Source organism: Festucalex cinctus, chromosome 12 (assembly GCF_051991245.1).
Source record: "Festucalex cinctus isolate MCC-2025b chromosome 12, RoL_Fcin_1.0, whole genome shotgun sequence".
Taxonomy (NCBI): domain Eukaryota; kingdom Metazoa; phylum Chordata; class Actinopteri; order Syngnathiformes; family Syngnathidae; genus Festucalex; species Festucalex cinctus.
This window is the reverse complement of record NC_135422.1, coordinates 2,668,834-2,813,012: the sequence shown is the minus strand read 5'-3', so window position 1 is coordinate 2,813,012 and position 144,179 is coordinate 2,668,834. Positions and strand designations below refer to the sequence as shown.

The 144,179-nt window shown below is 39.1% G+C and overlaps 1 protein-coding gene and 1 long non-coding RNA gene across 5 annotated transcripts; one reads left to right on the top strand and one right to left on the bottom strand.

Annotated features, from left to right (window-relative positions):
- Nucleotides 1-25,879: 25,879 nt before the first annotated feature.
- kiz (kizuna centrosomal protein) lies at nt 25,880-56,477 on the bottom strand. 4 transcript variants are annotated; one of them, XM_077539416.1, is made up of 16 exons: nt 56,279-56,477; nt 55,890-55,955; nt 55,400-55,562; nt 54,592-54,654; nt 52,737-53,340; nt 52,442-52,619; nt 47,649-47,768; nt 46,244-46,408; nt 45,345-45,489; nt 42,390-42,552; nt 41,898-41,960; nt 38,400-38,501; nt 37,898-37,961; nt 31,134-31,180; nt 28,542-28,655; nt 25,880-27,224 (listed from the first exon to the last, which is right to left on the bottom strand). In XM_077539416.1, the coding sequence occupies exons 1-15, from the start codon at nt 56,461-56,463 to the stop codon at nt 28,552-28,554; spliced, it is 2,232 nt and encodes a 743-aa protein (XP_077395542.1). In that variant the 5' UTR covers nt 56,464-56,477; the 3' UTR covers nt 25,880-27,224; nt 28,542-28,551. The 4 variants fall into 4 exon arrangements, 3 of the variants coding, with proteins under 3 accessions (XP_077395542.1, XP_077395541.1, XP_077395543.1); XM_077539415.1 differs by having other exon boundaries at nt 25,880-28,655; XM_077539417.1 differs by lacking the exon at nt 55,890-55,955 and having other exon boundaries at nt 25,880-28,655.
- On the top strand, nt 56,293-89,588 carry LOC144031899 (uncharacterized). Its single transcript, XR_013287624.1, has 4 exons — nt 56,293-56,546; nt 58,673-58,697; nt 80,199-80,277; nt 89,450-89,588. It is a non-coding gene; the product is annotated as an uncharacterized LOC144031899 (long non-coding RNA).
- The last annotated feature ends 54,591 nt before the right edge of the window (nt 89,589-144,179 follow it).

Here is a 144,179-nt window from a genome sequence, read left to right as displayed (position 1 = left end):
CAGTATTGTTCAGGTGACATTTTGGAGGGCTGGCTTTTATCCTGCATGTCTGCAAAAAAAATAAAAAATAAATACAAGACCGGAACATGCGCCCTTATAAGACATTAGCAATCATTAGCCAGCAAATACTTTTTTTATTTTATTTTTTTTTAAATCTGAAACTCTTATCCAACTCTTTTATCTTGTTTTAACAGGTCTTGCCCCAATCTAATTGGACAAATTAATTGTATTAATATTATTGAATACAAATATAAAAGTCGATCATTGAAAATCGATTTTTTAACAGATAGTGTGTAAATTAAATATATCAAATAAAAAAATAAAAAAGTAGATATAAATTAATGTGCTGCATGAGTTGGAACATATGAGGGTGCTGATATTAATAATAATAATTTATGTCGTCTTTTCAAGTGTTTTCTTTTTACCTCTATTCTGATTTTATTTTATTCCAACAGAGTTACTGTATAATGTGTATTTATTACTTTCATAATTCATATATAATAGAGACGCACACACACGGATTTTTTTTTCTTTTTCTTTTTTTTGGCGACCAATCTCTTGAAAAGATAAACGATTTGTGCAAACCAACTCGAAAGTGTTTCCAGCTCCAAAAAAAAAAAAAAAAAAAACATCGGCCGATAATGGCGTCGAATATTTCATTTCCGGTGTTCATTTAAACGTGTTTGGAAGTGACTTTGTGGAGCCCCCTTTTGGGGTGATGACACCGCGCCATGATGATGATGATGATGATGATGATGATGATGATGATGATGATGATGGCTATCTCAACGGAGAGCTGGGAGAGCCTCCATTTTGCGAGCCCCTTCACATACCTGGCAGCTGTATGTATATGCGGGCTATCATCATGCACACTCCAGGGGCGATCAGAGCCAATATGCACCTGACATTTTGAAATTGGCCGCAACAAGTCGGTCATGGCGGGAGTTGGATAAGAGCACGAAACAAACGACAAATGCATTCCTGGATGCACTTTGATGCCGCAAGATGATTTCCGGATAGATTCGCTCCCCCAAATTGAGGGCATGAATGAGCTGTCAACAAAGCTTTTCTTTTTTCTTTTTTTTTTGATGGTGGACCATGAAATGAAAGTGGAGGTGAAGCCATTCTTTTCTTTCATTTTTATTTTTATTTTTTTTTCAATAGCCACAGTTATGGCGCTCTAATAGGCTATGCTTGGTAATCACCGCCTATTGTTGTCTGTTGCTTCTTTCACATTATTGTGGGGTGAACCTCTCTTTGTAAGGAAATATGCAGTGTGGCCGCGTACTGTAATTGCATCATTTCAGTCTGGTGAAGTTTTTTTTTTTGGGGGGGGGGGGGGTGAGCAGTATCACACAATATATCGTCATGAAAATTCATTCCTCGCATACGCTTGCACAACTCAATGATGCATTTCATGAAATTGCCTCTATTATACAAAGCAGATATTTCCATAAATGGAAGCCTATGCCACATTTAGGTTATTATAGAGCAGGGGGGTGTCCAAACGACGGGCCGGGGGGGCCATTTGCGGCCCGCCGTCCATTTTTTAGTGGCCCGCGAGATATGCTAAAAATGGCATTTGACTCAGTTCAAATAAAAATAAACAAAACAAAAATGTTTGGAGATGATCAAAGTAAGAAGGGAGGTGTCGAAAAACAGGTGCCATTAAAGGTTATTTTAGTTAACTAAAACTAATGAAAAAACTAAAATTCAAAAAACAATTTCGTTGACGAAATAAAACAAAAACGAAGATGCGTTTTAAAAAAACCCAAAACTAACTGAATCTACGTTTTAGGTTTACAAAACTAAATAAAATAAAACTATAATTATAGCAAACATGTCCTTCGTTTTAGTCTTTGGTAATTAATTTTAATGTATGAGCCTTTGGGGATGATTTTAAATATGATTTTTAGTAGATTTATTTTGATATAAACTGGAATAATGACATCGCGCCCATGCTGTTTTTTAAATGTTTTGCACGAGTTTTATTGACAACTTTATAAATAAAGTTGAGTAATACACCTTAAAAAAACAAACTAAAACTAATACTGAAACTAACGAAACTAAAACTAAGCATTTATTAAAGAACTAAAACTAATAAAAAATCTAACAGAACCACTCTGAAAACCAATTAAAACTAACTAAATAAGAAAAAAAAATCAAAACAAAATAAAAACTAAAATGAAAAATTCCCAAACTATAATAACCCTACTGCCATATTACAAATAAATTGGTTTATATACTGTAGCATTTTTCTAAATATGTAAAAGCACAAATAAATTATTTGTACAATTTTTAGGACTAAACAAAATTTCTCTTCATAACATTATGTGGCCCTTGCGTCCTTCTGATTTTCTGTATGTGGCCCTCAAACGAAAAAGTTTGGACAGCCCTGTTATAGAGTTTGATAAGACATGGATAGTTTTTTTTTTTTTTTTTTTTTTTTTTTTTTTTTTTACGCACACATCTATTCTTGCCAGGTAATTGCAGGTTGCACTCCATAATGTCGTTCCTGCAGCCCCCAAAGACCCCCCCAAGACCCCCTCCCAACTCCCTCCCCTCCCTTTATTCTACTTAATATGTCAGAAGGTCTGATCACAGACGAACCTTTTCAAGTCCTATTGATGTGCTCCTCAATTGACCATGGCGACCTAGCAACCTAGCGAGCGCTAATTGGCAAAGGCTCAACATTATTGGCTCCATAGTTTACCTACCAACATGCATCCTTGCTCATATTCTTTTTTTTTCTTTTTCTTTTTCTTTTTTTTTTTTTTTTTCCACGATATGTGAAGAGAAATGTTTTGTGGTTTCGGTCTCGGCTTGACAAAGACATTCAAATATTGAGGCCGTCTTTCATTCTAATGATTTTCTTTCAGGCAACTCGGTTCTTATTATCATCGCCATGAAAAGAAACATGCTGCATTAACTGCAGGTGAATTAGCTTGTTAATTATTCATTTCAAAAAAATGATAATTAAGATGGTTTAAGAAAGTTTCAAAGGGGAATGTGTGTGTGTGTGTGTGTGTGTTTTCACGTTTTTCTTCCAAGTATGCAGATGTTATCTCAAGCCTGGCAAGCCTGCAGGGGTGTGCAAACTTCTTCATTTGAGGGCCACATACAGAAAGTCAGAAGGACGCAAGGGCCACATAATGTTATGAAGAGAAATTGTGTTTAGTCCTAAAAATTGTACAAATAATTTATTTGTGCTTTTGCATATTTAGAAAAATGCTACAGTATATACACCCATTTATTTGTAATATGGCAGTAGGGTTATTATAGTTTTGGAATTTTTCATTTTAGTTTTTGTTTTGTTTTAAGTTTTTTTTTTTTTTATTTAGTTAGTTTTAATTAGTTTTCAGGGTGGTTCTGTTATTTTTTATTTTTTTTAATTAGTTTTAGTTCTTTAATAAATGCTTAGTTTTAGGTTAGTTAGTTTCAGTGTTAGTTTTAGTTTTTTTTTTTTTTTTAAATGTGTATTACTTGTGCGCAATGTTTAAAAAACACCATGGTTGCAACGTCATTATTCCGGTTTATATCAAAATAAATCTACTAAAAATCATATTTAAAATCATCCCCAAAGGCTCATGCATTAAATTAATTACCAAAGACTAAAACAAAGGACATTTTTGCTGTAATTATAGTTAGTTTTATTTTAGTTATTTTTTGTAAACATAAAATGTAGTTTCAGTTAGTTTTCTTTTTTTTTAAAAAGCATCTTCGGGGTTTTTTTTATTTTATTTCGTTAACGAAATAGTTTTTTGAATTTTAATTTTTTCGTTAGTTTTAGTTAACTAAAATTTTATATATATATATATATATATATATATATATATATATAATAACATATTTATTGATTGATTGAATTATTTTTTATTTTATTATGCTGGACATGTAAATTTCCCAGAGGGATCAATAAAGTTAAGTCTAAGTCTCAGTCTAAAATACCCTTTAATAGCACCTGTGTTTTTTCGACACCCTCCCTTCTTACTTTGACCATCTCCAAACATTTTTCTTTTGTTTATTTGATTTGAACCGAGTCAAATGCCATTTTCAGCACATGTCGCGGGCCACTGAAAAATGGACGGCGGGGCCGCAAATGGCCCCCGGGGCCGTAGTTTGGACACCCCTGTAGCAATGCGATGAATTATTCCTCCTGCTGAGGGTTATTGTGCACAACTGAGGCCAATATGGTGGAGTGGACTGCTGGGTGGAGTCTCGACGAGTTTGCAGTTTGAAGGAGGAATCACATGATGCCAACTCGGGTCCTCGACTGTGTTGTCAGCTTATTCCGTCGAGTGCAGGAGTTCAAAACATGCCCAGAGAGATTCTTTCATCCGTCGACTGAGGCGACCGCTACAGCGCGAATAGAGCGAATTGATGAAGGTGAAGTTAGCATCAATAATTGTCGAGCATTGTTTGAAGCAGTTAACTCATTCACTCCCAGACATTTTCATGTTCTATTGCTATAAAAAAACATGGAACCTACCAAAATAAAGATTAAAGTCTTTTCTTTCATCAGAAAAAAAAAGTACATTTGTATCGGTTTTTACATTTTACAGCAATTAGCATTAGAATTAGCTAAGTTTCATCATTATTCACAAACCTGTTGAAAATACTGGGAAAAAGAGCTTGTTGCAACATGGCCCTGGCTGATTTCTTATACTTTGCTGCCACCTACTGGCCATTATTTATTTTTATTTATTTATTTTTTGTTTGTATAATTACCATTGCTTTAAGCAACCTCTTCAGGTCTCAAACTGCATCAAAGCCTTCATAATGCTCTAGCATACAAAAACCTAAAACAAAAAACGTATAAATACGTTTTTGGGAGTGAATGAGTTAAGATGAAGCGACTTGATTTGTTCAACTCTTTTTGATGTAAGTTTTTCCTGTGATGTTTTTTTTTTTTTTACATCTAAACTTAATAAAATGATCTTTTTTTTTTTTTTTTTAAAGGGAAGTTAGCCCCAACATTTTCTTTACAATAAAACATTAGATGCAGCCCCATAGTGTAAACACAATATTCTGATTAATATTGCATTTGTGGTTTTTAATCCATCTCAGCGGGGCGGCCATTTTGCTTCTTGCTGTCCACTGAAAATGACATCACAGTTGCTCAGGGCCAACGATGGGAGAGTAGCGACATTCTTTACTTGAGTAAAACTCAACTCAACTCAACTTTATTGATAAAGCGCTTTAAGAACAGCCGTTGCTGTATACAAAAGTGCTGTACATAAACATAAATATCAGTTTTGCCGTAAACAAGAACAATGCAAACATTTTGAAGTGCGAATATAGGTTGTTTTTTGTTTTTGTTTTTTACAAGTAAATACATTTAACATCAGTAAATAAATAAATAAATAAATAAAAATAAAGTATAATAAACAACTTTGGTAAAAGTATTCACTTAAATAATTACTCAAGTAAATGTACAGGCTCTGAAATGTACTTGACAAGTAAAAGTTTTTTTTTTTTTTTTTTTTACAAGTAATACATTTGACATCAGTAAATAAATAAATAAATTAATTAATAAATAAATAAAAATAAAGTACAATTACTTGTATAATAAACAACTTTGGTAAAAGTATTAACTCAAATAATTACTCAAGTAAAAGTGCAGGCTCTGAAATGTACTTGACAAGTAAAAGTAAAAAGTAATTTTACTGGATGCTTTCTCTTGCATCATGAATATTTGCTGAATCGAGCCAATTGCGCGTCATGTGATCGCGTGTCATTGAGCAAAATCGCAAGCTGGGATGCAGCAGGAGACGTTGACAGCTGCTTTTCCCTCCAGGTTTAATATTTTAGTCCTCCTTGCCTGTAAGTGGCGCTAGCTAGCTTGCAGCAGTTTCTCACCAAAACTTCACCGGTTTTGGAAATACTTCAAAATTGTGAATCTTCAACTAAAAGAGCATTTTTTGTTTGTTTTATTTTGAGCGTTAAGGCTATTGAAGAGTGACTGTGCTGTTTTTTTGTTGTTGTTTTTTTTGTCAAAATTAAAGGGAATATATTTGTTTAAAAATATTTGTAATTTTTTTTTTGTATTTGTTAAAATGTACTACTGGTATCGGCAGTTGGTATCGGAGTACTGAGGGTCTGAGTATCGGTATCGGTCTGAAAAAAAGTGGTATCAAACATCCCTACCGATTAGTGATTATTGTATCAGGATTTTTTTTGGATTTTTTTTTTCCGATCGAGCTTGACAGAGCTCATTAAGATTGCGCCGTTGCGCCGAATGTCGTGACGGGTGATTGCATATTGACCTCATTAATGCAGAGTGCGCACCGGGGAATGAGAATTTGATGAGAGGCGGGCAAAAATTATTAGCATACAAGTGAAGTTACTAAATTAGAAACTTCGGAGCGATTCGAGAGTGGAGAGACACGCTTTCAATGTATTTCAAAAATGTCTCTGATTGAGTTTTTTTTTTTTTTTGGCTCGAGTCTTAAACGGGAAAGGAAATGAGGCGCACGTAATGAAACCGATCAACGTTTCTCTTTGAAAACCAGTTGAATGAAAATAAATAAACAACATTTGCACGCTAACTAACAAGGATTTTTTTTTCACTCTGAGCACGAACCCCCCCGAACACTGTTGACTACTATTTGTACTCGAAGGGTTCATTGGAAGTGAAGGATGGACGAACTGCTTGTTTTTTGGGATGTGGGCTTGAGGCGGTGAGAGCATCCCTTATTAGAAAACCATGTCACATTCTCTCCCAACTGGCTGTAATGCCAATAATCCCCCCCCCCCCCCTCTTCCAAGTCCCCCATATGCATGTTTTTCACTCGGGCCATAAGGATTTCAAGAAAGTGTTTTCAGTTGCCACTAATAACGACTGACCTTCAGTGACACGGGCCAACAATGGGTTTGTCAGGCCTCAAACGCGCAACCAAAAGAAGCTGATTAGGAACTCAAGTGGCTGGAAAGCAAGAATCAATGGCCGCTCTGTCCTGCCGCGGCGCTTGCGAGCATGGCGCCGATGATTGTGGGACCTCCGTTAGTTCTGCTTCATTAAGTCGCACAAACTCTTCTTTAAGGAAATTAGTTCAGCCGATTCCTACAAAAAACAAAAAACAAAATCCCGCTGAGAAGCACGTGTGCGGAGTCTGAAAACAATAATATGAGGGGGAAACTTTGCATTCAAATGGCAGCTTTAAAATTTCGAATGAGATTGAGTTGTGTTCGATTTATTTTGATGGACAAACTTGCACCGCTAAGCATACAGTACATAGTGTTGTTCCGATACCGATACTGGTATCGGCAGAGGTGCCGATACTGCATAAAAACAGTGGTATCGGTATCGGTGACTACTCACAAGTAACATGCTGATACCATTAATTCCAACGCTAATATAGGATTTTGGATGCAGCATCTTGTGTCTTGCTGGTGCACGACGTTCACTGGTATGTGACATGTTCACTGCATGCCGATCTAAGATATCCTATCGGCCCTTGAATGCTCTGAACTAGGGGTGTGAATTGCCTAGTACCTGACGATTCGATTCGTATCACGATTCACAGGTCACGATTCGATTCGATACCGATTAATCCCGATACGAATTTATAAGTCGATTGTTGCGATTTTTTTTCATTCAAATTTAGAAAATACTAATCAGTAAGCTTGTAGAGTGTAAGATTTATATGAAAATGTATTATTTATTTATCTGAAATTTCAGTCTTATAGAGGTTGTAATCTGTTTCATGTTTGAACAGCATTAAAATAAAATATTAAGGCTTAATGTTCCGTTCATATAACATTCTTCCATGCTCAAGGTGTGAATCCTAAAAAAATAAAAAAAAATAAAAAAATAAAAAAAAAATAAAAAAAAATCGATTCTGCCGATTATTGAATCGATTCGAGAATCGCGCGGTGTAGTATCGCGATATATCGCCGAATCGATTTTTTTTTTAACACCCCTACTCTGAACCAATAGCAGGACAGCTTTTTTATGTTGAGGAAAAAAAACAACCAAGTATCGGTATGGTATCGGTATCGGCCGATACTGCAAAGCTGGCTATCAGTATCGGTATCGGGAGCCAAAAAACAGTATCGGAACAACACTAACAGTACATGCCAGGGGTGTCAAACTCATGTTAGCTCAAGGGGCCGCATGGAGGAAAATATACTACCAAGTGGGCTGCATCGGTAAAATAACGGTATATAACTTAAAAACGATTGTTTCTTTCAATTAATTAAGACAGTTATAATTACATAAAAATGTTTTTTTTTTTTTTGACATCGTCAAGTTGACTCTGGCTTGATCTGCAGCGTTCTTCTGAACTCTTTGACTGCCAAACGTTATCCAAAAAAACCCCCAACGGTGCCAGCCGATTCGGAGCATTTTTACTCATCTTTCAAAGCATACAGAATATTGTGCGGTATGACGACATACATATGGTGGCTACCATATGAAAGATTGGATTCCATTCTTTTATGAGAAAAAACAAAAGTATGTTTTTACTTTATTCCGTTCTTTAGTAATCACCATTTGAAATTAGGTCATTTGAGTGACATAAGAGAAAAACAAGCTTTTCGTGAAAAAGATTTTTTTTTTTTTTTTTTTTTGCACAACAGTGACTTTGACAGTAATTATTTTTTTTGTTTGCTGACAAGGTAGTGCTGCACAGATGTTGCGCTGCCCATTCACAGAAAAAAAAAAATGTAATAAACGTAAATTAACGTTTTTGGCGTCATTCATTAGGATTTTAGAATACGTTATTAACCGTTTTTGGCAGTCAAAGAGTTAACAAGTTCAAATTTTCCTCTGTAGTGGCATTGTGGGTTGTTCTAATCTAGCCAATTGCACGTCATGTGATCAAGTTATGTTTCAATTAATTAAGACAGTTATAATTACATAAAATTATGTTTTTTTTTTAGTCCTGTTACAGCATATAACATTGTTACATTAATTTCAAATGAATGATTAACCCCACGGCGGCCATTGCATTTGTAAAAGGCCGGTTTTGCAACATGAAAGTTTGCCATTAGGTCTTCGTTGGAGGTTCAGAGCCTCTTGCGAAGAAACTCGGCAAACGTTTAACCTCCCGCCGTTTGAAGTCAAACTCATTTCAAGCGGGAATATTAACATGGCTTCCTTTTTTTTTTTTTTTTTTTTTTTTTTACAAATGAAAGCACATTCAACCTGACAATTTCTCCCGACGTCGACGGCGTTTTTTTTCCAATCTGTCTTTTTAGACGCGTGGATGAAAAGTGTGACGGGAGTGAAACGGTTATTGACTGTGGCCATCACTTTGACTGCAATGAAGGACAAGTGTTTCCGCGAGAGATTTGTAATTCATTCAAGAACACCACTTTCTGGTGCACCGCGCATGATATAATTACACTCCATCCTTGGAATGGGTTGCCAAGCTGTCCTAAACAATACATTGAAAATGTTAATTTAAGACTTTTTTTTTTTTTTTTTTAAATAACCAACTCAGATTACTGAAGTTTTTATGGACATTTACATGTGGGGGAGTTTAACACTGTCCTTCACAACACGGCCCCCCTTTTTTTTTTTTTTAAATACTTTTGAACCACCCCCCCCCCCACACACACACACTTACGGTTGCCACGGTAATGGCCAGCTGCCAGTCTGCAGATTACCGGTTAATAGGGCCGCCTGGAGAGCAATGCAATGGATACAATCAGTGTATTTAGGTTGGGAAAAAAAAAAAAAAAAAAATACTTATCCTTGTGCAGGTGTGCGACCATTTCCTCATTCAATTGATAGTTGCAGTCGCCCCCCCCCCCAAAAAAAGAAAAATCGCATTGTAGTCACATAATAAACGACGAACTATAAATAAAACGTTTTCGCAACTAGTGACTGAGAGGATTTGACAGCGAGCGGTCGGAAATAGAAGCACGCGAGGATATTAACATGAATGTCGACAGACAGCGGCGAGAGCAACCTTTCAATAGCTAACGCCCGTCAAATTAAGCCCAGAAGGACATAATCATTTCTTCAAATATAACATTTGGCCCATTCAAAACAAGCTGGAGTCTCAATCGAACTGTCCCGGAGGGCTTGCGGGCCAAAGAGGACCACCCACTTTCTTTTCAATTATCATCTTGCGGCAACCTGTCTCCACTCCAGCATTCAGCAGGAGACACTGACTGCTCTCCAAGAGGGAATGACAATTAGACCGCTTCCCTCGAATCAACTTTCCAGACTGCAGCAAAGCATGTGACCCCCAACACAAACAGGATTACATTCAAATCCCGCGTTTCTTTGACTCCTTTCCTCTCTTCCTCTCGAGAAGCTGCAGTCAGGGGTCGCCCCGGTCAGAGGCAGCGAGGTGAAGAAATGCCGAGCGCCCATTGAAATCTGCAAATATATAAATGACTTGAAGTAGACGAAAAGTGCGGGCCGTGTGCGGCTTGTGAGTCGCGTAGCGTGCAGTTAACAGATGTGATGAAAAATAGAAAGTACATATCCAACAAAAAAAAGAAGAAGGAAGATTTGTGTCAGGGATCTAGGCTGGGTTTGCTATTATTATTATTATTTACATTCAAAATTATGTTATCTTTAAAATTTTGGAATGGGCGAGTACCAATGCCAGGTATCGGTATTGGGCTGACATCCGGCCTTAATTCGAGGTATCGGTAATCGAGAGTTGACTAATTAGATTCAGGAAAAAATGCAATATTATGATTTTTTTTTTTTAAACTAATTCTTATCAAGTGCGACTTTATTCCTGTAATATTGTACGTTTATTCTACTAATAATGAATGAATGAATGAATGCATGAATGAATGCATGAATGCATGAATGAATGCATGAATGAATGAATGAATGCATGCATGAATGAATGCATGAATGTATGAATGAATGAATGAATGAATGAATGAATGAATGCATGCATGAATGAATGAATGCATGCATGCATGAATGAATGCATGAATGTATGAATGAATGAATGAATGAATGAATGCATGAATGAATGAATGAATGAATGAATGAATGAATGAATGAATGAATTGGATTTGGTCCAGACACAAACAAGCCAAATACACAATCTAAAAACTAGTGCTGTCGAAGTTAAAGCGTTACCTAATTAATTAATCACAAAAAATTATCGCATTAATCATTGTATTACCACCGATTAATCACATTATTATTATTATTATTATTATTTATTTTTTTAATTGGTATTATTTATTTACTTATTTAGCTGCTACTTGCAAGCTAATAAAATAAATATAAAACAATATGTTAAAAAACATTTCTTAAATTATTAAATAATAATAATAGTAATAATAATAATAATAATCATCATCATCATCATCATCATAATTATTATTACTCTTGAAAAAAATATTTTTGCTTCTGCAAATACTACTTTATTCTCATTAAATTATGATTGGTGTAATTGTTTGGTGTTTCTTTTCAGTATTACGTTTCAATTTTTTTTTGCAAAACCACATTGATTAGCCAAGCACAAAACAACATGTTGCATTTTCCCCATGTCATTAGAAAAGATCATTTGAGGAAGGAAGCAGTATAATCTACAGAATTCAATGTAAATATTGCCAAATTAAATTGTAATTGATTTTGTTTTAGTTGCATCGTTTTGATGCTTTGACAGGTCAACGCGAAGCTTTGGATTCTTGAGACGACAGTTTTGGGCACGTTTTGGAGAGTTGGGGGTTCCTGCTAATCTTACAAGCCAACATGAGTGTTGTATTGACTTGTCATTTGTATTTTCTCTCCATTAAAACCTCATCAGCGCAAACAACAACTTGTCTCGGCCGCACCAATTAGAGCGCAATCCGCATGGGACAAAAAAAAAAAAAAAAAAGCTTTGTTCCAGTTGGGAATCATATAGCAGCCAGTGGATCTGGAGTGTTTATTTGGCCCCGTGTAGCCAGCTGGTCATACGAAGGCACAGAAAGGCTACATTGACTCCACCCCGCAGGGGGTCGTGGCACAGCCGAAAGAGAAATTGGACTCTTTTTCAGCTCGCCTTTCCACAATGCAGCAGACCCAATCAAAGCCGCGGATCCTTTTGTGGGTTTGGGGGGGGGGTCGTGAGTGGACAAGAGAGGGCGAGGGTGGGAGCGGGTTTAGGCTGGCTGCCCCCAACCCTCTCTTCCACCTCCACCGCCTCCTCCTGCCACTGTCCTGTCTGTGCGGCCAACCACACTTCACAGCTAATTAGTGGTCAGATCCACTGGGCCCTAATCAGCGCGACATGTTAAAAGTGCCGTAATCAGGCCTCGTCCTCACTCACACAAACCACTGTCACTGATTTAGCTGGATTGATGAAGGCATCACGTAGAGGTTTGCTGGTCAGTGCATTAAAAGTGTGTGGTGGGTTATCGATGTGCTTGTTTGAATCGTATTCATCGACGGGGTGGGGACATCCAGTGAATTTTATGTATATTCAATAAATCCTTTAACACAGTGCTTCTCAATTATTTTCTGTCATGCCCCCCCCAGTAAGAAGAAAACATCTCACGACCCACCAACCCCCCCCCCCCCCCCCCCCCCCACGATAAATAGTATCATTTGTCTATAAAATTGTTATAAGCACACCTCCGCATAACACTGTATCTGTATTAACGTATAAGAGAATAAAAAAACAAAAATAAAAATAGAAATATGGAGCAACTTACAACAAAGAATTGCTTTATTCACTGTAACAGAAAAGATTTAAAGTGCGTCTGAAATTCAAAAATAAAATGAAATCCTTAATTAAACTATAACATTTTTTTTTGACTGGCCATGTCAAACCATATGATACGGAAAAATAAAATGACATAAAATCAATAAATAATAATGCATTCAAACTGATCACCAACATTAACTCAGGAGCACAATATTAAAAAAAACCCAAAAAACTTTAACCTGCAAAACAAAAATAAATAAAATAATTTGTGTGTGTAAAGTGGAGCATGCTCAGTGCAAACAAAACCCCTACACCACCAAGTGAATGCTCCCTGCGCGCACTCTGCCAATAATGAGAGCGCCACTGCCCCCTAATGTAGTGGAGGTGCAATTGCACTTTATTCTTGTACAGTAAAAAAATAAAATAAAAATAAAAAAATAAAAAAGCATGTTCCCCGAGGTCAAACTTGATGGAGCCTCGCGCCCCCCTGGGCGGGGGCCCGCCCCACTATTTGAGAAGCACTGCCTTAACATGAAGTGAAATTCAATTTTTTTAAATTGTAAAATACAACTTGACCCCAGTCTCCACAAATATATGCATTATTATTACATTTATCACTGCTAAAGGGTTGGCCGTCAATCGCGCTTTAAAAAAAAAGAAAAAAAAAAAGAGGCGTTAAAGACAGCTCTTAGTATGAAAAGAAAAATGCACTGAGCTGTCAGCAATGTCTTAAAAATGTGATTATGCCATCTAGTGGCAGAAAAAACGACCTTAACGCAAATCAATATCTCAATTGTGTTTTTCAATGCAGTACATCTTCTTAATTTTATCTACATTTTATGAATTATTATGAAATTACTGTATCAATGAGATGCAGCCTATTAGTTTAACATTTTTACACTTTTATGTTGAGTATGAAAACTTAGAAAAAATGTTTTGTTGTACATTTAGAACAGATATCAAATGTGCAATTCATCACGAGTTAAGTGTTGAAGTCATGAAGTCAAAAAAATGTAATCACCTGACGCCCTTAACTCATTCGCTCCCAGCAATTTTCACATTTCGCAATCCCGTTCGCTCCCGGCTGTTTTACTGGATTTTGACTAATTTTGCAAGGCCCACGGAATATTGTGTTCTATTGCTATAAAAACATGGAACCTATCAAAAGAAAGATTAGACTCTCTTCTTTTTATCAGAAAAAAGTACATTTCTATTTGTTTCCGTTTTGCAGCAATTAGCATTAGAATATAGCAAAGTTTCATCAGTTGTCACCAATCTATTTAAAATTGTGAGTAACTGCGCTTTTTTTCAACATGGCCCTGGTTGATCTCCTTTGCTCTGCTGCCACCTGAAGGCCGTTTGTGTAATAACTACCATTTCTGCAAGCGTTCTTTGCTGTTGAGAGGCTGCATCAAAGTCTTCTGTATGCTCTAACATTAAAAAAGCAAAACAAAACAAAAAACAAAAAACGAAAAAACGTAAGAATACGTCTTTGGGACACTTAAAACATTAAAAAAAAACTTATTTATAAGTTATTGGGAGGACATGAGTAATATTTAATTTTATGTGTGTTAGATTAAATGTGTTAAAAAAAGTTTTTAAGGTATTTCTATCTTGCTCTTTTCACCTATTGCAGGTGAGTCTGTAAAGTATCCCTTGTGCTAAATGGCATTCACATTTTCTTTCTTCGTTATTTGGTATCAGCGTTTCAAGATGAATATTTTACTGCACTTGTTTACTAATGAGCTCCCAAATAATAACTTTTGCGGCTAAGTATTCTGGCATATAAATTAGATCAGTCTTTTTTTCTTTTCTTTTTTATCAGTTAATTGCTTTTTAATGTTAATTAGGTTTTAATGCAGAGACACTCTTAAGATGGCTATGAATGAATATGAAGGTGTTCTTATTCATGCAGATTATTCCGCGGCCATCAATGAGAAACGAAGCCAGTTCGAGCCAACCGGCGCACTTTGACCGGAATAAACCGAGCGAGTGTTACTTTAACTCATTCACTGCCAATGACGACTATAGACGTCAAAAATCCAAGCAAACAGCCAGTGCAAATTTTGACAAGAAATTTGAATTTAATTTTAGTTTTTCATTGTTTTCATTCGTAGTTATAAATCATTGTCGTTATGAATAACAACGATGACAACAATTTCATTGCTAAGTGCTACCATTGTGCGTAGAACGGATTCCTGTTACCCTACAACACGGGCGTTGACGTTCTTGTGATTGGTCTTGGTCTTACTGAGACCACATACTGGGTCTAGGCCTCCAAAAGTCAATTTTAGTCGACTAAAATTGCTCTTTATTTTTGTTGACTAAAATTGGATTAAAACTAAAACACAATCAGGTGACTGAGTTATGACTAAGGCTTTAATTAAATTTAGTCAGAAAACTATAACTAAAACTAAATTATTTTTTTTTTATATTAAAATTTTAATTTTAATTTTTTTTTTTTTTTTTCAAAATTAACACTGTTTGCTTGGATTTTGACGTCTATAGTTGTCATTGGCAGTGAATGAGTTAAAGTATGTTCGGAATATTTTTGTATGAAGGCATTTCTGTAACGTCAAATCACATCTTGTGCACGCTGGTCAGCTGTTTCGATTCCATTTTTTTTTAGAGATTAATTTGGGATGTTGATAAAAATAAATAAAACAAGTGGTTGTCAACATTGACAGCCTGAACAAATTTTAATCTAAGTGCTATAACAGTGGAGAATGGATTAGCTAATGACCGTACTTTTCAGCAATATAAGGCGATGAAATGAAATGAAAATCTTCAACAACTTCTTAAGTGACAACTTATCCTAATCAGGGCCACAATCATAAAGAGGCCTTGCTGTTTACTGATTGCGCCAATCAAAAATGGCTTCTTCAAACGCAGCTAATTGGTGAGTTTGCTCACTGCGCGGCGAGGCGAAAGCTGAGGGGCGACTGTTGTGATTTGAAGGAGCCAAATATCTCCCATTTGCATCGAGTGCCACCAGAACGCACTTGACTCCCACAAGTTATCAGCGAGCCAGACAATTATTCATCAGGCACAAATTGGCACATCAAAGTCAAATCAAGAGAATTAGCATCAGGAAGACCCGAAAGCGAAGGCGGGGACAAGACGGGGCGGCCTTTGATTGACCGCGCTGCCCTTCACGCCCGCTCAAGCTCGCGACTCCTTCAAAAGTTCCACACGCTACGGCAACACACACACAATTAGCAACGACGGGGGAACAAAATAGATACGACAATAAAAATGCACTTTTTTTTATATATATTCATTTTCGAAGAACCCATGTTAGACATGAAAATATGACGATAATTGCGCCGGAAACCCAACCAGTAGCAGAACCTCGATATAATATCTCGATATTACAGCTCGCAATTCGCGAATCGATTCAATAGGCGGCCGAATCGATTTTTCAACATTCTTAGGGTTCAAACCTTAAGAATGGACTTGATGACTTGAAGTTTCAGATAAATAAATAATACATTTTCGTACAAATCTTAGAGTGTACAAGTTTACTGATTAGTATTTTCTAAATTTGAGGAAAAAAAACAAGCAATTTAGAAATTCGTATCGGGATTAATCGGTATCAAATTGAATCGTGACCTATGAATCGTGATGCGAATTGAATCGTCAGGTACTAGGCACTTGCATGTGAAAAGTAAAAAAATAATAATAAAGAAATAATAATAATAATAATAATAATAATAATAATAATAATAATAATAATAATAAACCAGACTAAGTGCGGTGATGACTGGTTAGCACGTCCGCCTCCCAGTTCTGAGGACTCGGGTTCGAGTCCAGGCTCCGCCCTTCCTGGGTGGAGTTTGCATGTTCTCCCCGTGCCTGCGTGGGTCTTCTCCGGGTACTCCGGTCTCCTCCCACATTCCAAAGACATGCATGGCAGGTTAATTGGGCGCTCCGAATTGTTCCGAGGTGTGCTTGTGAGTGTGGATGGTTGTTCGTCTCTGTGTGCCCTCCGATTGGCTGGCAACCAGTCCAGGGTGTCCCCCCGCCTACTGCCCAGAGCCAGCTGAGATAGGCGCCAGCACCCCCCGCGCGACCCTTGTGAGGAATAAGCGGTCAAGAAAATGGATGGATAATAATAATAACAACAATAAACTAGACTAAGTGCAATTTCTGGAGAAATTGCGTGGGAATGCTGGAAGCTGAATGCTAATAGAGGAATGCTGAGATTTGAATGCATGTGGAATGCTTATGAAGTAAATTGAGAGATAAATTATGAAATGATGACCTCCTGGTTACTGGAAAGTGATACTTAGAAAAAGTTCACATTTAAAAACACTGATTACTGGGACCATGTCGTGCGGTCTGATGAGACCAAGGTAAAATTCTAATGGTGCGGATGGTGTCAAGTGTGTGTGACGTGTGAAGATATGTGCACGTCACTTGATTTGCACCAATTTGTATCAATGTGCATGTCGGTTTTTCTGAAGCTGAATGATCTCTGCAAAGTCAATTAACCCTGAAGTGTGTTTAGTACACAACGCACCACCTTCAATTGCCCCTTATAGAATCGTATTACATTAGAATGCAGTGTAACAAATTAATTATCTTACTTTGTTGTTTGAGAATAAATGAGCTAAAAAAAAAAAAACGTACATGAAAAATAAATGTATTTTGTTGTTTGATATCATGAATTAAATTTGAGTTGCAAATGATTATAAGTACTATTAACCTGGTAACCTTTTAACCACCCAGCAAACAGTGAACAACTTGCACCCCCTTTTGCCTTTCGTGACTTGGTTTATTGGCTCGCTGCACTCATTTTTTTTTTTTTTCTGCTTGTCACCTTATTGTGCACACAATGTTTACAAGGCTTACCCAAACTGACCTTCACAAACGTCTTTGTAAAACCTCCCCCGGAGCTCCTGCTAGAAGCGCTTTAAGAAGTCTGCCTCGATTTACAACCACGGATATAAAGATATATCGAGTAAAAAAAAAAAAAAAAAAAAAAAAAGTGGTTATGGTTGTGAGTGATGGAATATGCATGTGGTATTAAGATGAACATTTACATTGATTTAAGCAGAAAATACCTGAGATTGTGCTGTATGTATTTTCAAGTTTTTTCTAAATCTATTTGGCTTTATAATTTGTGTCAAAAAAAAGTCGGATGTATTGGATATGTAATATGGTCCAATAACGTTGCAAATTTGTTGGACAAATGTTTCAAATTTGAGTTATGGGGCTTTTTTAAATTAATAATAATAGTAATATCCTACTTGTTGTGTATTTTTTTTTTTAGCCTTCTTCATTGCAGTGTGCATGTGTTGTTTAGTAGGATGGGAAAAAAAAAAAAAAAGTGCCAGCCGTATTTCCAGCTTGTGTGTAACAAATATGAACAGCCCTCCATACACCGCTGTAGAGGCGAGGCCAATTTTTATTGCGCTAATTGTCAAAACGCCTCTTCTCGCACAAGCACCGCAAGACTTGAGGGCACTTGTTAGCCTCTTGTGCTTGGATGATGCAATAACACCAAACAAGTTTACAACCTCGGGCGCGATCGCTCTCATTGTGCGATTTCGCTCTTCCTTTCATCACTGAGAGCCAAACGTGCAAAACCGCTCAGTCATGCAGCTGCGATCTAATGGGAACTTTCGCTCGTTCGCCAAATGTCACAACTCATTCATTGACAACCTTCCCTTCTGTCTGTCTGTCTGTCTGTCTGTCTGTCTATCTATCTATCTATCTATCTATCTATCTATCTATCTATCTATCTATCTATCTATCTATCTATCCATCCATCCATCCATCCATCCATCCATCCATCCATCCATCCATCATCATCATCCATCCATCCATCCATCATCATCATCATCATCCATCCATCCATCCATCCATCCATCCACCCATCCATCCATCCATACATCCATCCATCCATCTATCTATCTATCTATCCGTCCATCCATCCATCCATCCATCCATCCATCCATCCATCCATCCATCCATCCATCCACCATCCATCTGTCTGGATGGACGTCCATCCATCCATCCATCCATCCACCCATCCATCCATCTATTAGGGGTGCCAAAATGACTGCGTTAATTCTGAATTAATTTAAAGTTCCTTTACCACCACTATTTTATTTATTTATTCATTTATTTTTGTATTTATTTTTTTACTTGTAAAGCCAGTAGTGAGGGAATGAAGCAGACACATCACATAAATATATTTAATAATAATAATGCATATATTTGTGGAGACGGGCTCAAGTTGTGTTTTACAATTTTAAAAATGTGCAGAATTTCACAAGTTACTTGTTACATGTTAAAGATTAGATTGCTCTTAATATAAAAAAAAAGGAAAAATGCAGAGCTGTCACCAACGGCTTGCATATGCAACAATGCCATCTAGTGGCAGAAAAATGACCTCAACACAAATCAATATCACTCTTTTTTTTTTTACTGTACAGTACTTTTTTTTTTTTTTTTAACTAAATTTTATGAATTAGTATGAAATTACTGTATCAATGACTAAAAGATGCAGCCATATTTCTATTTGTTTAACATTTTCCTCACTTTTATGTTTACAAGAGCATGAAAAATTTGCGAATAATTGTGACTCATATATATATATATATATATATATATATATATATATGTATATGCCACGTGCATATATGTATATAAAAAAACGGCATGTAGGTATGTTGCTGAATATATTTTATTCAAATTTGCAATCAAAAAGTAAAAAAAAATAAAAAAAATCAGCAATATTGCGTGTGTTTATTCTGGCTGCAGCGTCCGTGTACATCGATTTGTGGGTAACTCCAGTTAGCAGGTTGACCAAACGTTTGTGTTGAAACCTTTTGTGTTGCCTTCCCGTGAAATAGAAAAGTGTGAGCATTCGGTTCAGTTCCAACAGCTGATCTGAATGACTTCCATCAAGTGTGAGTACGCTCACCTTGAGCTAAGCGCATGCACGACTACAACAAAAAGACATCGAGTCCTAATATGCCGATTCACCATGGCAACAGAGAGAAATATGTTAAGTTACTTTACCTCCCCCTTGGAATTAGAGGTGTTAATGAAGTCGTATAGTGATGCTGAAAATATATTCTGGAAAACAACAACAACAACAACAACAACAACAACAACAACATGGCTTGGGCAGCAAAGGACAGATGAGCAGCGGGGGAGCAAATCGATGCACAAGACAATGTGGAAGTTACATACATACTTTTATTTATTTATTTATTTATTTATTTTTTACAAATACCAATGGCCCTGATGTTATCTGTTAATTGTATGCATTATTAATTAACTTCAAGTGTCTTCTAGTTCAGTCCACGGGAGCAGTGCAGAGTTATGTTGTTTAAAACACATTCAAAACATCATAAATCACGCTCTTTCAACTAAGTACTGTCTCAAATGTTCTCCAATTTCGATACTGTAAATGTATCGGATCGTATGCCGAGAAACGTTTCCTGGGAGGAGCAATATGGCCTCGCGACTTCAAGAGTCTTGGCCTATCGGCTAACCAAAATTCAGACGTCCGCACGTCAGGTAGAAAAATTACGTTAATATTAAATAAATCGATTTTTGGATATTAATATCAATTTGATTCGATTCATAAATGAGAATCTGGATTCTTTTATGAATCGATTTTTTTAAACGCCATCTCCACGCTGCTGCAGCGCCGCCATGAAGCTTCCTCAGTGACTCGTTCCTGAACACCAATCGCGAGGCTGTACGTGTCGTTTTTAAATCCCGCCCACGTCTTGACGCCAGCTGCTGATTGGTCGTTCGCCAAGACTGACGGCATGAAGCGCGGCTGCTCTCAAATACGAGCCGAGCAAAGAACGAATCGCAATTCAAGAAGTGACCCGTTCACTGAAAAGATTTGTTCTTTTTCAACGAATGGCTCGTTCACGACGCAACACTACTTTAGAAATGTGTGCATTGTGGATAACAGGCTAGCAATGTAGAAGCCGTGGCTAAAAATTAGCTTGTTGGCCTTGTGACATTAGTGAGGGTAGTCGCTGGGCTGCTTCAGGTCACTTACTTATAAGTTCCCTTCATGTGGTTCTATAAAACAAAACAAAATGAGACACACACACAAAGATTAGCACAGTCACAGTTCATGTTATGCTATTCCAAAGAAGAACCCCGACGATAAACAAATCACGGCAGGCGGTTAGCGGATTGATGCTGATCCCTTGAATCGATGCTAATGGCTGACCCCGTATTCCCAAGCGAGCGCGCTACATCGCAGATAACAGGCCGTGTTAATGACAGGGGTTCCAACCATACCCCCCCACCCCCAGCTGTGTCTTGGGCTAATACGCTTTGATCACCTTTTGTTAACATCTCCATCATCAACAGATTGCATCCATCAACGGCGCATTGCATTCATGTCACTTCCTGTGACTCAGCTGCACAAAAAGCACGGATTTGTTTTCTCCTGAGAGGGGAAAAAAAAAGAAGGCGAAGCGCATTAAAAGCAACGCAATGTGTTTTGTCACGTGCATGGAGCAGATGATCACGTCTTTGCACAAATACTCGCAAGCACTCCTCCGTGTCATTTAGTCTTTCTTTTCTGCACTCGGGGAAAGATGCGGAGCAGGAAATATGTTGGACGCGTTGCAGATGGGCTCAGGCACGTCTCTGGTGGCTTGAGGGAGAGTGTACCATGAATAAATTGTGGCGGCGTCTCAGGCGATCGCACTCAATCACAATGCATAAGCTGTCGATGTTGCATCCTGTGCATGCGCCGTGGAATTATCCTCCAACATTGCTGACTTTTGGCGGCTAAGCACGGCGAAAGGAGCGCTAAATAAATTGGCCAAAGTCAGAAGTGAGGTCCTAGCTTCAATATAAACCCAATAGGTCGCTTGACGCTTGCAGATTTGGGTCTATTAGTGCAGCCCCAGAGTTCAAAGCAAACATGGTGAAGCTGCATCTGGTTGTTATGCTGCATGCAAATGGAATAAGATGCCAAATAGAAGTGAAGTCAGCCCAGAGTGTAAATCCTTTTAAAAGCTGGTTGAAAACTTGGTTTTCTCCCATAACAAGCCGCTCAAACATTATTTGCTCCCAATGACGTGTAAATACGTTTTTTATGTTTTGTCCCAAAGACGTATTTATACGTTTTTTTATTATTATTATTATTATTATTATTATGCTAGAGCATACCGAAGGCTTTGATGCAGCCTCTCAACTGCAAAGAACGGTTGCAGAAATGGTAGTTATTACACAAACGGCCAGCAGGTGGCAGCAGAGCAAAGGAGATCAACCAGGGCCATGTAGAAAAAAAGCTCAATTACAATTTTAAATAGATTTGTGAAAACTGATGAAACTTAGCTCTCTTCTAATGCTAATTGCTGCAAAACGGAAACAGATAGAAACATACTTTAATCTTTCTTTTGATAGGTTCCATGCTTTTATAGCAATAGAACACAATATTCTGTGGGCCTTGCAAAATCAGTCAAAAATCCAGTAAAACCGCCGGGAGCGAACGGGATTGCGAAATGTGAAAATGGCGGCGAGTGAATGAGTTAAATATTTTTAATACTACTTTTCGTACTTCTGTAACCCGAGGTTAGGATCCAGCATCTACAATGACCCTGAAGAGAAACAAACATCCAAACCGAGTAGTAATGGATTTTCAAACAAATACCATAAATAAACAATGTTCTCAACTCAATTAAATGCGTACAACCTTTATAATGGTTTCTGAAACGCCTGAGCTGCAATCTTCTGCAATAAAACCACCTCGTGAACCAGTCTATATGACATATCCCGTTCGCTACTTCCTGAAATATTAACATGTCAATTTACATTCATTTTGCAATGCAGCTAAAAGCAAAAAAAGGCCATTTGTCCATTTACAATAATAGGTGTTTTTTTTTTTTTTTTGTGAGGCCCGGTTGATTGACATAAAAACATGCAAGTGCATTAAAGCAATTGTTTAGTACAAATGACGTATACATAAATTCGGAAAACATGAGCCTGTACGGTGGCAGATGATCCTCCTTCCATTATAGGCCGTTTTCTCGCTCATAGGCGGGGTTAAAGAATTCGAATGTAGCCTATCGCATTTAGCAGGTCACGGAAATTGATTTACTTTGGCTAAGGTTTTTTTTTTTTTTTAAAGCTCCACTGTGGTGGCATCCTGCTCATATAATCACGAATGAGCCTTTGCCTGTCTACCTAATCTACAACCGTGTCCCAGTGGGGAAAAATGACTTGCAACAGGGAAACCTGCATGAATACTAATTTGTCGACTTGGCTTTAACAGCTTTTGCATGCCTGTCTCATAGGAATATGTCGAACACGATGTCTTCCCATCTTTTCATATTAATTATCCCAAATGAAAACTGGGACATCAAACGATGGGCGTGTGTGTGTGCGTGCATGCAAAAGAGAGAGAGAGAGAGAGAATCATGGGAATAGCTCTAAACAGGGACTCTTGGCTCTCCCTCCTAAATGTGGTTAATGAAAATGCGATTTGAAGCATCTCAAGCAGGAATCTGGCAATCTACATTTTGGAGCTCTCTGGTCACAGCTTCAGTTTGACTCTCTTCATTAAGGCTTAGCCTTGTCGCCCCACTCGCACCCTATCAGCCTGCACCGCCGCGGAAAATGACCAGATTTGGTAATAATACAATGACATATTGGTGACGACTAGGCTTTACACAAGGGGTGTCCAATTAGTTGTGTATTTAAAAAAAATATATAAATAGATATATATATATATTTTTTTTTACTAAAAAGATCAAAAACTTGAAAAATATAGTATACAGAAAGCAAAATGAACTAAATATTCAGGCACATAACCTCATTATTAACTTAAGTGCCATTGACAACTATACACGTCAAAGATCAATTTTTAACTGGGCTGGCAGTGAATGAGTTAATGTACATGTCATTATAAATCTGTTGGTTTCCGTTTACTTCCATGTGTAAGGTCGTCCAGCACTGTGATGTCATTTTGAGTTGATAGCAAGTGGCAAAATGGCCGCCCCCTAACATGGATTAAAAAAAAAACCCAAACAAACAAAAAGTGGATGTCGCTTCTTATTCCACAAACATATAGTGTTGCCGAATTAAGCGGCGTTTATAATTTTGACAACTTTGGCGTAAACTATGAAACATCAGCAATACTATAGTGGCATCATCATCAAAAAAAAAAAAAAAAAAATAGATCTATACGAAGATTTCTATGAAAGAAGTTTTCCATCTGTAGACAGTGAACCACATTCCTTTTGTATCGGTCCACACAAACGCTTCCTATAGCATCTCCATAATAAGGCTCCATGCTGAACACATTTTCTTCCTGGCCTTTTGTATGCCAGAATCTCACCTGTTTTTTTGTTTTTTTTTTTTTTAGAGTGGGGGGCAGAGGGGAGCCAACCTTCACGGGCAGACTACGGAGACACAGCCGTTGTCTGTAACCCACTCTCATTCATGGACGCCATTCATATGGAAATCACCCTCGGACCGATTGTTCGCCCGCTGCACTTTCAGATACTTTGCTGAATCAAGTGATAAACGCAAGCGGCACCATCGGAGATGTTCTCCACGTAATGACTAATATACAATACCTTTCAAATTATTATGCAAATGGGATTTTAAGTTCATTAAACATTGGCGTTCTTTTCGTTCTGGGAAAGTTTTTGTACTCTTTGTTTACACACTGATATGAATCTGACAGGTTTTTCAGATGAGCCTAATTAAAGGTAAATTCCTTAAGGAAGCTGTTAAGTAAGTCAGTTTTCATGCAGAAAGGCCTTTTCATTTGGCACTCGCTCAATGTGGAAAGGGTTGCATGGCAGGGTGGGAAGACCAAAACACGCCCAAATTTGGAAGTGTTGACGTAGCAGCCAATCAAGGAAGTAAGAAAGAACACAGACTTTTTGTTGCTGGTTTCCAACAAGACCACTTTGCGCTTCATTTGTGTGTGTTTATATACACATACATGTACAGGTATACAAATACCGTACTGCGTATATAATAGAAACCGAAGTTTGTGACCTTTAAACTAGGGATGTAACGATAACGGCAATATCGTGATATCGTGGTATTAAAACTGCCACAATATATCATCGTGTTCATGTCATGATATTGAAAGCAGCACAATCTGTTAAAAAAAAAAAAAGAAAAAGTCAGGTTGATTTCCATTTGTGCAGTTCTAGCACCCTCTGGTGGCTAGTTTTTTTTTTTTTTTAGTGCAGTTAAATTTTCACAAGGCATGTTTTGGCCCTTCTATGTTTCAAATCCACGCTAATGGTCAGATGAAGGGGCACATAATATGCTTGTGAAGTGAGTCAATATGTGGAGGAACTCTATGTGTATATATATATATATATATATATATATATATATATATATATATATATATATATATGTATATTAGGTGTGGGAGAAAAAAAATCGATATCGCAATATATTGTTGTGCTCTCTGTTGCAATAAATTATCGATACACGGTTGGTAGATATCGATATAACGTGTCCAGTTGTGCAGTATTATGTTCTAAATGTTTATGCACTTTAATTTGTCTCACTTTACAATGTTTACAGTTAAAAGACTAAGAGGCAATGAGGCACACATTTTGTACATTGTACAAAGATTCGGCATTGAATAAATGCATAATTAGACATTTTACCTTTTATGGGCATTTGTTGGCTTTTTCAGTCACATATCGTGACATATTGCAATTTTTTTTTTGATGATATATCAAAAATCGTAGATATTGTGTATCGTGATATTCTCGATATCGTGAGCCAAATATCGTCACAGTATCGAATCGTGGTTTACCTGTATCATCCCATATTTTTCCATATTTTTCATTTCTGTAATGTACAAAAGCACAATATATATATATTTTTTTTTTTTTTTTTTTTTACAATATTGTGACTTTTTTTTTTTTTTTTGTATCGCCAACCTACCCCACAATATCGCGATAATTATCGTATCGTGACCTTCATGTCGTGATAATATCGTGTCGTGATGTTTGGATATCGTTACATCCCTACTTTAACATTGAATTAGGAAAATGAACAAAAAACAGCAGTTGCTGGGAGTCAAACCATATACTTCCAAAATAGTCACTTCTCAGAAGTCCTCAAAAACGACGTGTTTGTTCAAACATTTAACATTCTATCATCAAAGACAGCAAGCGTTATTTTCAACAATTCCGTTTGGTAAACAATTTGTAAAAATAACACCAATGTGTGGAATGACCAATAGTATAGCTTTTTGAAAAACAAACGGACAAACAAACAAAACATTGACCAAATTGTGATATGTTTATTGTTATGTTTGCAGTTGTGTAGACCTTCACAGCATCATAAAAGAGTATTTTCTATTTTGGTGATCTACCTACACGAGAGGGAAGATACATTGTAATAAAGATTTCTCACGGACACATCTTCATTGTACACGTAGTTGAACAAAAAAAAAAAAAGATAGATAAATATGAATGAAGCAAATAGGTAGCAATACAGATTGGTTAAAATGAAAGAACAGTATTTGATAGAACAGCTGAAAACATTTGCACTGAATAATTAAATGTTTCAACCCTGAAGGGTAAAAAACAATCTTGCCACAACAATTGTGCTAATCAGTGGAAAGAATTGTTTAAGTCTAAGTTAAGTAAAACTTAAGTATGTCACAATGACTTATCTGAGGAAAAGAAACCCAAAGCTTGTTATAATTAAAAGCAAATCCTTTTGTCTGTGAAGCACACATACCAAAGAAGCTGCTGAAGAGGCCACATCGGAGTGAATGCATTTTAATTGCGACTGGAGATACAAATGACCTTGCTTGAAATGATTACTTAGTCATAGAAAAATAAAAGAAAGGTACAGGTAGAATGGAAGGCGCATACGCTCCAGAACCTCCGTTTGTCCGGGTAACGGAAACATCTCACATGAGCGCAGAAAAAAAAAAATAAAAAAAAAATCATGGCATTGTTTGACGCCGTTTAGTTGTACCGATTACTTTTCGCCTCTCCACTTAGTCTACTATCAAAAATCACAACCGCACACTATCTTTCATCAAAGCGCATAGGACAGATTTTCAGACTAAAATATGACAAATTGTTGATAATTCCATGTTCCCTCATGCATGTCCAACCCGCTTCATGATATCACCTGTCCACAAAGAGGAGTTCTTAGTACAGTTCTACACCGGTGTCAACTACAACCCCAGTAATAAGCTACAAATATTGTAAAATCATAACCTCTGAAGTCGCTAATGCTTTCGCCGTTCACTCACGCCACTAACATGCAGGCGGTGCGGGTTCGGTTTCCACTTGGTGACATTAATGGTTACCCGTCAGATGTACCCGCTGATTGACCGGCAACCATGCTAATAAGATTATTTTTTTTACAACCTATCAATGTGTTGATGTGACATCATAACTCATTTGCTCCCAATAACGTGTAAACACGTTTTTTTAGTGTTAAGTGTCCCAAAGACGTATTTATACGTTTTTTTTTTTTTTTTTTTTAAATATTTTTATTTTTTTTATGCTAGAGCATACAGAAGATAAAGAACGGTTGCAGAAATGGTAGTTATTACACAAACGGCCAGCAGGTGGCAGCAGAGCAAAGGAGATCAACCAGGGCCATCTAGAAAAAAAAAAGCTAAATTACTTACAATTTTAAATAGATTTGTGAAACTTAGCTCTCTTCTAATGCTAATTGTTGCAAAACAGAAACAGATACAAACATACTTTTTTTCCTGATGAAAGAAGAAACTTGAATCTTTCTTTTGATAGGTTCCATGATTTTATAGCAATTGAACACAATATTCTGTGGGCCTTGCAAAATCAGTCAAAATCACATACTCACACACAGTAAAAGAATTGGCGGAATATCAATATTGTCACTGGTGTGCCAAGGAACCAAAAAGCTTATTATGACTATTTTATTTTATTTTTTTTTAAAGGTTACTTCACATTAGAATGATGTAATCCACTTCCAACATGCACCATCTGTTGCTCTCAAGTATCTGTTGACATGCTCCTTAACATGGACGTTACAGCATGGGAGGTAGTCGCCTTTTAGCAAACTCCAAATGATTGTGCCGCAGTCCGCTTTTTTTTTTTTTTTTTTTTTTTTGTGGTAGGTCAGGGTTGTCTGATGCCATTACGGATAATGAATATGCTGTTTTTGATATTTCGGGTCAGCTGAAGCTTACTAATGGAATTTTGCTGATATTAAATGCCACAGGTTTTTTCCCACATGCCAGGATGACACTTGGGGAGGTTCACACTATGCATAAATGTAAAGTTGGAAAGACTGCTTTCAACATGGCATTTGATTATTAATACACAGTGGTGTCATGCTGCAATCAAACCTGATGCACCAGTACAAAAAAAAAGTCAGAATTTTCCTGATTCGTGACACAAAGACAAAATACATTTTTGGATTTGTACTATTAAATAAAGTCAGCTATAAAAAAAATAAACTACAAGAGGCACATTTGGACCATACTAACACTTTGTACCCTGGGGGGGGGGGCAATGCTCTTCAGAGGGTTCACAGGTCGTGTGGCGGCGTGCCGAGAGGCCGTTGTGCATTGTCATTTAACAGGTGACTCACATCACTTACACTCGAGCGTGCCGGAGGCAGAGCACTCGGAGATGCTCGCGGCATTCAAAATGCATGATTTTTCAGCCCAGTGCAAACAAATCGCTTTAAAAGATCAGTTTAATCTATTTCGAGCTGCTATTATGAGCCGGGAGAGTTGTTCACGTAAAGAGACTGAAGCGGGGTTAACAGCATAGTGTTGGGCAACTCTTCACATACTTTACGCAGCGTGAGAGTTGTCAACTTTATTTTGTTTTTACAACTGGGCCAAGTTTGTAACGCAGAACACTAAATTAGTGGCAGTCAAGCTATTAAATAACATTTTAACCAAGGTTTTATAATATAAGACATCACCAGGGAAGCATCAGTCGTAAAACTCATCTGTGTTGCCGTCGTTTGCGTTGACAGGTTGTGGACGCAAGGCTGCTTCAATTTCCGAGTCGCCGTCATCTGACTCCGCCCAGAGTTCTACAACACAGTGTGGGAAGACAGAAATGTTACTCCGCAGCCAAATGTTTAGCATTGTATGACGCTCACGATCATCCGCGTCCATCTTGTTAGCCTGCTAAATTGACACTTCATAAGCGTTGCCGAACTTGAATGCGCTCAAGTTGAAAGGAACCTTGAAATACCACAATGGCAGTCTTGTATATGTATTTATATCTTGATGATCACTGTTATGAATAAACATGTTATACTGTAGGAGCATTAAAATGAGCTCTAAGTCTGTTTTTTTTTTTTTTTTTTTTGTGGCAGACTTGAAGGTGAACGAGCTACCACTCGAGAAGAAATGAGATCAATCATGACACCAGTTGGCCAACCATTCTGCTGGATTCAAGTAAAATATCAACTCACAAGCCACAACGTTAGATTTACCTGCACAATTCAATATAAAATGAAAAAAAAAAAAAAGTGTACATTTTATTCTTTGACAAAAATAATGCTCTGGTGCTTTTATACTGCCAGAGAAGATTAAAGGACTACTTTGGTCAAAATGGCCCATTTTTTTCAGTATGAAGCTTACTATTATTAGGCCTGGACAATAATTCAGTATCAGTCATGATAGACATCAATGCAAAATTCGTTTGATAGAAGAAAAAAAAAAAATCAGGATATAAAAGAACATTAGTTTGCTATGTATGAATAACAAATGAAGGTTAATGTCACTGTATCAACAATACTTCTTTAGGTTAATAGTGTCTTCCATAGCTAAACATTTACGGCGCACTGCCGGAGGAGCATGGATGGTTTTATCACATAGCATTGATTTCATCTTAAATCGATTTGTTTGAAGGTAAAAAAATAAAGAATTATCAATAAATTGATAAGAAATACGTAGGCCCTATTAAGCACGTTATGTTTAAAAAGGAAATCCCCCCCCCCCCCCAAAAAAAAATAAAAAAAATAAAAATAAAAAATAAAAAAAATAAAATAAATATTGACAATAATGGTGAATGGTTAGCACGTCCGCCTCCCAGTTCTGAGTACTCGGGCTCGAGTCCAGGCTCCGGCCTCCCTGGGTGGAGTTTGCATGTTCTCCCCGTGCCCGCGTGGGTCTTCTCCGGGTACTCCCGTCTCCTCCCACGTTCCAAAGATAATGCATGCTTGTGTGCGTGAATGGCTGTTTGTCTCTGTGTGCCCTGCGATTGGCTGGCAACCAGTCCGGGGTGTCCCCCGCCTACTGCCCAGAGCCAGCTGAGATAGGCGCCAGCACCCCCCGCGACCTTTGTGATTGATATGCAGATACAACTTCGCCTTGTATGTATAAAGGTTTTTTTTTTTTAATACAGTTATTATATTTGATAGCAAGAAATTGTGCAGGTGTACCTCGAGTTACTGCGTCAATAACGAGCGCACAAAACAACTCAAATCCTAATGGTGGCAATTTTGTGCCATTCAAAAATCAGCAAACCTCCACAAGCAGGGGATGATTATTTAAAAGACGCTTACATTTAATCACAAATGTAAGAGATGACCTAAAATCGGGCCAATAATGTTTCTGATTAGTGGTTGCAAAAAAAAAAAAAAAAAAACTTTAGGAACATGCTACTTTGCAGTAAATGGGATTTACCTTCAAGGTCAAATTCTGTTTTACAAGTTCTCTGAAAGGGATTTCGCTCCAAGGTCAATTTCTGGCTTACAAGCCCTCCAAAAGCATCGGCGCTTTGAGAGAAATTTTCAATTTAAAGGCTGCTGTTCACAGGAAGCTTAAAATTCACCGGTAATATATGAAATGTCTTTTGTCTTTATTGCCCAGTCCTATACAATTAACCTCTTTTGACACAGTCCTTACAAACAATTTAAGTGTCTCTGGCGGATGTGTCACACTTGGCATGATGTGCCAAGTGGAACAAATGCATGCACACAAAACCATATTTGGTCCCCGCATTTGTAGCTTTGAATCTGTATTGCACTTTGCTCCTAATTAATCTCCTAATAGAGAAATGAGAGAAAAAAAAATAGAAATAATGAAAAACGTATATTTAATTTTTACTGAAAGGGAATATTACAGTGTAATGATGATGATCAAAACTTTTGAACAATTTATCAGTTATTTTTGTGCCAAAAGAGATGTTAATGGTATCTGTAATGATAATCCATATATTGTCTCTGAAAACTCTAACAATAAGATGTGTCTTCTGTACTTATTTAGTTGTTGCAGTTCTTTGTGTTGATCCAGGATGAAATCCTCTCTCGTCGGTGTTTTGTAAGCAAAAAAATAAAAAAAATAAAAAAAATATATATTCAAGTTTGTGCTTTGTTAAAAAAAAATAAATAAAAAAAATGCTTTAACCTCTGAGTTGAGCACTTGGCAAGAGCACTTTAGCAAGTGTGATCCTTTTTGCATGCATTATGTATTCTACAAAAGTTTTCAAGTGAGCTAAAACCACAGTAATGGTAGTTGTCTACTTCCACCTACTGTGTGGTTTTGTGTACGCTACTTACCATTTGACTGCAGAGCAGAATAAATCTTTGGGTTCACCTCGCTTTTCCTACAAACACAAAGGCAATTATCAGTTGTTGTTTTGTTTTTTTTAAATAGCAGAATGTACATTTAATTGTGGCAATCGTGCCAACTCAACATTGCTCACAATGGATTTCCAAACACACTTATCTTTAAAATACAGTCAGGTTTTTATGATGACACCACCACAATACATTCTTGGGGCGCTAAGGGGTTATGTGGTATTTAAGGGTGAGATATAATACCGCCCATCACACCTGTTTGAGACTGATATTGATTGATTGATAGTGATTTGAACATGAGAAACGACGAGCAAACACTTCCCCCCCAAAAAATGAAAATTTGGTTCATAAAGAAACAGTGTGAAGAATTTAGTGCTCGTGGCGTACAAATAGAATGCAACAATCTTAAATTCAAAGCGCGTGCACTTTGAAACACGCGCACGACAGTGCCTCAGAGAGATCAAACTGCAACTTTTAAGAGTAAACAGAAAATTGTCGACAGACTTAATACAATTAAAATTTTTAATGCACAAAAATATTCTCCTACTGAATATGGACAAATGGTTCACCAGACATAGAATCAAGCTCCTCCTACTGACATCTCAGTCCCCAGACTTCAACCCCAGAGGAGGACGCAGGTTACTGTATGATTTTGAGAGGTTGTGCAAAGAGGGATGGCCAAATTATTTTGCGACAGATTTATTCTTTGAAGCATGAATATTAGTGCAATTATAGTACTTTGCTTTCAGTGAGTTTAGTACAGTCATAACCATTAATGCAATTGTACTAAACAAATACAAACTGTCCCACTCATTCCTTTAAAAAAAAAAAAATGAAGTAGTTCTGTGAGTGAACGTCTGTATGATAGAAGATAAGATTACCGGCAAAATTTGAATGACAAAGCAAGGACAACTTCCATGACTCCTGTTCTAAGTGGACCAAAATGACTTCTACAAGGCCCTCTATTGAAAAGCAGTCCCAAGCCCGGGTTGCCAGGTTCCCATAGCTCTGTTGATATCGCTATGTAAATGTGTGACCTCAGATTCGGCTTTGATCTAACTCAATGCATATGCAATAAGGTCCCCGGTTCCACTTTAGCAGGCCTGCTCTTTAAATTTACATCGTCACAGAGCCCATTCACATCCTCAATCTATCCTCATTATCTACCAGGTTAGCATACATAGACTGTACATCCACATGGCATATTTGTGCGATTATTCATCTATGCTGTTTTTGCCTTTCCCAGGTGGAGGAGGAAAATTACGGTTTTGTTTGTTCCTTCATTGCAAATTTCTTGATAGTGGGATTAAAAAAGGTTATCGTATGGATCTATTCAAACCCAAACTTTTTTTTTTTTTTTTTGCTTGTGTTGTCTGACCGGCGACTGCCGACCGCAGTTGATAGTAGGACTACATTTCCCAGGATTCTTAGATGTGAAAGCGGGACATAGTTGTAGTTCTACTCACCGCCTGCTACGCGCGGCCATATGTTAGTCCATGCTGCTACGTAATTCCGCCCTGCTACCGATAAGATGTGGATGCGAATGAGAGCGCAAATGTAAATTTGACTGTTAAATTCCCTTTTAATTGGCTCATTGTATCACTCGCTATGACAACTGTGCGATTGACACACATGGCAAAACACGGGACACCGGGACGGAAACTGCGCAATAGTGGGACAAAACAATGAAGTTGACAAAAAGGGGGCGGACTCTGAACTAGTTCATTTTTGGACCGATGGACTTCAGTTCAACAAATTTCAATTATGAACTATAAACTGAATATTTAAAAAAATATATATATTTCCTGCCATTCAAATTCAATTCAACATTCTGTAGGGTAATTCAAATTCAAATTACAATTGAATTGAATTGAATTCTGAAATTCAGAATTCTGCCCAGCCCTGCACGCTAGCTATCTACACAGTACATTCTGTAGAGCAAATCTTAGTCTAAACTGAGTCTATTTGCACCCACTCTAAATAGAGTAAAAATTTACACTTGAAAGAGAGTAAAATACAACAACAAAAAAAAAAAAAAAAGTCACTCAAGGGTTGAGGAATAAAACCCACAAATTCAGGTTGGGAGACAGCCAACTACTTCCTGTGCCATACAGCTCCTGCTGTGTGTTAGTATATCGCTCGTGTCAGCTGGAATCTTCGTAACTTCATTGTTTTTGGTCTCCTCTTGGATATACAGTAAGCAAACAGTAGGTGTGGCATAGCTCAGGTGCGAGTGTGGCAGTCTCCCAAGCTCAAGGTCATAAGTTTGTTCCGCAACCCTTGAGTGACTTTTGTTTTTTTCCCCCAGTTCTTTACTTACTCTCTTCCAAGTGTAAATTTTACTCTATCAATTTGGTCCCACTCTAAATAGAGTCAAATTTACTCTATACAGAGTTTACGGTCTGTCTGTTGTTTTCTTTGTAATCTTCTCAAACTATTCCCCTTGGCATGGCCCATATTTAGTGTGGTACACACCATGTCCTCCAACATTAAGTTGGCTACTTGTCACCTTTTAAATAGAAATTGAAACAATCGAAAATGTTCCTATGGTCAAATTATTTCCAATAATTTTTACGGGTACCGTCATGTTTGTCCTGGCCCGATTCTATTAAAATACAATTAAAAAGCAATGTCTTTTTTTTTCTGACTGATTAATTTTAATTCCATTTTTATTTATTATTACTTTTGTGTGTTATTTCTGCAACCATTACAGGTTTTTCTTTCATTAATGGTTCCAACAATTTTGTCCATGTGTGTAATATATACGTTGAACATGAAAAAGGTCCAAACGAGAGCTAGGCTATGATCTACTGATTATATGTCAATGCATTAGAAAACATACAGTTTAGCAGAAATAATGCTTACAAAGCATTTACCACTGCTTTGCAAACACAGACTGAGTGGCAGAAAAATGCTTTTGTTTACCCTCTTTTTTTTTTTTTAAGCTCTTTCCACCCACACACAAATGTTAATAGCTCAACAGCACTTTTGCACAGCGGAGCTTGTCTAAAGGTAAAGGTAGACCCATCACCTCATCATTCCCATCAACTCCTACTCCCATCCCAGCTGTGACCCCCGCACAAACAATGTTTAGGCTAAGCTTGGATGTACTCTGACGGGCCTGAATGGCAGCAGGATGTCACCCCTAGTGGGGGGCAAACAACAAGAGGCAAATGTGAGTGCACGCTGAGTGGGCGCACTCTAACATGTGAGTGCTCTCTGCTGGCAATGGGTTTGTACTGCAACTGAGTGGAAGCTGCCGTGATCACAACAGTCTCTTTCTTGGATGGTGCGCCTGTGACTGCAAGTGGGACCGATGGCAAAATACAATTATGAATAATAAAATGACCGTTTTAATCAGCGTGCAAAGCCACCACATACCAAAGCTTAAAACAGAATAATAAGCAACTATATTAATCACCGCTCACATGATACTGCACCTGCCCAATCTGAGATAAAACAAAAGTAAAAAAAAAAAAAAAAAAAAAAAAAACATGATTAAAAACCCAAATTCCAATGAAGTTGGAATGCTGTGCATAACATAATTAAAAACAGAATACAATTGGCAAATCCCTTTTCAACCTATATTCAGTTAAGTACACTGCAAAGATAACATATTTAATTTTCTGACTGATAAGCTTGATTGCACATATTCACTCGTCACATTCAAAATGAGAGAACATTTGTAAACAACAATAACGTTTATCAGTTTGAGCATCACATATCTTGTCATTGACGTGCATTCAGTTGAATATCGGTCGAACGGAAATTGCAAATCATTACATTTTTATGTACAATTTACAACTTTCCAACTTCGTTGGAACTGTGGTTTGCATTTTAAAAGTATTCTATTTTTACGAGACTGTTAATGACTTATTACAGTACTAAACAATATGATTAATGCATCTTTTAAGGCTGAATCATTCTACAGAGGATGTCATTATATTGTGTAAGTGTATATCTAAATATATGACTTTTTGAGTACTAGTATGTAACATTAAAATGTAAAGACTTAGATCATCACTGTTTGTCATGTAAAAAAAACAAACTTCGAATAGTATATTTCAGTCAAATAAAACTAAATTATAAATGAGTGAAATCATTATTTTCTTTAGTGCAAACCAAACAAGTGTGTACATAATATTACCCTCTTTATCCGTGACCAAATTCTGTTCTCCCCCCCCTCTCTATCTGCGGACCTCCCCTTCCCTCACTTTCATCCTCTCTCCCGTCCTTCCCTCCTCCCAGCGAGCCGTCAGAGATCCACACATCGCCTACCCACAAGAGAAAGAGAGAGAGCGCTTCTGATTTTGACACCGAGTGATTTGAGGTCGAATGCTTGAGCACATCCTGTTGTCCGTGGCAAAGCTGTAAACCACTAATTGTTGTGTCAAGGTTTTTGTCAAGCAGGCACTAGGCACAACAATAACACCGGCTGATGGCGAGAGGATCTTTTTTCTTACGGGCCAGCGCGTGTGGTCATGTGCTGACGATTAAAAAAAACGGGAATTTAAAAAAAAAAAAAAAAAACAAACAAAAAAAAGCTATTTGAAATTGCTAAATTAAAATAAGGAAGGTGTGGTCTGCGAAATGTCCATGAGCAAAAGGAGCACAATGTTTCTTTGCACTAGAGGAAGCAGTGGCATGCACTTGCATACAAAGGGGAACAAGTGGTCTTTACATGGAGTGCAGCTGCTGATTAAGACTCACTCCTTCGTGCATTATTCCTTTCATCCCCACTCAACCACAAAGTGATTTTACTTCGGCATTCAAAAAAAAAAAAGAGAGCAAAAGATTTGTAATGGACAAATCCTTAATAAATGTTGCAGATCAGTTGCTTCCCGAGCAGTTTTAATACAATACACACATTTGATATAAAAAGAAAAAAGAAAAAAAGAAAAAAAAAAAAGACTATTCTCTCAAAGAAAATAATAGTGAAACGAACACACATAAATGTGTTAAGAGTATCTCTTTGCATCTTGTATAGACTGCATGTATTTAATCTGTAAAGCTTATTAAGGCTGCGGTCATTGCTATGCAAAGCAGCACCCAGTGCTTTTCTCTCGCTTTTCATCCAAGTGCAGTGTTTGGCCAATAGGACTGGCCCCCCGCCTCTCATTCTGCATTCATAACATGCAACATTTGCACAATGTATCTCTCAAAGGCCCTGAATAGAAGGCCTTAATACTCATGTAAACAACTGCAAACCAATTACTTAATGAATCGGGCCCACACATAATGAGGAGCCTCACAAAGAGTTATAAATGCATTTTTTTTTTTGCGCCAAAGCCTCTGCTTTAAACTACAATCCCCTCTGCTGCTCTAAGCTTAACAGACAAATCATAATTATTGTCTAAGACAACACAGAGGAGGACATTTTTTGTATTTGGAGTCTAGCTTCATCCTCCTTTTGATGTCACTCATCAGCTCGCTGACAAAAATAAATAAATAAAATAAAGCAAATAATGAAGAGGGAAGGAGTTGGCAAAGAGAGAGAAAAAAAACAAAACTTCCATGAAGACGAAAAAGAAAAAGATGGGGAAAGGGCAAAGTGCGACAAAGTGAAACAGCATCCCGCCGTGTTATGCTTCTGCTTGAGTGCAGGGCTTCTGGAACACTTGTGGGTGCATTTAAGTGCGAGGAGTGACTGTAATAAGTGGGCCGCTTACATCGAACAACCAGGAGACGATGAGAAAAGAAAACTTGTGACCAGGAGGTGAATTTAGCGTGACTATCACACTTAGCACTGTTTCTAACCACATCAACATGCATGAATCGCCATTCGATCAATGGCATCAACTTGTGTACACAATCCGAATCCGCACGACCACAGTTTTGTAGAATTCTCTTTTTCTGTTCTGTGAGTTTTGTCTAATCACATATATTTTGGGCTTCCCAATGCAAATGAATAACATGGAGACAGGCAGCATCTGAGAGGGTCCGGGCTCTGAAATTGGCTCATGTTTATTAAAGAGGGTGGTCCGTGCACCGCGGCTGCTGGCATCAACAGCTATGAGGACCACAATAGAGTCAGCCCATTAGCCCTTCCCTGGGCTAATAGGCAGACTGCAGCGCCTGCTTGCCAGGCCGGGGACATGCAGCCTTCAGCCCTCGGATCAACGTGCCGCCCAGTAATCACATGAAATCAGAGAAGATTATTCCTCATAACGTTTATGCAGCCATTACAGGAGCCCAAATGGGTTTTGCGGCGAAGAGGCGCTCTGAGGACCTGGTAGTCAATTGCAGATTTGATGAAGTTTGTGTTGATATTCAAATGCGAGCGCAACGCCGTTATATTCCACGAGGCTGTTTATCATTAAATGTTCTCGAACCGGTCCACTCGGGGCGCTGATTTGAGCAGCTTCAATGCATTCGGTACTGAAAAATGAAAGGACACTTGTCTTTGTCAACACATCTTTGAAAGTAGCTGCCCTTCATCTTTCTTCTTGACATGATGTGTTTGCATTCTTGCAGCAAGCCCCGAGGGCAGTGATATTGTGGCCGATTTAGCTTTGGGGTTTCTGTTTTGATTTTGATGTCTAAAATGAGTTTTTGAACCCTGTCAACAGAGTAAAGGCTTTAGGGACCTTTTGTCTTTGGGAGTAAGTTAATGGGTGGTGGCCCCTTGATCTTATGGAAATGAACAGGGAATTATTAGAGTGTCCATGCAAAATGTACATCAACCACTTTGGTGTCTGGTGGCCCATTTCCTGCGGTCGGGTGAATAACCACAATGTTCTTACCGAGGGTCTTGAGGCGATGAGCATTTGGTCCTACCCAAATCCACGTCAGGGCCATGATTTTTGCCTTAAAAGAAAAGCAGATGAAACAATTCATCATTTTGGCTATACTCAATAGTCAGAATGTTCTTTTAGAAACCTTGAAATAAATAAACAAGAACAAAAACAGCCAAATATATGCAAATATATTGCTGCAGTGACGAGTTTTTTTAAGCGGTTCCAGAAATTTGACAGGAAATGGTACAAAAACACGCACTTTGGAACTCTCCATTGAGCAGTAATGCACAAGTTTTACTATTTCAAGTAAAAGTGGTTTCAGGTTACTCTTGGGCATTTTTTCTAAACGTGATTTAAAAAACAAAAACAAGGATTTTCAAGAAGTTAAAAAAATGTGTCAAATTTCTATTTAAGTATTTACAGTGACTTGAAAGTTTTGGTAAAAAAACAAACATTATTTGTCATAAGAACAGTGTCTCCCTTTGCTACTTTGGATCACATTCCTTACCTGTGGGGCCATCCTCGTCTCCCTCTTCTTCCTGCATCTCTTCAGAACTCGACAGGTCTGCTTGCATGGCTGATTGCTTAAGTAACTGATACGCTTTTGTCTCTGTTCAGACAAGCATACGACACACACACATGCACACAGCCAGTCAAATATTTGCTTAAAAAGCCAGATTTCCTACATTCAGAGGTTTGTGTATTTGAGGAGCCAAACATGCTCCGGTGGCTGAGTCTTAAAATCTCACTGAAAAAACGTGGGCGAATACATCCTTTTAATCGCTGATTCAAGGCAAAGTAGCAATCTATGCCTCCAGTAATCAGCAGTCATGTTCTTTCAGCAACCCCTACCAGGAGGTCGATAACTAATTTCCCATTTAAAAAAAAAAAAAAAAAAAAAAAAAAAAAAATCATGATTACATTTTCGATGCAAAAAATACAGCTGATATAAAAATTTTAAACACCCCTGTACAAATTCCAGGTTATTGATCCTATCTGCCGATTGCGATTTTCGCCGATCACGAACAGGCAGCTTACACTTTCAGTGCTCCGATCTTGTTTTATTGGAAAACACTGAAAAATATCTGTGAAATAATACAAACGGGTTGTTTTAACTGCACATGAAGCAGTTCTCTCACATAAAAATAAAAAAACCTGCAAGTCATCTCAGCAGAAGAGGACAGTGGCTGTTTTTTTCAGACCTCGAAGGAGGGAGGCGAGATCGGTGGAAAAGATCGGTTTATTTTTAAGAGATCACCAATCCCCAAAATTAAGGAAATCATGGCCGATAAATCGTCAGGCCGATCGATCTGTGCACCCCTAGTTTTGTCCTTTAACTGACGACCATTCACACAGACCCCTTCCCCCAATAAAATACATAAATTAATACATAAATAAACAAACATACAAATAAATAAATGAATACAAAGTTTTTTTGTAATTATATGAACCATTCCATGGTGGAAAAAACCTGGGAGAACACTGAACAAGAGGATTAAAAACTTAATTTAGATTTAAATTTAGAACAAAGTACGATTAATTTGCGATTAATCACAAATTAACTATGGAAATCATGAGATTATTCATCCATCGCTTGCTACTCACAAGGGTCGCAGGGGTGCTGGAGCCTATCCCAGCTGGCTTCGGCCAGCAGGCGGTTTACACCCTGAACTGCTTGCCAGCCAATCGCAGGGCACACAGAGACGAACAACCGTCCACACACACAAGCACACCTAGGGACAATTCGGAGCACCCAATTAACCTGCCATGCATGTCATTTGGAATGTGGGAGGAGACCGGAGTACCCGGAGAAGACCCACGCGGGCACGGGGAGAACATGCAAACTCCACCCAGGAAGGCCGGAGCCTGGACTCGAACCCGAGTCCTCAGTACTGAGAGGCGGACGTGCTAACCAGTCCACCACCGTGCCGCCATCATGAGGTTAATTACGATTAATCTTTTTTTTTTTTTTTAAATAATATGAAAATACATAAATGAGGTTACATGTCACATTAATGGTGGAAAAACGTTTTAAATGATTTATCTTAATAAAAACAAGGCATTTAAAATGGTTTGTAGCATTTTTAGATCTACTCCCGTCTATTGAAGAAAACAAATATACCTCAATTAGAGGTGTGCAAAATTTCCGATTCTTAGATTATTCACGATTCGGCCGTGGAACAATCGAGAACGATTCACAAACGTCCAAATTCCGATTATATAAATATGCCAAGGGAAGCGAAACTAAAGTGAACCGGAGCGAAAAGTACGCGGAACTGAAACGTAGTAGCGCGCGCGGTCTTCGGGACGCTTTTGGGACGGACCCGCCTCGAGATTCAAAACAACAACAAGCATGGCCGAGCTGACCAACCCACCTCTTCGTGAGATCAGACCTGCTCCGAAAAGGGAAACAACTTCAGGCGGAAGTATCAGCTAGCTGGCTGCAGTGCGTCGGTTAGCGTTCTACAGGGCGCCGCGCAGTGATACGAACGAACGAACAGAAAAGTAGTAGCTGGCGGCAATGGCGTCTGACTTTATTCAGAAAAGAGTATTGTGGTGGAAATGTATCACGCTTTTGAAAACAAAAAGTTTTTAGAAGAAAAACGCTTTATTTCCGAGACCCCAGCCAGCTTGGTGGACTATTTTCCTCTCGTCCAACGCCGAAGTCAGTGCTGATCGCACACACGGGAGGTGAGGATCAAATTGAGATTCATGTTAAAAAACCCGAACGATCCCATTAATGTTTACACGTTCATGTTTACACAAGTTAAAAAGCAGAAAAGCACTTGAGTTTTTTTTTTTTTTTTTGTACCTCTGAGAAACTTTAATGTTTACATGTTCATCTTTACACAACTTAAAAAGCAGGAAAGCACTTTTTTTTTTTTTAGGCATTTGTATTGAAGTAGTAGTTCACATTGTCTTTCATTTATACCTCAGTGCACTTTTGAGTGGATAAAAATAATATATTTTTGCTCAATGCTATGTTTTATTCTGTTGAAGACTGAATATACTTAAAAGTTGTTGTTACAGAATGAGGACTTGAGTATTTTATTTACTGTTTTGACCTGTTAACTTGATACTGAAATAGTAGTTTATTTAGGCCTGAGAGGACTTTTGTACTATTTTTGTAACTAATGTACGAAACATTAAAAGCACCAAAATACATTGGGGTTTTTTCTGCTGCCTGGGGGGGAATCAATAATCGTTTTATAATCGAATCGTAGCCTCTGAATCGTAATCGCAATCGAATCGTGAGGTGCCCCAAGATTCCCACCTCTAACCTCAATGGTCAATTATGTCACAAATCCTTAAAATAAGCACCAGTTTCACAAATTTTAAAAGTATAGGAAAACAAACACCCCCCCAAAAAAAACAAAAAAACAAACAAACTGTGATGTTGATGTGATGTTGAATAATATTCTCATTTACTATATTTTTCCCTATTTTGGGGGGTATCTTTTGATTAGGCAAAAAACAAAAATGGACTCATTTTGCTGGCTATGCACTGTGGGGATGCTCATATTATACATGAAAACACTCAGTGGGAAATCTGGTAACCGAGCGTAATATAAACTCACTTTACATTTCAGAGCAGCAGAGGGATAGGCAAACCAACTGCTGCAGGATGTCTTCACAGTTAGCATTCTTCTATATCCAGCCACTTTGCCTCACCATTGCTCGATAGATAATGAGCACCGATGACGGATCCCTTGCACAAACCACTCTGGCAGCCGGACAATTAAAGCAGAGTACATTATTCCTGGATAATAAATGATAAATTTTTCTAGCATAACTTAGACTGGGGCGAAAAATATGGCTAGTATATTCTATGAGCTAATTAGAAAGAACTAGCACTGCTCTTCAGGTGGGCCTTTGACCCTGGTTTCACCTTGATCATGCTGCCACCACCACTGCGTAAAAGGACTATTATTCAATGCAGCAGGAAGCAAACAAACCGGCACATAAGGGAAGTGTGAATGCTGGGACACAGGCGATGCCTTTTTACCTCTAATAGGAACACTTTCCACTGGGCTTTCGTCGTGGCTCTCCTCTCCAGCACTTTGTAGTTCTGTAAGGAATGGAAGTGCATAGAGAGATGCATTGGCAGGGGGGGGGGGAGGAGAGTGGGGATGGAAATGGGAATGCGGGGTCTTTATTTAGCTCTGAATAGAATAAAGAGCTGTATGAAAACCAGGCAGCGAGGGATTCATAAAAAAAAGAAGCTCAATGGTGAAATTGATTTCTTTCACAAAAATAGAAACTTTTAGTGCTCTGCAGTGGTAATTTTCAATATATGGGAGCAGCAATATTTGTCCCTCATAATAGTCTACATTGCAGTAAAACGACAGGATTGTCGACGTGTAAATGGGAGAATACTTGATCGTATGAAAAGTATAGTCATTTCGTTTGAATTAGGAAATAAAACACATTTCTCATCTTTTTTGTGAACTTCTCAGTCACGTACATGCGCACTGAACTTGAGTCGATTTTCCCTGACCTTGGATCGGTTGCTTTTGAATCCCTCTGGCAAGCTTCGCATCTCCATCGTGAGCTGGGAGAGGAGGAGGAGGGCCAGAAGAACAAGTAGAGTCACTCTCCTCATTTGATGAGGACCACTCCTCACTGGACCGGGAAAGCAGCGTCGTCAGCAGCACTTTGGCCTGCGAGCAGCACAAATTAAATCCAAACCGTTAATTGTTCCCTTTCAGCGAAGGAAGTGTTAAATTAAACTCGGAGCGATTAGGCATTTCATTTATTTGGGCCGCGGCTGCTCGCGCCGAGGTGAGGCTGCAGTTCGCGTATAATTAACACCAAGAGAAAAAAATAACGTCAAAATCTCTCAGTCATTTAAACTGAAAGATTACTTTTGCACTTTTACTTCCACTCTCCCTCTCTATCCCATTTTTTTTTTCTTCACACCCTCTCTTCTCATCCATGAGATGAGTCAAACACCCAAAGAATGCGAATCATCCTGGCGTTAATGCGCAACACGTTCTGCATATCTCGCCTCTCGGCTGAGAGCATTGAGACAAACTACGCTCTTCCTCCCACTCCAGATCAGATTTCTATAATCTCTGGGGAGATGAGGGCATACAATTAAGAGGAGCTGTTTCAGGAGATGCGACACATTGATTTCCTTCCTCTTTTTTTTTTTTTTCCCCAAATCCAGCCATTACTGTCTCTCTTTTGTCATCAAAAGACATCGCATTTGTTACTTTTTAATGAGCACGAACTCCGACAAGGATAAGGACGACGATCAAAACGATTTCCAACCATGATGAACCAAAAGTTCTTATCAGTGGAGAGATCGACAAATGTACATTCTTTCATATTTTCTGAGAGGCTAAGGGACAAAATACACATAACAGTTTGCCACTTAGTATTTGATGCTACTGCACAATAAAACTTGATCCATGTCCCTGATTTGTTCCGTTTTTTTGTTTTTTTTTTTAACTCAGATTGTGTTAAATGCACTGTGGGCTGAGGGCTGTTTCGGACCCAGAGCATTTTTAAACATCAATGATTTCAACGGTTAGCACTTGAATATTCAAAGCGCTTCTTTGAGTGTGTGCATGCGAGCTGCAGGCTGCCATTTTCCAGAGTGGCTGCGCTGTGTGTGCTAAGAGAAGAGAATGGAAAATTGTAGTTGCTCTCATTTGTGGAAAAGTAGGCAGTTCTAAGAGACTACAGAGGAGCGGGAAAAAAAAAGATGGAGGGAGTGCATGAAGTGAGAGAGAAAGCATGCAGGAGGAACATTTTCACTCAGCTTTTCGCTGATGCGCTGGGATGCAATGAAGATGGCAGCGTCTCTCTTATGTTTGTTGGTTCATATTTTCAAGAGGCTCTACAGTTTCTCTCTTTGCCTCTTCTCATCGTGTCCAGACATTGAAGTGACATCTTGATGCCACAAGGACCTCAGTAATATTGTGTACAAAACTCAATGACAAAAGGCAGACATTTATATTAAAGCACTTCCATTGGACAAAAAAAAAAAAAGAAAAAAAAAAGGTACATTTAGTGGACAATGTAGGAATGGAATTTTATCAAACAAACTGTGCTGACAACACTTATTGCTGTCTATCATTCACACGGGGAAACCATATTTGCTAACGTCATTGGTGTTTCAGACTGTGATGATGTGGTAGTCAATCGATGGATAAAAAAATATATATATACACAGGATGGCGACAAAAGGTGTAAAATAAAACCACATCCAGTACATTTATTGTTAATTGTTTTGTTTAATTTCTATGAATAGAAATGAATGCGCAGCAAAGTGATAATTTAGTATGCATGATGAGAATAGTCAATGACATGGACATGAAAAAATGGTTCTCCTATGAATCTGGACCAGCTAACTGCTTCACTTTTGGGAAAGATACCAAATTAAGAAAAAAAAAAATAGCGCTTGTCAAATGAATATGCCACATGAGATGAAAGAAGCCAAGCAGAGGGTGTAATTTGCCATTAGCACATGGGTCAGGGTTTCCCTTTCGTCTGGGTCAATGTGTGGAGCAATCTGATGAGGAGGCAGCCAGGCATTGGCATCAAACACCAGACACAAAGAGGGCTCCCGTACAACAGCGCTGAACACACAAATAAATAGCACACACGCATATTTGCTACATTGTGTGGACACCACTTGCAATGAATGCAGTGAGAATGATGCAAACCACAAATGTATCACTAGGAGGGTTTAGAAAGTGCCACTTCAGTTTGCAGAAAACAAATATTTACTTCTAAAGTTGTGAGGACAGCCCTCTGTTGTTAGGTAAATTTCGTACCTCTTCAGTGACTTCAACCAGAGATAGAAGAGCCCACCTCAAACAGTAGGAGGGGCATAGCTCAGGTGCTAGTGTGGCAAGCTGAGGGTCGTGAGTTCAAACCTTAACCCTTGAGTGAGTTTTATTAACATGTTTTCCTTTTTTTTTTTTTTAACTCTCTTCCTAGTGTAAATATTAGTTTACTTTAAATCTGAGTCTATTTGGTCCCTATCTAAATAGAGTCAAAATTTACTCCAATCGAGTCAAATTTACACTACAGAATTTACTGTGTAGCTACTGCCTTCCACATTTCGTTCATTCTTGTGAAGGCCGTCATCTTTTCACATGATTGAAACAGCCAATCAAATCACGCCTGCATTACACAAGAGTCCACTTGGGCACTGACGAACACACACTTTTCTGAGTCAACGCGGACATCTTCTGAAATGTATAAAAAAAAAAAAAAAACATTCCTTAAGACTAATGGGGCTCATCTTTTGCATTTTCTTTTTGAGGACAAGCCAAAATGTCTTCACAAGTAAAAACATCCTGAGCAAAAGGAGTTTGTCAGGGGTTGGTCCGCACAAACAAGCACAGAAATAGCAAAAGCACACAAGCACACACACACACAATCAATCGTGTCACCTCCCACATGTGTGCACTCCCAAAGTGTGTGACTCCAACGCTACCTGCTGGTGGTACGTTGCATGACGCTCTGTCAGCAATGGCGTGAACAGCTCGACCAAGCGCTCAGTGCTAAGGACACCGTTCTCCTTGAGCAGAAGGGCGTGCTTGAACCAGCGATCCCACAGCCGAGCCGCATCGGGAGGGAGGCTGTGGGGGAGGCGGTCGGATATTTTACACATATAAATAATTGCTCCAGTTTTATTCTATTTAAGCACTTTGAATATATGCATCATTTAACTATTTCCAGTAAATGATGAACCACACATGAAAAAAAAAATCAATAGCATGTGGTTTAAATAGGGAATTAAATTAGTATAATAGTAAATAAAATGTGAAAAATACATTTTCACTTTCAAGGTGGACAACAATAGATTTCTTTAGATTGGATATATAGCAACAAAGGTGTAACCAAAATCAATAGGGTAAGGAAGCAGAGCATGGATTTGGCTCAGTGTATTTTTGGCTACTCATTATCCAAAGGACTGCAAGTTATAGATAGGGCATTTTAATTTACCCATGACATTCATCCGTGCTGTGTTACAGCAGGAAGTTGTCACCAAAAATGATCTTTACATTTGTGGAGGTCGGCTGTATTGAATGGCTGAGTCTGCTGAAATTGTTTATCACTGCCTTATGGTCGAAAAAAAGAAAAGAAAAAAAACGTCACCTCAGCTATATTGTTGTCTACTTTGATAATGAAATCAAGAGATGTTTTTTTTTTTTTTTTAATACAATACAAATAAAATTCAATCCTGCCCTTTAAAGGTTCTCACGAGTTTTTGAGAAAAACAAAAATGCACAGATATCAAACTAAACATACTGTGATTGTGATCTTTTGGAAAATATAAACCAAACAACAACAAATATTTGAAAACATTGGTGTCGGGTGCAGGACCCTTACCTGACTGCCATATGCTCAGTGCCGGATTGGTGTGCACTCACGAGCTCCTGTGGTAGCAGGCAGCCTTTCTCTGTACTCAATGACAACCTCTGGAGTTCATGAAGCACCACTGCGCCGCATGCTTCAAGGTCCTCCTCATTCAAGCCCGCTTCACTGTCACAAATGCTGTCCAATAGAGAGCAGACAGCCATTGCCGGGGACCGTGGGGTCAGGCGTACATGGAGTAAATCTGACAGCTGTTCACACACCTCTCATACACGCACACGCGCGCGTGCGTGCGAGAGCCATGCTTTGCACCAAAAAAAACATCCATGCAGGTTTTCGCACGTATTACTGTGAAGCATAACTGAAGGCTGTGATACAAGACAGCCACTTGATGACTGTGGAAATGTGGATATCAGCACAAAGTGGGAAAATAATTGCCTGTATTGGTGTTACTGTTAAGACAAACACATCACACCTGACTTTGATATGCGTCACAACTTTACATATGGAAAGGAACAGAAATTAAATGGACCCCTAATAAGCAGCTCATCAGTGTGGCTAAAGATGCTTAAACATTTACTTGTTTTTTTTTTTTTATGGCACACAGTGGGGCGAGCCCAGGACGGAGCAGTAATAACGACAGCAAGGTGCAAGTATGCCCATAATTGATGCTACATGCCTACATTGTTGCTAAGTGACCAAACAGGAAGTAGCCAGTAAAGAAGGAGGCAAGTCGGCGACATACATTTGTTTTACAACGAAAGCCCCAGCTTTACTTATAACATGAAGGATAAGACGTGATATCAGTGAAGCATGTCTGGCGATGCAATATTTTATTTTAAGTTAACAGTTTTATACAGCTACATTTGATTGGAATAGGTTGCCTGATTTTCATTAGATTCATCACTTCCTTACAATCATTCAACACATTTATCCTAACTTTGTTTAATGCACCGTTCATTTGAAAAAAATTGAGCACCCTTGGATCTTTGCCTTTAAACATATGAGGGGTCTATTTTAATCTTATGAAATCTCATACTTATTCTACTGCTTACTTTGTCCGCCCTTTCTGTTCTGTTTTCTTTTACTTTTCTTCTATTTATCTATTTAAATATTTTCTTTGAGTTTTACTTTACATGCTTATGTTTTGTTTTTATGTATGAGCTTTTTTCTTTACATCTGTTTATTTTTTGTGCTTATATCAGCACATATATAAGCAATAAACTGGCTAGAATGATCAATTTTATATGGATGTTACAGCATGCGCATGTGCGCATTTACTTCCATATGTGATGTGTTGTCTTTATGTTGTGCTGGTATGTTGGTTGATTGATGTCGCCCCTTAAAATGAGATGATGACTCATCTCAAGGAGTAACTCACAATAAAAGCAAAAAAAAAAAAAAAAAAAAAGACATTTACCTGATAATTCGAACAAGTTGTCTTTCATCAATTGACAAATTCCCATAGACTCTTGTCTGTTCACCATGGAGTCGTCCTTCAATGGAGTCTAAAAGTTTAAAAAGTCCTTTATGGGAGAGTCTGGAAACAAAAAACAAAAAAAACAACTCGAGTAGGTATATGTGTTTAACAAACTACACTACGTTTTTTTTTTTCTTTTCATTTTTGTTCCATAAAGTATCACAACCAGGTATTCTAGTATCATACAAATATTGCTTAAAAAAAAAAGAAAAAAAAAAGGCTCTGTTTATTTTGCTGGTCACATCACAATTATTATCATGTGTAATAAAATAGGACTATGATAAGTGAAAGCAATTTGGGGTGGCACTAGGGTGGGGCGTGAGGGCCTGAGAGATTTTGCACTTAATCTGGTTTTGTGTCAAACTGCAAATTGAGAGATGGATGCCTAATGCATGTGGATATTGGGAATCCATCTCTTTCGCTCTCTCTCTCTCTTTTTTTTTTTTTTTTTTTTTTAAGAATTGAGCTCTGGGTGGCCCTCTTTGAATTCTGAGAGATTCTCAGGCCCCCAGCAAAAAAAATGGGCCAAAAAGAATTTATGACAATTCGTAATGGGCTCTGGGTTCGGAGGTCAGTGAACAAAATAGTGCCCTACTTTTTGCAGGTTGCTTCCCGGTAACATTCTGGTTAATCTGGCATCTTCAATTATATATACTGTATGCCATTCTTTTGTGTGCAATCTACCTGTGTTATGAATTCTATTTAGCTTATCATCAGTGTGAGCCTTAAAATTAGTCATCTTACTCTACTCCACTTTGTTAGAAAGTGAATGAGTTTATTTATTTTCCTGCAAACCCCTTACTCTTATTGTTAACAGCTATGTCAAGGACTTCAACTTCATATTTAATGCGTCTGTTTACTACTATTGTGACATAATTAATTAGCAGTCATCAGTCAGGTTCTGTATTACAATATTGCTCTACTGTGTACAGTACAGATTTTGACATGAGAAAGTCCTAACCACTTGAACAGACTTTTTCAAATGGTAACATGCGGGCCGGAAAGATTTTGCTTCTGGCCCAACAAGCATCACCCAAATGTAAATTATCCAACCAAACTGACAAAGCACAAGCTTGTGTAGTAATTCCTCCGCAATGGCAGGGGGCACCAGCGAGGCATACTGGTCAAGAAGCAGCAAAATCTTTTACATCCTCTTCTTCGCCCAATTCTTCAGCAGAGGACACACATTCAAAAGAACATGGTGGAATCAAAGAAAAAATATACCAAATACAGGATTTTTAACAGCGAATGAACTACACAATATGCAGTCACAAGAACTGCTGTATAAGAGATTTGTATCTAAAGTGCGCTTTTTGAATGGGATAGTTGATCGCCTGAACGTTCTGAACCTGATTTTACGACCGGGAAATATACAACAGTAGTGGATACCAAAAAAAATAACTGCATTTGAAAATACATTAATATTTCTCATCGGATATCAACAACAGAATGCTTCAATTTCCCACTCTTCAAAATTTCATCAAGTCAACATCACCCAGTGCCATAGCAACTCAAGAAATGTCATTTTTTTTTGCACAAACTGAAATACAACTTTTCAACCAGATTTTATGATTTTGACATGCCCAGGCAGTTTCTTCATACAGGTAATGATAAATAACCCATTGACATGTGCAGCAGACATTTCCGCAAAAGTCCAAGACTTTCTGCCATCTCTTGGCATTGATATAGCTTCTCTGCAACACCAGTTAATTGACATGCAAGTAAGTTCTACCTATGCTTGTCAGTCCTGCTTAATGGCTTATCTCACATGAATGCCATTAAAACAAGTGCCAGTACCTCTTTGACAAATGAGCACTTGCATCATTGCGGATTGCCCTCACATCATATGAGCCAGATTACGCTGCCATTGTCACGTCTAAGAAGTGCAATTTTTCACACTAGTTTCTCTAGGTGTGTAGTTGTTCAGGTGTGTTGGATTCGCCAATAGCCAATGGGAATAAGCTACAAAAGGTGGAATTTTATTTTAAAGAGATATGGCCATTTTTGTGCTGCATTGTAGTTTAGATATTCGTACTAATATTCACGTGACATAAAATACCGCTTTGTTGCAACACATAAAATTTACTTTGATTACACTTTTTGTTTTACATGCTAGCTAAATACTTTTGTGTCTATTTTAACTCATTCACTGCCAGCATAGGAAAAATAGATATTTGACATCTTTAGCCGTCAATGGCAGTGAATTAGTTAAATAGAGTAGACACGGTTTTTTGTTTTTTGTTTTTTTTTAACTGCCTACTAGCCTAGATGGCCTTGGATGCTCTATGATGCGTGAAAGTTATTTAAAATAACATTAAAAATGTGTTCATAATAATAAGGCAGCTTATGTCCAGCCCTTGGGCCAGTACATTTTTTTTTAAACTGTGGCCCTTTTATTATTCAGTTGAATAGTCCTGTACTAGAGTGATTGGTGTCGGGGAGGAATCTTGCAGCGTATACAAATATGCCACAAGTAGTGGTGATGTCAGAATACAGTTACTAGAGCTGGGTAAATATCAGCATAACTAAAGGATGGATTTGACATTTTCACATAAAACATGCAGCACCAGAATAAATATTACAGTAAATTGTTTCACATGCTGGCAGGAATGCCGCAAACTCATCGTACAGTTCAGGGCCAGAAAGCAGATGAACAGATTGACTATTATGTTTCTTGAAGAAACCTGGAGGATATTTCGGGCATATACCCTCGCTCACCCTGGCCATGCAGGAGAAAAAAAATATATATAATGGTATAATCTAACGAATTGCCCTGGCTTGTTTTTTTTTTTCCCTGACTGCCGGTTGAATGGCGGGAGCAATATAAACTCTAACCTCAGAGAACAAGAAAGAAAAGAGGGAGAGGATGGAGACTGGATGCTCTCGGAGCTTTACATCAAAGCCTCCGGTTTTCTCCTCATACACACAAGCCCTCAGTGTTAACAATAAAAGCTTGCAGCCCCCACCATCGTCGCCCCTGCACAGGCGAACCGTGGCGCCTACTGAGGTTGCGCTATAAACAGTACAGCAGACCACACAAGAAACCACCGTGCACAAAAATCTACACTTTCCAAGCGGTGCAATTTTGTTTAAAATATAGCAATGGTAAAGACACACAATTATGGAGGGGAAGAAACAAAACAAAGAACACTCGCAGCATGAAAAGGGGGAAACTAATTTGATTGATGAACTTAACTTTTTGGTTTTATTTATTTTACTTTTTGAAGGGTGGAAGATGCATTGAATTAATACTTTTTATGTACATCATAAGAAAAAAAATGTTCATGCTCTGGGAGCGAACATTGGCTTGGCTGGCATCATGCATGGGGCTACGATTGTATTCAATTTTAATTGGCTGAAGGAGCGATGGGTCCTGACTAACTGTTCTGGATGGTATCTTTGGGGTAGCAACTGCAGGTACCTAGAGGGAGGGGCTAGACACACTGCACACTGTTAATTGGTCAAAAAAGAACAGCAACATATATGTGACAATGGGAATGGATTGTAATTGGAAGAATATATAGAATGTCTTGTAAAAAACAACCTGTTTTTTTTAATAGGATTTGAGAGGTTATATAGTTCTCGCTGGTATGATGTCACACTATATAGTAGTGCTGTCACTATCGGACATTTTTAGAATCGATTAATCTATCAATTATTCAATCGATTAATCGACCAATCAGATTCATTTTATCCATCCATCCATCCATCCATCCATTTTCTGAACCGCTTGTTCCTCACAAGGGTCGCGGGGGGTGCTGGAGCCTATCACAGCTGGCTATGGGCGGCAGGTGGGGTACACCCTGAACTGGTTGCCAGCCAATTGCAGGGCACCAGATTCATTTTAATTTTGCAATAAAGTGTATTAGAAAAGCATTTCCCCCTGATTACTGTTTATTAACCAGTGATTGGTGGTTATTTTGTACTTCGTATTCATATAGTGATTTTGATTAAACACCAAAGATAATCAGCCTTTTTTCATGAAAGACTACAGAAATCAGTGAACAATTACTGTTGATATGCTGAAATCAGAGGATTTGGAAAACGATCACTTGATGATTAAAATAATTGATTACTTTGATAATCGATTACTTGTCGATTAATACTGACAGCTCTACTAGAAGCAATTGCTATCGCTATCGGGCCGAGTCCAAGTCAGAGTTTATTGCAAACCGTGAGTCAAAGTGAACTGCACTGGTCAGGAAACATGACTTTATTCACATCGGACGACGTGGTTTTAAAGCCATCCAAAATGATCCTTCAACTAGGGGCCATCATCACACTAAGGGTTTGTAGCTGTAAGTGCTGGCCACATACCAACCCTCCAGAACACTCTGTGGTGCCACAAATTTCCTCCTCCACTGGGGAGTTCCTGAGGTCTCTCAAGCAGAAAATTGCTCTGTTAGGGCATTATCATGGATTACGCCAATGCGGCTGGCGGCAGGTCCTGAGCTCTCCCTGTAAGATGCGTCACTGCCGCCACTGTTGCTGAGCTACACAGTGCATGGCTGCCTATCTACCATGACTCCCACAATCCTCTTTGACAGCCTCGGATGAAATAGCGTGCTCCTATCATCAACAGCCCACTGTAATATGCATGAGAACGATATCCCAGCCCCTTGTTTCTTCGTGGCTAAATTGTAACTAACACTGTACTGAACTATGCCAGGATATAGGACAACCAAAATATTTGTTTCCTTTCGTAAAAGGCCGCAAGACCAAATGATACATACGAGTGCGGTGTGTCTGTGATGGTTGAGATGGGAATTCCACCAGATCCAGTATTCCTCGCAGATTCATCCTGAGGCTCCTCATCCTCAGACTCAGATTGTGACACGGAAATGGAAAGGTTACTCACACTGCTTTCCTGAAACTCCTCATCAGAGCTAGAGTCAAAACTTTCAGATATGCCTGAATAAAGCAAAGAGGAAAGTTACAACAAGTCCTATTTCAAATCCTCACAATGCAAAAATAAATGCAACAAATACCCAAAAGTACACATGAGAACAAAAAAGCACATTTTCAAACCTGCGATATCTTCAGATTTTCTTGCAGAGGACGTTTCAGGCATCAAATGGCTAAAACCTCCCCCTGATTTTTCCATTAAGGCTGTCTGAGGAGCAATCTCTGTGGAGTTAACGTCTTCAGCAGGGAGATTCTGGAGCCCTTTTGGGTTATTGCTGCTGCCTAGATGTGGATTCCTCTTGGGACTCTTCAAGGTCACCCGAGGTTCGGGTTGTTGTTCGTCGTCGTTTGCAAAAGGCGCGGGCGCAGTCCGATCAAACTGGAGCGCCGTCGCCCTTTTCCCTTGTTTGTCAGTCAAATTACGGCCGTCGAGAGAATTGTCTGGAGCTGAAATGTCATCTGATAAAAGAGCTCGGTCGGCGGCGGTGTCCTCGCTGACAATTGTGAAGTCCTTCAAAGGGCCACTTGCTCGTCGTTTGCAGGAGTACATGCTACGATTGGGCGAACAGTCCAATGCTTGGTGCGAGAGTACACTTGTGATCCCAGTTGCATGGCGGGCCCCTCTGGAGGTTTGGTGGCCAATTGAGATGACCGCAGGTGCGTTTGCAAAATCCGCTGCTTTGTGCGAGATGGAGCTGTCCTCGCAATCGCCTTGTACAGATTTCAACTGCAAATACGGACATATAACTTGCATGAACCCACACTGTCGTATTAAATGTGTATTTTTCAAGATTAAAACACAACAGTTGAAAAATAACATCACTTTTAACTGAAGTTAATGAAGCCTATTTTGAGTTTTTCATCTCAAGTAGCCTACGCTAAATATCCACTTTATAATTTGAATGAGTTGTAGCGTGTAGGCCAAGGTCAGAATTCTCTCTACTACATCTCTCAAAAGAATGTCTCAGGATCAATGTTTTAACTTTTAATCGTATAAGAAATCCTTTACACAAGTTTTGATTCATGTCAATGTCACCAAGGGGTGAGTGAAGGAGGCAAAAAAAAAAAACTCCCTCCGAACACAATAAGAAAAAAACATAGCTTCTGTTTCTTTTCTGATAAGCGTCTTAAATACCAAACAGTTAGCTGCTTAATAACATTCACTGTAAACCATGCAGCCCACCCAGCAGATCCACAAAGTAAGTATAAAAAAAAAAAAAAAAAAGAGGAAAAGTTAATTTCTTGGCTGAGTGATTCCATCGGTAGCTGCAGGGCAAAGTAGAAAGTGACTCACTAAAGTAGCAATTGATTCTTCTATCAATCTGCAGCACGCGTGTGCTCTTCCAAGGAAAGTATTAAATATGAAAATCATATCCCGTTATCATCTGTCTCCAGCTTTCAGCCCGGTAAGCTTCCCTTAATGAATGCTGCAGCCTGAGGGACATGCACACAGCCAGCCAATGGCTTGTATGCATAATGGAGGAACGGTACCATTTTGCTCATTACAATATCGACAGACTGAGGGGGGGGTTGTACACAGTTACAAGTGACTGCTCTAGACAGCATGCTCCAAGTTATTATGAGATGTCTTAGACATTTCATCTAAAAGAGCTTTAACTGCTTTAAGTGAAAGGAGAAAGCGGCTATGGGCTTGAACTACGCTGCTTGTACAGATGCACTGGCTAGGATTAGACACCTGTGATACTACAGACACACAGTTTAAATGTGGGAGATTTACCCTGCATTAAATGGTATATGTTATAAACCCAAACACACACGCACGCGCACCCCCACACACACAAAGCAGCTTGATAGAAGAGAGAATTCGACGACCTTGGAAACATAACAAAGAATGTGCGCGCATAAAAAGCAATATCTGAGCGACAAAGCCAAAGGACACGATTTTGCTCTTCATTTACGCTGATATTCTATTAATCAGACGATTAGTGAGAATGACATGTTGCAAAATTAATTATACCTTTGTGTTCCCTGTTGCCTTCATTTCTTCCATAAATCTGTAAATTTGATCTGCGAATTCAGCCTATAAGAGACAGACAGAGAGATAGTACCAACTTCAACAACATTTCTATTGTCAGATTTAAGACGGACTTTCAGACAAAACAACATTTTGTATTTGTGGAAGGAATCTGCTAAAACAAAACAAAGTGCATACCAAATAACAAATGTGGTGATTATAAAACATCAAGAGGAAATAAACCAACTGCTTGAGGCGAGAGAAGGACTAAACCTCTGGAGCACTTCACAGCCTCTATATTGGCCAATTAACTCTCTGAGTCATAATTAGCCAATTTTGTTAATTTGATATTAAATTGTCGAGCACTGTTGTTGAGTTTTAAGCAATAATCTGACTGGCTCATTGTTTTCCCCCTGTTCATTTGGTTGTTGTGATAAATTGCACATTTTGAGTGTTTACTATCACATTGCTGGTGCAAATAATGGTGCAAATATTACAACTCCCTCTTAAAATGACACAAAGGCTATTGTGTGTGAAATTGTTTTTATGTTGACAATATGACAGGAGAAAAAAAAATGGGCTTCTTTAAAACTTACTTACAAATGCAAGAAATAAAGCACAAAATGTATAAATGTATAGTGATTATGATGATCATTGTTTTAAAAGACATTTCTTAACGTAAAGCATTAAAAACAGCAAATGCTGAACGTCATTTTTTTTTTAAATGACTAAATCTAAAGATTGATCAAATGTTTTTTTTGTTGTTGTTTTTTTTGACAAAAATGTGTTGCGTGTGTCTGTGTGTGCTTACCTTTTGTTGTTGCAAAGCAAAAAGGTTAGGATTGTATTGTTCCATGCTAATTTGAAGGCACTCCACATCTCTCAAAAGCTCAAGGTTTCTCATTTTCGCTTGTGCCTCTCTGACACAGATTTGCTTGAGATAACGGTGCAGTTTGGAACCTTTTATCTGAGAACTGGAGGCACAGGAGAGCTATTATTCCAACGAAATTATTATCAAGGATTCTTGTCAAAAATAAGAGCAAGACTTGGGGGGGGGGGAAACAAGGTTAAGCACAAGATGTTCTAAATGCAAATGGTATTTTCTACCAAACTTGAGCCGGCACCTAGCGTCTTATTATTCACTTTTCTATGATAACAGTTTAGTTAACAGTACATGCACCAGTGTGTGGATACATATTTTACATATATATTTCCAAAAATAAGACATTATTAATGACTAGTATTGCGGAAAATGGAAATTGTAGACTGCCAAAATATTTCAAAACCCCATTATAGCTTACATCGTTCGTTTGTGAGGTCTGGCGTAAACAAACAGCTCCCTTTCCAACTGCAACCTCTGGTTTTCTCTGCAAGCACACGCGCGCACACAAGGACGCACAGTCGCACAAATACACACACATACATAGTGTCATCCGTCAGAGGAATTATTCTCATCTGGACAGAAGACTTTGCCAAATGTACATTCAGCGTATTGAGCCACAATCTGTGCCAAAGGTTGCGCGACATAACAATTCTATGAATCCCCAAATGTAAAAAATGTATAATTCGACGCCAGTTTGAGTATGCCAGTGCTATTTTAGCGGCTAGCTAGATAGCTAGCTAGCTAGCTACATAGCTAATCTGTCGGAGTCCAACAGGCGATGTCATAAAAACGCGAAAGCGTTCTTACCGTTGATGGATGTTCTGTTGAATGGACGTTACCCTCGCTACATATTTGTCCCCCGCCCGAGCCATAATGGCTATTTTCCTCTCCTTTGCCGCTGAGGCAGAGCCGCGACTAGCAAGAGGAGCGACGCTAATATTTACAATGGTTGCCATGAGCACCACTTCCCAGAAGCCCTTCGCCATAAACATGGAGATCACGTGAGGCTAGCCGGAGGACAGGCGTGAGGATTGAATGAATGGCTGTGTGACAAGTTGACAAGTACTCGGTTTAGGTAAGGAAACAAAAGTTATTTTCTTTTCTGTACCAAAACACATTTACTTATCTGCAATGTACTCTAGTTTACATTTAGGTATATTGTGAATTTTTGACTCTGCACATTTGACTAAAATCTTAATTTTTGAATGAAAAGAATGAAATATGTTTGACTTTGGATGATTAGGCATTTGGAAATAATATCTTTTTTTTTTTTTTGTCTGTTCTACTTAAGACTGAGTGTAGACACCCTTGAAGGAGAAAAGTAAATACCATTCTGAGGGGCATTGCAATTTCTGTAGGATTTGTTTTCAATACTCTATGCAGTGAGTTCCAAAGTGTAGAACACAGGGAGATGGGAGATTAGTTTAAAAAAAAAAGTTTCCTCCACGACAGTGGACACCCGCATACTCAAACACATATCGGTGTTTTGTCAGCATTTTTGGATACATTTCATTGCTGGAGTGAACCCACGCAGTCACGGTGAGAACATGCAAACTCCACAGATGAAGGCCGCAGCCGGAATCGAACCCTGCAACTTCAAAACTATGAGGCAGACGTGTTAATCAGTGTTCCACCGTGGTTCTGACATGTTCTAACTTCTTAAACCTTGATAAGACACAAACACAAACGCTGAGACATTCAAACAAGGCTGTATGCTTAAAAATACAGTACAGTAAGAAATGACTAGAAATGACGAGCTATGGCCTAGGTTACAACATTGATGTGATGAAGAATACGTTAAGCCTGCGTATTTTTTCATTAGATAATAAAATTGTCATTTCTTCAAGTACTGTATTGCAATTCGTACATGTTAATTTGCAATAATATTGATATTGCAATATTCCACACCCGATGTGGCCCGTGGGTCGTCACTTTACTATGTTTGCTTTAAACAATATTGTGTAACCGCACAGAAAACGGCAAGTAGACAGTTTTGTTTTGTTTTTTCCCCACAAGCAGCAGGGTATAATGTATGCATACTGCAAAACAGAAAAACTTTTTTTTCCCCCTTGTTATAAGTCCTAAATTGTAATGCAAGTATATCAAGCAAAGTAGTTTATGTGATTTTTGTTGTGAAGTGCCACCTCATTTTCATTCAACAAACTGTCTGATCTAAATACCAAAATATCAAAGTACACTATTAATTTGATAAGCTTCCTTCTCTATCAGAGAAAGATGTTTTCTTAGCTTGCATGATTACAGAATCATCACGTCATCTCATCTTACATTATCAAAGTTCATCGTTGACAGCTGTCCCAATGTTGCATTTTAAACGCAGCTGTGTGTCATTTACTCACGCATTCCTGGGATTCGGAATCTGACAGCTCCTCCAAGTTGCAAACCCTAATCAAGCAAATTCACCAATTTCAGTACAATCAAATTGCTCTTTAGCTGTTGAATTGGGGAGTTTTGTTGTCCTTTTCTAATGCTAATCTGCCAGATTCAGTGTCCCTCTCAGAGGCTATTTGTTGTGAAATAAAAGCCCTTGTTTGCCTCCTGCATGTATAATTGATATTGTTGCAGGGCTTTTTGTTTGTGCTGTTGAGAGGTGGAAGGTGACACTTTGGAGGCCGTGAAGAAAATTGGACTTGCAACATTGCTATTCCAGCTGAGCTCAGTAGTGTTTAATACATTTGCTGGAGGTACATTTGCTTGTATGCTGTCCGACAAATGTTTATGGTAATTAAATAATGTAAAAAAAAAAAAAAAAGTTTAGGGCCACAATGCCACATTCAGAATTGTCCAAAATTGTTCAAACTACCCTAAGTAATAATATGTTATTTTGAGAAGATACTCATCATGTTAATGATTTGTCACAATAATTTGGATAAATACAGAAAGAGGCATACTCGACCATTCCTCTTTGCACAATTTCTTTATGCGGGGTCCTCTCCTCTGCACTCTTCTCTTTAGCCCCCTCCACAGATCTTCAATGGGGTTGAGGTCTGGGGATTGAGTGGCCATGGGAGGAGCTTGATTATGTGTGTGGTGAAATGTGTATACACATAATTGCACATATACATTTGTTTTTTCTGAAACCCATTAAATATTGTTTTCTTAAATTGCATTACAATATTTTCCTCTCTATGCCATGTTAGTGAGAACAAGCTATGGTGTAATATTCATTTCTCTTTCTTTCAGGCAGAAAATCCCCGAAGATGAACTGGTAAGGCTCAAACCTCATCATTATTTGTCATCTTTGGCATGTTTTTATTTGCAGCCCATTATTTATCCCTTAGTACCAAAGAATGTGTCAAGTAGATATTATAAATGAAGACTAAATTAATAATAAAAAATAATAAATAAAGAGTATAATAATAAAATAAAATAAATAAATACAAAAATAAAAATAAAATAAAATACATAAATTAATAAATAAATAAAATAAAAATAATAAAAAATAATTTTCTAATAATAATAATAATAATAATAATAATAAAATAACTCGAAATAATTTAGAGTCAACACTGAACAGTAATCATTTTATCACTGACTAAAATGATCATTTTAGATGTTAAGAACACGTGCTGAATTGTCAGACAAATCAACACCTTACACTGCAAGACGCCAGACTCAGCACCCATAGCAGGGTGTTTGATTATTATTATTTTTTTTTTAACAAATAATCTGCCATCAAGCAACAAACTAATTTGCTTTTCAATAATACAACTAAATCAAGTTGCGGAAACAATTTTAGTATGTATTTATATAGAGTATTTTATTGTGTTCATACACACACATGCATTTTAATACCGTAATTCTAATAATTTCTTGTTTGTTTTTACAATGATCCACTATAACAAAAATATACTGCTTATTTTTTAATTTTGGACACACAATTCCTCTGCTTCTTCTCTTATGACAGAGGTTGCATGTGTATGGACATCGATATGCCCAAACAGAGGTCACAATTTGAATAAGAATTAACAGCTAGTAAATTAAATTGATATTCAGTGCGCATCTCTTGTGAATCCTCCAGACCTTTGTTCGCGTGGCTGGCAGAGCCCACGTTCAGCCCCTAGCTAGTCAGAAACATCTGTGCAGTTAATAATTTGATAAACAGCTTACACAAATGCCAAATTATCATTTTGAAGCCATCCCTTTTCTTCTTGCCCTCTTGTGTTAGAAATAGTTGGCGCAACTCTCCGGTTTCAGCATGGCTGTTCTTCCATGTCTCATTTTCATTGCAGTGCAGAGCCTACATGTCTACATTGAGGCATTATTGGGAGTGATTGAAAATGCTGAGTGTTTATCTACTGTAGAAGTAAAACATGCAAAAGTTACCCATTGTGGACAGTTTTCAGTGAAATGAATATTGTTTATTGAAGTGGTTTGAACATATTCTTTTGCTATAGTGTTCCCTAGAGTCTAACTGTTCATACTGTATTTTTTCACACTAGCATGAACACGCTCAGATTTGATTGTATTAATTTAATTCTCACTTATTGTTTCTCGAGCAAAACAGATTTTACTTCATATGTGAATTACTCCACAAAGTAGGCACTTGTAGTTGGCACGTCTATTTTTTTCACCCCTAAAAATTTTTTTTTTACATTTATTAAAACAGATACAGTAATGCTATTAGTGGTATCTGTTCAAAAACAAGCTTGGTCAAGTTTAAAAAGGGCTGCAAAATGTTATAGTGTTTTATTTTTGTGACTGAGTATCCGTTGTCCCTATACTGTAGTTTATTCGTGTGTCTATGTTTAATGACATTTTGGACTATGAGAGGAAAGCAATTAGTTAAGTGGTATCGAGTGGATGAAAAGCTGCAACAAATCCTCTTTATAATTTCATGGAAAAGAAAGCTCACAGTTGAATGGGTTGAAGCTGATGTAGTTTCATTAGTGCTTTTTTTGGTTGTTAGCTAAGAAAAAGACAATAGGGCTAGTTAACAGTTTAATTGTAGAATTAGTACATATTTCATGACATTTTATACAACATACTTATTACCCCACGACCCTTGTGAGGAATACGTGGTCAAGAAAATGGAGTTACAACGGCACCGCTCGGCCCTGAAAGAGTCCCAAAATCCCGGGACAAAAAAAATGCCGCTTCGGTGTGGAACCTGTACGGTGGAAAAGCACCGTTACAGACCATTTCATGAAGTCCTGATCAGTCAACAAGTAATTCCACCCAATTGACATGATTCTTAGCAAGCATTTATTTAACAAGTTATTTATACATCCCAAGTCCTGATTTCAACCCCATCAAATATACCATATTTTCCGAACTATAAGGCGCACCTAAAAGCCTTCAATTTTTTCAAAAGCTGACCATGCGCCTTATAATATGGATCAATATTGAGCCGCAACAGTCAAGACGCTATCGGTGACCCTGCACGATCGGTGACGCGCATGCGCAGAAGAAGCTAATACCAATACTTTACCTCAGAGAAAATAATAAAACCGCTGTTTATTCATTTTGGGAGTGAATGGAGTTGTCAGAAAGCTGGTTTATAATCTATTAATAAAGTTTGACTGACCTATCTGACTGTTTTGTTGACATTCCCTTTAGCGCAGCACCATCTAATGGATGCATAACATAACCCCAGCCTCTTCTGTAGCGCCTTATATATGGAAAAAGTTTTAAAATATGTCATTCATTGAAGGTGCGCCTTATAATGCAGTGTGCCTTTTAGTGCGGAAAATACGGTATTTGACTACTAGAACGACAACTGAAAACCAGACCGTGTCTTCTTTTGACTTCACAAAAGACTCAAGGGTCCCAGAAACATGCAATTGTGATGAGTTGGAATGTAGTGACCTTTAACGATTGGCAATACTGTAAAAAAGTAAAAAAAAAAAAAGTGTGTTTAACATACTTGTAAAATATAGCACTCGGTGACAGCACTTCTTGAAATGAAGAAAAAAAAAAAATACACCCAACGTCTTATTTATTTTATTTTTGTTGAGTACATGGAGCCAAGGATAAACACATCATTATATGAGCACCTTTCCCTGCACCCAAAGGGCCTGGATGGCTCATTTGACCCCATCCTTAAAGAAAGGCATACAGGGCACATCACATCCATATTAAGGCATCAGGGGATGTTTTGTTTGTTTGCGTGAGGGGCATCCTCTCCCGTCTCTTCCAAGGGTCACACTGGGTTGACGCGTCTGCTGGATGTCATTGCGCTTATGTGGGTTTAGTCTTGCAGGTCAAATTATCCTTCAATTTGAAATGAAAATGGAAAGGGTAGAGGCAAGGATCCGCTCAGGCCCAGGCTCTCTCCTCTGTATTAAGCCATCACAGTGTTGTAAGGCGAACTCATATAATGAACCCTGTCGCCACCACCGCCGCACCAATATCCCCACAGCGCATCGTGCATATTGATTGCAGAATGTGAGTGATGAGGTTATGTATGTGTGCATGCTCGCACAAGCTCACCTTTTTTTTTTCTTTTTTTTTTCTTTTTTTTTTCCAACAAGGAGCAAGGGAATCGTGTTACTCTTGGACTGATTAGACAGCTCATGCATAGGAAATCACGACAGAGACACTGCTCCCCATCTGCCTGCAGTGCAGGTGAAAACAATTTACACATCGGCAGGCTAATGGAGACATTCATAGGGAGCACGGGCGGAGAGACGAAGTGATGGTGGGGGAGAGAGAGAAAAAAAAAGAGAGAGATTGTAATGGGCACAGGCCAATGCAGGCCACTGGCCCTGCTCACTGGGCCAAGCCAGCAAGCAGCATATCGGATAACGCGTAATCACCCAGGTCAGGCTCTAATGAATGCAGTCATGGTCCATGAGGGCAAGCTTTTGCCCGCGCTAAAGACACTTGTAAACAATTCGTCTGGGTGAAACACGGCAATAATATGTTGATTCAGCAGGTAATGAGGTTCTCCCTGAATCAATACCCTCAACTAACCCTTCTCCCCCGGTGGGACAGAGAAGAGCAGCGAGCCCGGTTGGTGAGCGCACACCTCTGCCGATGACCTTTCCGCCGCAGTAAGGACACGAGGCAGTCTGAAGAGGACTGTTCTCACATTGCACAAGGCGCTGAGTGTCAGAACTTTCATTCGCAGCAAGCAAATGAACAGGCAGGCACTGCATGCTAATGAGCGGCAAGCTATTTTCCACCTTTTTTATCTGCACATTATGCTCTTGACTTTGGAGAAGGTGGGAATTAGGTTGGACCTCAGTGTCAGGCTGCATGATGGCTTCGCTCAGGGAAAAAAAAAAAAAAAAAAAAAACCTGGTAATTGAAGCCGATGGCTGCCGCGGAGGAGGTCTGAATTTGGAAATAAACAGTTTCAAGCACTGCACGTCATTTCTAGAGAGATGACAGGGGGAATGGAAATGAGCTGTCTGGATCTAATGTGCTTTCGCAGTGGTGGAAAAAAAAGTGCGATCTTTCAGATAACAATTCCACTCATTAGAACTCATGTGCCTCAATAATGATGAGATACTAAGTTGCTAAAATCAAAGTGGGCAATTAGGGTATTCTGGCAACCACACTAAGCAAGTAAATAGACAATGTGGCTCTGGTTTTACAAACACTGATTAGCTTTCATGTGAGGAAAGGACGAACAATAGTTCCATGTGCCAAAGATGCTTGCCATGCAGCCTGTATTACAATTTGTGAACATGATTCTTTTCCCAATTAATCAATGTCTTTTAGACCGATTCAACCAGACATTTTTTTTCTTGTTTATTATTAGAGCTGTCAAATGATAATTTTTTTTTGACCACCAAATTTGAAAAGCACCAACTATGTGTTCATTTTTTCGATATTTAATGTTATGAGGACATCTTCAACATTTTTTTTTGATGCACTGCACGCTCTCATCCTCCCCCTTTATCTTATCAGATAATTACTTGCATAATTTAAAATAGATTTAAAAAAAATGACTCCAATATTTTGACATGAACAAATATTCTGAATGTCATTCATAAACATTTATTCAATTCTTTACTTGAATGCATTTAGTTATGTTCATTGCTCAAACACAACCTGTGATTAATCTGTGTTAATACATGCATAATTTTTACATGACAATTTTTTGGGTGATTAATTAACGTTGAAAGTACTATTTACTATGCAATATCCTAATTCTTTTTCAAAGAATACTGCATTTACATTTCAAATTATCAACTTGTTAGGGGCTACGATACCTTTGCTTATCTAATGCATATTGTACTTAGCTTTCCATATGTAAATTCAGTATGAGTATAATGAAAATTGCATATGTAAGTATGAGGATTTATAATTATGTTGTATGCCTATGAATGTCATGTATGTATGCTATTGGCAAATGTGCGCACATGTCAAAGTGCAGTTGTATACACGAGCAGGAGGATTACACATTTTTTTTCTTTCATTCAAATATTTTAACCTATTATTGTATGAATAATGAAATAAGTCAAAACATAAAAAAAGAAGTGGGAGGACTAGATAAGTTTTCAACTTCTGCCTACTCCCTTTGTAAACTGTGACTAATGATTGTATAAGGTTTTTTTTTCTTCTTTTCTGCTACTTGTTTATATGTTCAATAATCAAACAAACAAATTCTAATATGTAACACAACACTGTAATATCTGTTACTTCATTTCAAATTGGTGCAGTAAAATTGTACATTGTTTAGTATAACAGGTAGAATAATAACAAGACTTCAAAATACATTAGTGACTTGAAAGTGCATCTTCTCTCTCACACTCCTTTGCGATTACGGAAGATTTGGCCTCTTCACCTTCGTCTCACTTGGCTGTAATCCATTGCACCCCCTGTGGTGACCACCATTTCCCCAGACCTCAGACTCCAGCATATAACTCTCCTTTAAGAGTTCCAGTTTCAATTTCCAGTGCATTATGGACAATAATGCATTTCCTCAACTCAGGTGAAATTGCCACCTTCCTATACCAAATCGTTTCCCTCATGAACCCCTAAAAAACATTTTAGAAAGTAATCCATAATAAAAAATATATATTAAAAGTTTGCAAAATGGCTGCTGGCCTGACCTGTCACAATGTTTGTATACTGTCAGTAAATGACAGCAGCATTAATCTGGCATAGGCAAAAAAAAAAAACAAAAAAACCCTGCAACCTTCCACTTGCGGCATGCAACCTTGATGCAATGTAGCAGGCAAGACCACAGGGGTTTCTTATGCTCTGATAGCCTTCATGCTCATGAATAAAACAGGGGGTTTAGGGGGCGTCCCGTGCAGCTAATTCGCAATCTGTTTTTGTGGTACTTGGCGCAACAATTTCTCTTCCCCTGCTTCAGGGCTGCATATTGCATGGAGAGTGGATTCTCTGCAACCCATACAGATCGTAATTTGTCATTACCAGTCAGTGTGCATTGGTGAGCTCAATGCGAGCCGAGACACATGATACGCTGTCGTGTTTCTTCAAATTTATGCAAATGAACAAAGTAGCACATCTTTTCAAATTGCCCGTCCTTGACAGGCTATATCTATTTATATAGTTATATATTTTTAAAAGGTGTAAAGTCTCAGTTCTAGTATTTTTTATTTTTTATTTTTCATGGTGCTTTCATTTACTAATTTGAGGTTAATACGGCCAAAATCCGAAGTTTGAATGTTTCTGAAGCCATTTGGAATTACACTTTTTTTCAATTCAGTCTTAAGTCCCGCAAAACTCTGGACTTTGAACCCCCCACCATGACGTCACACAAGAATCAGCATATCAGAAATATCGCTACACTCCTCAAGAACTCAAAGGATTAACGCTTGTCTTTTATTTGCTTTGATTTGCTTTGTGAGGCTTTTTTTTTTTTTTTTTTATGCAGGGGTGCGCATAAGTGGTGTGCAGGTACGCACGAATAGTGAAACATTCATGTGTGCGCCAGATTCGAATGTGTCAGCGCTCATTTAAGTCCGAAGCATATAGCAGCTCAGTCATCTAGACTACGGTCAGGTGAGCTATGCTCGTCCAACTGTTTGCTTGCATCCAAGAGGAGACCAAAATCATCGTTTTTGGACTTCTGGAGTTACGAAGATTCCAGCTAATGTGAGCGATATACTAACACACAACAGGAGCTGCATGGCTCAGGGAGTAGATCGAAGTTGTGTTACCCTTGAGTGACTTTTATTTTTATTTTTTCAAATTATTTATTTTACTCTCCCAAGTGGAAATATTACTCTAAAATTTAGTCTATTTGGTCCCATTCTAAATGGAGTCAAATTTACTATACATAATTTACTGTGTACCTCTCCTAATTTAAAGACTACTGACAGTCATCACTCTTCGCAATTAGCAATGGGGAAAACGTTTCTCTCTCGTGCGTCCTGCTGTTTGCATGCCCATTACGAGGCGCTGCAGTTTTTTTTTGTTTTTTTTTCTCCACCCAGCACTGGAGGAAGTTAAACAAAGCAGCACTCACATGCAGCTCAGACCCATCAGCAAATGCTGAGAAGTGAAGGGTCTGTGAAAACAAACCGCTGTGGCACCTTTCACGCTTCCCCCCCCCCCCCCCCCCCCCCCCCCCCCCCCCGCTCAAGTGTGACCGTTGCCATTGTCCAAGCTAGTCAAGGATACCTTCGGTTACAGTGTCGAGATAAAGCAGCTAGCAATGAAACCCTCTCCATCTTGAATTTGACCAGCATCAACCCAATCGTGCCTTATAGGGCAATAAAGTTGAAGTAGTTTATTGGTTTGATGGCCGTACACAAATATGATGAAGATGCATGCAAGCAATACACAGATATGGTTGAAATTTGAATTAAATGTACATATAGATGCAGTATCTATGTGGACTCGCATACGCCAACAATAGCCAGAGCGGCCCTAATTAAATGCACACAGTTGACTGTGTGGACCGCTGTACAGTGGCGCAGAGTTCCAAGCTGCCACAGCAACAGTTCATCTTGGCCAATTAGATGTCGCATCAAAGCCAGGGCAGCCGTTAAAGCAGTGGGTTCACAGGCGCCATTGTTGTGTGCGTGGTTAGCAATCAGCCACACTCCCCGCTGGGATCTGTCGCCGCTCATACTGAAAAGAGAGTCACCTGACAACAGTTAGTGCAGCAGAGGTCTGCACAACTGCTTGCTGTGTGATCTTCCCCTAATGTGAATGTGGCCGGACCAAAGGCCGCCGGGACAGAAGTCATGTGATGTTAACAATATATATTTGAACCCCCAAAGAGTTTGGGGATTATTAGTGTTCTTTCAATCAAGTTACTGGCATGTTTACTGTTCCATACTCAAAGTCGTCTGTGTTATAACAAGAAAATACTTTTGTAGGAATAATTAATAATATCAAACAGTTACCTTCCAAAAGCATGGAAAATATTCAAATGACTGCGCCATGAAGCTTGAGACTCGCATTTTCCGATTCAACAGCCTTAATTTGCATGGTTAATTTTGACATACAATTGAGAGAGACAATTGAGGCTGTGGAAAGTGTTTTTATTTAATTGTTATTCTTATTATTTTTTTGCTATCTTGAAAATGTTTCTGCTGCTTTATATTTCGTTCACTTGCAAATTAACAGAAAGAAAATTAACAAGGGTTCTTTATTGTGCCATAAATGTAATTTGTTTCAATGGGTCCATGCAGTCAAATGTAGATTGAGGTGACCTTGCAGAGTCATAAAAATAAAGGAATAAAAAGTTCATTCATGTTTTCACCCCTTCCCCAAATGTGCCAGAGAAACAGGAGTGAGTCAAGAATGGGTTTCCCAGGATAAGGAGGGATTCAGTCAGTGTTGGAGTACTGCCAATCTGCACCTCCCTCATTATACCAGACGGGGTCAGAACATTTTCCATAGTGTAAAAGTGGAGCCTCTGGGACATGCCTACATTTTGCCATTTTACATGAGCTAAACTCCAGAAAAAGAAAAAGCAGGAAATTTTTTGCATGCAAACTAAAGGTTTGCATACAAGCATGTCTGCCTTCCAAATTGATGTCCGGGGTTTGTGTGGGGTTTTCTCTGGGTACTCCAGCTGCCTCCCAGCTTCCAAAAACATTCATGGTCACTAAATTGTCCATATGTGTTGGTGTGAATGTGAATGGCTGTTTGTCTGGTGTTGATTGGCTGGGTGGACCCCACCTCTTCCCCAAAGTTAGCTGGGATAGGCATCAGCTCACTCTGAGACCCTAAGGGGGACACCCTGTAAAAGCAAGAAAGTGGATGGATGGTAAGTTGGCATCCAATTGAAATAGTACCCCAGAATATGTGTGTGTGTGTGTGTGTGTGTGTATACATATATATATATATATATATATATATATATATATATATATATATATATTAGGGGTGTTAAAAAAACGATTCGGCAATATATACGATACTACATCGCGCGATGTGTATATATATATATATATTAGGGGTGTGAATTGCCTCGTACCTGACGATTCGATTCGTATCACGATTCACAGGTCACGATTCGATTCGATACCGATTAATTAACGAATTTATAAGTCGATTGTTGCGATTTTTTTTCATTCAAATTTAGAAAATACTAATCAGTACGCTTGTAGAGTGTAAGATTTATATGAAAATGTATTATTTATTGATCTGAAATTTCAGTCTTATAGAGGTTGTAATCTGTTTCATGTTTGAACAGCATTAAAATAAAATATTAAGGCTTAATGTTCCGTTCATATAACATTCTTCCATGCTCACGGTGTGAATCCTAACCCGAAGTCAGACGTTTTGTTGAATATTTTTCCATTTAAATGGAAGTTTAAAAATCGATTCACACACACACACACAAAAAAAAAAAGGCAATGATGATAAGACGTTGAATCGGTAAGACTACCGAATGAACAATTCTGAGCTCTTAAAAAAAAAAAAAAAACGATTTTTTTTTTATCGATTTGAGAATCGCGCAATGTAGTATTGCGATATATCGCCGAATCGATTTTTTTAACACCCCTAATATATATATATATATATATATATATATATATATATATATATATATATATATATATATATATACGTATATATATATATATATACGTATATATATATACGTATATATATATATATATGTATATATATACGTATATATATATATATATATATATATATATATATATATATATATATATGTATATACGTATATATATATATATATATATATATGTATATATATATATGTATATGTTCTGGGGTACTATTTCAATTGGATGCCAACTTACCATTTATTTACAATACATATATTGTGTGCACACGCAATTTTTCTTTCGGTTTATCCTAATTACTGATTATGCAGTGTTTAGGCCTGTTGATTACTGTCCAGTGTTTGAAAGGCTGAAGCCGTTAGTGAATTAGAGAATGATTATCGCAGAGCAAATGTACTTCATTTTAAAGATGTTAATTAGCAGTCAATGCAGAGGGTGTAACCGCTAAAAGCGCGAGTAACCTCACGCAAGCTTCCAGTGTAGCCACACTTTAAATTGCTTACAGTGGGATTGTATGAAGGCTATATTTAATTAATATGCTGCAGCTATTTTGGGGGCTAATGGAACTTATGTTATTTGTAAGAGATCTAGTGAGGAGTCACTTAACCATCCATTAGGAGTGTAGTGTTTTAGGAACACTAATTGGATGAAATGAGCAGTCTTATACAGTTTTTAGCTCAGATTTGATTTGACAAAGAGAATTCATTAAAAAAAAAAAACAAACACTAATGCATATTTATGCAGTAATGATCTATTTAATATTATTGAACTTGCAGAGTGATTCACAGTGAGCTATTAGATTTTTATCATCTTGTTACATAATTGTTTTATACTTCAAACTTAACATTTAACTTTTTAAAGTTTTTGTCAAGTTGCCACTTCATGACCAGCTGGAGTGCAGCGACATCTAGTGTCATAAATAACATCAAACCCAGTCACAGGCGTGAGCAAACAAATGCCTAGAAAGCCATATTAGAGCTTGTGAATTTACGTCAGAAATATTTTTACATAACATAAAGAAAAAAAATAAAATGTAAAATTAAATAATGCAAATAAATCTTATACATTGTTAAATTATTCAAATTAAATTAAACTATATAAGCAGCACAAATCTACTGCAATTCCCTTTAAAAAAAAACAAAAAACACTACTGTGGGAAGCTATCATAACTTGGTTAAGGTTGCCCCCATCTGGCCAGTCCCTCTAAAACGCTTGTGGCTTTTGTGAGGGCGCCTGCTGCTTGTTTTGGCTCACTTTTTCTCTGCCTGCCTCTTTACACTGTTGCCTTTCATTCAAAATAACCGATTTCACATCATGTATCTAAGCTTCTTGAATTTACTGGCGACAAGGTGGACAAACATGGACTATAAGTGATTTTATTTTCAGTTCTACTTGCTTGACACTGGTTGGAGAAACCAAAAGTAATTCTGCACACGTTTCAAAGCCAAATTCAAATACCGTATTAGTAAGTTGACTCCACAGGGCAGAAATATGCCTATATATATATATATATATATATATATATATATATATATATATATATATATATATATATACATTACAATTACTACACAATCAGGATTTTTCAGCCGATCACCAATCAATGATCAAAAAATTAAAAAAAAAAAAAAAAAAAGAGATCACGATTTGATCAGATTGTGGGAGCTAATTAAGTATTTAAAAAAACCTTTTACTTTTTTTTACTTTTACTTTAATTCTACAGTCATTTGTGGGGGATAGGGACTGGCTCAGCCCACGAATAGCGAAAACCCATGTATAACCAATGCCAATTGAAATGCATGGGAAGAAAATATCTTCAAACAAAATGTTGATAAATATTAAATATAATATGTAATGTCTTATTTCGCTGAGCTGATTAATGACGTTGATCGATCGGGCAAATTAAGACATTACAGTCGATCACCAATTTTGCATAAAATGCAAATTATCATCCCATCACAATCAAGCCAATCAGATTGTATCTTCATATATCCCATCATGGAATGAAATGTTATTATAATTGTAGACTTTTTTATTTTTTTATTGTTGTTGTGGTGTAACATAGTTCCATACTGTGAGATGCGCTTCACCACTGTTTTAATCTAAATTTAGCATTGCCTAAAGGCAGAATGTGTGATACAGCTCTTAATGAAGTGGTTGCGACATTAAGACCACTTTGGAAAATATGTTTTCCACTACAGTGGACCTCCACTTATTCGTGGTTCAGCATTTGAAAATTTATCTGTTTGCAAATTGTAACACGGCCAAAATAAGTAATAATAAAAAATAAAAAAAATTATTTCTGTGGCAAAATACTGTTGCAATATTTATTTTACTGCAGAATCTTTTTAATTGAGACATGTGAAAACACCAAATTGAACTCTGCGGAAGGCGGAGGGGTTGTTGTGTGTTTAAGTTCCGCTTACCCACACACACACACACGCACGCACACGCTCAACATTCACAAATTTAACCGCAGCCGTTAAAATTATCACAGACACATATCATTTGTCATTGAAGTGTCATTAACAAGTCCTAGTGTTATTCATTTATTTGGTGGCAGAATACTCTTCTGAATGTTAGATTTATTGTATTGTAGCTTCTCTTTTATTGAGACTATCCGTGTTACCACACCAAAATAGTGCAAACCGTACTTGTTGTATGAGTGGGCGTAAGTAGCGCCATAGTTTCATCATACTAGGACTTAAACGGCATCAATACAAACAACTGCTGAACACAGTGTCGCTAAACCTATCTATGGCCGGCAGATCGTGTTGTCATCACATGTTAAAACCCCAACTGCATCATAAAGAGATTCCTAATATCGTGACGCTCGTAATTAATAAAGGTAACTTAATTCCATCTCCCAATTAACCGTCAATGGCAGTGAATGGTTTTTTTTTTTAACGGCGAAACCAGCGCCTGCTGTTGTGATTGGTCGGCTCTCCGGATGAGCCCATTTTCTTGTGCATGGTCACTAGGTGCTGACTGCTTGCTGCTCATCAGTACGAGAGTCGATGAGGTGAAGACAAATTGTAATGATGGACACTGAGCGGTGGGAATCAGCTGCTCAATAAGCCCCCTTAATTGCTTAGCAACAGTCTTTTCAGGGTCTCTCATTTAAGATCAAGAGTTTAGTGGACTGAAGGCGCCGCTTTGGAGAAATAGAGCTTGCGCCATTCGATAAGACGTCAGAGAAATGGGCTCTATCTTCCAACTCCTCTCTGCCCTCCTTCCATCCCCCCCTTCTCTCTCTCTCTCTCTCTCACTCTCCTTCCCTTTCTCTCGCTTTCGCTCGCCCACCGCCCCCAACCCTTTTCCTACAGGGATGATTATGTTACCTTTCAACTGCATGATGTATTCAGTTGACTAGATTATTTTCTGTCATCTCAGTTAATTGAATTCTGTCCATCATATATAGATGTTTTCACATTTGCATAAAGGTTATAGTGGTGAAGAGTGTCAAACCTCAATTTAGACAATGTCACTCAAATAAAATACGCTGCCCCCCCCCCCCCCCCCCCCCACAACCTGCACTCCCCGTCCACTGCTTTCTGGAGGTGGTATTTGGGCGGAATTTAAATAGATAGTGATATTCCTGGTGGTTCTTGGACACGTATAAATAAGATTTTATTTTCAAACGGGCTTACGACTCTATAGTTGCCAATGTTTTGTTTTTGCGTGAATCTTTCTGTGCTTTGTTGAGCTACGCGTGTGCGTGCGTGCGCGCATCTACATGATCGCCATCACGGCAGCATTGTGGTACGGACCCGCATGTAGGCATCGCTGTCCTTTTGCAGAGGCTCACAGTAAGCACTCCCTCCTACTCCCCTACTTATTGTCAAGTGCTTGTAACACCCAGCCTACCAGTGTCGCGTGCAAATGTAGAGCCACAGTGGGAGGGGTTTAGGGCCTACCTTGTATATTCTGCAAATGTACATTAACTCTCTTACTGCCACACGTTATCAAAACGTTATCATTCACGTCATCCTTGAAAGCGTTCTATTTCATCAGATTTTGTCATCTTTCATTGTAATTTGATACACGGGCAGCCCATTGAAGAGATACAATGCTGCCATCTGGTGGCCATAGTTAGTAGTGTTGTTCCGATACCGATACTGGTATCGGCAGAGGTGCCGATACTGCATTAAAACAGTGGTATCGGTATCGGTGACTACTCGCAAGTAACATGCCGATACCATTAATCCCAACACTAATATAGGATTTTGGATGCAGCATCTTGTGTCTTGCACATGCACGACATTCACCGATATGTGACATGTTCACTGCATGCCGATCTAAGATATCCTATTGGCCCTTGAATGCTCTGAACCAATAGCAGGACAGCTTTTTCATGTTGAGGAAAAAAAAATACTCAAGTATCGGTATGGTATCGGTATCGGCCGATGCTGCAAAGCTGGGTATCGGTATCGAGGACCAAAAAACAGTATTGGAACAACACTAATAGTTAGTGAGTGTTTTTGATTCCACAACCCATTGACCAGGCAGCGCTGCACTTAGATGTTGCACTGCCCATTGATTTAAAAAAACAAAACAAAAAAAAACGTAGTTGACATCGTTTAACGTTTATGGCGGCATACGTTGTGATTTTATTTATCGTGATTAAACGTTTTTGGCGGTCAAAGAGTTAATAGATGTAAACAGCGACCCACTGATTTAAAGCTCTTTTTCAATGGCAGTAATCTGCCAGAGTGACAGAGGGGAAACACACAGCACGATAACATGTCACAAAAGGAAACATTGTGAAGACGGAGAAATGACTCAGAGACCCTGACAAGACATTTCACTTTTAATAATAAGCGTCCCGCCATATCCAATTATGCTTGCGTTTGAAAATTGATTCGCGTCTTTAGCGGCAATTTCCACATTAGACCCTTTCAAATAAACATCTATTAGGTTTATGGATCACACAGGCGTGCGCTGACAGCGTGCGGCCAGAGTAAAAATAAGTCTGTCAGTCAATAAACGGGAGTGCGAAGGCGATGGGCAGATTAGAGTGCTTATCTCTTTTCATCAGCTGTGAATGCGGGCTGAATTTGAAGGTCAATATCGGAGGATTCTTCGAGCCAAGCAGGGTGAACTGGAAGAATATGGATCGGCTCCCGCTCGCCGCGTCCCCCCCCGTCCTTCTTTGTGGGTAGGCTGGGGCCAATTTCGCACGTGTCACCACCTCACGGTTACAAGGACAAAAACACCATACGTTATTCTACATTCCTCTTTAAGTTGTCTCACGCACACACGCGTAATCATGTCCTTGCTTTCCTTTCTTCCGTGCGGGTCGGTCGAGATACTGTGTGTCACCACCGGGCTTTGTTACGCCGGGGTAAAGTTATCTGTGGGGGCTGGAAATATGTGGTGGTTTATTATTTGCAGTAACATTATAAAGCACAATTATTTGTTCGTATTCACTTGAGCATAATGTTTGATTGTATTCAGGAAAATTTGTAGTCAGTAGCTCAGCTGTCGAGGCCTAATCTTTTTTTGATTTTAAATTTGAAAACAGAAATATGTGGGGGCCGGGTAAAGGTTAAAAAACGTGTCATTTTTTTCAATAGAACGTCCGTCCACGTGCTTGCCTGCTCGTTATCGATTACATCGCCATTTCGCATTCCCAGTGGTACAATCAAAAACAGTGCAGATAAAGAACTATTTAAAACTTGCGCCGATAGTATTCAACGCTTCTTTTCTGCTCATTGAAAGCAGAGCTTGGAAATAGAAAGTGAAATCCTGATAAAGGGTGGGGGGGGGGGTTGAACGGGGCAGATGGCATGCAGCTCATTGCCGCAACTCCCCGTGTTTGTGTTTGAGCTTAGCACTCTGTGCAAACGCTACAATCGCACACACACACAAAAAAGAAGGGGAAAAAAAGCAGTAGATAAAGCATCATCGGCACTCATGCGGTGTCGCGCATGAGTGGATGCGGAATGCATGTGTATGTGCAGTCAAGGTTGGTTTTTCGAGGCTGCTGTGGAGGTGGTGCTTGTATATTGAAGGGTCTTGTCCAGCGTGTCAGAGGGCCCTTTCGGCTACTCTCTTCTCAGACAAAGCTTTGGTGAAGGGGCTCACTCTAGCAGGACATGGCTGCTGGGGGGAGGCGGCAGCAGCACTCCAGACTGACACGCCTGCAGGAGGAGGCTATCTGAGCCGCTCGGTCCGCTCCTCAGGCTGGCTAATACACTCCACGACGACCATCACTACCCGCCGGGAAGGCCATATGACCTTATCGCGTGCGTGTAGCCGTACATGACTTAAAAAAAAAAAAAAAAACACTGATCACGTCCTACGTGTGTCGAAAAGTAAAGCACGCCATCCATCTCGTTGACAGACAGTGATATCATCATTTTAGCAAAATTAATTAATTTTTGTGCTTCAAGTTAGGCTGGAGAAGAAATTGACATTCAAGCGCTGAATAATGCCGAAGCACCCGCCGGGAGTTGCAAAGAAATGAACTATTTGTGTATGCATCTGCACTGTGATTGTGGCCATTTTTTTTTTTTTTTTTATTCGCACAAGGCGAAGTTGTGAGCTCACCCTCAGCTTTTATTTACACGGTCGTCTTTCGTCTGCTCGACGGGAGAGCCTGGCAAGCTGGAGATAGGTCCTTTCAGATACTCACAAAGGGCGCTTCAGCGGCTTTTTTGTTGCCGTAAATGCCTCTTTCTTCCTCACATTCCAAATATCCTTGTTTCAAACCTGGTGGCCTTGATGAGCAAGGTTCTATGGAATCAATCAACTGCGTTTCTCGCACGATCTTAACTTGATTTATTGTTGGCCTTGCCGCATTGTCCCTATGGATATAAACCCCATCCAACTTATGCCTGAGATCCAATTTTCTTTTATTCGGGTTCTTTTTGTGTAGAGTGGATTTCAGAGAGGCCTCGGTGTGAGTGGAGGTGGAAGCGCGGCACGAGAACCCAACCAAGGCTGAGCTACTTTTTTTTTTTTAACTCATTCACTACAGTTCAAAGAAAATTCCCCCCAAAAAATGTGTCCCCTTAAATCTATTTTCAGCATTTCCCACAGCAATTGTGTTTGATGAGCACATGGTAATCACAAGACTTTTTAAATACTTGAATTCAACCTTCGTGCTTTGACTGTATCTAACTAATGTAATTCAAGGTGATGTTTTTTGATCAGTGTTCTCTCAAAAAATTAGCGCCTGAACTCGGGGGCCATTATTAGCACTTCAGATTCTCGTTCACGTCAATGACCGAGTCCCGAATATACATATTTTTTTTTTCTTTGTTGTACTAAAAAAAAAAAAAAAAAAAAAAAACAAAAAAAAAAAACTTCATAGTCCAAAATATGAAAAATCTAATTTGATCAAAAATTACATTCTGAATTAAGCGCACTTTAGTTGTGTTTTGCCTTCATATGTTTACAAAACCATATTCAACTAGACTAAATGCAATTTCGGGAGAAATTGCGTGGGAATGCTGAATGCTAAGATTTGAATGCATGCGGAGTGCTTAGGAATTCAATTGAGAGATAAATTATGAAATTATGATCTCCTGGTTACTGGGCAATGCACTTTACCATTAATGATGATAAGCTATATGTATGGAAGTGGGTGTGAAAAGTGATACTATGAAAAATTTCAACGTCTGTCCCATTGAAAATGAATGGGGAAAAGTCTTTAACATTAAATTGTGCGAGTACTGTAAGTAATGTGGAATCAGACGATATATACCCCGGGAGTTGTCAATTTTTGCAGCTAGTTGAAATTTGAACAGTGTAAATTGGAAGTATTATGTGGGAGTTGTTACCCGGCAAATAAAATGTGGAGAGTAAAAATCACAATAACATATGTGGGAATGCTGAAGCATATGATCTCATTCAAACATATTGAGATGACACAGGGTTTTCACTGGCTCAAATTTAGGCACATGTGGTACTTGGGAAGAGAGAAAAATATTCAGAGTAAATGTAAATATTAAAACAAAATGGACCAAATCCCATTTAAAAAATGCTAAGCGATTTCATCTCTAAGGTCCACCAGCGTACACGTTTGCAGAGTCGCTTTTTTTTTTTTTTTTTTTTTGGTGTTTGAGAGGCCCATTATTAAAGCAGCCAATAAATGCCATTGATTGGACAATGTCTCAAAAACACAGATTACTTCCAGGTTACACGGAGTATGGCGCATTATGGCTCGATTACCTGTCAATATTTTTTTACTAGTGATTTGCTATCTCTTAAAAAGTTCCGTTTCCCTAAGCCTTGGCTGCTCTAAAGAAGTTGAGTTAGGCTTTATAGACTTGTTATATTTAATGACGCAACTAAGGTTTGAGTTGGAAATACTTGAGTCGTAATGGTAATTGTTACCTTTTTAAATTGAGGCAGTTGTTTCTTTTCTAAGTCTACATAAATAAACTTTACATTTTGCTTAGCCTTACCAGTCATTTCACCGACCTTTCATTTTCAGCTGGAAGCATTATTAGCGAAAGGGAACTATTTATGGTGGACATATGTGCAAAGACCAATCAGCAACATCTACCAGCTTCAGTAAAAACAACAACATCTGCCCTCAGTCTTTATAGCCCGCGACATATGTCCCTTCTTTGGTGACAAAGCTGGTTGTGGCTCTCATGCTGTTCCTGTCCGCCAGTCCAAACATACATCTTTAGATACCTGTCAGCCTTTATTATTCCGTCCTCTGTTGGAGCCGATAAGGGAAGTTAAAGTTTAATGAAATGCAGCCTGGCTACAGAGGCCCAGCTTTTATGATTTGTCACAGTCTGGGTGTCGGGAGCCCTCTACTATGTAAACATGGCGGCGGTGGTCACGGCCATTATGTCCAAATGACAAAACATGGCAGAAATGTCACTCTGTACCAGCCACTTTTGTTGTTGCCTTTGTGCAGCTCTATACCTCCTCCATAAACACCAATGAGGACATTTGGAAATCACAAATTGGAATATAGCACACCTTTTTTTTTTTATGGGTGCGACAAATGACCCAGAGTAGCTATATCAAAATACGTCCATTTTCTGTTGGTTTTTTTTTGTCTCATAAAATTGATAGCCAGTATGTTTCAGAAACGATGTTTGTCTTAAACTACAGAACCTTCACCATGTCACAACAAAAACATCAACATTGCATGCGAATAGTGAGCCCTGTAGAAGTGTGACTTGAAAAGTGTTGCCAAAACGCTACAATTGGATCAGTGCACTGTGTAACTCAAATTACCAAAAAATAAAAAATAAAAGATGGGTCTGGAATTAGGGATGTAACGATAAGGGCAATATCGTGATATTAAAACTGTCACAATATCGTCGTCGTCATGTTCACAATATTTTGATATTTCTTTTTTTCTTTTTCCTTTTTTTTCTTTTTTTCTTTTCTTTCGTTTCTTTTTTCTTTTTTTTCCTTGTATTATGGATGTCCAGTACTTTGAGTTGCATTTTGAATGTATAAAAAGGTGCTATATAAATAAAGTTGATTGATTGATTGATATTTAGAAGGACCACATCCGTTAAAAAAAAAAAAAAAAAAAAAAGTCAGGTTGATTTGCATTTGTGCAGTTCTAGCACACTCTAGTGGCTAGTTTATTAGTGCAATTTAATTTTCATTAGGGATGTTTTGGCCTTCTATGTTTAAAACATAACATTATTATCCTGTCTCTCTTGCGGTCAATTATAAAATATGCCACTGTTTGGCTCATAAATGTATACGCATAACACAATGTTTGGTACACTATAATGGAAGGCTACCAAAAGTCATTCATTTAGCCTAAATTAAGCATTAATATCCGTAAGAAGTCAAGAAGAAATAAATATGTCAAATACAGTATTGAACTACAGTAAATGGCACTTTGGTCATATTTCAGTGCTCATCGTAATGTAGATGATTGGGCTGTTGCGCAAAAGCTGCACATTGTAGCATAAAAGACAAAGACCGTCCGTCCCTTTTCAACTGGTTTGTTCTGCACTAGAAGGAACTCTAGGAAAGCGATTATTCTCCCTCTTCAATTCTGAGCTCCATTTTAGCCTTGGACTGCAGTCTAGCTGAGAACAGGGGTCCAAAGCGACACAGCACATCCGCCATGCGCACTTCAGTGGATGTCTTAATACAGACAGGATCTAATTTAGCTGATCCGCTGACGTTTATCCTTTTGGTAAACTGAAATTTCCCCCCACTCCTCATCGCACTCTCAGTGGCACTGGTGCCAGCCAAGCTGTGGAAAGTATATTTTACACACATTTTTCAAATGAGGCTTTTCAAAACAAAACAAAAAAAATATTACATGAGCATTTTAGCATTTAAAATTTACAGTCACTACACATTTCATATGGAACATCTGTAGAATGCAGTGAAGTCTATTAAAAACATCCATAAAGACTTTATTAAAACAAAAAAAATCATGTTCACATTTGCATTGATAAACACAATATTTGATCATTGTTACTAGGGGGTTGTACATACCAGTCAACGAGTCGATTAGTCAATTTTAATACTCCTCAATTGATGTTTAGTACTTTGTAATTTTCCACCATGCAGAATCTGCTGCTGTTGTGGGTCCAGAACAAAAAACAGGTTTCACAGTCTGGACAAAATGTGACAGCCTGAGTGAACAAGCACACCAGGATTTGTTGTTTTTTTTTCTCTCGCTGGAAATGCCATCACAGAATCCAACCCACATCGATCTTCTTATGTTCTAAAGTACTTTGTAGGGATATAACTATAATGGCATCGTGACATCATGATATTAAAACTGCCACAATATCATTGTCATCATGTCACTATATTAAAAGCAGCACATCTGTTTAAAAAGTCAGGTTGATTTCCATGTGTGCAGTTCTAGCACCCCCTGGTGGCTAGTTGCTAGTGCAGTCTAATTTTCACAAGGCATGTTTTGGCCCTCCTATGTTTAAATTCTACACGTAAGGTCAGATAAAGGGGAACATAATATGCTTGTGAACCAAGTCAATATGTGGAGCAATGTGTGCGTGCATTAGCAAGTAAGTGCCTCAATATTAAGTGTTATTAGAAATTGTATGTTGTTTACATGCATTACTGTTATGTCCAAAAGCATAATATTGTGTTTCTTTTAGTATGAGCACAGTAATATTTTTATTTTATTATTTGTTATTGTTATTATTTATTCTTATTATTATGTTGAAAGGAAGAAAAAAAAACGTTTGGGCGGGGCTAGGAGCCATCATTAGTAGTACAGTATAAAATGTCTACAGTCAGATGTTTGTAGTTTTATATTATAAGGGCGAATATCGATAATAGGTATCGATATCATGCCTGTCCTTATTTCAAGGTATTGATCACGAACTATAATTTCACGGGGATATATCGGTCTTTCTTTCAAATTAAACTGTCATTGTTTTTATTTGAGGACATTTCATGTATCAAAAGTACGAGTGATATCTAGTGGTACTTGGTATCGGTATCTGTGAATACTCAAGAGTTGAGTACTCATACTGGTATCGGCCTAAAATAAAAAAATAAATAAAAAACTAGCATCGAACATCTCTAATTATAAGATAGCTGGTTGGAAACTGTAAAATGGATATCGCGTGTACTAGTTATAGCTTTTCTATGTGCATTTGACAGATGTATGGAAGTGTGTGTACAAATACGATGTGTGTGTGTGTGTGTGTGCGCGCCCTATAATCGGTAGGTCTGTGACAAGAGAAGGAGCTCGTGGCTGGCGGGAGGGAGGGACTGAGGGACAGCAGTGATAACAGATTGCGCTGCCGATAAACTGTGCTCTAATGGTTCTTGCTCTCCCTTTTCCCCACTTTTTTTTTTTTTTTTGTCAGCACCTATTTAGTGGACTCTTTCACCTGTGGCGGATTAGAAACCCGGATAAGGAGAAGCAAACACTGGCGGCTCCTCCAAGTAAGTACGAAAGAGGGAAGCAGAGGATGAGAGAGAGAATGAGGAAGTGAGATGGAAGGAGGATGGACGAGAAAGAGGAGTGACAGAGACAGAGGCAGAGTGGATAGTCAACAACGAGTACTTACCCATAGCAATCCATTAGGGGTGTTAAAAAAAAAATCGATTCGGTAATATATCGCGATACTACAGCACGCAATTCTCGAATCGATTCAATAGGCAGCCGAATCGATTTTTTAACATCCATTTTTGATGAAAAAATATTCAACAAGACGTCTAACTTTCACACCTTACGCATGGAAGAATGTTATATTAATGGAACATTAAGCCTTAATATTTTATTTCAATGCTGTTCTAACATGAAAAAGGTTACAACCTGTTTGTTAAATACAGTTCTAAAACTGAAGTTTGAGATCAATAACTAATAATTTTTTATACAAATCTTACAGTGTACATGTACAAGTTTGCTGAATGCTATTTTCTAAATTTGAGTAAAAACAAATTGTAACAATCCACTTGTAAATTCATATCGGGATTAATCGAATCGAATCGTGACCTATGAATCGTGATACGGATCGAATCGTCAGGTACGAGGCAATTCACACCCCTACAATCCATCGTACACCTGCCTAACCCCAAACAAACACATACACAACCTCTCATATCATCTTAGCCTCCTTTATTTTTGCTTTTTTATTTTTTTTTATTTTTTTTTTTTGTTTGTTTGTTTGCTGCTCTTTGAGCCCGAAGCCGCTGACGGGTTCAAGTGGCGTGTTGCAGTAGATGTCAAACATGGCCTAATTCTGTGTGGTTAACGGCTCGGCCTCGACACGCACGGGACAGCGTAAACATGGATTAGGTTGACGTCTCAATCACAACATGGCAGGCTGACAGACAGGCCGCTCTGACACTGACAGCAACTCGGGCTCACCCATCTCGCAAACGCGCCCTCACCGGCCACCACTCGCGTTACGTTGTAGTAGCAATTTTTTTTTTTTTTTTTAGGTTCATGAGCACTATAATGTCAAGTTTTAATCCATCTGGTTGGGTTCTTTTTATGTTTGAGTGGTATGGACAGTGATGAGAATGGAGGAAGATGTTAAAGTGGAACTAAATCCCAAAGTGGGAAAAAGATTGCATCGTAATAATTGGACAGGGTGTCATCCTTCCATCCATTTACCATTTTCTGTGTTGGGCGACATCATTAAGAGTTGCAAAAAGTCTTTTCTACCAGTCCAATTTTGAGCCATTCGGAGCCAATTTAAAGGCAGGTCAGAAAAAATATCAGGTTGGCTTTTGTAACAAATCCATATAACCATACATAATGCAAATGATAGTCTGAAATATGATCAGGTTCTGGACCTCACAGACTTCAGAGTTGGCAACAGTCATGGTGGACAGTGTACCAACTCTGTGTATTTGTTTACAGTTTACAGTTTCGGAACAGTAAATGAATAGTAATGAAACACATTTAACTCATTTACTCCCAATAACGTATAAATACGTTTTTTTTAATGTTCTAAGTGTCCCAAAGACGTATTTATACGTTTTTTTTATTTGTGTTTTTTTTTTTTTATGCTAGAGCATACAGAAGGCTTTGATGCAGCCTCTCAACTGTAAAGAACGGTTGCAGAAATGGTAGTTATTACACAAACGGCCAGAAGGTGGCAGCAGAGCAAATGAGATCAACCAGGGCCATCTAGAAAAAAAAGCTCAATTACTTACAATTTTAAATAGATTTGTGAAAACTGATGAAACTTAGCCCTCTTCTAATGCTAATTGCTGCAAAACGGAAACAGATAGAAATATACTACTTTTTTCCTGATGAAAGAAGAGACTTTAATCTTTCTTTTGATGGGTTCCATGTTTTTATAGCAACAGAACACAATATTCTGTGGGCCTTGCAAAATCAGTCGAAATCCAGTAAAAAAGCCGTGAGCGAACGGGACTGCGAAATGTGAAAATGGCGGCGAGTGAATGAGTTAATAAACGGTTGACCTTAGCACGCTAAACTGAGAAGCAAATAATTATGTACTCTATAAGAGTAATTCTCTATGAACAATTTTGACATAGCACACAAGATAATTTGCCTATTTGTGACTGCTGAGCATAATTCAAAAAATGTAATTATATCCACTGTATTGTAATAACACTCAGCGAACAGAAATATCTGAAAACTGTAAATGTAGTGACACAATGCCATATATTGCTGTCAATGAATAGACTATTCCATTTGCTAAATTGATCCGTGGGAAATAATTTGACACAGTGATGCTGGCAGTTCAAGCAGCAAAATGCTCTTACTCTTCCTTCGGCAGGGGTTAAACTATTCAAAAGACACCGCTGACCTACACGACATTCTTTGGAGATTGTGTAAATCTTGACTAATAAAGTGCCACTCCATAAAGCAAAAAAAAAAAGAAGTCAATTTTACAGGAAATCTCGATGAAGTGATATGTGATATGTTGTGCCGGTGGCAGGCACACGGAGCAAAACATTCCGTCCTGGTTGACAGGTTCTCCGCACGCAAGACAACGGCGTGCGTCTCAGTGGCGGTGAGCAGCTTCTTTCAGCCCTCGCGCTCCGGTGTCAAGTGCCGCAAACAATACGCACTCACAGCAAGCACTACTCAACTCGGGAGCCGACGAGCTCCATTGACAAGTTGCTCCAACTGTTCCTGATTGACAAAGGCCCGCGTTGCTCAACGTTGGGGTTAGCCGGCTAATCGGCATCTCCGTGTATCTCTCTTTTTTTTTTTTGCAAGAACAAAGAAACGAGCTGGAAATGGCTTGCTTTTTTTCCGTTTCCTCTGCAGGCTGTTAATCAAATAGACGAGTGCGCTGCGTTTGTGCGAGAGAGCTCAGAGCTGAACTAATCCAGTAAATACGACGAAAGCCACAACCTGAGGAAAAAATCGGAGATCCAGTCCTAAACCACTGGAGGAAAGTAAGAACCACGGAAATGTAATTACTCCAAAGCAGGCGGAAAGTGTGAAATCATTTTTTTCTGGGAAAAGCTGTGAGAAAACTGCTGCTATTTTTTGTTTTGTTGTAATATTTACACATACTGTATTTCCATTTCCTCTCTTCATGCTTGCGGTGTTTTCTCTCGGTACTCCAGCTTCCTCCCACATAAAGCAACATGCGTGTGTTAATTGAAGACTCTAAATTGTGAGCGTAAACGGTCGTTTGGTGCATCGTCCACTTGAACATATAAACGCCACTCTCCAAATAGATGCCTTGCTTTTTTTCCCCTCAGAAGTGTAGCCACTGTACTGCAATTACCACCGATCATAGACGCGATCGATCGCACATTTTGCTAAGCTCAGTTAACGAGGAGCCCATCGGTATCCCTTGCTAGCATTGCGCAAGTCATGTAAACAGACATGCAGATGAACTAATGGGAAGTTTTCTTTGCTATCTGCGCCAGATGAGCCAGGACTAACTTGGAGAAGGTTGTTTGAATTCTAAAAATCCTTGGGAAAGATGCCTCAATGAAACATTTAACCCACCTGATCAAGATTTATGAAAGGTTGTGACCCATAATTCTTTATGGGTCAAGTATGTATATATTAGGGCTGGGCGATAAATCGAATTAATTCGATACATCGTCATTTTAAAAAATCGAATCGTTGAAAATTTGCTAAATTGTGAAATCGAATTTTGCCTTCTGGATGATTAAAAGCTGTTGTTCTTATGTTCTGTTACATCCAAATGCTTTTATGTGATGTCATTTTGCCTTAAAACTGATCTAGAATCAGCATACGTTACTGGTGTCTCAACATTTTGCACAGGAATTATTTTTGAATAAATGAAACCTTTAAGTAAGTAAACGTTTGTTGGATTTATTAGGTTAAAATCGATTAAAATCGTAATCGTCCTGAATGACTGCAAAAAATCGATATATATATATATATATATATATATATATATATATATATAATTAAAAAACAGTAGTAAAGTTCTTAAGTGGAATCTGGATAAGACTATTTTTTTAAGTCAAAACGTTTGCTGTCTTTATTTTATTCTTAATAAAAGCAAACTTTGTTCTTAAATGTCACTGTTATAAAGCACGCTTCCAATGACGTAGCGAAACCGGGTGTCATTTTTATAGCTGTTATCTGGTACCTGCAAAATGTGACTATTGAAGTACTTGTAATCTATCTTAGTTACTTTTCAAAGCAAGTAATCAAGAAAGTAGATAAGTTACCTTTTGAAGCGAGTTACCATTAAAGATGTAGGGTGATAATCCAAATTGTCCTTTTGTACTTATTTTAATCTCCAATTTGACTTAATTGACATATATTGTTACATAATTTTTTTTTTTTTTTGTTTTTTTTTTTTTTGGTGAAACATTGTACAAATCTCTACATAAAATTGTTTGCTTTTGTACCACTGTGTTGGTACAATTAAAATCTTCTTTTAAATCATTTCCTCTCCTAGTCTATAGATGAGTAATTCAACACCCCTAATCACTATGAGGAAATTTGGCATTCATATTTATTGAGTCACGGAGTGGATTCATTAGTTAACAAGTTATTCCAAGGAATATTAGCCATTATGTTGGAACGCCGTGCTGGAAAGTGAGTCAATCACATTTCACAAGAGCCAAATGAAGGCAACTGTTGATGGGTATTGAAGTCTTTCAATAACTGTCTTGCCGTCATCACGCTCATCATACCAGTGCATTACACCCAACAAAAGCACTGGAGACCAATTATTTAGAGATCCTCACAAACTAGTGAGCTAGTTAAATATTGTCAACTCTAGCCAAATTCTCATTTTGCAGCTATTAATTAAGCCGTTTAATCATGCACGGCACTAATTGCATAATTAAATCACTGCCTCCTGGCTCCAAAAAAAAAAAGAGAAAAAAGAAAGAAAAGAAAATGCTATTCATCAACAGTGTGGTTTGGTTGATAATGTTAATTATGTAGAGGAGTCAAGCAACTCACCAAAACATGTTTGTTTTTTGTTTTTTTATTAAACAACAAAGGCTGTTGTCTGCATCAGTCCTGGCGTGATGCTGCTAAAACAAGAACCAAATATGACGGAAGCGATTGTATTTGTTAATGGGCTATACGACCGTTTCTGGGCCGACCCGTATTGATGTTAAAGAAGACGTTATAAACAGTAGGGATGTTCCGTACCACTTTTTTTTCCAGACCGATACCAGTATGAGTACTCAACTCTTGAGTAGGAACCAATACCAATACCAAGTAGTTACCGATACCCACTTGTACTTTTTATACATAAAATTGACCCCCAAAAAACAATGATTTTATATAGGCTTTACACAATCAGGATTTTTCGAGTTTGAAACCCCCCCCCAAAAAAACATAACCAATCACGATTTAGCAAAATATCTATAAAAAATATATATATATATATATATATACTAGTGTTGTTCCGATACCGATACTGGTATCGGCAGAGGTGCCGATACTGCATAAAAACAGTGGTATCGGTATCGGTGACTACTCACAAGTAACATGCCGATAGCATTAATTCCAATGCTAATAAAGGCTTTTGGATGCAGCATCGTGTGTCTTGCTGGTGCATGACATTCGCTGGTATGTGACATGTTCACTGCATGCCGATGTAAGATATCCTATTGGCACTTGAATGCTCTGAACCAATGGCAGGACAGCTTTTTCATGTTGAGGAAAAACAAAAAATTAAGTATCGGTATGGTATCGGTATCGGCCAATACTGCAAAGCTGGGTATCGGTAGCCAAAAAACGATAATAACAACACTATATATATATATATATATATATATATATATATATATATATATATATATATACACACACACACTCTACAGTCGACCGCCGCGTATTTTCAGTAAATTCGCTTAAAAAAATCGAAACATATGGATGGAAACCTTGACAACAGGTACACAAGGAAGATGAAGACTCAAATTTAACCAAAACGCGGATCGTGACAGAATCCCTCCAAAGCGTTTCAGTTCCTGAGGAGCCTCCATCGGAAATTAGTACGTAATAGCCACACTTGACTTGAAGAAAGACCCATTACGGCTTTCTATTGACTGTACTTGGCTTTCATTTCAGAGGGAAGCGATGCACATAAAGGTGAGAGTTCACTCGCCATTGAAGTATCTGCCTTCAACTGACTCTGGCGCTCTTGCTTTAAATCGAGCAGAAGGACAAGTAGGAACGATCACTCTGGATAAGACAATTGGCGATGTGATGCTTTGGCATCAAAAAACAAACAAAAAAAAAAGCTGAAGAAATGTACTGAGAAAATACCATTTGACATCATTCTTTCTAATTTGCGATTTGCCGTCTTTTTCGGCTGCTATCTGATTTTGGTTCGTTAACGGCGCGCTGTGTTATTTTGATGCAAATTTCCTCCCAGCTCATCGCTCAGTGGTTCTAATTTCACATTGTGTTTCGCAGCCTTCCAGAAAAAATAGCTGAGGAGAAATGGGTAGCTCTAATCAGTGTAAAATAGAATACGAAATATTCCATGATTGCAAATCCACAGAGGCTGTGAGAGAGTTGTGGACGCGGCACGTAATAACCCGTTTGGCTTTATGAGACAAAGGAGACCACACCCAAATGACAGAGTGGGCTTTATTTTTTTAAGAACTAAAGGTTTCGAGGTGAATTGTCTATTCTTGGTCCTGTGGCAAATGACTTCCTGATTTATTCAAATACACTGCGGTGAACAGCCAAAACGGCAAATATGAGGCCCCGAGGGTATTCATCTCATGTAATATATGCACAGGCTAATTTATTACACCAGGACTAATTTCCATTGCTTGTGCTTGGAGTTGACTTATTCATTATGAGATGTTTTTTTTTTTTTTTTTTTTTTTCCCCTTGTAACCGTTTTTCCTTTTCCTGCTTTATAATTGCACATCTACATTCAGGGGCAGCTTCTTTGCAAATAAGATGAGCCCCTGCCATTTAGCATTCAGAGCCTCCGTGCCCAGGTGAGCCCACAGCCCACTCGGGGCACAAGCAACACTCCTTTTTTTCTTCCAAAAATAAAATAAAAAAAAATAAAAAAAATAACCACCCACCCTCCCAATCACCATTGCTTGGATCTCTGATGGGCTCTGCCCCCACAAGCGCTACGACCACCTCACAAATATCACATAGCCTCGTGTGTGATTAGACTTGGGACTCTAATTAGGAAAAGTTAAACTGTTAGATGAAAGCCGTCACATCTGTGATACATACTGCTGGTTCAGTGGATGGTTCCCTAGGGGGTCTGCATCAAAAGGCCCCTCCCTGCTGAGCGGGCCCTCTCTAGCATGTTCTCATGTGCCAAATCGGCCCCTCCGAGTGGCAGCGCATATGAGGGGATGGGAAAAAACACAGGCACGGACACAAATTAACTGCAAAAGGAGGCGAGAAGAGGAGGATGGAGAAACGGATGGATGCAAACGAGAAGAGGGAGGCAGAAGAAAGGGGAAACGGTGCAGATCCGCTCTGCCGCTTTTTGTTGTGTGTTTTTTTTTTTTTGTCGGTTCTTGTTAAATGGAGAACAGGGCGCGGACACAAAAGGGATGTGAGGGAAAACAATGTCGCTTAACAAGACATCACTGGCTCATCATTAGCAATTTGTTGTGGGCATAATTTTCCCTATGCCCCTGGCATAATCGGTGCCCGGGGAAATGGCTGGCGCTTTTGTGTGCCCTCATTTGGCTATTTATTTACTTGGCTCATGTCACAAACGAGATCTGGCCACCTCGAGCGAGAGGCGAGATAACGCTGTTATGGCTCCACATCAGAGCCCTGTTAAGCTTGAGCTTCTTTAATTGACTCCCCAGCTCAATGCCAGACTCACGTTGTCATACATCCCACCCAACCAATAAAAATTCCCTTTCCAACAAGGTGTACAATTCGGTACGGCGTGCCATATTTTACCGTGATATCGCCTACATTATGGAGGGTACGAATATTACGATGACTCTTTATATACCTACAACAGTCGTGCGGTACTTAAAGAATGAGGCTGGACATCTTTGCAAGTCTGTTGATTGATTGACTTTCTTGGAGTAATGGAAATGGAAGGATGCAAAATGTCAAACAAACAGAGTCAACAGAGAGAGCCGCATATTTGTATCCGGCGCTAGTCTAAATTGTGCGCATGGGTGGCGTTTTCTTTTCTGTGGTATATTTTTGTAGACAAGTCGGGTTGGGTATCATTTGGGTTTATCCGACACGGGTGCATCCTCTGTACTTTTCAAACAGTTCCACTGCTTAACTCATTTGCTCCCAATAACGTGTGAATACGTTTTTTTTTTAATGTTTTAAGTGTCCCAAAGACGTATTTATACGTTTTTTTTGTTTTTGTTTTTTTTATGTTAGAGCATACATAAGGCTTTGATGCAGCCACTCAACTGCAAAGCACGGTTGCAGAAATGGTAGTTATTTCACAAACGGCCAGCAGGTGGCAGCAGAGCAAAGGAGATTAACCAGGGCCATCTAGAAAAAAAGCTCAATTACTTTGAATTTTAAATAGATTTGTGAAAACCTGATGAAACTTAGCTCTCTTCTAGTGCTAATTGCTGCACAACGAGAACAGATAGAAACATACTTTTTTTTTCCTGATGAAAGAAGAGACTTTAATCTTTCTTTTGATAAGTTCCATGTTTCTATAGCAATAGAACACAATATTCTGTGGGCCTTGCAAAATCAGTCAAAATTCAGTAAAACAGCCGGGAGCGAACAGGACTACTTCTGTAAAAATGGCTGGGAGTGAATGAGTTAATTATGCATAAAGTGTTAGGTTCCAGACCTCCCAAATATATATGAAATTCATTACATTCATGCACATTATCATCTTGTCTACTCCAAAATCCATGTCGAACACAACAATGGGAACAAGTCACACAGGGATATTGCTAATCGTCATAACGGCATATTTTATTCGACAGTAAGGAGACGGGGCCCTACAAAACTAAAACACAGCAACTGTGCAAACACTATTGCTTTGTGTTTATTTTTTGTTTAAGTGTAGTGGAAAATGTTTTTTTTCTTTCTGCACTTGAATAATACAGCAGCCGCAAACTTTTGCAGCGACGACAAATATGGTGAAACATCTCGAAGCGTATCACTCCCGTTAATGACGAAAATGCGGAGACGGCGCAAGTCTTATCATTTAATTGTCTGCACTTCCTCTTTGACTCATCTCCACAGATGGCGGAGCCAGCAAACACGCAGTTGTTTTCATCAGTGGCCCTTTTGTAACAGACACCCAACACATGCACTCGGATTGACGGACGGCCAGATGGACGCATGACGTTCAAGTTGCTATTTGGAAAAACCGAAAAGGGCTTTTTTTTTTTTTTTTTTCTGGAATGGAAAGAAATTAATGATGCTAGCTTTGCTCAGTGCTGACAGATTGCGGAAACTATAAATGCGCGCATATACCCCCCCCGACGACTTCCTGTAACTTGCCCTTTTTCCCCCCACCCGCCATGCTTTTTGAATGACAACATTCACATCTGTGTGACTAGTGTGATTGTATCTGTTTTTGAGGAAATGAAAATCAAGTATTTGACCTTTGCATCTTACAAGTGGCTTTGTGTTATGCTGTGGTAGCCCCCAGATTTCTGGTGCGGCATCTTTTTTTTTTGTTTTTTTTTCATGCCTCCGTTCTCCATTTATATTTCCCATAATTTCACAAGCCCTCATTTCAAGACCAAACAGCTATAATGTATTCTGTCTGACATTGCTGGAATTTGCATGCATTTCTGAAGCTTCAAGCCGACCTTCCTGTTCCCCGTCCTTCATTGCCCGGCTTGCTAAATGCGCACGCGTGAGCGCAGCAGCAACACATCTGCTACTTTGACATAAAAAAAAAAAACAACAACTGAGGTTTGCCAAGGCCAAATGAGAAGATAATGAAATCAATTTCCAAATTGTGTTTCACACCCTTTCATCAGGACCGGCCCTTGTGGCTTGAACGCTTGCGATTTCAAAAGCACTTAACATACACCAGCGCCTTTGTTCAAGAAGCAAACTGCTTCTGAGGGGACATCAATGCAAATAAAGCAACTAGCAGAGCGAAGGAAAAACTTGAGCTGAAGAACAACCAAATTACCCGCAATTAATGGGTCTTCATTACGTTTCCTCTCCCCCAGCATAGCGGAGATTCTCCGTTAATGATTTTGCGAGTATTAAAGAGGCACCCACTGCTTTCGCTTTGGATATGAAACAAGAAAACAGATTATTGTCGAGATCACCCACTGTGAACGCAGAATGATACTTAAAAATAATGATGTTCTTAGCCATACTCATTAATAGCATGGTGTAGGGAAAGAACAATACTCTCCTCCAGAACAGCAAAAACAGATTGCAAATTAGTGCATAAAGCAGAGAGGCAATCCGTTTGGAAGCGTGTAATGAATGAAAATAAAGATGCTGGTGTGGTGACAAACATTTCAGTACATTGGATATTTGACACTGGTTGTTTCTGAAAACACATGATTATGTAACTTCTAACTATATCAACTATATATAATCTGTATCAGGGGCATTGTATAGGAGTGGATTAAAAGTTATTTGGATAGGCAATCATTGTTCATCATTATTGAATATTACTTGCGGTGTCCCTCAGGGGTTGCTATTAGGGCCCAAATTATTCATTATATACATCAATGACATTTATAATGTGATAGAATTGATGAATATGGTACTTTCTGCAGATGATACAAGCATTTTATGTCCGCGTGATGATCTAAAGCTGGGGTGTCCAAACTTTTTTGTTCGTGGGACGGATACAGAGAAATTAAAGAATGCAAGGTGCCACTATAAAAAAAAAATAATTCCACTTTAACTCATTCACTCGCCGCCATTTTCACATTTCGCAATCCCGTTCGTTCCCGGCTGTTTTACTGGATTTCGACTGATTTTGCAAGGCCCACAGAATATTGTGTTCTATTGCTATAAAAGCATGGAACCTACCAAAAGAAAGATTAAAGTCTCTTCTTTCATCAGGAGAAAAAAAAAAAAGTATGCTTCTATCTATTTCCGTTTTGCAGCAATTAGCATTAGAAGAGAGCTAAGTTTCATCAGTTTTCACAAATCTATTTAAAATTGTAAGTAATTTAGCTTCTTTTTTTTTTTTCTAGATGGCCCTGGTTGATCTCCTTTGCTCTGCTGCCACCTGCTGGCCGTTTGTGTAATAACTACCATTTCTGCAACCGTTCTTTACAGTTGAGAGGCTGCATCAAAGCCTTCTGTATGCTCTAGTATAAAAAACAAACAAACAAAAAAACGTATAAATACGTCTTTGGGACACTTAGAACATTAAAAAAAACATTTATACGTCATTGGGATTAATTTATTAAGCACATTAAAATTAATCAAGTCACCAATTCTAGATTGTATTTTCTAGTTAATTTAATAAATGCATAACAGATTTCTGTTAGGCAAATAGTTGAGGGATTTTTAAGATTTTGGGGGTGGCCGTCAGCCCTACATTCCGCTAGAACTGAACACCAGCCAAATCCAATCTCCACGATCAGAACCAAAACAAAAGCATATTGGCGTAAATGACCATTTTTAATACAACATGCTATTGAAACAGGAAGTGAGAGCATTCAGAAAGTGAGTCTACACCTAATTTTCAATTCAAAATGCAAAGAAACAAACTGTCTTTTTACAAGGAGATTCTTGTGTAAACGCATCTCTCCTCTCCTCACGCACCCCACGTCATAAGCTCGAGGACGATCGATTGTTGTCATAGAGACTCTGTCATTAGATAAATGACTGCTTCCCCAAGCTGTCAGATTAGCGTTGACAGTACAATCAACACAATTTTATTTATGCCCGGCTGACAAAGAATCATTTTTGGCTTGGCAAGAACTGAACAATCTCACTGCGTATCCAAGTCGTTCAATTCAGGAAAGAAAGCAAATGACAAGACTTGAGTTATGGGATTACTCAATTTTCTTGACTCCATGTTTGAGTCGTTGTCCTGCGCCACGGAAATTCGGCTTCACGTATTCACACCGTCTCCTCATCGCATTTTCTGAATTCCTGTCAAGCTGTGGAGTCTAAACTTTGCAGGTTTGACACATTAAAAAACGAGGCCGTTACATCCTGTACACAAAACAGCGCCAGCAACAGCTACTCCCTTGTCCTACCATATGGTGCCAATTATTTCAACAACAGATGCATATTAACATACTGTGCATAAAGGAAAGATGTTTGAAGTGAGGAACAGTGTGGGATAACAAGTGATTGTTATGATTTGATGTGCGTTGACTCGACGCGTCTCATGCAAATAGGCAACATTTGCTTTGCTTGTTTTCTTTGCTTTGTCTACATACAATTAATGATAATTTGTTTAAAAAAAAAAAAAATCAAACCACATTTGAAGCATGTTCCCTTCCTTGTCTATTGTTTGCTGTAACTGACTCTAGATCAGTTGGTGTCCAAACTACGCTTCGGGGGCCATTTGCGGCCTGCCATTCATTTTTCAGCACCCTGTGACATGGCAAAATACAGCCTGGGGGTTTAGGACAAAATCACCACCAGAAATTAAGAGAAGTCCATATCTGTAAATTGAGAAGTAGTTTGTTTGTTTAAATCCTGTATTTAAAAAGTGCATTTTCCTGACTGAAACCGGCAAACTGGGCCTTTAAAGATGAAAATATGACCGTATTATATGTCCACTACAGGATGTCCAAAAATCAACATTACAACAAAAGCGTCTATGTTTACCAGAAAAGAAGCAAAGAAACATCACTGGCCTTCTGACGTCTACGTTTTGGAAGAATTCCATTCGATATAAATCCCTTTGTGTTACAGCGCCCTCATTGACTTTATCGCTGGTCCCAAGAGAACATTAAAGACAGTTCACGGGGAAGCACACTTTGTTTATGATGATGTACATTCCCCATAATGGATGCAATGGATTATAATGAGTTGAAGGACGTTGTTCAGTCCTGAATGACCCAGTTATACAAGGTAATAGCTCAGAGCCGAGAAATTAAAAGCCTGCCAGTGCGTTGAACATCCCATCACTAAGGAGCATTGAGTGTCGTAGCCATTTGCATACTGTTGTCATTTCTGCATGAAATGAGAAAACGACGCAACGCTCACTTATCTGCTTTAGTGGATACCTTGACAGAATATCTCAAATGATTAAAGGAGGAGGGATTTGAAAAAGAAACGGAACCCTGACAAATACGATCCGCAACATTAAAATGGCCCCCATTGTCGTGACGGCCGAGAAAGATTAAATTCATCTCATCGTATGTAAAGTATGGCAGGCGCCTCAATAGGCTGGTGCCAAGCAGCAAGTCAAGAAGATTAGCAGGGCACTGATATCATTATTTCCACCTATCAGGGATTCAGCAGGGAGGCAATTGTCATTTCTAGGCTTATTAGTCCACACTCGGAGGAGGAGAGAAAGCCGAAGCGATAAAGTCGACTGTGGCGGCCAAAAGCGTCGCTGTTGTCACTGACCAAAATGCCAGCGTGTCCGCGTCCTCGTCATCCCGCCTAATGGAGGTGAACGCAAAAACACAAAAGAGGTTCTCATCAATCGGCACAACAGCCCCATTTGCATGTTTAAGTTAAAAGACTGCTGACGGAGGATCTAAAAAAAAAAACAAGTAGGAAGTAGCAGTTGGTGTGGAAATGAAAAGAGAAGAGGGGAAAAGATGCATTAGCGCCGACGAGGGTGGCGAGCGCGCAAATGCGCAATCGAGTGCGCGTTTTAAAATGGTTGTGGAGAAGTGGAGCGGCAATCTTGAGGGTGGCAGGCGAGCGGATCCTCTTTGGCAATTTGAAGAACATCTGCCTCTCCTGTTTGGGAAGCATGTGCCAGCACGGGCCCCCCCCAGAAGAGAGTGTGGCTCCTAAAGCCCCGGCGTGCTAAAGCCCAGAAGTGTTTGTCAAGCCTAATAAATATTGCACGGCGCTTCCTCTTAATCTCATTAATGTTTGTGCATGTCTGTTGGTGGCTGCAGATGCAAACAAGGGATGAACATTAAATCCTTGTGAGAAAAAAAAAAAAAAGAATCATCAATTCGGTCCCCTCCCTTGATATATAACTTCCTTTCATCTAAATAAAACAAGTGAGGCTCCGAGATGGAAAGTATACAGTCATCACTATCTGCCTCCTTAACACCCGAGTTCGTCTGTCCGACCGACATTTGAGTCCGGGATTGCATTGCTTGTCATATTTTTGGTCCGATGAAGACGTCCGCGGCTCCGTTTGACAACATGCCGACATAATTATATAGCTCATTTGTAGACCAAATACCTTCTTATCACTGCGACAGCTTCATCATCTCTAAACCTTCATTGTGTGCGAACGTGCGCTGGAGGTTGGGAAAAAAAAAAAGGGGGAGAGCTGAGGGGGAGTGTGACCGAGACCTTAATATGATTTGTGTGTTTTGATGTCATGGTTTAACAGTTTTATAAAGCCAGCTCTGTGATAAGTATCATGTTATTAGGGAGTTACATATTTGACTTTTATTTCTCAATGGAAAGCACGTCGCGACTGATTGTACGACAATAATGGTGTTAATAAAGGCCCCCTGGGAAGAGTAGGAGGAAGATGGTGATTTGCATTGGAAGTGACGTCTCTATTAAAGCAAAGTTGACGACCAGGGACGGATCTGAAGCCAAACCTTTTTTCTCCAAAGGTTAAAACCGAAGAAGACCAATGATTGTAAAGAAGTCTTAAGTATGGTCATGTTTTTCCACCAAGCATTATATATTTCCGTTTTGTGCTGACGGTTTTCGGTTCAGTTCGGTATGCAGTGACTTTTACAAAAACGAATTATGTTGTTGTTATGTTGAGAAAAGTGAAAGTGTATATTATTCAAAGCTACTTCTTATTATTCTTATTATTATTATTATTATTATTATTATTATTATTATTATTTCACTATGCTATTTTTTATTTATTTTATTTATTTATTTACTTTTGTTTGCTGGTTTACCATGACATTTTTCTTCACTTTTAGTGCCTTAGCTCCACAGGTTTATTTAAAAAAAAAAAAAAGAAAAAAAAAAAGAAGCTTTTCCTGGTTGATTTTTATTTTTTATTTTTTGAAAGTCAGATTTTTAATGGACCTTTTTTAAAAAATATTATTATTATTATTATTATTATTATTAATATTATTATTATTATTGTTATTATTAAAACTGGCTCAAACACTAATCTTAGAATTACTCACAGGTCACGTCATCTTAATTTATATAGCGATTTCAAACAGCCAATAATTATACTATTATAATTATCAGATGAAATTATTGTTATTTGATGAACATAAGACAGAGATGTGTCATAAGTCATGTCTAATATGGATAGAGTAAAAAAAAAAAAAAAAAGAGTTGCGTGAAATGACCGAACAGAACGCAGACGGACCAAACCGAGACTATTTAACGGATGAGTTTTTAACGGTTTTCAAAAACCGTTCCAGCCCTAATATATGTATTTGTGCTTAAATCACAAATATATATATCCATACCAGGAAAAAAAACAGTGAGCCCCATTCACTAATAAATGAGTAGGGATATGTGTATTTCTATGCACAAGTTGAGCACAAAATCACCACCGGATTCATGACACATGCATACCAGCCCATTTTCATTGCAACACCGTTAATGAATCAGAAATCGTTCCAAATGACAGTAAACTTGCATAACTCATGCTCATTTTTGCCAAAAAACGACATCCGATTGACACACTTAAGGCCCAAAACATTTGCCAAAGATAGGCCCTAAATGTCTATAACCTTCTCAATCTTTAGTTTATTTTCGGCATTGTGTCCAATACCTGGCCTTATTTCAAGGTATCGGTACTCACGATGCCGGCCGATACCAGTATCTTCTGCCCTCTTGTGGCCGTTTTGCAACCAGGAACCAAAGGCATTCGTGCCCATTAAGATATAATTTAAAACTAGGGGTGTGAATTGCCTAGTACCTGACGATTCGATCCGTATCACGATTCATAGGTCACGATTCGATTCGACACCGATTAATCCCGATATGAATTTACAAGTGGATTGTTGCGATTTTTTTTACTCAAATTGAGAAAATAGCATTCAGTAAACTTATACATGTACACTGCAAGATTTGTATGAAAATGTCTTATTTATTGATCTGAAAATTAAGTCTTATAACTGTAAGACACTGTATTTAACAAACAGGTTGTAACATTTTTCATGTTTGAACAGCGTTGAAATAAAATATTAAGGCTTAATGTTCAATTAACTCATTCACTCGCCGCCATTTTCACATTTCGCAATCCCGTTCGCTCCCGGCTGCTTGACTGGATTTTGACTGATTTTGCGAGGCCCACAGAATATTGTCTTCTATTGCTATAAAAACATGGAACCTATCAAAAGAAAGATAAAAGTCTCTTCTTTCATCAGGAAAAAAGTATGTTTCTATCTGTTTACGTTTTGCAGAAATTAGCATTAGAAGAGAGCTAAGTTTCAGCAATTTTCACAAATCTATTCAAAATTGTAATTAATTTAGCTTTTTTTCTAGATGGCCCTGGTTGATCTCCTTTGCTCTGCTGCCACCTGCTGGCCGTTTGTGTAATGACTACCATTTCTGCAACCGTTCTTTGCAGTTGAGAGGCTGCATCAAAGCATTATGTATGCTCTAGCGTAAAAAAATAAATAAATAAATAAAAACGTATAAATACGTCTTTGGGACACATAAAACATTTTTAAAAAACTTATCTACACGTTATTGGGAGCAAATGAGTTAATATAACATTCTTCCATGCTTAAGGTGTGAAATTTGGATGTTTTGTTGAATATTTTTCTATATTCCTATTGAATCGATACAGGAATTGCGTGCTGTAGTATCGCGATATATTGCCGAATCGATTTTTTTTAACACCCCTATTCAAAACATACACATAAATATGTACAGTATGTACGTGTGTGTGTGTGTCTTATTTTGCGGATATGTATTTTCTTGCCTATAACATAAGGTGGGGGGTATTTGAATTGAACGAGAGGCCCCTGATAACTCTGCAATGAAATCTTACCGAGCTTGCCTTTACTAGCTGCAATTATCATGAAGCCTCCAACGAAACCAGTCCACTCCAGCGTCACCTGAAAGCTGCCAGAGGCCCACACATAATACTGTATTAAATGGGACCAAAAAAAAAAAAAAAAAAAAAAAAATCAATACACAATGCAAATGAAAAGCTGGCGAGTAGGATCCACTCAGTATGCATATTTCCTGTCAAGTACACTTTCTGACCTGCTGAATGGCGTTCGTGGCGGAACTCGGTACTTTTGAAAATTACTGATGATCTCTTGTTATGAGCCTGCCTGGCGCTATTTGTGATACGCTCGCCGTGCCACGCGCGCGCCCAAAACACGCTCACTTCCTTCCGCTGAATGAAAAAAAAAAAAAAAAAAAAGAATTTGTCCGTGAACTGAGAAGAATGTGCCGCTTATGTCCTTTTTGTACACAGTAAATGGAAAATGTTGATAAATACCTCCTCGCATTGAGCACTCGTTTTGTGTGTGGCACACAACGGCACAAGTGAGAGCTAATTATGAGAAGGATGAGCGAGGGTGAGGAGCAGGGTGGGTTCTGCTACTTATTTTTTTGCTGCCTTTCTTTCCATTGTATGGAGATGTTATTTCTGGGATGTAAACATTTGTGCTGCATTTGCACGTGCGTGCGTGTGCGTATAGACGCTCCCATTGTAATGCGGAGGAAGGCAGGTAGTGAATGTGTTGTGCTTCGCACAACAGATAAGTGCTTATCATGTACCTGTAGCCACAAGGTCACATTCAATATAGACGAGCGATTCTTCCGAGACCACTTCGTCTGCTTGGATTTGAAATCGTAGCTGGTATATATATATATATATATATATATATATATATATTAGAGCTGCACAATATATCAGAAAAATATCGATATTGCGATATTGCTCTATCGCACAGTCTTGCAAAAGTTTCGTATCATTCACCCTCTTAAAATAACGGCCTAAGTCATTTTTTGCTTTTTTTTTTTTTTTTTTTTTTTTTTTACCTAAATCATCTCATGATGCACATGGTTCAGTTTTTTGTTTTTCCTGAAAAAAAAAAAATGACTTAGGTGATTATTTTCAGAAGATGTGGAATTTTATGCTTTTATCTGAATTTGACCAGTCAACTGGTCAGATTATATATATAATATATATATATATATAATTGGCTGGCAACCAGTCTAGGGTGTCCCCCGCCTACTGCCCAGAGCCAGCTGAGATAGGCGCCAGCACCCCCCGCGACCCTTGTGAGGAATAAGCGGTCAAGAAAATGGATGGATATATATATATATATATATATATATATATATATATATATATATATATATATATATATATATATATATATATATATATATATATATATATATACATACTGGGAGGATGACGTGCTAACCACTATAATTAATAACCATATAATTTTATACCAGTTTTAATTTTATACTCAGGCAAATTGACAGTAGTAAATGGTCCACTGCTAACGAACAAAGATGTGACCAGAAGCTAAAAAAAAATAAAAAAATAAATGTTTGTGTAAGTCGCTGGTGTTGGGCAGAAACCTCGTCCCTCCAAAATAGTCACTTTTTGAAAATGGCCTTTTTTTTATTCAACCATTAAGATTGCATCATCAAATAAAGCCAGCTATTTTCAACACTCTAGATTTGTCAATGTAACACCCACGTGTGGACTGACCAATATATGTTTTTTTTTTAAATGTTCAATTTACCAAATTGTGACTTATGAGGTTTTGACCTGACGCCAGCGATGTGCTAAAACACAACACGAGATCTGCTGCCTGGTCCAACGTTAAAGTGAAGAAACCATTCAGGTTGGTAACCATATGTTGCCATAGTAATGGCAGAGATGTTTTTGTTTTTTTTCTGCAATTAAAAACATTTCACCATCTAAATTATTTTGAAGCTTTTATTTTGAAAAATCTATGACTTGAAATGTGAAAGAATCTCGTCAAATATTGAAAATATAAAATGTTTACGATAATACGTTTTATCCTTGTTTGCCCTTTAACCGTCCATTCGACGATCGAAGTGCGAGCGTCGCCGCTTTCATCATTATTCCGCAGCAGAGATGAGCTCTTATCGAATTAGCCCCCAGCTAATGTGCCTGTAAAAAGTTCCCCTTTTACAGGCATGAACACAAGAGCAATATTCGTCACGCTTAGCTATGGTGGTCTCTCATTTTCTCCCCCCTGCTTTCTTTCTCACACATTTTTAGCCGCGCCTCAGCAGTGAAGGACATTTGTGAATTTGTTTAAGGTCAGTGGTTATGATGTGAACTCATTATTAGGAAAGGTCAGACCCATACATAAATGTATACGAGGCGAGCGCCGTCTCCGAGTAGGATCTTCGGATTCTGAAGGAGCTCGCCCTGGGAAGAGAGAAGGGCAGACCTCACAGGAGGTTCACAGGAGGCGGACTGCCCGTCACAGCCAGTGTCTCACTCCACTGATTATACGCACACTTCCTAGACCTCACTGGAGATACTCCACAGGGAACGAACGGGTTTTTAGACTGCTCCTGGAGAAATAATAACGTTGAACAGGGTGCCCGTTATTCCCCTCGGACTTTGGGGTTCATGGCCTCTCGCATCCCGCCGGTTAAGACTCCTGTCTCTAATGACCCGTGTCAAAGACGAGACCGCACGGCCGTTAATGACATATCACATCTCATCGCTTGGACCCCACACTGACAATTATAATCACATGTATAGCTTTTTGCTTTTGGTTCAGGACGTTATTATGACAAATTGATATGGTGATGAGAGGCATCATGGAGGTGTGCGTTGGAACAGAAAAAGAACTGGGATGCGCATTGTGGGGGTGCTGGGCCGAGGGTACATTTGCACAATAAGGGCCTCAGAATTTTTTTTTATTTTTTTTTTTTACATCGTTTCATCATGTATGTACAAATAACATTGTTATCAGAGCAAATGTACCGTATTTTCCGGACTACAGTGGTACCTCTACTTACAAAATTAATTGGTTATGGAAGAAAGTTCTTAAGTAGAAAATTTTGTAAGTAGAGACGCATTTTCCATGTAAATGCCCTAATCCGTTCCGAGCCTCCCAAAATTCAGACATAAATGTTTTATAAAGCATAAAAATGCATCAAAACATGTAACAAATACATGTTACAATTAGATTATTGCACAATAAATGAGAGTTGTGCATAATGTAAAAAAACAAAGAATAAAGTAAAGAATAAAAATGATAGTCATTTACCTTTTTAACTGCTGTCCTCATCGTTTTTTGCCCTCTTTGGTTCATGTTCTTCTCTCTCAGAAGTGTTTTTTTTTTTTTTTTTTTTTTGCCTGGTGTTTTGTAAAGAACTGATCCATGGATGTTTGCTTTTTTTATTCTTTTTTTTTTTTCTCATCTTAGTGAGCAAACGCCCAACTGGTGAACACTTTTTCTTGCCAATTCTTTTAAACAAATTCTGAAACGTCATGGAAACTTCCGGTATGGCGAGGCATCTTTTTTAAAAAAAAAAAAAAAAAAAAAAAAAGGCCCGTCTCGTCACAATTAAAAACTTACTGTGCCTTCATCAATCACCAATTGTTTGAATTTTTGCACAAATTCGTTGGCCGTTAGTTCATACATTTACGAAAAACTATCGGAACACCTCATGGGCCGCGGGATGAATGATGAGGACGCTGTATAGACACCGATCTAGTATCTAGGCTATAGATACCTATGGTAAAGGTTCCTCTTAGCCAATGGGATGCCAGAAACATGCACAAACACCAATCTAGTATTTACGCTCATAGATACCTATGGTAGGAAATAGCCATAGCCGAAAGTATGTTGCGTTCGGTAATGCATTTTTACCTTTCGTATCTAGAAATTTCTTTCGTAACAAGAGGCAATATTTTCCCGTTGAGGCGTTTCGTAACTCGAAAATTTCGTATGAAGAGACGTTCGTAAGTAGAGGTTCCACTGTATAAGTCGCTCCGGAGTATAAGTCGGACGAGGCCAAAAATGCATAATTGAGAAGGAAAAAACATATATAGGTCGCACTGGGCACAATCCATAAATGAAAAGTTCCCTTTATCTTACTGAGTGACAAATGCGTGTGACATGCAAATAAATTTTCGTCAGGGTTTGTAAAAGGTTTTAAAAGATCTTCGCATACAGTGAAAAAAATGTCTGAATATGTTTGAAATGTCTTTGCGACACGTTAAAAACTGTCTGTGAACAACTTACAAATACTGACGAAAACCCTAAATTCGCAAGCATTCACCAATCCGTGAGATACCGACTTCATCAGCCGTCAGTCGTAAACAGGCCGACGCTGATATTTGGCATTTTGACAAGAACGATAAGCGGCCCGGTCGATAATCGGTCTACCCTTTTAGTTTATATGGCCTTTCAAAACCTGAATATTGCCAATACAGTATTCGTGTTTAAAATGTTTATTGACTGCATGTAAACATAGACACTGTCATGTTTTATTTAAGTTTTGTTCATGTTTTCGCTATGTGTCCATTTTTTCTTGTCTTGACTTCCTCGTTCGGTTTTGTTTCCACCTGTTCTCGTCAACCTGGTCCCTCGTGTCAACCTATCAACTCTCTCATCCACTCAAGTCCTGTCCTGATGTACCTCATCGTAATTCCCTGGTTTATGTCTTTGGTGGTTCATTGGCCAAAGCAACATAGTTTTGTACATTTTTTTGGCTTTTCGTAACGGTCTCACGTAAATTGCCCCCCAAGAGCGAAATCACAGTATCAGTGTTCGTTCTTAATACAAGTTATTGTTCATTCACCCCTTTGCCCTTTAAAGAGTCATATCCTGCCCTGTTTGGCTAAAGAACACTTGCTGTCTGTATGGGCCCTGTCACTCTCCTCATGTTTCTTACAAAGAGGCGGTTTAAGCCTGCCTGGCTGGCTGGCTGTGTAAAAACTCTTCCCTCTCTTGAAGGGGTTTGGGGCAAGGACCACCAGCAAACTTGCCCCCCTCTGCTCCGCGATGCACCCCAAAACAAAGGTGCATTGAGCGTCTCCCCGGTTTTTGTTCCTCGACCTCCAAGTCCCGACACCCACAAGGCAGCAAATTCACTTCCTGTGCTGCGCTTTGCTGTACATTTAATGACCCTGTTCCGACAATACCACGTCCTTCAAGTTCCAAGATGGATGCTTGCTGAATGAGTTAACCTTGTGTATATTTGACGGCGGCCGTTGGCGGTCCACCGCTTTGAGGGTGAGACACAAAGAAGGCTTTTTGTTTCGCATGTTCTCATTTCTTTGTGTTCTTCTTCCTATATGCTATTTTTTCCCCCCTTGGGATACCCAACTTCAGCCTCGAGCGCAAGATTTTCTATTGACCCTCACTCTTTTCATTTTTTACGCAAATTTGACAATTTCACGTTATCTCCTTCTCGCCCCGGCCCCCGGTTTTTATCCCGGGTCTTGGTGCACCAGCCCTGCCTGTCCTGCGGCAGATTTCGCTTTTGTTGCCTTGTGTTAATAGGATTAAAATGGGTTACTACCTCAAATCACAGAGAGCTTCAAACCGTCCCAAATGTAAGTATCTCATGGGGGTCGCGGGGCCATTGTGGTTCCCGTCTTCTCCCCTTTGGGCGAGCCCTCCCGATCGAAGGCGAAACCCGGCGTGCGATGGGGGTTGGCAAGGGTTTGGCCTCTAGGAAAATCCGCAGGATTATGTCAGCACTCATTACAATGTACACAAAGACCCCAGGATCACTGCAAGCACAAATGGAGCAGTTAAGTCAAATAGGGTGGGCCAGGGGATTCTTTGCTTCCACCCTGACATTGATTAGCCTTTGTGGTCCACCACTTCTCACATACAACCATTGTTTTGGTTTGTTTTTTTTGGGCTAAACTTACCAATAGCTCACACACCCGTAGGAACTTTAACTCTTTGACCGTCAAAAATATTTAATAAGGTTTAGTAAAATCACGATGTATGCCGCCATAAACGATAAATGACGTCAACTACGTATTCTTAATCAATGGCCAGTGCAACATCTAACTGCAGCGCTGCCCGGTCAATGAGTTGTGAAACCAAAAATACCCACTAACTATGGCCAGCAGATGGCAGCATTGTATCTTTTCAAAGGGCTGCTGGTGTATAAATTACAATGAAACATGACGGAATCTGACGAAATCTAATGAAATAGAACGTTTTCAAGGATGACGTGAATGATCAAAGCCTTTGTCACATTAAACCTAATTCACAGAACGTCAAAAAGTACGAGTGGTACTTGGCATAGTATCGGTGGCGACTCAAGAGTACTTGCACTGGTATCGAACATCATTATTATTAGTGTCTTTTGACATATCAATATAATGAATTATATAATGATAAAATATGATTCTACCTTATTCTGTTCTTTAGTAACCACCATTTGAAAATAGATCATTTGAGTGACACCAAGCAAAAATGGGAAGAAAAAAAAAACAAGCTTTTTGTCTAAAGACACATTTTCTGCAAAACAGTGACTTTTACACTATTTTTTCGTTTTTGTGATGCTCTGTGAATTAGATTTAATGTGACAAACACTTTATTCACGTCATCCTTGAAAACGTTCCATTTGCTAAGATCCGCCATGTTTTCATGTAATTTACACAGGTGCCCATTGAAAAGAGATACAATGCTGCCATCTGCTGGCCATAGTTGGTGGGTCTTTTTTATTTTTTTCGCCCCATTCACAAAGCAGCACTGTACAAGACGTCGCACTGCCCATTGACAAAAAAAAACAAAAACAAAAAAAACGTAGTTGACGTGATTTGACGTTATTGGCAGTAATCGATGGGCATGTCCTTAACGTCAATTGCCGTTCTTGGCAGGAAAAGAGTTATCAACCAAAACAATCAGCATCGAAGTATCCTCGAATATTATTAGAATACTGCACATATGGCTGAGCGTGCTCCGCCCCCATACTTAATTAGACAGTGGGTAAACATAGACTTGGGATGTATAGTGTTTAATGCGAGGTCACATTTGCTCTCCAACATCCGCGATAATGACCATATACAATGAAATTGTATCCATTAGGCGTGTTGAAGAGTCCAGTGGCATATTCGCACATTCATCTCCCTCATTTGCATAGAGCTTAAACAAGTGAAAACAGGCAATTACATGAATAAAAACGTAATAAACATGGAGACCGGATGAATATTCCACTTGTCATTAAAGCACCACATGCATCCCAGTTGGAGTGCGCGTGTGTATTTGCGTGTGACGATGACGGTAACCAAGGCTAGAGAAGCACGAGGTGGTGTTTGCCAGCAACTGATGTTTGTGTTCATTTGAATAAGGTACTCAGCAGCGGTGTCACACTCCATCTTCAGCACACACTTTTATAGGCGGGTAATAACGCATGTGAGCGTCTACATACACACACACCCATATTCGTCGTCCTCTGCTACACGTGAACGCCTTTGTCTGTGCGCACTTGTGTTAAGCTATGCAAAATGGTCGCATTCACGATGTACTAGTGCTGGTGCATACTAAAAGGAGCTGATGTGCCAGCAGTGTGTTTATTGACTATGGAGGCGTTATTAGAGAGAACATACGCCGGTGTTGATTCTTCAGAGAAACAGGAGCTTTGTTTTACTTAGCGACAAATATAATACATCTTCCACTTATTGATGCAGCATACAGTAGCTGGATAAACAGCTGGAAGATACAAAGGATTTGCGTTCATTTCTCCGCTCAGTAATTGTCGTGTAACAAACATTCCAGTAATGATGGGTGAGTTCCTTTAAGAAAATACTGTAACAGCCATTTGGCTTAAGTCATATGTTTTTTATTAGGGCAGTCAAAGTTAAAGCGTTAATAGATGAATTAATCACAGAAAAATGTCGCATTAACTCATTCACTCGCCGCCATTTTCACAGAAGCAATCCCGTTTTCTCCCAGAATATTGTGTTCAATTGCTATAAAATCAAGGAACCTATCAAAAGAAAGATTAAAGTCTCTTCTTTCACCAAGAAAAAAAAGTATGTTTCTATCTGTTTCCGTTTTGCAGCAATTAGCATTAGAAGAGAGCTACGTTTAATCAGTTTTCACAAATCCATTTAAAATTCAAAGTAATTGAGCTTTTTTTCTACATGGCCCTGGTTGATCTCCTTTGCTCTGCTGCCACCTGCTGGCCGTTTGTGTAATAACTACCATGTCTGCAACCGTTCTTTGCAGTTGAGAGGCTGCATCAAAGCCTTCTGTATGCTCTAGCATAAAAATAAATAAATAAATAAACAAAACAAAAAAACGTATAAATACGTCTTTGGGACAATTTAAACATTAAAAAAAACGTATTTACACGTTATTGTGAGCAAATTAGTTAATCAGCTAATTTACTTGCGTAATATCGAAAAATGAATCAAAATTAAAAAAAAAAAGTGTGATTAATCAGATTAAAAAATGTAATCGTTTGACAGCACTAGTTTTTATTTACCTAGATTAGATAATAAAATCATGGCATTACCCTAAAATTGCTTTTTCAAGAATACCCACATTTGCCCCATCCTCCTCCTGTCAGCGTATTCATAAATGTTCCCGGAAAATTTCTTATTTTAGCAATCCTCCAGATAGCCCGAGCCAATTTCCATAGCTTTAAATAATGTCAATCTTGGCAAACCCCCGGATTGAAGCCCCCTGAGCCAGAAGGCACAATTTCTCTTTTGCCTACAGTCGGATCATTTTCGGAGCTATTGGCAACTTGGGAATTTCGCAGCCTTATCACTTGGGCTCAGCGAAGTTCACTGCCACTAATCGGAGCAGGGATCACTCGTTCAAGGATTGCGTGATGCTTTTTTTTTTCTTTTTTTTTCTTTTTTTTTTCTTTTTTTTTCTTTTTTTTTTCCAGGGCAGTGACAGCTGTCTGCGCGGGGGCATTAGCAATGCAGATGAGCTAACCTAATAGGTTAATGTGTAACACATGAAAATGAGTTTAATCCCAAACCCAAAGAATCTCACATTTTCAAATTCCTCGATGCGGGAATAGACACGATGCTTGCGACTCAATTAGGTGCACTGCGGATCAACGTAAATTTGCTTCGAACATGCGCCCTCCATTGCTGGCGCGTGCGTGCGCATGTGACAGCGAATATGGCGGCGTGCCCGTCCTCATAATGCCGCAGGCAAACCCCGGGGGCAGCAATAACATCATCATGACAGGACCTCTGCCTGCTTATTTTATTCCCTTTACTTACCTCACTGCTCAAATAATGTCAACGCGCACGCACGAGACGACGCGCGTGCGCGCGTACGCGCATTTGGAAACGAATAGCCTTCGCCGCGTGGAACCTGCAGAGAGGTGATAACTGAGCCAGCCGCCATCACAGCGGCGGTTGTTTTTCAGCCTAATTGGAACTAAGTAGCAGACTCATGCGGGAGCAAAAATATATGTGCCGATTCATATGCATGCGGTCAGGTTGGGATATATTTCTTATTCGAGTGTCAATTGAACGGCGGGGTTAGTCAATTCAATTGCAAATGTTGCGCTAATGTTACATTCCGCCTTGCATCATGCTTTATGATTAACACTAATAAGTGCGCGTCAGAGACCCAAAACCCAAACGGAGCGTCCGGATGTATGTGTGCGCGCTCATGCAGGCACAGGCCACAATATTAGGTACTACCTGCACAATCTATAAATATATAATCCGAAATCTTATCATCCAGTGATTTTTAGTACTCTTCTACTTCACTCATTTCGGTTGGCAGAAATGCAAATGACCGAGTTAACCACACAAAACGAGCTTTTTTCACGACTGCGCCATCTGCTGGATCTGGTTGGTCACTTCCCCACTTCACTTCAATGGAAGATGTGACTGGAATGACAAAAAAAAAAGTGATAATAATTTCCTTGATCTTGATGGATTATTGAGAGAATGTTCCTGTGAGATTTTGTGTCATTTTGCCAACTGACAAATGTTGCGTTTGGGCTCAGTTGTGATTCATTTTAGTCAAATTATTCATTGTTTGTCATACCAAGTTGTGATTTTTAATATTTGTAATTATGTTGGCACTGAATTATCATCTTTCCATATACAGTAGTGGTGTCCAAACTACGGCCCGGGGGCCGTTTTGCGGCCCGCCGTCCATTTTTTTAGTGGCCCGCGACATATGCTAAAAATGGCATTTGACTCAGTTCAAATAAAATAAAAACAAAAATGTTTGGAGATGGTCAAAGTAAGAAGGGAGGATGTCGAAAAACACAGGTGCCATTCAACGTTATTTTAGTTAATTAAAACTAACGAAATAAGTAAAGCTAAAATTCAAAAACCCATTTTGTTGACGAAATAAAATAAAAACGAAAATGCTTTTAAAAAAACGAAAACTAACAAACAGTATTTTATGCTTACAAAACTAACTAAAACTAACTATAATTATAGCAAAAATGTCCTTCGTTTTAGTCTTTGGTAATTAATTTAATGCATGAGGCCTTTGGGGATGATTTCAAATGTGATTTTTAGTAGATTTATTTTGATATCAACCGGAATAATGATGATTGTGAGTATGTCACACAGAAGTGACGTCATCTACCAGCAGCCAATAGAAAAGCACCTTCAGATGACATCGCTCCCATGGTGTTCTTTAAATATCGCGCACAAGTAATACACGTTTAAAAAATAAAAAATAAATAAATAAAAAATAAAACTAATACTGAAACTAACTAAAACTAAGCTTTTATTCAAGAACTAATAAAAACTAACAGAACCACCCTGAAAACTAATTAAAACTAGCTAAATTTAAAAAACATAATTCCAAAACAATAATAACCCTACTGCCATGTTACAAATAAATTGGTTTATGTACTGTAGCATTTTTCTAAGTATGCAAAAGCACAAATAAATTATTTGTACAATTTTTATGACTAAACACAATTATATATATATATATATATATATATATATATATATATATATATATATATATATATATATATATATATATATATATATATATATATATATATATATATGAGGCTGTTGCTACTGTACGATCATTCCAAGGTTTAATGGGCCATTAGGGTCCTTTGGTGACTGTCATTTTGCACTTCTCCCCACTGTATTCCAGTTGGTTCTTTTCAAATGTTTCACCCTGACCGCTGGCACTTTGTTAGAGAATAAAAAAACAAACACACATTTTCTCATTGCCTCGCCCATGAATGTGTTTGAGTGAGCGAGCGAGCGAGGCTGAGGCTGATTTCTCAAAGCAGGTAGTAAGTAATGAAAGACACACTCCATTGCCAATTGAGACAGGAGAGACGACTTTTGGAAATAAATCGCTGTTTTGGGATTGGGGAGTGTCAAAAACCCACCAATTACCGTCCGTGTACTGTTAAACCCTCAAGTGAAAAAAAAATGCACGGAAATCATTGAGAACGCAAACATAACAAACAGCGCGAACTAGCTATCAACAATCGAGTGTAATATGCAAACATGTCAATTAAATGTGTTAGCGTGAGCACTGATTTTGATTTTTTTTTGTATAATATCCCAACATCTGCGGCATTCTTTATGTAAAACAGAGTCCGGGAAATGAATACGCAATCTAGCGCAGTGTTTTCATCATTAGCGTGTTTTCGACTCACGGCTGCCTCGCGAGCCGCCTGAGTGGGGGGGGCTGTTGGGGGTGAGAGGCACATTGTGTGCCCCTCGCTTGCCAAATTAATTCTTGTCTTGACATCTTAATTCTCAGTTCTTGTGTGTGGTCAAATCAGCCTACTATAGAAAAGCAATCAAGCAATTATTCCCAAATTATATTTGCCCAACACACACTGATTGGTTTTTCCTTTCTTATTGAGTAAGCTCATTAATTCTGAGCAGCTTGCTTGTTATGCCTCTGCCATTACTCCTTTCCCCTCTCACCCCCCCCCCCACCGCCCCCCCCCCTTCTCCTCACCCAGTCTCGCTCACCCCACCCTGCTCTTCATCATGCACGCTCGCTCCCTGCACCTCACCCATTCACACACTCCAACAGATGCACCCTATCTTCCCGCCCCAGCCTGCTGATGTTTTTTTAGATGACATACACTACAACGCCCCCCCCCCCCCAAATGATCCGTTGCATTGTCTAGTCGCCCCAATTACAATTCCCATCTCTGATTAACTTTGATGTGGAACCTAATGAGATAAGGCAGCTTATCAAGGCAGCTGCTGATAGCGCACTCATTTATTCCCCGTGCCCGCTTATATCCCCGAAACTGGCGAGCGACGACTAATGAGGAGGAGTTTCCATGTCAAATTCCAGTCGAAGGCAAGTGTGAAATTTGTTGGTCTTATCGGCTCCCCGGTCTGAAATGGTCTCAAAGCGTTGCGGGCGTGCGGCACACTCAACGGAACGGCAGCGCACGGGCTCGGGATGGAGCAAGAGTTACCGACGCGCTGTCCCCACCACCTCCTTCAGCATGCTCCGAACAGATGCTTTTTCCCTTCTCCAGGCTTTAATGGTGCACATAATTGTTCACATTGTTTAGCTGGGAAGAACGGGTGGGGGGGGGGTATGATAAGTGTGTGTGAGCCGCTCCCAGACTAAAACATCGGAAACGAGATGTTTATATTCATTGCCTGTAACATGAGGTCCACCTGTACAATGCAATAAGGCCTATTATAAAATCTGTATTGCATGTTGGGGTTTTTTTCCTAATCTTGTGGTTTTCGGGTGTTTATCGGTTTATTTGTGTATTAGTTGAATACCATCTTTTTGACTTTTAGTGTACCAGGAATCTACAGTACAATATATATATATATATATATATATATATATATATATATATATATATATATATATATATATATTAGGGGTGTTAAAAATCGGTTCAGCAATATATCGCGATACTACAGCACGCAATTCTCGAATCGATTCAATAGGCAGCCGAATCGATTTTTTAACATCCATTTTTGATGGAAAAATACCCAACAAAACGTCTAACTTTCACACCTTAAGCATGGAAGAATGTTATTTGAATGGAACATTAAGCCTTAATATTTTATTTCAACGCTGTTCAAACGAGAAAAATGTTACAACCTGTTTGTTAAATACAGTGGCTCAAAGTTCTAAGACTGAAGTTTCAGATCAATGAATAATACATTTTCATACAAATCTTACAGTGTACATGTACAAGTTTACTGAATGGTATTGACTAAATTTGAGTAAAAAAAATCGCAACAATCGACTTGTAAATTAATCGGTATCGAATCGAATCGTGACCTATGAATCGTGATACGGATCGAATCGTCAGGTACTAGGCAATTCACACCCCTAATATATATATATATATATATATATATATATATATATATATATATATATATATATATATGTACAAAATATGTATTCTTTATTATTATTTTTGCTATTATTTACAATTTTAGGACATCTGTAATCCATATTTTCAACTTAATACAAAGCTATGAGGCTAACAATTAGCTTTTTAAGCAAAACAAGCTAGCTAGGCACACATGTGAAAGTAGAACAAATATATATATATCGGCAAAAATAATATGAATTATTTTTTTTCAGGTTATATCACATGATGCCCAAATATGACCACTGCATACCAGTAAAGCGCTATATAAAAAAATGCAGTCCAGTCCAGTCCAGTTGCTAAAATGGTAACTTTTTTTTTTTTTTTACCTGTTGGCCCTTCCCATTGGTTCTTGAATACCTTTTGGATGATACAAATTCCTGCCTTTAAATAAAAGTCCCAAATTGGTTATTTCTTTTTGGTCACACCTCATGATAATTCATAAAATAGGAATCAAACTTATCCTTCAATGGCTCTTATGCATTTATTTTTTTAAGTAATTAATTGTATTGTAGCGGAGGCTACTATTTGAGAGAATGTAATTAATTTTCCGCCATTGCTAAAATGAAAAAATGGTGTAGTTTCTTATCTGCACGACAGGAAAGGAGTATAATAATTAATGCCGTTTACAAAGAGAGTTGTTCATATTTTCTTATCAACAACAACACCACCCTCCATTGAAATATTCCTTTTTTTAAATAATACTTTTTTGTTGCGTTCCCTGAAGCGCGGCGAACCGCCAATTCTCCCGCCCGGACGCGCGGCAGAGAGGCAGGAAGTGCCCACCTTTTGATTTGGAGTATAAAAGTAAATAACATTTGTACATCTAACACATACTCGAAGTGAATGAGCAGCCCCTGAATGTGGTTCTATGAGCAAGTGGAGAGCTCTACAGACTTTAAAGCCGGGGCCCAATTAAGCCTCGCCTCATCGGGAGAGGCAGAGGAGCTGAAAGCTGAATACATAAGATAATGCCGACGCCGCTGAAGCAGCCGGCTCGCTCGCTGTAAAATTAGAGAGCAAGGGAGGAAAAAAACAAAAAAGAAATCTTGATGAAGAGAGAAGAAAAGGCGAGGACGAGACAGTCGGGAGGAAGACGAGGAGAAGAAGTTCCTTTGGGCAAATTCCCTTTGAAACCAGTTAACCAAAATTCAGCTATTCATATTGCGCACAATTAACGGCGCGTCTTTTCTTGTTCAGACGGCACATCATAACGGGCGGCGGGGACAAGGGGAGAAGAGGATTTCTTTCTCCCTCCAAATTGTCGCCAATTGAAGGACAAAAGCGGTCGCCCGCACTTCGCCGGAATAGGAGTCACGCTCATGAAAGACTGACGGTCGACATCCGAATCTCATTCAAGGACGCAATTTCCAAATGCTAATCGTAATCTGCAGATGTTGGCCACCGATACGCTCATTTATCTATTTTGTGTAGCGGAGGGCCGCCTTGTGCCCATTTGGACCGTCTGTGAAATGTGAAGCTTCGTCACAGCGTGGACATCTGCACCATCTCGGTGTGTGTTTGCGCAAGAATACTTACAGGAAGGCACTTTGCACGCACATCTCTATCTTAGCTTTCTTTCTTTTTTTTTTGTAAATATCTTTGCTCTCTTTTCTCTCCGGGTCATTTTCGAGTGCCTCAGATGTGTCAGCAGACGTTGGTTTGTGTCTGAACTTGAGCGGGAATAAAGAAATACTTGACAGAAAGGTATATGAAAAGAGGATAGTGAAATATTTCTGGACATTTTTTTTTTTTCCCCACAACTGAGTTAGGTGGAGAGGCAAAGAAAAACACCTACAAGTGAGAGTGTGCGCGTGCGTGCGTGTTTATTTCCCGTTCCTCTTTACGGAAGATCGTCGAGCGCGAGGCCACGGCTCACTCATCCTTGTACGGAGATACGGAGTGCAGTGAAAGATAAATTGCATGGCTAAATGAATTCTGGGATTGGTAGCATTCAAAAGAAATTTAACAAGGATAAACTATTCTTTCCTTTTAGGCACCAAATGCAAGTTAAAAAATGTTGAGAGGTGACATTAATAGATACACAGCAGATTTACTGAAGTCATGTCTTGTGTTGAAGGCAGTTTGATTTGCTTTATTGAAATGCAACTGCCCAATTACAAATTAATGTCTCCACATATTTTTTTTGGGACTGTCTGTACATTTCAAGTGCTACTATAGTGGATATAAAATGTCGACACGCCCCTATTTAAATGTCAGTTTTTTGTGGAAAAAAAAAAAAAAATTGAGACCAAGATAAATTATTTCAAGACTCATTACAAAGTGTAACCTGTACAACTCAATTGACCAAAAAAAAAAAAAAAAAAAAAGTCTTTTCGAGAGGGGGGAAATAAAAATAAAGAAATGAGATAATGTGGTTGCGCAACCGGAATTTGGCTTTTCACAATTAACCAGTCACTTTCAAGCTCCTATTAAGTTGGAGTCAACAAACACCTGCCACTATTGAAAGTGCCTCCGATTAACCCCAAATACTTTTCATATTTTCGAATAGGTTTTTTTGGACATTTTTTTTTTTGCTTTCTTGCAGAAGCTAATGCTAAGTGCTATTTCAAACTGTTCATAATTCACATTCCAAAGTCAGCACCGTAAAGGAACTAAATTATTTATAATAATCGTGCGAAGGCTGCAGGCTTCAAACATATGTTACACCTTCAACTTCATTTACTTTTTAATTCATCGCTCTTTTTTTGACGTGCTACTCCTTTCACGTTTTGCGACAGATTGTCACAATTCCAACTTCAATATATTCCAAAAATTCACGCCACGTGTGCTTCCATTGTTCACATTCCAAAAACAAAATCTGTCTTCCCCAAATTCAAAAATGCTCAACCAAAAATTCACCATTCATTCCCAATGGAACATTCAACATGATTCAACTCTATTTCTACATTTCCAGTGTATTCACTTATTCACACAATTCTCATTCCAACACACTCTACAAATTCGTGCCCAAATTCGTTCCCCAAATTCAAAAATTTTCAACCAAAAATTCACCATTCATTCCCAATGGATCATTCAACATGATTCAACTCTATTTCTACATTTCCAGTGTATTCACTTATTCACACAATTCTCATTCCAACACACTCTACAAATTCGTGCTATCAAGGGGTTCAATTTTTGCATCCGGAAAGTTCAAATTTTCCACCAAATTCAAAATTCTTCCACCAAAATAATTCACTATTAATTTGCAATGGTACAGTCAACTTAAGAGATTCAAATACTTCCTATTTGAAATTGTAATCACTCAACACAAACTGACAAATTGTTAAATCTATATTGTAATCTACAGGTGATGCTACCACTGGATGCCATTTTGGCACATTAGGCCCAACCCTTGACAACAAAATGACTGACTTCCAACATGAATGATGACTATTCTGTTGCTGTTTTCAATGTCTCTCAGTGGCTTGGAGCTTGTGTATGGATGCTTGTCTCCTTTGAAGGCTGTCTCGGGATGTTGTTCATCTGGCTCTCTTTGTAGACTTTGTCCAGCCAAATCTCCTGGATGATTGCATGCCAGGTTCTGTTTTGAAACAATGGCTGCTCGCGTCCTTCTCCGTGTTGCCAGGCCAATCAAAAGGCACGGGGAGACAAACGCGACTGTGCAGCTGTCCTCCAAACAAAATGAAGCACTTCCGAGAGGCATTGAGAGGGGCCGGGTCACTGGGTGCGCCCCAAATGAGCCACTGTGCTTCCCGAGTAAAACCTTCACTCACCCACCCATACGGACAAACAGTGTTGTGACAGTAACTTAGGGTAGTTACTTTACCAATCACTTGTTTCAAAAAGTAAATTAGTTTGCTGATGATTGGCTTTAAAAAGGAAAGAGTTAAATCGTTACATTAATAATGTACGAAATGTTATCGAAAAAAAAAAAAACAACAACAACAACTCAAACATTTTCACTTATCTTTCAAGTCAAAACAAAAGATTGTGTGCTGTGAGTACATAAACATGGTGGATACCATATGAAAAATATGATTCTACCTCATTTTGTTCTTTACTAACCACCATTTGAAAATCATTTGAAAATCATTTGAGTGACACCAAGCAAAAATGGAAAAAAAAAAAAAAAAAAAGAAAAAAAAAAGCTTTTTGTCTACAGACACATTTTCTGCAAAACAGTGACTTCGACACTATTTTTTGTTTTTGTGGTGCTCTGTGAATTAGATTTAATGTGACAAACACTTTATTCACGTCATCCTTGAAAACGTTCTATTTGCTAAGATCCGCCATGTTTTCATGTAATTTAAACAGGTGCCCATTGAAAAGAGATACAATGCTGCCATCTGCTGGCCATAGTTTGTGGGTCTTTTTTATTTTTTCGCCCCATTCACAAAGTGGCGCTGTACAAGACGTTGCGCTGCCAATTGACGTGATTTGACGTTATTGGCAGTACTCGATGGGCGTGTCCTTAACGTCAATTACCGTTTTTGGCAGGAAAAGAGTTAAAAATGAAATAATTATAATGAGAATTATTTTAGTTAAAAAAATATATATTTTCTTTCCAGGATTTCACTTAATGTAAATTTTCTACTGTTTTTTTTTAAATAAAATATAAAATAAAAGACAGTCTTTCTAGACTTCACTTAACAAATTTTTTTTATATACATATACTAAAAATAAGTCATTTTTACTTGACATATTTATCTATTAATGTAGTAATGCAAATTTCAACATCGCATAAATACGACTAAATCCTGCAATCCATTTTCTTTTATTTGCATTCGGTAATTCGATAAACGTAGATAACACTTGCGGCTGAGCAGATTGGGTAAATAACTTTAATATTTTTTTTAAATATTTTCCTTTTTAGCTGACATAAACTTAAAGACTTGAAAATATGAATCCATCTCCTCCCTCTTGCTGTGTATGGTCATGGGAGTCTCAATGCGGTGAAAACGATGACGTCACTCCCTCAGACATGCATGCTAATTTGAATATTACCGCAATGCATTTCACTAAGTTAAACATTAGTTTCCATTTCTTACATGTTCTATAATGAATAGGGGTGTGAATTGCCTAGTACCCGACGATTCGATTCGTATCACGATTCATAGGTCACGATTCGATTCGGTACCAATTAATGCCGATACAAATCTATAAGTAGATTGTTGCGATTTTTTTTATTTAAATTTAGAAAATGCTAATCAGTGAACTTGTAACGTGTAAGATTTGTATGAAGATTGTTATTTATTTATCTAAAACTTATGCAAGTTGTAATCTGTTTCATGTTTGAACAGCATTGAAATAAAATATTAAGGCTTAATGCCCATTAACATAACATTTGTCCATGCTTAAGGTGTGAACCCTAAGACGTTTTAGTGAATATTTTTCCATCAAAAATTGATATTTAAAAATCGATTCGGCCGCCTATTGAATCGATTCGAGAATTGCGCTTTATTATTTCGCGATGTATTGCCGAATGGATTTTTTTTTAACACCCCTAATAATGAATATCTATTTGTTTAGTAATTTTTAGTGAGCCGTCTTCTATTTTATTTTGTATTCATTAACTATTATTTTTCAATAAAATACATGGGTGAGAGCCACTGTGGCTGAGAAACGTGTGCTTGTTTTTTTAACCTTTGTTAATTCTTGCTTTCTACGACAACTGGAATTGCTTGTGGAGCTGTAAAATGCCTTTTTGTCCGAAATGCTGATGTCACTTGTAAGTAGAAGCATATGAATTCTACAAAGTAGCTTTCAGAGAGGTTTGATGAGTAATGTTATATTATTGTGTCGAAAATGTTGCTACTTTGTAACATGACATGACTACTACACTGCATACAAACCACTCATTTACCTTCGAAAGGCAACCGCCCACCTGTTTAATCCTTCCCTCACCCTGACTGGACATTCCTGTAATCTTTAAAGCAAAAATAAGGCACACATCACTACAAATAGATGGAATAGCTTCGGTATCTTCCCTCGACATGCCACAGCAGTCTGGCAGGGGGCTAAAAGTAGGTCTGCGTTTTAATATGCACGACACCCATTCATTAACATTCTATTTAAGCCCACAATAGAGAATGGAGAGGCTCTGGTCCTGCAGTTCCCCCGATCATGCATTGGTAACAGAAAAAAAAAAAAAAAAAAAAATTGAATTGCATCCTGGTACACAATTGGATCCTCCAGCCCTGCTTCAGAAAATAAAACTGCCTCCCTCCCATGCCACCCAATGTGATGAACACATTCACTTGTTCTCAATAGGAGCAATTAGCAATGAAAAGACTCACATTTTCAACTCCTAATATGAAAGGCAAATATATCTTCAGGACAAATGTTTCAAGTATCCCTGTTGTTGCACTCGAAAATTGTGGATTTGTTGGGGGGGGGGGGGGGGGGGGGGCTCTACTGAGTCTTTGTACGGTCATGCGGAGGTTTTTAACAGCACAAGTTGACATCAGCATCTTCACAAGCCGCGCCAGCCAGCCAGCCACGAAAGGTCATCCGCTATTTAACATCCTCGCGCACAACACATGTGGAGGCGCGCACGCACGTCGGTGTCTGGAGAATCCGTCTCGTCGAGCGGGTCGATAATGTGATCGGGCGCCGTGACAAAGGCCGAGCATGTTGCTAACACGTTCCCTGTCAGCGGAGGGGCCGCATGGGGGCGGACACAAAGCCTCATTAAAATACATACAGAGCCGGTGCTGCTCCAGTGGGTGGGAAAGATGCTCCATCAAGATGTCGTTTAGAACAAGGCTATCTCCACCCACTGGTATGTATCTCACTCGCGCTGTCCTCCCCCATGCCTGGACGGCACAATGGTTGGCTCCTTTTTTATAGCCGGTGTGGGCCATTCCCTCCAATTCCCCTGTGAGGTCGGGGCCTAATCCTCGGGGAGTTCTCACATTGTGTTTTAGCCAACTGGGGTCAAACTGTTTCCAATGAGGTGGTTTAGTTAAACATCTATTAACTCATTCACTCCCAGCCATTTTCATGTTCTATTGCTATAAAAACATGGAATCTACCAAAAGAAAAACATGTCTCTTCTTTCATCAGGTAAAAAAAAAAAAGTATGGTATATTTTTTTTATCTGTTTTTTATGTTTTGTAGCAATTAGCATTAGAATTAGCTAAGTTTCATCATTATTTACAAACCTGTTGAAAATACTGGGAAAAAAAAGCTTGTTGCAACATGGACCTGGTTGATCTCTTATACTTTGCTGCCACCTGCTGGCTGTTTTTTTTTTTTTTTTGTAATAACTACCATCGCTTTAAGCGACCACTTCAGATCAGAAACTGCATCAAAGCCTTCATACAAAGACTCTAGCAAACAAAAAACCTTAAAAAAAAAAAAACAAAAAAAACGTATAAATACGTTTTTGGGAGTGAATGAGTTAAGCAAGGCCCAGTTTGTTGAGCCGTGCTTGATTTATGCGCAAAGCTGTCGCGCTCCTCCGCGCTTGTGTTAGGCTACGAGTTCTGTCGCGAGGAGAAACCTCCACGGTATATAAAACCCGGCGGAATTAACACGCCCCGACCCCGCGTTCACCTCCATGTCCACCGACAACGTCTTGGATCGGTCTTGTGCCTTTCGGGCCTGCGTATCTGTCATCTTCTTTACCGCAGAGAGGCACTGTGCTGGGCCAAAGGGGGGTGGGCTGCATGGAATTAAAGAGCCAAAGTTGAAAGTTGGAGCTGGCGTTGAAGGCGCTGCAGTGGAGGCACACGGCCCCGTTAGTGAGGCTGACATTCAAAGAGAGCCGGGATGAGACCACAATCCCGCAACCTCCCGCCGCGAGGAGACGTTTGCGATGGCGGCCGAGTGCTTTGATTCGCATCGTCTGATCCGGGCTTGCATTCGCGTTTCAGAAAACGCATACACGCGCCCACGCATGCTTACACTGAGAACGACTGCCATTAGATGTCATTAAATGGATGTTTTATGTTTAAGAATGCATGTTTTTTTTATTGCTATGAATTGCATGTTTGTATGCATTGCTCATCAAGATAAAGGCAACATTTCTCACTGAATTAAATATTATGTATCCATAATCGCACTCAAAAGTGTTAAAAAAAACCCACAGCTGTGACACCAGCTGTGTCGACGATTTGAAGTGTGCATGCCCTCCATGTGCTTGTATGCACTCTAGGGGTGGAACGATACGGGTAGCTCACGAGTCGATATTGTGAGGATACGTGGCCCACGATAACGATAATATCACGAAACGCAATATCTACGATATTCGATATATTGTCAGAAATTTTCTTTTTGTTAGAAAACAAAACAAAACAAGATCAATTGATTTATTTTCTAACACACTTTTGCCCATAAAAAAACAAACAAAAAAAACCTCAAAATGTTTTTTTTCTTTTTTTTTTCCCTTCCTTAAATGTCCAGCACTTTGAGTTGCATTTTGAATGTATGAAAGGTGCTATGTAAATAAAGTTGATTGATGGATGTTCGATACCACTTTTTTTCAAAACCGATACCAATACTCGGACCCTCAGTACTCACCGATACCGATACCAACTGCCGATACCAGTAGTACTTTTTTGACAAACAAACAAAAATCACTAAAAGATATTTTTTCAACAAATATATTTCCTTTAATTTTAACAAAAAAAAAAAACAGCATATTTACTCTTCAATAGTCTTAACACTCAAAATAAAACACAAAAATGCTCTTTTAGTTTAAGATTCGTAATTTTGAAGTATTTCCAAACCGGTGAAGTTTTGGTGGAAAAACTGCTGCAAGCTAGCTAGCGCCACTTACAGGCAAGGAGGACTCACTTCACGTCTTCCCCCTCTGCCATCGCTCGCTTGTACTCGTCTGCGTCACGAGTACTCGAGTACTTGAAAAAAGGCTGGTATCGGCCCGATACCGATACCTGGTATCGGTACTCGCCCATCCCTAATTGATTGATTGCTAAATTGCCTCAAAACAAACTCAGAAAGTTAATGTTAGTAGAAGTTAGCATTAAAGATAAAATAACCGTTCACTCAGACCTTTTCAATTAATCCTTCCAGTCGGATGTTACTATTTTGGCTATTATTTTGTCAGACGGAATATTAGGTACATCTCTTGTATTGTATCTTTGTATTGTGCACCCATGACATGTCCAGAGTGTGCTTGTATGTACCTTTTTTTTTTGACACACTGAAATAACGAAATGTAATGTGAGGTCGCCACTACAGCTTCAAATTGAAAACACAACTTTATTAAAGCTGATCATATTACTCCCAAAGAGGAAATCATTCAAATACTGTCGAGCGCTCTGAAATCGCGCCACGCGACTGTGAGCAAGAAGCAGGTTAGTGAACAGAGTAAAGGCAGCTCATCTCTGCTAATTACTCAGACGCTATGCATTAATTTTTCTGAGCAAAGGTTACTGAATGGTAGCTTATTACTTCACACCCCCCCCCCCACACACACCAAATGCTTAAGATAATAGCCAGTTAGTAATTGCTGCTTATATTGGCTATAATTGCTGCTATTATGGCACCAAATAATCATTGGAATTAGCATCTTTCAAAGGGGAAAAAAAAAAAAAAAACACATGCTAAATATTAACTCATTTGCTCCCAAAAACGTATAAATTTGTTATATTTTAAATGTTTTAAGTGTCCCAAAGACGTATTTATACGTTTTTAATTTTTTATTTATTTATTTATTTATTTTTTAATGCTAGCGCATTTGATGCAGCCTCTCAACTGCAGAGAACCGGTGAAGTAATGGTAGTTATTACAAAAACGGGAAGCAAGTTGGCAGCAGAGTATAAGAGACCAACCAGGACCATGTTGAAAACCAGCTGATTTCCCGACAATTCTAAACAGACTTGTGAATAATGAAGAAACTTAGCTCTATTCTAATGCTAATTGCTGCAAAACGGAAAGAGACAGAAATATATTTTTCCATTTCCTGATGAAAGAAGAAACTTTAATCTTTCTTCGGTAGATTCCGTGTTTTTTATAGCAATATTACACGATATTCTGTGGGTCAAAATGGGCGATGGTGCAAATGGCTGGGAGTGAATGAGTTAATATGGAGCATTATTGTCGACGTACAACTGTTTGATTCATGATTCATGTGAGCGTCCAGGGCCTGGGGAATGCCGTTCGTATCATGTTGTGGTGCCGGCACAAGCGGACGGAGCTGCTAATGGAGCAGATTCACAATCTGCGTTCAGTCTTGTGTGTGTCGACTTCAATAACAGGTCAGGGATTTGTACGCGTAATGCGCGCATGTGTGCCCGAGCACGACTTGGAGTGCATGCGCAAGAGGAGGCAGGTCTGGATTCTATGCAGATCACGCTCCTCGTGCTTCAGCAGCGCCTCCTTTGTGTGGGCCCTTCCGTCAGCTGTTGACTTCCTAAGTGTCTCAGACAGCCGTCTTTCTGTCCGTGCCTCTGTCCGCTGCCTTGTCCCGCTCACATTTCTCAAGTCCGCTGACTGCTAATGGCCGTGTTCAGACAAAGAGACCACTCTGTGGCCACTTTGCAGGACCAGGCCGGGGGCCAGGGACAACCAGGACGGGCTCCAGCGGGGGGGGGTGAAGCTGCGAGGAACACCCGGTACTGCCTGCCTCTCTATACTCGTGTCACGCTTGTGTGACTGGCACTTCTGTGCGCTTGTTTGAACTGTCCTTCCCAATTAGCGCTAATAAGTCACTTTGTAAGGATGAGCGAGCACTGGGTGTCCAAACACCCCCGTTCACATACGCACAAACAAGCTTTGTTCTCAAAAACACACTTGTGGCGGCGCTTCCTAACGGCAAAAATCGCAAAGTGTATCTTGACAAACAAGAAATATGAAGGGCTTTTGCAAAAATGATACATATCTTAATCATTCAACTTATATTTGCTGGCCAGTCAACATTTTAATATTCCTAGTTGTCATACGAAGAGAAATGACCGCTTATGTGGCGAGTACCAATACCAGGTATCGCCATCAGGCTGATTCCAGCCTTATTTCAGGTATCAGGTATTCGTGAAGGATGCTGATACAAGCCACAGATATTTAAGGCAAAAATATCGGTCGTTAAATATATTAATGTTGAGGGGAAAAAACCCTTAGGCATCGGTATGGTATCAGTATCGGCCGATACTGCAAAGCTGGGTATCAGAATCAGTATCGGGGGCCAAAAAATGGTATCGGAACAACACTAATGACGAGCCAAGATATCATATTGGCCTTTGACTGCTCATAACCAATAGCAGGACAGCTTTTTCATGTTGAAAAAAAAATACAACTTAGGCATCGGTATGGTATCGGTATCGGCCGATACTGCAAAGTTGGGTATCAGAATCGGTATCTCGGTATTTTGGCAACCCTCTGTGATCATTTTAATGTTAGTCATTAGCAATAGTGCTTTCTGGTAGCCTACATGTTTTAATGTTAGCATCTCCTTGGTAATTTTTTTTTTTTTTTTTTTTTTTTTGCCTGCAACTGTTGTCTCAAGTTTTATTATTTTATTTATTTACTATTTATTTATTTATTTATTTACTTACTTACTATTGATACATAAAGCCTCCGCACAAAAATAAAAAAAATAACATAATTTTTAAAAACGTCCTATATAACCCAATGTAGCATTTTTTTCCCTTAAACTTAATATAACATTAATGGCAAGTTTTAATTTCTAATAACTGTTTTTAAAATGTGAACCGGTATTAGCCATCGTCGTGAGTACTGTAACCTTGAAATTAAAGGGATACTTGACTCATTGAAGAATTTTAAAGCAGTGAAAAGTTAATATTTTGTCTATAATTGTGGTAAGTTCATTATTTTTCACGTACAATTAATACCTTTAAAAAGTAATTTTTTTCTACTTGCTGTCGACTGATGATGACATCACCTGTGCTGAGGAAGTCGGTAACGGCCAATCATGGTTTACCTGTTGTCTGGGTTTAGTCAGTAAACTGAGCCTTGATTGGTCATTACCGACTTCCTCAGCACAGGTGATGTCATCATCAGTCGACAGCGAGTAGAAGAATTACTTTTTAAAGGTATTAATTAATTGTACATGAAAAATAATGAACTTACCACAGTTACAGACAAAATATTAACTTTTTACTTCTGAAAATGGCTCAATGAGTCAAGTATCCCTTTAAGCAAGGTATCGGCTCGATATCGATACCTGGTGTCAGGACTCCCTAATTTCTGTGTCTGTGGTCATCATGAGACGATTCATCTTTGTCGTCACTAGTATCATTTGGCATCACGAAATCTGTCAAACAAAATTCAAAACACGGAGGGAATAAAAACACAAAAACAAAACCGAAGAAGTCACGTGAACATAATTTGCTGCACATTTTGACAGTCCTGTTTTTTCTGACATTAGGGTCGAATAATTAGCTTTATGGCGTATCGATTAATAAACCTTATGAGAAACCATTTATTTTCAGTGGGAGTGGGGGCGAAGAACTCTGGAAAAATTCCGTTGTGTTTTCTCAAAGTAGAGACCGGAGGACTTAGTCAAGCTTGGCTGCGCTCGACTGTTTATTGTCGCCGCTTGTTTATTGTCATGCGGAATGCATTAAAGGCAGATTTCGCCCCCTATTTTAAAATGTGCTGCCGAAGATTAGAGCGCTTGCCAAACGCTGTGGAAACACTTAATTGATTTCCTTTGGACTGTTTACCTCTACTGTAGCCCTCCAAGAGCCAAGCACGCACTCGTGCGCACACACGTATAGTAAAATCCTGGACCCCACTGACGCCAACGCAGTCCTGCCAAGAGCCTCATTAGTATTCACAGCGGTGGCATTTGCCAGCCAGAGTGTTGCCGTGGTGATGCTGCCCACACAAGTGATGATAAATGGCGCTTTCAGCTTCTCTGCATCCCGTCGAGCGGAGCCGGGAGCTGAAGAGACGCTGGCCCGGACCCAATGTCGCCGGGCCGCGGCTTTCGCGAGGGCCTCGCCTCCATGACGGGCAACTGACGCATGACGACACGAGCTCTGGGCTTCAGGTGCTGGGGGGGATTTTGTGTGTGTGCGTGCGTGCGTGTCGGGAGAGGGTGAGGAGGAGCCGGCATGTTGGGCAAGTGTGTGCTTCAACTTGTTATTGTTGGCCGATAAAGGGGCGTCAGTGTTTCCCTGAGAGTCTTTCTTTCCTTTTTCTAACGGACGATAAGCTGAGCCTTCTGCCTATGAATAAATTAATAACCAAAAATTGAAAATGATGTAGCTCTTTTTAAATGATCAATACACACCAAAAAAACATTGAAGTCAAACAATTTCCCCTGGCTAATTTGCAAGAGACAATCTTATATATACAGTCAAAAACTAACTATAATTATGGCAAACATGTCCTTCGTTTTAGTCTTTGGTCATTTATTTAATGAACGAGCCTTTGGGGATGATTTCAAATGTGATTTTTAGTAGATTTATTTTGATAATAACCGGAATAATGACGATTGAAAGTATGTCAGACTGAATTGATGTCATCTACCAGCAGCCAATAGAAAAGCACCTTCAGATGACGTCGCTCCCATGGTGTTTTTTTTTTGTTTTTTTTTTGTTTTGTTTTTAATATTGCGCACAAGTAATACACATTTATAAAAAAATAAAAAATAAAAATAAAACTAATACTGAAACTAACTAAACTACAATTAAGCATTTATTGAAGAACTAAAACTAATAAAAACTAACAGAACCACCCTGAAAACTACTTAAAACTAACTAAATTTAAAAAACAAAACTTAAAACGAAATAAAAACTAAAATAAAAAAAATCCCAAAACTATAATAACCCTACTGCCATATTCCAAATAAATTAGTTTATCTACTGTAGCATTTTTCTAAATATACAAAAGCATATATATATATATGTATATATATGTATATATACTTCACAAATATGGCACTTTACTGTACTTTAATTTATTTAATTCAATCTCCAGTGATTGATTGAATTTTTATTTTATTTTTCTTCTTATTATTATTATTATTAATTCAATCTATGGTGTAATAACCTTTATTAATTGATTGATTGAATTTTTTTTTATTTTTATTATCTGTTCTCATTGCTGCTGGACATGTAAATTTCCCAGAGGGAGCCATCCCAAAGGGATCAATAAAGTCAAATCTAAGTCTAAGTCTATTTAGTTTTGACTGTAAAGCTGCACTAACAAGCCAGCAAAGGCAGACTAAATTTCTCTCCACGTCTTCTTCTATTCATCACTCTCAATTCCAAGCACAGCCATGATGAAATGACCACCGTCAACACAACCCTCTTTTTAGTCCAACTTGCTTGGGTGAACTAGCCCCGCCCCCCTTCAAAAGGTGGCCTGACCCATCCCAAAATCAAGCCTGATTAGCCATCTCTAGGACACTAAGAAGCACCTGACTTCAAAAGGAGCAGAGACAATCACGGCTGGGGTGGGGTCGGTGGGGGGGGGGGGGGGGGCGCTCACAACCCTCGGCCCTGGACTGTGGCGCTATACGGCGGGCCAGACTGAACGCTCTTAGCTTAGAGGGAGTGGTGGGTGGGGGGCGTGGGGGTGGGGTGGTCGAGGCTATTAAAAGATAAATGTATTTCCCTCTTCCATTATTCATGACGCGGCGAGGTGGGAAGGGAGCAGGGAGCCAGAGGCTTAGCACAGCGGTGGATCCCCTCTCGGCCTCGTCAGGGCCAAGGCCCCCCCCCCCCCACGGCCCCCTTCGCTCCCACAAGCAGGAGAGGGTGAAGCTGTATTGGGGGATGAGGTGGGGGGGGATGCAGCAGCTGTGATGAGAGAGAGAGAGAGCGAGGGGCATATAGAAAGATCACACAGCAGCATGCCGAGCCCACACATGCATTAAATGTTGCAATAATGAATGCATTTTGGAACAACTCAATTGAATGCAAATGTTTGCACACACAGTACACAGCAAATGATAGAATTGTAACAGTAAAAAAAAACAAACAATCATTAGGTTGTAATATTCACTCGCCGCCAATTTCACATTTCGCAATCCCGTTCGCCCACGGCTGTTTTACTGGATTTTGACTGATTTTGCAAGGCCCACAGAATATTGTGCTCAATTGCTATAAAATCATGGAACCTATCAAAAGAAAGATTAAAGTCTCTTCTTTCACCAAGAAAAAAAAGTATGTTTCTATCTGTTTCCATTTTGCAGCAATTAGCATTAGAAGAGAGCTAAGTTTAATCAGTTTTCACAAATCTATTTAAAATTGTAAGTAATTGAGCTTTTTTTCTGCATGGCCCTGGTTGATCTCCTTTGCTCTGCTGCCACCTGCTGACCGTTTGTGTAATAACTACCATTTCTGCAACCGTTCTTTAAAAAAAAAAAAAAAAAAAAAAAAAAAAAGCGTATAAATACGTCTTTGGGACACTCAGAACATTAATTAAAAAAACGTATTTATATGTTATTGGGAGTAAATGAGTTAATAGGGTAATTATATTTGTGTGTACAATTGCTCAAAATTTTTGTCTCTGTCCTCAACTTGGAGGGAGCGTCAGACTGGTGCTCAATAAGCTCTCAGCTGCAGATTAAGGGAAAGGGTTTGGGCAAATATTTTGGAGATATGTTGCACTTGTGCGCCGGAGTGAGCTTTTGTGCCAGTTGCCCTTAATCTGCACGGCGAGAAGATTAGGATGACCCCGGTGTCACACGTTTGGAGATGAGACGTAGTTAAGAGAAGAGACAAACACTCAGGAGAGAAAGAACAACTGCTCAACAATCTCCACAGCTAAGCCTCCCAATGTACATATTTAGCTATTTACTTATACAGACCGTCATAAATTAATCTTAATTTGTATAATTGGATTTATATATATATATATATATATATATATATTGTTTTTTTTGGGGGGGGGGGGGGGTTAGGACTTCTGGACACCGGATTTTTTTTTTTTTTTTTTTAAATTCATATTATTGTGTGTTCTATACAAATGTGTATTTTCTAAATAATTGAAAAAAAAAGATCATTTCAGAAAATTGCCATATTTCACACAATTTTGGGATAGGTAGGTAGGTAAGTCTTTCTTTAAAATAATCTGTCATTGATTTAAAACAGCCGGTAGCGAACGGGATTGCGAAATGTGAAAATGGCGGCGAGTGAATGAGTTAATTTCATGCAACTTTAATGGAAAAACGCTATATTGGGTCTTTTTTTTTTTTTTAAATGATCTTACATTGTTTTCTATCTGTTTGCGTTTTGCAGCAATTAGCATTAGAAGAGAGCTAAGTTTCATCAGTTTTCACAAATCTATTTAAAATTGTAAGTAATTGAGCATTTTTTTCAAGATGGCCCTGGTTGATCTCCTTTGCTCTGCTGCCACCTGCTGGCCGTTTGTGTAATAACTACCATTTCTGCAACTGTTCTTTGCAGTTGAGAGGCTGAATCAAAGCCTTCTGTATGCTCTAGCATAAAAAAAAAAAAGCAAAAAAAAACGTATAAATACGTCTTTGGGACGCTTAGAACATTAAAAAAACGTATTTACACGTTTTTGAGAGCAAATGCGTTAAAGATGCATCACATCTGCTCGAAATGGTGCACGTATCAAAACAAATGTCCCTGCAAGAGAGCGGCGGGTGCTCTGAACACATCAGTACTCACGACTGCATGCTGTTTGCACACAAGAGGGCAAAGAGGGGCGGGAAAGAAGAATGCGCGATGCGGAATGGTGTGCATGCGCACTTGGACAGATGAGTGCGTCGTCGTATCTGTCTGTTATGGGGATCGCCGTTCTCGCTTTGCCTCTTTGCACATTCTGCCGCGAATTAGAGCCGAGAAACAAAAAAAAGGGGCTTCATATTTGCGCTTGCATGTCAAGGATTACTTGTTCCATTCAATGTGTTCCTCCATTATCTGCTTATCACTCTCTGTGCTCTTTAATCTCTTTCTTGTCTCTGCTCAATGGCTTCCTCTCGCTGTTCTCCCACTCACAAACGTAGCCTTTCTCCCCCTTCTATTTTTTTTTTTTTTTTTTTTTTTTTGAACACTTACCAAACTGAAAAGGCTCGGCCTGCTCTGGGCCACCTGGAAGCGACCAGTGAAGCTTTCTCCCAGGCCTGGCTCCCTGCCACTAGCCAGCTGTAGCATTGTGAGCGGGCCGTTCCCGCTTAATTCCGCGCGTTGCAATTGTTACCGCCGCCTCCTCCTCCTCCGGCCTCGCCGATTGTCCCGGGGCCTCCCTTGTTTAATGCTGTTTTGCAAGTTATTAAGCCCTGGAAGTCCATTAATCACAGTTCACGGGCTGTGTAAGCCCACACAAGGCAGGCGGGGGGTGGGGGATGGGGAGGCACACTCGCTCCCCTCAATGGGCTTAGACGGTGGTCCATTCAGATCCCTAACGAGATCATTACCGCTAACTAAATACAAACCTGACCCCGCGACCCGCTGGGAAATTACGTAGGAGCTCCCCGGTACACGACGTTAATGCATCCATCCTAACCCCGCCCCCTTTTCCCCCCGTGCGTGTCAACGCCCACCCCCAAAGTCTCCAAAGTAACCTCGCAAACCCAAACACCCCCACCCCTTGTCCATTCTCACTTTTCTTGCCAATGGACAGAAAACGAAACCCGTCATCAAAAGGGGGCTAATCACTGCTGTGATTGTGGTAAACCAAGCCTGACAGACATTTCACTGAGGCCTCAATGGCCAGCCCCCATCCCACCCATCGCTCTTTTTCTCTCACTCCCTCTTTTTTTTTCTTTTTTTTTTTTTCCACCAGGAGCGGCAAACACCCGGCGCTTTTCAGATTACTTGACACAACTGTGTCCATTTTGGGGAGGGAGACCACCTGGTCAGCTCATTTTAATACAAAACCAGTTGAGACCGCTCCCTCTCTCTCCTTTTTCCGCACTCGTCTAATTCCACCTCTCGAAGCCAAGCCACCACTGTGAATTGTGTCTAATCCAGTGACCCGCACCGAACATTCCTGGTTTAAACGCTCCTCGGAAGAGGCTGGATTTGGACGGATTACATGCCTCCAGTTCTGCTTGGTGCCACCGATGGCTCAAAGTGGATGGAAGAATGAAAAACGTACATTCCATTTTTGGAATCATTGCAAAAAGATCTATCTAAGTTCATTACATGGGTGGGATATGACATCACGCAAGGGGGCAGGCAAGATCGAGGGGGAGACGAGAAGTTGGTTGGCGGGGGCGTTTGAACTGACTTTCACTTTGGCCCTTCAGCTTATGTTCCGATGTTGTCACTTTCACCATCTCAAGTGTTGCCACTTGAGATGCTGGAGCTTAAGCGTTGGCAGTGGGCTGGCGGGGGCCGAGAAGGAGGAAGTCTGGGAAGATTTCCATTTTAACAAGCGCAACTTTGTCACACTGTCACCTGATTAGCATGGCACCCCCTATTCAGCGCTCCCCAACTTCCTGTTTCCTCTTCACCGGCCACTCTTCATCTTCCTCAAGACCTCTTTTAGAGCCGCGTTTCCGATTTTAAATCCTCCTACCGGTGTGATCAATTGCTTTTCACAGCCATCTTTTTTTTTTTTTTTTTAACGCTAGCTGTTAATTGTTTCATTGCCTTTTTAGGCGTCTGTAATTGCAGCTGTGCATATTTTAAATGAGGTGTTATATCCACAATAAGATCTCAATTGTTCCATGGGATGGAACGCAAAGCAACAAAGGCTGAATTAAATCTTACTTTAGCTGGAGGCTGTCCACCTCTGAAATATAATCACTCACTGACTAACTGAACTCATGAGCTAAATTTCATAGACTCTTAATGAGTCGTGTACGGAAGCGTGGAACTGCCAATGTGGAGTAAACATTTTGGATTGGCAAGTACGTGCAAACATTTAACTCATTTACTCCCAATAACGTATAAATACGTTGTTTTTTTATGTTCTAAGTGTCCCAAAAACGTATTTATACGTTTTTTGGTTTTTTTTATTATGGCTTTTTCAGCCAAATATCTTATCTCAAAATATTAGAATATTTCCTCAGACCAAAAAAAAAAAAAAAAAAAAAAGCCATAATCAGCAATATTAAAACAATAAAAGGCTTGCAATATTTCAGTTGATTTGTAATCATTCCATAATGTATGGCATTTTTGCTTATTTAATTGCATTACAGAAAATAATGGACTTTACCACAATATTCTAATTTCCTGAGACAGTCCTGTACACTGTGGTATTTTGGGAAAATGTGCTCTGTTTGCAGCATTTAGCGTACAAGTACGTGTGTGTTCAAAACGTATTGGCGAGTACGTTCAAAATGTATTTGAATACGTTCGAACGTACTCGCCAGTGAAAAAATGTTTACATCGGCAGTACCAATCTTCCGTAGTTATGGACCGTATGTGGAGATCAAGAAAGGAATAAACCAACATCTCTGCATGCGAACGCGCATAAACAGAGGGATTTTTTTTTTTTAAATGATCCACCCGGGGACACAAAAGTATCCACAAACAGACCGAACGCGGCGACACGGGATGGTGTGAAGAGCGTCGGCCCTGCGCTTGCGTTGATTATTTCCTCGCCGCTGACAATTGGAAGCTCATGATGATGATCTCTGGCATGACAAGTGATTTTAACCTGCCTGCGGGACGCCCCCGCACCAAGTCACAGATCAGCAGCCGCATGTAAACAAAAAACATTCGGAGAGCGGAGCGCATTTAAGAGCACGCTAATTGCAGTCATTCCCATCTGAAGTACTCTGTGCTGCAATTTTGCTCAGATGGCCGCAACTCCAATCCCTCTCAGGCAAACAAATAAACTCTCACGCGGCGCAAAGAAAAAACAAATCATAAAATAGACGTCAACGCTATCCAGACTCGCCGGGGGCAGCGAAAGTGAAGTAGGCTTCAAATCGTATCATACATGCTGCACTGTTCAGCCCTTGTGTCGTGTTTATCCCCAGTTAGGAGTAATTACATGGGTTGTTGATATGCACAGACAAACAAACAAGATGATTGATCAAAGTCATAATGTTTTTTTTCCCCTCACATTAACTCATTTGCTCCCAAAAATGTATAAAAATGTTCGATTTTAGATATTACCATGGTCAAAAAACGTATTTATATGTTTTTTTTCATGTTTTTTTGTTTTTTTGTTTTTTTTTATTCAGGCGCATACAGAAGGCTTTGATGCAACCTCTGACCTGAAAAGGTCACTTAAAGCAATGGTAGATATTACAAAAAATGGCCAGCAGATGGTAGCAGAGTATAAATGATCAACCAGGGCCATGTTGCAACAAGCTCTTTTCCCCAGTGTTTTCAACAGGTTTGTGAAAAATGATGAAACTTAGCTATATTATAATTCTAATTGAAACAGATAAATATACTTTTTTTTCCTGATCAAAGAAGAGACTCATCTTTCTTTTGGTAGGTTCCATGTATTCATAGCAATACAGTAGAACACAATATTCTGCGGGACTTGCAAAAATCAGTCAAAATCCAGTAAAACAGCTGGGAGCGTTCCTTCAGTGAAAATGGCTGGGAGTGAATGAGTTAAAAATTTTGTCGATTATCAGCCATCAGAGAATCAGCATCAGCAACTGATAGCAAGTTAAGTTCAAGAGAGATCATAAAGAATTTGAACAAAATAGCATCAATAGACTAACAATGTGCATGTTCTTTGCTTTTTTTTTTCTTTGCTCTTTACGGCTTTGCTGTGACACTTTTTTCGAGCGATGTAAGTTAACACAAACTTGTAACAATCGGCAGTGCGGCACCGCACCACAAGGTGGCGCTTACTTTTCTTTGTGTGTTAGTAGTTTTTCCTTTTGCCTTTTTTTTTTTGTATTTGCCCGGATTTTTCCCTAAACGTTTTTTTTTTCTGTAATGCGCGGCGGCGTCGAGCCCGCTCCTTTTTTTGTTGTTAGTTTAAAATAAATGTTGCTAACGTAAGTTGCTCTCCCTTTTTTTTGTGTGTGTTGCTGTCCCGCTTTGCCGTCCATGGCAAAATCACGCATTACAAACTGAGAGCTACTTGTACTGATTAACACCGATTGATAAACACTTCTGAAGTAACAAATTTGCTGAAATTGTTCGGGGATAAATCATTTCACCACATTTATGCCCCCTAACTGTTCAACACGAAAGATATGATTTGGTCATGCGCTACAATACTGACCTTTGACCTGAACTTTAAAAAAAAAATTATTTTGTCACATAACCACATTACACTAATGCAAGAGTGATTTGTATAAAAAAAAAAAAAAAAGATATTATTCTGCTTACTGGTAAGTGGAGCTATGTGTTTTACACAAAAAGACAAGTGACTGATGAGCAATTTTTTTTTTTTTAGAAAAGGCCCTGGCTCTACTCAGGTGGGCCTTGCTGGCAACGGGCGCCACGTTCGTGACCTTGCGTAATGTCAACAAGAGCTATTAAGAGAAAAATGTGTGAAAATATGTTGAATGCGACGTGCAAAGCTCAATTCAAATAGCAACGTGACAAGTGCGTGCCATCTTTGTGGAATTTTCCAACACTTCGAACGCCTCCATAATTCTTCACAAATATCACCAAAAGTACATGACCTATTTTACTACCCATACTGCGCTTCTCACAAATGTTTCATTTGCAATATTTAAATCGAGTTTTTAGGCGCAAATCATCGCACTAATTTTGATGTCTGGACTTGAATTTTCGGCCCATACTAGCTAATTGGTGGCGACTGAAACTTGTCAGCCAATCAGAGAAGGGGTTCCTCAAGTAGCGGATGAAATGAAAGGGTTGAGAAAATATGACATTTTACTGTTTCATTTTATCTTGATAGCTGAAATGGTGAAAAAGTGAAATGTTCTAATTCGTTTTCAACATGTTTAATTATCTTTATTTTTGTGTAGGTTAGATTTAGTTTTGCTTCATGTTATGTCTTGATTTAACATAACGGCGCAAACACGCCCACAAATTCTGACAGCTGGGAGCAAATTTGCGCCTGATTTACCACACATGACCTTTTTACGTCAGTTCTCCTTGTGAGCTGCTATTCTGAATTTCACAATTTTTGAACACAAACGGGGAAATATCTGAAAATGGATTATTGGTGGTTTTTTTGTGTGTTATTTTTGTTTTTTTTTGTTTTTTTAAATTTCACTGATTAAAATGACAAATGATCTCATTAACAATTCCAAACGTTTGCCAAAACGAGACGGACTAGTACCGATTTCTGTGTTCTTCAGGAGCCTGATTTCTTGCGGTCCGTGTCGGATCATTATTATTATTATTATTGCTGTCAAACTTCGATGTCACCTTACCTCCCGTCGTGGTGAGTTGGACTTTGCTAATTGTGCATTTCACTTCATGTGCCTTGTTCACCATTTTGTAAGCATTTTTTGCTTGTTTGTTTTTTTGAGGATTATACCTGCACTCCTCCATTATGCTTAGGTCATCCACCTTTTTGATTATCACACTTTGACCCAGGAACAGATTATTTCTCTTTGCAATGAAAAAACAGTTTTTGAAATCTGAACAAATCAGAGGCTCATCAGTATCTGGGAACAGATTGTGTACAATTTGTACTTCTTAACTCGTTCACTCGCCGCCATTTTCACATTTCGCAATCCCGTTCGATCCCGGCTGTTTTACTGGATTTTGACTGATTTTGCAAGGCCCACAGAATATTGTGTTCTCTTGCTATAAAAGCATGGAACCTATCAAAAGAAAGATTAAAGTCTCTTCTTTCATCAGGAAAAAAAAGTATGTTTCTATCTGTTTCCGTTTTGCAGCAATTAGCATTAGAAGAGAGCTAGGTTTAATCAGTTTTCACAAATCTATTCAAAATTGTAAGCACTTTTTTTTTCTACGTGGCCCTGGTTGATCTCCTTTGCTCTGCTGCCACCTGCTGGCCGTTTGTGTAATAGCTACCACTTCTGCAACCGTTCTTCGCAGCTGAAAGGCTGCATCAAAGCCTTCTGTATGCTCTGGCATTAAAAAAACAACAACAAAAAAACAACGTATAAATACGTCTTTGGGACACTTAGAACATTAAAACAAAAACATATTTTTACGTTATTGGGAGTAAATGAGTTAATCGGTGGTAATAAATAGATTAAACACGACGTCACTCGGCATAATTGCACTTACACAATTAGCCATTTCTACTCGACGCCCTCTTTATTCATCGCCATCGTAAATTGCTCTCCTCTGGCCCGAAGGCGCCGGATCCACGGCAACAAATAAAGCCGCCGAGGTGAGTGTGTTTCTCCAGTGGCGGAGGAAATGAAGCAAAAATGATGGAGTGTTTGTTTTCTGACATTTCGTCTCTCCGCAGCCTCATCAGGGCCGAGCCTCGCAAAACGTCAAGTGTTAATTTAGGGCTCCTGCCGAGCGCGAGGCTGTCAGGGACGACGCTTGGAGGAGGGAGGTGAGCTCTTGCAGAAAATGACCCTTCTGCTCTGATTGTCTTCTGGCCCGGAGAAAGGGGAAAAACAAAGGCGCCAAGCAGAGAGCGGGAGAGGCGGCTGAGTGCTAATGCATCTCACAGCAATTAGAGAAGCTTACCTGACCGCATGAGCGCAACACACCAAAACACACACCGATGGTACACTTTGTAATGTACTTGTTAAAGTAAGGGGGGGGGAAAAAAATACACATTCTGCGCGCTCACTTAAGAAAATGGATGGATGGATACTACTGTTGTTCATTGCACATCACTTTGATTCGCACGTTTCTACACTAACCGGATTTACACCGGATGCGGTTGCGGTGCGGCTGCGGCGCGGTTGCGGTGCGTTCCGGCGACGCAAGCAATTAGATTCCATTCATTCGAATGGTGCAGTTTACACCGCTTGCGTGTGCGTTGCGTGTCGACTGTCCCCGGGTTTACACCGGTTGCGGTTGCGGTGCGGTTGCGGTGCGGTGCGTCTTGACTGCGTGCTCCGGACGGGTCAATTTTTGGCCAATCCACACCGGCTCCGCACAGCTGCGGTCCGGCAGCTCCGTCGCCGACCACTTCCCGCCGTGTCTCGCGTGACCGCGCGGTCATGTGGCATTAAAAACAACGACAAACACACAGAAAGTCAACAGAGAAGCAGAAAGAGAGGTGGACTTTTTTTATTTTGTGGCTTTCTACCTCCAATATAAACCTCTCCTCGTCCGTGTTCGCTGGTGTCTAAACCGTGAACGAGCACCTCGCACGTTAACTCCCGTCTACGCCCGCATCACGTTTTGCTAGCATGCTTGCGAAATAGGAGCTGGCGAGTGTTTTATCTTGAAAGGTAACCGGAAATTTATTTCGAAACTGCGTCGGTCTTCCTGTCCCGCTCGATGTGTTTTGTGCTAGCTTGCCATTCTACCGCTGCGGCGTCCGGCAAAAATAGAAAATAGGTCTATCCTTGCGGAAGGGCTGCGGCACGCCGCAGCTGAGACGCAGTCGACACGCAACGCACCCGCAAGCGGTATAAACTGCACCATTCGAATGAATGCAATCTAATTGCTTGCGTCGCCGGAACGCACCGCAACCGCGCCGCAACCGCACCGCAACCGCAACCGGTGTAAACCCGGGGTGTGTCTCAACTTCCGCAAGGATAGACCTATTTTCTATTTTTGCCGGACGCCGCAGCGGTAGAATGGCAAGCTAGCACAAAACACATCGAGCGGGACAAGAAGACCGACGCAGTTTCAAAATAAATTCCCGGTTACCTTTCAAGATAAAACACTCGCCAGCTCCTATTTCGCAAGCATGCTAGCAAAACGTGATGCGGGCGTAGACGGGAGTTAACGTGCGAGGTGCTCGTTCACGGTTTAGACACCAGCGAACACGGACGAGGAGAGGTTTATATTGGAGGTGGAAAGCCACAAAATAATAAAAGTCCACCTCTCTTTCTGCTTCTCTGTTGACTTTCTGTGTGTTTGTCGTCGTTTCGAATGCCACATGATCGCGCGCGGTCACGCGAGACACGGCGGGAAGCGGCCGGCGACGGAGCCGCCGGACCGCGGCTGTGCGGAGCCGGTGCGGATTGGCCAAAAAATTGACGCGTCCGGAGCACACAGTCAAGACGCACCGCAGCCGCAGCCGCACCGGTGTAAATCCCGGGTAAATACTGCAACAGTAACTCAAAAATGTCGTCAATAGTATCGCGCTGTTTTCATATTTGTCATGAAAATTTGCATTCCAGATGAGTCCAAAACACAAAATACCTTGTGATGAAGAGCGTTTAGAGGCTTGCCGTACTGCATGTTAAGGTTAATTCTGCAATTACCTTGGTGTAAAAAAAAAAAAAGTGTTCCCAATTTGTTTGGAAATTCCTTTTTTTTTATTATTTTTTCCCCTCGTCCTTTTTTTCATTCTACCATACCTCAATTCAATCACTTGAGTGCTTGTGTCTCGGTTATGCAAATGCGAGATTCTCCGAATGAACCCATTTGAATGCCCAGTTCAGTTGTGAACCTAAAAAGAAAAGAGAAATTCTTCCATTTCAATGAGCCTTCTCTTTCTGCCGCTCATCAAGGTTACCTTTTTACTTGCTTCTTCTATGACGTGATTTTTATTTATTTATTTTAGTCCGATGTATAATGTCGCTCTTAATGCTCTGCTTGTCAGAGGTATGAAAAAAGGAGGGGGGTCAACTTTCTGTCTTCTGTGCTCAACTGAGGGAAATATTTAATGTATCGCGCACACGAGCAAAGAAGAAAATTAGGGCGAAAAGTGGAATTTAGTTGACGTTGTCTGAAGAAAAGTGGAAAAATGTTGTCAAGTTGCACAGAAGCAACACACACAAAAAGAAAAACGATAAAAACGTGCGCCAACTTCTTTTCTTCATTTTATTTGTATACTTTTTTTTAGACTTCACATGCCTCACTTGCTTTTATTGTAACATAACTTAATAATTAGGGATGGGAGAGTACCGATACCAGGTATCGGTATCGGGCCGATACCAGCCTTTTTTCAAGTACTCGAGTACTCGTGACACAGACGAGTACAAGTGACCGAAGACGTTAAGTGAGTCCTCCTTGCCTGTAAGTGGCGCTAGCTAGCTTGCAGCAGTTTTTCACCAAAACTTCACCGGTTTGGAAATACTTCAAAATTATGAATCTTAAACTAAAAGAGCATTTTTGTATTTTATTTTGAGGGTTAAGACGACTGAAGAGTGGCTGTGCTGTTTTTTTGGTCAAAATTAAAGGAAATATATTTGTTTAAAAATATCTTTTAGTGATTTTTTTTAATTTGTCAAAATGTACTACTGGTATCGGCAGTTGGTATCGGTATCGGTGAGTACTGAGGGTCCGAGTATCGGTATCGGTCTGAAAAAAAAAAGTGGTGTCGAACATCCCTATTAATAATGGTTTCATTTTCAAAAGATTATTTTTCCTACAGATGTGTGATACATTCCGAGTACTTGACTCTCGTTAGGATACTGATACCAAGTACCAATACTACAGGTACTTTTGTTACATTAAATTTCCAACAAATACCAATGATAGATAATTTTAAGGAAATATCTATATATCCCAATTAGGCACATTTCCTTCAATAAATGGCCATTTTCATTCTTCTAATTCCTAGTTCCTGATCATAAAATGGCCACGAGCGTCGCGACTCGTGAGTACTGATGCCTTGAAAGGAGGCCAAGTATCAATACTGATACTGATACCTATATCCTTACATTTTTCACGTTTGTGTTTTCATGCTCCAAAATATGTTGACAGTGTCTTGAGAGTGTTTTTTTTCTTAGTCAGAAAAATATGAGTTTGTTGAGCAGTCTTTGAGTGACATCCAGCCTCAAGCCCGAGCGTGGCTGAGGCCAGAGTCTTCCACTGTCGACACATCCAGACGTAGCACTTTTTATTTCGACTTATCCCCAGGAAAAAAAGTCCGTGCAGCTCAGCGGGTGGCTAATAGACTAGCTCAGAGGGCCCCCACCCCCCCCAACTGAAGCTTGATGTATCGTGTCAATGTCTTGTCTACATTATGGACCACATGCCCCAATTTCACAGTACAGCAGGGTGACTGGCCCCCAGCCCCGGGCCCCCGATTGGCCGGTGACGGATGGTGTTGACAGTTACAAGCTGAGTAGCAAGTGGAGCAACACAAAGGTCAAGGTTGAAGCTGCCAGTGTGGTCTGGTTAAGAATTTGCGAGGTCTCCATGGCAGGGAAATGCTGTTTAGACTCCCCGCTAATTATGCAGGGCGCACCACAAAAGGCTTTTAGTCACTTGAAGCCATGTTTTGTTAACAGCCATTGTTGCGTATATTCAATGTTGCGGAATGAATTACGCAAGGAGAATATAATCATTCAATAAAATAGCAACAAATACTTAAAAACAGAAGCTGGTCGAGCTCTGGTCAAGAAAACAAAAATCCAAAATTGGTTTTAGTAAAATGTGCTTGGTAGTAAACTAATGCCAGTAGCTACACATTGCAGGGGTCCTGATTGTAAGGTATTATCATGACAAAGTCTTCATTATTAATAACAACATCAAACTAAATGTCATTTGAGCAAATGCAGCAAGTAGTGTTGTTCCGATACCGTTTTTTTGGCCCCCGATAACGATTCCGATACCCAGCTTTGCAGTATCGGCCGATACAGATACCTAAGGGTTTTTTTTTGTCCTGCCATTTAGTTGAGAGCATTCAAGGGCCAATAGGATATCTTAGATCGGCATGCAGTCAACATGTCACATATCAGTGAATGTCGCACGCGAGCAAGACACAAGATGCTGCATCCAAAGTCCTTTACTAGCGTTGGAATTACCGTATTTTTCGGATTATATGTCGCTCCGGATTATAAATCGAACCAGCCAAAAAATGCATCATTAAGAAGGAAAAAACATAAATAAGTCGCAGTGGAGTATAAGTCGCATTTTGGGGGGAAATTTATTTGGTAAAAATCCAACACCAAAAACATACATGTCATCTTGAAAGGAAATTTAAAATAAAAATAAAATACAGAACAACAGGCTGAATAAGCGTTCGGTATACTAACGTTACATGACTGACGTGCCTGCTAATGTCAGTAACGACGTAACATATTAAAGAGTTTGTAGCGAGCAGTGACGGGAGTCGGAGGCGGAGCCAAAGGCTGGCGTTTTATTGACATCAGCTTCTGAGGTCTTAACAGCAACTCCCCACTCAGCTAGAAGCTAACAGGCTAACTCCCCTTTTCCACATAACGAAACCTTCCCACCCGGAACTTTCCGTGGGTGAATGATGTTCCCATCACTACAAGTTATTCATGTAACTCTAGCATAAAAGAAAATGCTAACAAGTTTACCAAACTATCAGTTCCACTCCAAATCACTAAATCCAATGAAATCTTCATCCTCGGTGTCACTTTTAAACAACTCCCCCAACTCGGGAGGTAGACGATGCAATGTTGAACTTATCAACACAGGTTAGAGCGCCCTCTTGCGGCTTAGTGTGAAAATAACATGTGAAATGATATAATAATGTGTTCATTTCACAAATAAGTCGCACCAGAGTATAAGTCGCACCCCCGGCCAAACTATAAAAAAAAACTGTGATTCATAATCTGAAAAACACAGTAATGGTATCGGCATGTTACTTATAAGTAGTCACCGATACCGATACTACTGTTTTAATGCAGTATCGGCGCATCTGCCGATACCAGCATCGGTATCGGAACAACACGAGCAGCGAGCAACTCCGATAGTAGCCTGAATGTAAAGTGCATATCGTTGTCATCTTTTATTTTGCATCGAAAACTGCAGATCCCGCTTGATGTCGACTTTTTTTGGGTCAATTTCCAGGTACTAATGCACGTTAGGGAAAACTTATGATGAAATAATGAATGCGCAGTTCACCTCATACCGATTCCATGAGGACATTCTTTTGTGTGCGCTGTTAAATAAAACATTTGTTCCCACTACAGAAGTCCTGCGGTGTGAACAACTTGACGACGAGACATTTCTCTTGTCATTTTCCTCCAGTACTTCAGTGTAATTTCTTTTTTTTCTTTTTTTTCTCCCTCTGCCCTCTATTTTTTTCCCCCCCAGCGCCTGCAGTATGTGGCAGTCTGAATTGTGTGTTATTACCCAGCAGGAGACAATATCATTACCACATATTTGCTGTCAAGGGTCTGCAAAGAATGGTGCTGTCTTGGGCCTCGGTGATCTAACAACCTCACACAGGGCTCCAGAATTACCCACTCCTGGCTGGGGGAAGTCAAACACTACCAGTTAGAGAGTGGAGTGAACAAAAGAGAGGTAGCCTCTCTCCCCTCTCTTCGGTCTGTCTCCCTCTCTCAACAAGGTAGAAGGAGACACGCCTCCTCTGCGCAAAAACGGAGGATGTTATTCTGTCGCGGCTTGATGGAGATGTAGCTTTGATTCAAGTACTGAGCAGTGAGACTGCAAGGTAGATGCAGGTGGGCTGTGCATGATAGTTTTGCCCTGTGGCGCGCCATTCGTGTTAAATACTAGGGATGTAAACGATATCCAAAAATCACCGTACGATAATTATCACGATATGAAGGTCACGATACGATAATTATCACGAGATTGTGGAGAGGTTGGTGAAACAAAAGGTTACGACAGGGGTGTCCAAACTAGGGCCCGGGGGCCATTCGCGGCCCGCCATACATTTTTTCGGGCGGTCTGCGGCACATACTAAAAATCATTTTTCAATGATGTTAAAAAAAAAAAAAAAAAAAAAGAGGGAAATATCAACAAAATATCAACAATTTATAATTGATTCATTGATTTTTTTACCATGTTTAACTCATTCACTGCCATTGACGGAAAAATACGTCAAATGATGCATTTTTTTGCTGGTCTGGCAATGAATGTGTTAATAAATAACTCAATCAAAGTGGCCCTTGCAGCTTTCTATTTTTCTGCATGTGGCCCTCAGAGGAAAAAGTTGGACACCCCTGGGTTACCATATTGTAAAAAAAAAAAAAAAAAAAAAAAAACTCATACAACAAAAAAACAGACACATAATATTGTGTTTTTGTACATTACAACAATTAAAAATATACAAATATTCATTCATTCATTCATTCATTCATTTTCTTGACCGCTTATTCCTCACAAGGGTCGCGGGGGGTGCTGACGCCTATCTCAGCTGGCTCTGGGCAGTAGGCGGGGTACAACCCTGAACTGGTTGCCAGCCAATCGCAGGGAAAATATTCGAAATATATATAAAAAAAAATATAGATATACAATGAGGCAGTAATACAAGCATTACAATAAATTGATACAATTTTTTTTATTATTAAAATTAATAAAATAATTAATTAATAATTATTCAAATTAAATAGAAAATTAATAAATACAATAAATTGAGTTCCGTTTACAAGTATGTTATGTTCCCCTTCATCTGACAATTAGTGCAGATTTTAAACATAGAAGGGCCAAAACATCATTAATGAAAATTAAATTACACTAAAAAAACAAAAAAACTAGCCACCAGAGGGTGCTAGAACTACACAAATGGAAATCACCCTGACTTCTTTTTAACAGATGTGTTACATTTAAATATCATGAATATGACGACGAGGATATTGTGGCAGTTTTAATATCACGATATCACGATATTGCCTATTAAACAGACTGCTCATAATTAGCAGTTCTGTCAAGTTTTTCCCCGATGAGTTTGACACTGCTTCTAGTGATCTACGTTCGTGCCAAACATTTCAAGGGGTTCAGAATGAAGCTTGCAGATTACGTCTGGAGAAAATAACTTCAGAATGGACAAACCATCCCTTTCATGAAGACTGCTATTCAGACTTTGCAGCAATATCTTTCTCATGAGACAAATAGAATTGCTATCATTTCCGTTGACAGCGTACAACAAACAGACGAGCAGTTTATGCATACTGAGTGACACAGCCATCTATTTTCTTTCCGAAAAAAAAAAAAAAAAAAACACAGGCAATCCACACTCTTGCAATTGAACCGCAAATGAGGAGTGAAAAACGGCCTCTCTATCCGCAAGCCATAGAAATATATGATTGCGCTTGCATATCTCATCGCACTTAAAGAGGCAACCAAGCGATGTGCTTGCGACGTAAACAAAGTCGGAGCCGTATATGAGCCTATTATCATTTAGGAATGCAAGCCAATCACGTTGGGGAAACAATCAGGAGGGAAGAAGTTTATGAGAGGTTGGACTTCTGCGGCTTGAAAAGTTGGAGACAGATCCTCGTTTAACGTACGATATGGCAGCACATATTGGATATGTCTTGGTAGTGCAACAAGCTAAGAGCAATAAGAGCAAGCCGATCAGAAAGACTTTCTTATTCATAAAACAGGATAATAAAAATGAGATTTTGTGGGGCCAAATTCTGTAATATACATAGGCAGTATATATATATATTAGGGCTGGGAATCCTTGACTGTCTCACGATTCGATTCGATTACGATTTTTGGGTCTACGATTCGATTCAGAATGGATTTTCGATTCAAAATGATTTGATTGACAAATGATTTCTGCTTCAATTTACAGATATGCACAACATTGTCATGATCGACTCCAGTCTGCTTTGCAAGAAAAAAAATGACGAATAGAGACATTAAAGTTTTTTTTTTTTTTTTTAAATATTTATTAATTTTGTATTGTAAGTGCCCTTTTCCACAAAAACAGCATGTGGGCTACAACTGCCTTTCCCCCTTCTTCTTCATTTCTAATTTAAATAAAATTGATTTTTGGATATTAATATCGATTTGATTCAATAAATAAGTGAGAATCTCGATTCTTTTATGAATCGCTTTTTTGGCACACCCCTAATATATATTGTGTGTGTTTACAGATGGATGGATGGATGGATGGATGGATGGATGGATAGATAGATAGATAGATAACGGACCGACCGACCGACCGTAAAATCCCCTGAACGAGACACATTTTTTTTCCATATATAATGACCCAAAATGCTACCATACTTTATCAAAACAAATAAATATCACTTGGAAGTGCTAATGTCGCAGTCTACCAGGAAGTAAAAAACGAGATACTATTACCACATATTGTTCATTGTTCATCCCTGACTTTGCTCATTTTAAGGATGAGAAGGAGGACGCCAGCAGCAGAGAAAAACTAATGGATCTGCGGGAACTTGGATAGTTTAGTCATGCCGTGACTTGTACTGTAAATAAGTCTGCCAATATAACACGATAGCATTTAAATTTACGTTTTTGTTCAGTGTATATACCCTCATATATTTATTGTGGACGCTGTGAACTTTGTAACCAAGCAAATGCAATGAAGTGTATGATAAATCTCAAGAAACATGGAATAATATCAGGTCAAGTAAATCGACTATAATGGAAGGCTTTTCATTCTCCTGCTTTAGTAAGCTGATTACAAAATGTAATTTAATTATCATTCCAGCGTTTACGGATCCGCTAGTAATATTCCAGATCGTGCATCAGTAAAGATGCGTTATCGCGCATGATATTAAAATTAGAACGCCTTACAAACAGAGAGCACTCAAAAGACGGCAGATGGGAGGATATGAAAACGTTTGAACGTCTTTGCCACTGAATTAACCCGATTCGAATAGAATTTCAGGTAGATAACATTGTGCGTTACTGTTTTCTTTCAAGGCGCTATATAAAATGGAAGAGGCGCAGATTGATTTCCGTTTCCTTCCGAGATGCCCTGCCCCAGCCATACGTAATTTTCAGATGGCACGATACGGTATTAATATTTCCTTACCATATCTTATCTTGTCACACCCTGCAGTTGTTGGAGAGGATATGATTAGCGGAACAATAGCATGAGTAATGCACTTCATGAAGACCGTCCTGTTTTGGGTTTTTTTGTACGGCAAAGAAGGTGCAGAGGAGCAAGAATTGCCCTGATGCAGACATGATGGCATAATCGGAATGAAAGCCATGTCATTCCATTCACACGGGATTAGCCATGCATTATTGTTTCGAGGTTATTTCGGGAACAGGACGACATCCCTTGGGCCAACGCTGGAAGCACGGCTCCAAAGCGCATCGCGTTTGGAGCGGTTAGATGCACCATTAAACCTTTTAAAATGAGCTCCTCCTGCCAGAGACGAAAAACAAACGCGGCTCTCGGGGTATCAATGGGCGCCACTTATCGGAAACAATGCTCTGTTGAGGACCTCCAGTTTCCTCATCAATGAACATCAAAGATGAATGAGCCCTGGCTGGCAGCTTTTTTTTTTTTTTTTTTTTTTTTCCCCAGCTACTCTAGGCTGCCCCAACAGGTGCCACGTCGATCCTCAATGCAGCATTTGATAGAGAAGGGTTGGGCCGGGGGGAGTTCCGGTCCACAGCCGATTAAATCCGCATTACTTTAAAATCAAATGTTTGCCTGGCCAAAGTCAAAGGTTTGGGATCCGTTGTCTTTAAGCCATTACTCTTCCCTGCTCTTTTTGGACGGGACATTAAAGGCCCAGTATGCCGGTTTCACTCAGAAAAAATGCAATTTTTAAATACAGGATCTACACATCTGGGTTTGTGTTAATCTTTGGTGGTGATTTCATCCTAAACCCCCACACCCCGAGCCTGTATTTTGCCATGTTGTGTTTGTTTTGTAAACAGCGGGACATTTCTGGAGAAAGTCAGTGTTTACACCCCTACAGCCAATCGCAGAGCGGGGGGGATTTTTTTTTCACTCACTCACTCACTCACAGAAGCTTACGTGTGTGAATGAGTGAGTGAAGAAAAAAAAAAATCTGTGTGTGCTTTCAAATTGTCGCGGGAGCGACGTCACGCAGCCGACACATTCGCCTGGCCCCGTTTATTTCGCTAACTAATACTAATACTTTAGCTCAGAA

Excerpts from the sequence above, each read along its gene's own strand:
- kiz (XM_077539415.1), bottom strand. The coding sequence starts at position 56,463 with ATGTTTATGGCGAAGGGCTTCTGGGAAGTGGTGCTCATGGCAACCATT. Across the intron at positions 42,553-45,344 it reads ATGCAACGTACCACCAGCAG|GCCAAAGTGCTGCTGACGAC; the intron begins GTAGCGTTGGAG and ends TGCTGCTCGCAG. Across the intron at positions 31,181-37,897 it reads TCATCGCCTCAAGACCCTCG|GAAAAGCGAGGTGAACCCAA; the intron begins GTAAGAACATTG and ends TTGTGTTTGTAG.